Source organism: Hevea brasiliensis, chromosome 17, assembly GCF_030052815.1.
Source record: "Hevea brasiliensis isolate MT/VB/25A 57/8 chromosome 17, ASM3005281v1, whole genome shotgun sequence".
Classification (NCBI taxonomy): Eukaryota; Viridiplantae; Streptophyta; class Magnoliopsida; order Malpighiales; family Euphorbiaceae; genus Hevea; species Hevea brasiliensis.
The window spans coordinates 4,543,890-4,654,866 of NC_079509.1; the positions used below are offsets into that span (position 1 = coordinate 4,543,890).

A 110,977-nucleotide genomic window follows, 5' to 3' on the forward strand; every position below is an offset into this window, starting at 1 on the left:
AGTCCCATTTAGAGAAACTGTGAAAGCATGGGGCTGTAGACTTCTTTAGGAAGAGGGAGGACGATCCCATGACAGCAGAAAACTGGTTAGATAGAACCATCAGAGTGCTAAAACAGCTAAACTGCACCCCCGAGCAGAACCTGGTGGGTGCTGTGTCCCTACTTTAGGATGATGCATATCAGTGGTGGGACACAGTAACTAGTGAGGTGCAACCAGAACGGATCACCTGGGAATCCTTCCTCAAAGAGTTCAGGAAGAAATATGTTAGCAAGGTGTATTTAGAAGAGCGAAGAAGGGAATTTATCAGTCTGAGACAGAGGCAATTATTAGTGGTTGAATATGAGCGTGAGTTTGTTAAACTGAGCCGATATGGGAGGGAGTGTGACACCCCTTACCCGTCTACAGTATATCCGAGTAAGTTATGTCACACGGTGTACCGAAACACTCTATTTTATCTTAATTAATTTTTATCATAGTTTTGAATATAACTTGTGAAATATAATTCATTTAAGTCATTTATTGAAATTATAATTTATTTGAGGTTCCGAAAATTTTATAGAAAATCCGGCAGAGTACCGGCTAAAAATGGAGAAAGCAGCTTCTTGAACTGTGAAAAACACTTCCAAAATCATTTCCAAACAATCCCAACTCCATTTCATCAACAAAGTCTCAGTATGATTTTCAACAACCTTTCCATTACTCAAACATTCATTTCTCATGGTACTTATATACAAACAATAAATAAATACTCAAATTTTCCATTCATAACCACAATTTTCATTATTTACATGAACATCAAAATACATTACATAAGTTTCAGTTATACAAAAGGAAATAAAAGTTAATTACAAAATACCAAAATGAAACCTAGTGTCCTACCAATGCATTGTGGATGGTGAGGTGACACGGACACTATGCAGAGCTGCAGGAGGTCTCACCCAGTCTGCGGTCTACTGGGCTCTCCGTCAGTATCTCCAGAACCTACGCGTGGCAAAAGCAACGCGCTAAGCAATAATGCTTAGTGGTGCAATAATAAAATAAAAGGAAATAACAGAAAATAAATATGTATTGAATGTATCGATGTCTTTCTTGTTTTGTACTTGTTATATTCATTATTTCATTAAATTTATCCACTTTCATTTTTGGTTGCCCAAGTAACCTATACTGGACGACTGGACTGGAAAAACGGGTAAACTGGCACTGGGTATCTAGTACCTCGGGCCGTCACACCATCGGTCACATATGCATCTCCCGGTGTGCAACGGAACAGCTAATAAACTGTAATGACAATAGGCACAAGGCCAAATATCAACACAATGTCAGAATGGCTAAAAGCCATGAAATCACATAATGGCATAATGCCATGTGCAGTACTGCTAACTGAACCCTATTGGCATGCCAAACTATCCAAACCAATCTTGTTAGGTATACTAGGGCATTTGATACTTTTGAATTCTTCAATTTTTGAATTTCAAGTTTTGGTGTCACTATTTACTTCACTAGTCAACAAAAATTTTGACTTTTGCATAGAAAATAGGTACATTGGTTTTAACACTCCCAATATACCACATTTTGCATTCAAAACTTGTTGGAATTAATCACTTATACCATTCCTAAGCTTAAAACTAAGGGAGCAGAATTTTCAGTTTTTGTACCCTAAATTTACTGTTCTATTAGTTACTGTTGCAATGGGAATTTGAGAAAGTGATAAACATAAAAGTTGTTCCTTATTTTGTCTAGTTGAATTTCTTTTTTTGAATCACTTCATTTGGAGTTTTGTAGCTCCAGTTATGGTCCAAAAACCACAGTTGGCCGGATTGAAAAATTGCAGAACTGACCATGTCTACAGTGCAGTGAACAGTGACTACAACTGCCTTGTTGGATAGGTTCTGGTCATAATTTGGGCTAGGTTTCTTCATGAAAGTTGTTTGTCTATATCTTAACTTGTTTCTGTAAAAATTTCAGGTCAATTGGGCCATTCTACAATGAGTTATGGCCAAATGAACAATTATTGTTCATTTAGTCATTCTGCAGAATCTGGTTGCAGGGCATCCGGATTGGGGCCAGTTTTTGGTCCACTTGCTTTGGTCTTTTGGGCATGGTTTCTTCACCAAAATTGTGCCATTATGTGTCTAGTTTCATGTCCAATTGGCCAAATACCAATTGAACCTACACAGCCAAAGTTATGGCTGTCCAAACAGGCTGGACTCACAGCCACACCTGCTGCTCTCACTAGGCAGCATACCAAATCAGTTTGTAATGCTATAATTCACTCCAAATTATGGTTAACTTACCTAAAATGGTCACTAATTGACCATTAAAATGTTCATTCACCATTACATAAGTAAAACCCTAATTTCTCTCAAAACCCTAATTCCTAATTTCTTCAATCTTACATTATACATACAACTAAGGTTTTTAATTCACTTATACACATCAAGGGACACCCCTAGATTTTAATTTCATTCAAAGCCATCAAACTCAAGAAAGTTCATGGCTGTCAAAAATTTGAAGAAACTCTAACATGTATAATTTGTTTCAAATTTTACAATTCCTTAACTTAATTTGATGTTCTAACAAGAATTAAAAGGAGTGAGAGAGAAAAATATGGCACTAACCTCACTTGAGAGCTTTTCAAGAGCTCTAATTCTTCACCTTTTCTCTTTCTTTTTGCTGCCTAAGGGTTATTCAAGGTGTAAGGATGAGTTTTAGTGAAAGAAGTAGGAGGGTTTATGGTGAAATGAAGAGGGAAATTGAGCTTTGGTTGAGAATCAATGGAGGTTTGGCTATGGAATTTGAGAGCTACGGGTGAGTTTTGTGAAGGTGATGGCTGCTGGATTTTTATGAGGTTTTGCTGTATTCTTATCCATATTTTATTAGTTAATTTAAGTGTTGATTAAATGTGATTGGTGGGTAAGTGTTTAATGACATCATATGATGTTATAATTGGTATTTTCTTCCTTTTTTTTTCTTCTTCTCTTCACTACTCATTTTCAATTCAATTTTTACCAATATTTATTCATATTTTAGATCATAATAATTATTTACTTAACTGGACAAGTCAGCCAAAAATCGCCTCTGAAGGCGAAATGACCAAAATGCCCTCCGTTTGGCTTAACGGGTCAAAATTATCTGTACCGATTGAAAATTTTTTCTAAATATTTTCTTGGCATTCTAATGCCATAGGAACCTCAATGACCCTTCTCTGGAGTCCCAAAAATTATTTTATGAATTTTCTCTCGGGTCTAGGGCTCCTAGTTGCGAGGACCGCAACTTCCCACTAGGTTACCCATCGCTTGGGCACCGGCTCATTTGACTTAGTTGTATTTTATTTCTAAAATTTTTACTAAATTTTTCTTATTAATATTTGAGTTAATTATGGTCCCTCACTTTAGTTTAAATATTTTTCCGAATGTTCTAGCTGTCCGGACCGACACTGGTCACCGGAACAGGAGAATGTACGGAGTTGCTACAGGAGAGGGTGTTACAACTCTTCCCCTCTAATTTAAATTTCGTCCTTGAAATTTTACCTGATGCAAATAGTTGAGAGAACTGTTGCCTCATCGTCTCTTCACTTTCCCAAGTTGCCTCCTCGGTGTTGGGGTGCCTCCAAAGCACTTTCACCAGTGGAATCTGTTTATTCCTCAATTCTTTCACTTCCCGAGCCAGAATCCGTATGGGTTCTTCCTCATATGTCAAATCCGGTTGTACTTCAATTTCTTCCATGGAGATGACATGTGAAGGATCTGAGCGGTATCTTCTTAGCATAGACACGTGGAACACATTGTGGATCTTGTCTTCACTGTGGTAAAGCTAGCCTATAGGCCACTGGACCCACACGTTCAATGACTTCATATGGGCCAATGAACCTAGGGCTTAACTTACCTTTTCTTCCAAACCTCAGCACTTTTTTCCATGGTGACACCTTGAGGAACACTTTATCGCCAACCGCATATTCTATTTCTTTTCTCTTTAGGTCGGCATAAGATTTCTGTCTATCTGAGGCAACCTTCAGATTAGCTTTGATTAGTTTTACTTTTTCTTGATCTGCTTTCACTAATCCGCCCCACCGCTTGTCTTCACCCAATTCAGTCCAAAGACACCTGAGTTCTACATTTTCTCCCATACGATTGCTTCATATGGGGCCATTTGGATGCTAGCTTGGTAGCTATTGTTGTATGCAAATTCCGCGGTGGGAGGTATTTATCCCAACTTCCTCAAATTCAATGACACAACTTCTCAAAGATATCCTCAAGGACTCGACATATATTTCATGTTATTATTATCATTTTAATTCAATAGTTGTATTAATTCAATTGGTTCAATTATTTACCCGATTACTCTTTCGATTGCCCATCCGTCTGAGGATGAAAAGTCTTTGAAGTGGAGTTGTGTACCCAAGGACTCATGCAACTTCTTCCAAAATCTCGATGTAAATCTTGGGTCTCGATCGGATATGATGGAAAGTGGAATTCCATGCGATCTAACTATCTCATCGATATATAATCGCTAACTTCTCCAGTGAGTAGTCAGTCCTAACTGGCAGAAAGTGTGCTGACTTTATCAATCTATCAACTATCACCCATACTGCATCATGTTTCTTCCGGGTGAGAGGTAGACCACTCACAAAATCCATGGTGACCCGATCCCATTTCCATTCAGGTATGCGTATAGGTCAGAGCAAACCCGATGGAACTTGATGTTCGCTTGACTTGCTGACATGTTAAGCATTTAGTCACATAGTCAGCTATGTCCTTCTTCATACCAGGCCACCAATACTGAAGTTTCAGATCATGATACATCTTTGTACTTCCTGGGTGCATAGCATATACACTGGTGTGTGCCTCTTTTAGAATACTGGCCTTCAATTCCCCATCATCTGGTACACATAGTCTTCCTTTGTAATACAGACACCCATCTGCCTTTACCTCATAGTCAGTTGCTTTTCCCTCTGGGATTTTGCTCATAATAGCCAGTAACTTTTCATCTACCTTTTGCCCATCTAAAATCTGTTGTAACAGGTTTGGCCTCACTTGCAACTCAGCCAAAATAGCTCCATCTCGAACCAAAGATAGACGGGCATTCAATGATCTCAAAGCTGTCATGGATTTTCTGCTCAAAGCATCAGCAACTACATTTGCCTTCCCAGGATGGTAGTCAATTACACAATCATAGTCCTTCAGGAACTCAATCCATCGTCTCTGTCTAAGGTTGAGCTCCTTCTGGGTTGGCAAGTATTTTAGGCTTTTGTGGTCTGTGTAAATGTAGCACTTTTCACCATACAAGTAATGCCTCCATATCTTCAGTGCGAAGATAATTGCTGCAAGCTCTAGATCATGGGTAGGGTAATTGCTCATGTGGCCTTAGTGCTGGAAGCATAAGCGACCACTTTTCCCTCTTGCATCAATACACACCCTAACCCATTATGAGAGGCATCACTATAGACCACAAAGTCCTTTCCTGACACTGGCTGTGTTAACACTGGTGCCTCTGTCAACATAGCCTTCAACTTTTCAAAACTGGTCTGACACTTGTCATTCCAGTCAAATCTGACGTTCTTGTGTAACAACTTGGTCATTGGAGCAGCTATTAAGGAAAATCCCTTCACAAATCTCTGTAATACCCACTAGCCCTAAGAAGCTTCGACCTCGGTTGTATTCTGGGAGGCTTCCATTCCATCATCGCTTCTATTTTCTTGGGATCCACCTAATCCCATCACTGACACTATGTGTCCAAGGAATGCAATTTCATTTAACGTAAGTCACACTTGGACAACTTAGCATACAGTTTCTTTTCTCTCAGGGTTTGCAGAACAATCCTCAAATGCTCATCATGTTCTTCCCTGGTCTTGGAATACACCAAAATATAATCAATAAAGACCACTATGAACCGATCTAGGTATGGATCAAAGATACGGTTCATAAGGTCCATAAATGCAGCTGGTGCATTTGTTAGGCCAAAGGGCATCACTAGAAACTCATAATGCCCATACCGGGTCCTGAATGCAGTCTTTGGCACATCTGCATCCTTCACCCTCAACTGATGATACCCTGATCTGAGATCAATTTTGGAAAATACTCTTGCTCCCTTCAACTGATCAAACAGATCATCAATTCAAGGTAACGGATATTTGTTCTTCACAGTCACTTTATTCAACTGCCGGTAATAAATGCAAAGCCTCAAAGTCCCATCCTTCTTCTTCACAAACAGCACTGGAGCTCTCCATGGTGACACACTGGGGCGTATGAACCCCTTATCAAGCAACTCTTGCAATTGAGTTTTCAACTCCCTCAATTCCGTGGGTGCCATCCTATAAGGAGCAATGGAAATGGGTGCTGTACCCGGCAGTGTCTCAATAGCAAATTCAACTTCTCTTTCTGGTGGCAAACTAGACAATTCTTCAGGAAATACTTCTGGGAAGTCTCTTACTGTGGGTATATCACTTAGGTTTGGCTTAGCCTGCCTAGTATCCACCACATGTGCTAGGTAGACTTTACAGCCTTTTCTCATCATTCTTCTTGTAATTCTTTGAGATAACATTGACAGAAATCATCCTTTCACCCACAACAGTGATCTCATTACCCTCTAAAGTTTTCAGAGAAATCCTCTTCAATTTGCAATCAACTATTGCCTGATGACGTGACAACCAGTCCATTCCCAAAATCACGTCAAACTCATGGAAAGGCAACTCAATTAGGTCTGCTAAGAATTCATACCCCTGAATCCTTAACGGGCAACCCTTGTATACTTTGTTCACCACTACACTGTGGCCCAATGGATTAGTGACCGTAATGTCTTGGTCACTCTCTACTAGTATCCCCTTTCTACCGGAAGGTTGATGAAGATGTATGAATGAGTAGATCTGGATCCACCAATGCATGCACGCAGATGTATTGTAGAGGAGAACGCACCCACGATGACGTGGGGCATCTTGCTCCTCCCGAGCTCTCATGGCATAAGCTCCGGCGGTGGTGCATTATCAAGCCTCTCTGCTGGCTCAGATGCAGGCCTCTGAGATGATCCCACTGCCTCAGATTTGCCAGATTTCCTACCCCTTTGTGGTGCAGGAGCAGGTCTGTCTGCTTGCATTGGAGCAGCTGTAGTGGTTCTGCGTGGACAGTTCCTCAACTGATGCTCTGTTGACCCACACCTTAAGCAGGCACCAGTCACTCTCCAACACTCCCCCTTGTGCCACTTCAGGCAATGTGGACATGCAGAAGATGCTAGGGCTGGTCCTCGAACCCCATCCTGGAGAGCTACCCACCGATGGTGTGGGTGACCTCTCCTAGGGGTAACCGTGGCTGGGCCCCGAGACCCACCGACCTTGTGGTTGACTGAACTCGTGCGGTGGACCCTTGAACTTCTTCCCAAATGCGGAAGATGAACTAGACCGACTGGGCCCCTCTTCTGTCTTTCCTTCTAGTCCGCTTCACCGATTCTTACTTTTTCAACCTTTATTGCAGCTTCCACTAACTTAGTGAAGTCGGTAATTCCCAAGGCAGTGATCATGATCTTTATGTTGTCATTTAGTCCCTCTTCAAATCTCTTACACCTTTCAGCCTCATTAGGGACTATCTCCCTTCCGTAGCGGCTCAATCTAACAAATTCCTTTTCATACTTAAGAATCGACAATTGCCTCGCCTCGATTAATGAACTCTCTTCTTCTCTCTTCCGTATACACTACCCACATATTTCTTCTTAAATTCGAGAGAGGAAGAAGTCCCAAGTTATAACTTCTAGCTGCACTTCATCGGATACCGTGTCCCACCATTCATATGTATCATCTTGCAATAAAGATATGGCGACTTCTAAATTTTGCTCGAGTGCAAGTGGAGTTGTTTTAAAACTCACTGCTCTGCTCAACCAATTCTCGGTAGCAACAGAATCATCTTCTCTCTTGCCAAAGAAGTCTACTGCTCCAAACTTTCTCAATTTTTTCAGGTGTGATTTTGGTTGTGGAGGTCGTTGTGGTGGTGGCATTACTCACCATTTGTTTGAAAAATTCGCCATTTGTCGGAACATGGCTCGTGGAGGCCGAGGTGCTCGCTTGAGTCAAGTGAGCAAGTTCTCCCATACCCAGCCTCACCGCAGTGGAGCATGACTCTCCACTTCCTCCTCAACCGCCTCTGTGATGTAGGGTCCATATCCTATTCAATATAAGAAAGAAAAACATTTCTGAATTAGTGTCAAATAGACTCTTTCAAATGAAATGCATGGTATGGACTCAATCTAGGCCTAGAAACGCCTAAACCGTGCTCTGATACCACTAAATGTGACACCCCTTACCCGTCTACAGTATATCCGAGTAAGTTATGTCACACGGTGTACCGGAACACTCTATTTTATCTCAATCATTTTTATTCTTCCTTAATTTATTTTTATCATAGTTTTGAATATAATTTATGAAATATAGTTTATTTAAGCCATTTATCAAAATTATAATTTATTTGAGGTTCCGAAAATTTTATAGAAAATCCGGCAGAGTACCGGCTAAAAATGGAGAAAACAGTTCTTCGGAACCTGTGAAAAACACTTCTAATAATCATATTCAATCATTCTCAAACTCCAATATCAAAATCTCAATATTCTTCAATTTCATTTCTCAATCATTCATTTCTCATGGTACTCATATACATAAGCAATAAATAATACTCAAATTTTTTTCTCATTCATAACCATAATTTTTCATTATTTACATGAACATCAAAATACATTACATAAGTTTCATTTACACAAAGGAAAATAAAAGTTAATTACAAAATACCAAAATGAAGCCTAGTGTCCTACCAATGCACTGTAGATGGTGAGGTGACACGGACACTATGCAGAGCTGCAGGAGGTCTCACCCAGTCTGTGGTCTACTGGGCTCTCGGTCAGTTTCTCCAGAACCTACGCGTGGCAAAAGCAACGCGCTAAGCAATAATGCTTAGTGGTGCCAATAATAAAATAAAAAGGAATAACATGAAGTAAACATGCAGTGCATGTATCGATGACTTATTTGTTTTGTACTTGTTATATTCATTATTTCGTTAAATTTATCCACTTTCATTTTTGGTTGCCCAAGTAACCTACACTAGACGACTGGACTGGATAAACGGGTAAACTGGCACTGGGTATCAAGTACCTCCGGCCGTCACACCATCGATCACATATGTGTCTCCCGGTGTGCAACAGATCAGCTAATAAGCTGTAATAACATCAGGCACAAGACCAAGTATCAACATAATGTCAGAATGGCTAAAAGCCATGAAATCACAGAATGGCATAATGCCATGTGCAGTACTGCTAACTGAACCCTATTGGCATGCCAAACTATCCAAACCAATCTTGTGGTATACTAGGACATTTGATACTTTTGAATTTTGTAATTTTTGATTTTCAAGCTTTGGTGTTACTATTCACCTCATTGGTCAACAAAAATGTTGACTTTTGCATAGAAAATAGGTACATTGGTTTTAACACCTCAACATACCACATTTTGCAATCAAAACTTGTTGGCATTAATCACCAATACCATTTCTAAGCTTAAAACTAATGGGACAGAAATTTCAGTTTTTATACTCTAACTTTACTATTCCATTAGTTACTGTTACAGTGGGAATTTGAGAAAATGATATACATGAAAGATGTTCATTATTTTGTCTAGTTGAGTTTCTTTTTTTGAATCACTCCATTTGGAGTTTTGTAGCTCAAGTTATGGTCCAAAAACCACAACTGGCCGGATTGGAAAATTGCAGAACTGACCATATCTATAGTGCAGTGAACAGTGACTGCAACTGCCTTGTTGGATAGGTTCTGGTCATAATTTGGGATAGGTTTCTTCATGAAAGTTGTTGGTCTATATCTTAACTTGTTGCTGTAAAAATTTCAGGTCAATTGGGCCATTCTACAATGAGTTATGGCCAAATGAACAATTATTGTTCATTTGGTCATTCTGCAGAATCTGGTTGCAGAACATCCGGATTGGGGCCAGTTTTTGGTCTACTTTCTTTGGTCTTTTGGGCATGGTTTCTTCACCAAAATTGTGCCATTATGTGTCTAGTTTCATGTCCAATTGGCCAAACACCAATTGAACCTACACAGCCAAAGTTATGGCTGTCCAAACAGGCTGGACTCACAGCCACACCTACTGCTCTCACTAGGCAGCCACATCAAATCAGTTTGTAATGCTATAGTTCACTCCAAATTATGGCCAACTTATCTAAAATGGTCACTAATTGACCATTAGAATGTTCATTCTCCATTACCTAAGCAAGGTCTAAGTTTCTCTCCAAAACCCTAACCCTAATTGACCAAGGCTCCAATGCATGCATCCCACTCCTAATTTGCTATACTAATCATATAATTTATAAGAGGGGCAGCAATATGTCACTTTAAACCAAAGATTTCTCCTAACCCTAACTCATGTCAAGGCTGCCAAAACTTCATGGAATATAACCATGCTTCATTTATTCAATTTTTGTCAAATTTTTAACTTAACTTAGCTCAAATTCATGATTAGAAAGATGTAAAAGCAAAAGTTATGGCACTTTATAAGAGGGGCAGCAATATGTCACTTTAAACCAAAGATTTCTCCTAACCCTAACTCATGTCAAGGCTGCCAAAACTTCATGGAATATAACCATGCTTCATTTATTCAATTTTTGTCAAATTTTTAACTTAACTTAGCTCAAATTCATGATTAGAAAGATGTAAAAGCAAAAGTTATGGCACTTTATAAGAGGGGCAGCAATATGTCACTTTAAACCAAAGATTTCTCCTAACCCTAACTCATGTCAAGGCTGCCAAAACTTCATGGAATATAACCATGCTTCATTTATTCAATTTTTGTCAAATTTTTAACTTAACTTAGCTCAAATTCATGATTAGAAAGATGTAAAAGCAAAAGTTATGGCACTTTATAATAGGGGCAATATGTCACTTTAAACCAAAGATTTCTCCTAACCCTAACTCATGTCAAGGCTGCCAAAACTTCATGGAATATAACCATGCTTCATTTATTCAATTTTTGTCAAATTTTTAACTTAACTTAGCTCAAATTCATGATTAGAAAGATGTAAAAGCAAAAGTTATGGCACTAACCTCTTTGGTGATTTTCTAAGCTTGTTCACACCTCACTTTCTTCCACTTTCTTTTGTTTTCTTGGCTGCCAACCACTCTAGCAAGGTTGGGTGACAATTTTTAGTGAAGGGACCTAAGGGTTTTGGGGTGAGAAATCAAAAATTGAAGGTATGAGAGAATGAGAGTTATGGAGGAAGAAGGAGAAACTCACGGCTGGCTGAAGAAGAAGGAGAAAACACCAGAATTTTTGGGTCCATTTTGTCTCTTTTAATTGTTTTAAGAAGGCTTGTTGAATGGTGATTGGTGGAGGGTATGTAAATGACATCATGTGATGTCATTATCCCTAATTTCCTTCATTTTTCTTTTCTTTTCTTTTCTACCAAATTTCAATTTAATTTCTAGCAATATTTATTCATATTTTATGTCATAATAATTATTTACTTAACTGGACAAGTCGGCCAAAAATCACCTCTGAAGGCAAAATGACCAAAATGCCCTCTAATGCCATAGGAACCTCAATAACCCTTCTCTGGAGTCCCAAAAATTATTTTATGAATTTTCTCTCGGGTCTAGGGCTCCTAGTTGCGAGAACCGCAACTTCCCACTGGGTTACCCATCGCTTGGGCACCGGCTCATTTGACTTAGTTGTATTTTATTTCTAAAATTTTTACTAAATTTTTCTTATTAATATTTGAGTTAATTATGGTCCCTCACTTTAGTTTAAATATTTTTCCGATCGTTCTAGCTATCCGGACCAACATTGGTCACCGGAACAGTAGAATGTACGGAGTTGCTACAGGGAGGGTGTTACAGGTGTTCTACATTTTCTTCCATACAAAGTTTCATATGGAGGCATCCCAATGTTTGATTGATAGCTGTTGTTGTAAGCAAACTCAATCAAAGGTAAGTGTGTATCCCAACTGCCCTCAAATTCAATCACACAAGCCCGTAGCATGTCCTCGAAGATCTGAATTACCCTCTCAAACTGGCCATCTGTCTGTGGGTGGAATGCAGTACTAAAGTTCAATCTAGTTCCTAGGGCTCTCTGAAGACTACCCCAGAATCTAGAAGTGAACCTAGGATCTCTATCTGATATAATGGATACTGGCACTCCATGTAGTCTCACAATCTCATCAATGTACAACTTGGCTAATCTTTCTAAGCTGTAGTCCATCCGAACTGGCAGAAAATGAGCAAATTTGGTTAGTCTGTCAACAATGACCCATACTGCATCATGACTCTTCTGTGTCCTCAGAAGTCCCATCACAAAATCCATCATTATTCTCTCCCATTTCCATTCTGGTATTGGTAGTGGATGTAACAACCCAGCGGGTACTTGATGTTCTGCCTTTACTTGCTGACAAGTTAGGCATTTGGATACAAACTCTGCCACATTCCTTTTCATACCCATCCACCAGTAATGCTCCTTTAGCCCTCTATACATTTTTGTGCCACCAGGGTGCATAGCAAAAGGAGACTCATGTGCTTCCTTTAAAATGATCTGCCTCAAATCAACATCATTAGGAACACACATTCTGCCCTGGTGTAGTAGTAGACCATCATCTCTGATTGAGAATTCTAGTTTCTTGCCCTGTTGGACTTCTTCCATCAGCTTCTGATACTTCTGATCATTCTGAGCATCCATTCTAATCTGATCAATCAACACTGGCTGTACATGCCATGCAACTGCTGTCTGCCCATCATCATTAATCTCTAAGTTGGCATGTAATGATCTCAACTCATGTACCAAAGACAAAGGAGTAACCCGTAGACTTGCCATAGTCTTGCGACTTAAGACGTCAGCCACAACATTAGCTTTCCCTGGCTGATAGTCTATCAGACAATCATAGTCTTTTATCAACTCTAACCATCTCCTCTGTCTCAAGTTCAACTCCTTTTGAGTACCCAAATACTTCAAACTCTTATGATCTGTGTAGATGTAACATTTCTCCCCATACAAATAATGTTTCCAGATCTTAAAAGCAAACACAATAGCTGCAAGCTCCAAATCATGTGTCGGATAATTCCTCTCATGCGGTTTCAGCTGGCGTGATGCATAGGCAATGACATTCCGATCTTGCATCAACACACAACCTAGGCCATTGTGAGAAACATTGCTGTAAACTGTATATTCTTTACCCGGTGTAGGTAAAGTCAGGACTGGAGCTTCAGTCAAACATCTTTTCAATTCATCAAAACTCTGTTGGCATTTATCCGTCCACTGAAATTTTACATCTTTTCGGAGTAGCTTAGTCAATGGAGATGCCAACATGGAAAATCCCTTTACAAATCTATGATAGTATCCAACTAAACCTAGAAAACTGCGAATCTCTGTGACATTTCTGGGTGGTCTCTAATTAAGTACAGCTTCAATCTTACTTGAATCTACCTTAATGCCCTCCTCTGATACTATATGCCCCAAGAAAGATATTTCCTTCAGCCAAAATTCACACTTCGACAATTTGGCATATAGCTGTTTCTCCCTCAAAGTCTGCAGTACAATCCGCATATGTCTATCATGCTCTTCTGCATTCCTCGAATAGACCAATATATCATCTATAAATACCACAACAAACTGGTCGAGGTATGGTCTGAAGATAGTATTCATCAGATCCATAAAAGCAGCCGGAGCATTAGTTAACCCGAATGGCATGACCAAGAACTCATAATGGCCATAGCGGGTTTTGAAGGCAGTTTTAGGAATACTCTGCTCTTGTACTTTCAGCTGATAATAACCTGATCTCAGATCAATTTTGGAGAACACAGCTGCACCCCTTAACTAATCAAACAAGTCATCAATGCGGGGCAATGGATATCTATTCTTTATTGTCACCTTATTCAACTGTCGATAATCAATACACAAACGGAGAGTGCCATCCTTCTTCTTAACAAACAACACTGGCGCTCCCCAAGGTGGCACACTAGGGCGGATAAAGCCCTTGTCAAGCAGCTCTTGCAACTATACTTTCAACTCTTTCAATTCTGCAGGTGCCATTCTATACGGTGTTATGGAGATTGGGTCCACACCGGGCATAACATCAATCTCAAACTGCACCTCTCTTTCTGGATGTAATCCTGGCAATTCATTAGGAAACACATCCGAAAAGTCACATACAGTAGGGATGTCTCTTAGTGTTGGACTCCCCACTTGGGTGTCTATCACATGTGCCAAGTATGCTTCACACCCCTTTCTGATCATCCTTCTGGCTAGTGCAGCCGAAATGATGTTTGATGGCAGTAAATGCCTCTCCCCGTGTATTACCACATCACCGTATAGAGGGAGACCAAAAGTGACTGTCTTCAGTCTACAGTCAATCATGGCATGATGCCTGGCTAACCAATCCATACCCAAGATGATATCATAATCTCTGAAGGGCATTTCAATCAAGTCTGACAGGAAAACATGTCCTTGGATCACCAAAGAACAGTCTCTATAGATTCTGTTGACTCGGACCTCTTGTCCTAACGGACTAGTTACTAGCACTTCAAAACCCATTTGCACACATGGAACAGCAAGTGAACAGACTATGCTAGCACTAACATATGAATGGGTTGAACCCGGATCAAACAATACAAATACTTTTTGATCAGAGATAGAAAATGTACCAGCTATCACATCAGAAGTCTCAGCCTCTTCTTGCTCTCTCATTGAATAAACCCTGACTGAAGCACTCTCTTGTGCCGACTGACCAACTGTGCCCTGACTGCCTGAAGTAGTGCCTCTACCTCTGCCTCTTCCTCTGCCAACTGACTGTGAACCTCTGGGAGCAGGACTCTGAATAGATCCCTCGGCAGTAGGAGGAGCTGGACCATATCTCGGAGAAGGAGCACTAATACAGTCTCTTGCTAAATGACCCTTGCCTCTGCAGTTAAAGCAGGCTCCAGTGGCCCAATAACACTCCCCCCCATGAATCTTGCCACAAGTCTCACAGGGGCGGGCAGAATGTGAACCCCTACTTGACTGCTGACCAGACCTAGGGGGTCTCTGTCCGAAAAATCTGCCCCTACCCAATCTTCTACCTCGACCCCTGCTGGGTCCACTAAATTTCTTCTTATTCCCAGAAGTCCCACCAGAACTCGGCTCTACTGACTTTTCCCCCTTGTCTTTCTCTGATTTCTCAGCTTTCTCTAATTTTTCTTTCACTGGGGTTGCTTCTGATTCTATCCTTTCCAACTCAAGTGCTTGAGACATGAGCTTTGAGAAATCGCTGTGTCGAAATCCCACAACTTGCATCCTTATGCTGGGCTTCAAACCCGTCTCAAATCTCTTGCATCTTGCCTTGCTGGTGGAAAGGAGACTCCCAGCATAATGATTTAAGCAAGAGAACTCCCTCTCATACTCTGCCACTGATCTATTCCCTTATTTCAAACTCAAAAATTCTTGCAGTTTCTGATCAACATATGCATCTGGAATGTATTTCATCAATTCTCGATGAAGTCATCCTGTGTCAACATCGTGGTTCACCAAGCCGTGGGGATGGTCTTCCACCAATCATATGCATCCCCTTGCAGTAGAGACACAAAATACTCAAACTTCAATTCATCTTGGCAGTGCAGCTTCTTAAATACTCTATCCATTCTTTCAAGCCATTGCTTTGCCTCTAAAGGGTCTACTGTACCCTTAAATTCTGCAGCCCCATACTTTAATAATTTATCATACTGTCTGGCTGGAGGCAGTAGTTGCGCCACAGGTGTCTGAGGTGGAGCTTGAGTAGGCATACCCCCAGCCATTTGTTGAAACATCGTAGCCATCTGCTATGCGAATTGTGCAGGAAACTGCGGCATTTGCGGGGCTGGTGCTATCGATCCACTGACATTCGGTAAAGCTGGGGCTTCCCCTCAGCTTCAACAGATTGCTCGACTGAGTGATCTCCTTCTTCCATTTCAATCTGAAGTTAGGGTATCTCCTGAACAAGTAACACAAGGAGATTTCCCCCCGTTAGTTCATATTCATGATGTAATGCACTGTATGTAAAAAATATGGACATTGAGCAGTTGTACTTAACAAGGAAAGACACGAATTCTCAAGTTAAAACATACTTCAAAAATTTGCTCTGATACCACTAAAACATGTCACACCTTACACCTCTGTAAGACATAACATGATCCCGTAGAATACCTAATGAATTACCGAACTTCACCTACCGATAACTCATTAAGCACCCTACAAGGGATTTTAAAACAATTTTCTTACTTTTGATAAGTGGTGAGCATTTTCTAATAGGTATTTAAAACATATGATTAAAAGTAAATCTAGTTAATATTTTTGGTCTATTTTATTTTTTTGCAAATTTTATAAAAATTTTGATAGAGTTCTGTCTGTATTTTGAGAAACTAGTTCTTCAAATACCTGTAAAAAGCACTTCTAAAAATGTTTTCTCAACAACTACTTCAATTTCAAAATCAAACTCAATCCATTTCAACAACTCCACAATCATTTCAATCAATTTCTCAAGTTCAAAATTCAATAATCCTCAAAATACTAGCAATACATTTCATTCAAATTAAATAAAATAGTTCCACTCATATTTCATTAAAGACAAAATAATTTATATACATCCTTACAAAATTTACATCAAAAGAGATACAAACTAAACTTTATTACAAACTTCATACAAATTTTGTACAAGCTGCTCAAGACCCATTTACATGTCTGTCGCAAGGTGTTTTGTGGTCGCCTGGACAAACACTCACCAAAGTGGGAAAGAGTGAGGAGTCACCACTTTAATTTTGAGGGAAATTAAAGGAAACTATTTACACACAAAACAAAAAGATAAAATAAAAGAAACCACTTCGAAAACAGAGATTTTAGGTTCAGGGTCCATATACGGGCAGAGAAGGTGTTAGGCACCCCGCCTCGTCCCTCTATGAGGGTAAACAGATTTAATATTATGCTCTTTACAAATTAAAATCGAAAGTTAGGGGGGGTTAAAATGATGATGTTAATCCCTTTGATGAAAGGGAATATTTCATTTTTCACTATTTCAGGTTGCCCAGATACATAAGTACATGAGACGACCCTTAGTGGATTGGTGTTACGTAGCAGTTTTGGTTTAGAGGGTTACTTTGCATGTTGTGTTATTTTAGTTGGAATTCGAGAGAATCCGAGTAAAAACCTCTCCCGATCTCTATAGGTAGTCTGTTTAAAGTTTAAGTGAGGAATCTCGAATAAGAACTCTCCTCCGATCTTCCCACATTTATTAGAATTTTGATTGAGAATCAAATAAGAACTCTCCTCCGATCTCATTTAATATTTATTAAAATCTTTGATTGAGAATCGGATAAGAACTCTCTTCCAATCTCTTTTAATATTTATTAAAAATTTTGATTGAGAATCGGATAAGAACTATCCTCCGATATCTTTTAATATTTATTAAAATTTTTGATTGAGAATCGGATAAGAACTCTCCTCTGACCTCTTGAGATTTAATTGTGATCGTATGCCGTAAAGACCTTAGACTAAGGGTTCTGACATCCGAAGACGCTGAGAGCCCGAACAAGGCTTCTCTTAATCCGTTGGTACCTTATAACTAGGTAGGGGATACAGACTAAATTTTTATCGATCTCCTATGTGATTGCCTTACCAATACCTTTTGACAGGAAATATCCGATCTCTTCCGTTTACTAGTCTGGGATCCGATTTTACCTCGATCCCCCACTATACCAAGTTATCTCCTGAGCTAGTCTAATGGTTCGACTTCATAATTTTTCTCCGATTTATTATCCAAACTTTTATTATTTTGAAGAAACTCTTGTGTTAAGATATAGCTATCAACATTTTATCAAACTACCTATACGTTACTCGGGACCAGAACACCTACATTTAAAGGTAATAAAGGCTAAAAAAAAAATAATAAGTAAATAACATGAACTGATGAACAAAAGGTAAACGCAAGAGAATAACCACCTTGGTGGGGTCTTTAACATAACATAAACTTGACGAATTGGAGTTTTGTAGCTAAAGTTATAGCCAAAATACAGTTACTGTTCATGTTGTAGAATTTAGTTATGCAGATTTATTGCTCCAACTTCGTTGAGCAATTTGATCAAGTTAAGTCTATAATTTGGTCTAATTTTCTTCATATGAAATGTTCTACTACGTCTTAGGTTTCCATCGGTTCAAGAATCACCTAAATTGGAGTTTTCTAGAGAGAGTTATAGCCATTGAAACTTTACTGTTCATATGGCAAATCTGCAGTTCTGCAGATTCAGTGACTCAACTTTGCTCAATAATTTGATTGGGTTAATGGAACAATTTGGGTTTGTGTTCTTCAAGAAAGTTTTAGGTCTATATCTCATCTAATCTCTGGTAAAATTTCAGGTTATTTTGACCTGCCTAGCTCGAGTTATGACCAAATGAACAAACACTGTTCATTTGGTCAATTTATACAGGGCAGCCTGTAATTTTCCAACTTTGGTCAATTTGTTCACTAGGTTTTGGTCACTTTTTGGGCATGCTTCCCAAATGAGAATTGTGTTATTTAGTGCCTATTTTCATTCTCAATTGGTCCCATATCAATTGGACTTGTAAAATTTCATTTTTGGTCTCTCAAAGTTGACTTTTGGTCATGCTTCATAACCAATCCGAATTTGGCTTTGATTTAAACACTTCTAACACACTTAATTAGGTCACAAATGACCATTTCTTCCCTTAAACTATGTCAAAGACATCATTTAGCACTTCTTCACATTTTTAGTCTCTAAACCCTAATGTTCAAAACCCTAATTCATGTCATTTATTGCATTTAGCTAATTAAACACTTATAAACATGCTCCCTTAACTCAATTAAGCTTCCTAACATGTTTAGCTCAAACAAATTTACACTTTGTCCAACCAAACCCTAGCTCTCCAAAATTCTATATAATCCCTCAACAAATTTTCTTTCCATTTTAAGTTTATTTACAAGATCAAAAAGTTAGAAATGTAAGAATCAAACTCAAATTATCAAATTTGATTACTAACCTTTTATGTAGAATTTCTTTTTCTTCAAAACTTCTTTCTTTCTTTTTCTTTTTGTTGTCAAGCTCCTTCCTAAGTGACTAGAACAAGTTTTTGTGAAGCAAGTATGGGAGAAGTTGAGGTTTAGTGAGGGTTTCAAAGCTTGAAGACAAGCTTTAATGGAGTTTGCAATGGTGAGGGAGAGAGAGAGTGTGTGAGGGCGGCAAGCTTGGTGGAAGAAGACTTTGATTTTTATTTTTCTTTTCTTTTGTTTTGTTTTATCCTTATGGAAGACCCAAAAATCTAAATAATTAAATAAATTAAATTTATTCTTTATGGCATCATGCATGAGGTCATGCATGATGTCATCACCTTTTGACTTTTCCATTTTCTCTTTTTTTTATTTATTTTTCTATTAGTTCTTTAATTTAATTATCGATTCCGAAATTTTTTGTTCTCCGATTTTATTTGACAGTTAGGTCAGGAGTCAGCTCTCGGGGTCAATTGACCAAATTGCCCCTTGCCGGTTCATCCCAGTTTGCAATTAATTCAATATTTCTTCTGGCTCCCTGACCTAATTATTTGACTGGCTTAACAGTTCTTTTTCGTGATTTTCTCTTTTCCACTGTGTTTATAAGGGTCCTAAGGACCGTGGCGTCACATTTTACGATTCGAAATTTGAGTTTAAAACGACTTCGCAGTCGTTCCCGAGAAGGTCACCCATCGCTGTGACTCTCGGCTCATTTAATAAAAATTATCATTGTAAAATATTAATTTAAATTAATGAATAAAATATCAATAAATTATTAGCTCAATAAAAAAAAATAATAAAAATATATTTATTTGGAAAATTAGGTTGTTACGATCAGAACATAGTACTACCCTAGTAACTTGTCACTTTAGCTTCATTAAAGTGATTGGTGCTGTAAGTCTCCAGCTCTTCTTCTATATAAGGAGCTATTTGTATGTTAAAATAGGCATGATGAAAATAATATCAGTTTTTCTATAAATTTTCATATGGCCTTTTAAATTTCTCTCTCCTAAAAATTTGAAATTATATTATGATCATATATCTCTCCACAGAGGCATAAGTATGCTCTGTACTTGTCTCATTGAAAGAATCTTGTACATCAAAAAATATTAATCCAAAGATCTATTGCTACAGTCTCCATAATTAGATCTTAATGAAGTAATACAAAAGGGCACCGCTTGATATCTTTTGTTTTCCATGGATCGCATTATTTGATCTCGCATTCGCATGAGCATTATATGTTAAAATGGGCATAATGAAAATAATATCAACTCTTCTATAAACTTTCGTATAGCCTTTTAAATCTCTCTACCTTTTGAAAATCTAAAATTATATTATAATCATATATCTATCAACAGAGGTATAAATATCCTACAAACGAATTTTTATTTTATTTGTTATAACCATTGTTTATAGTTAAACCATTATCGATGTTGATTATGATGAAATTTACTATAATCAATAATTACAATAAAATTATTAGATATGTATCATTTCTTCTTAAAAGACATGGTGATTGAGTTGATTTTAAGCTAAATTCTTAAATTTAATTTAAAAATTAAGATTACTAGAGATTAAATAAAAAGGTTTGTCATTTTTTTATTTTAACTGGATTGAATTTTAAATAAATTCAATAGTTGACATATTTTAAATTTAAAAAATCAATCATAGTCCAAAATAAAATCATATCAGGCTAGTTGGTTTTAATATGGTTTAGAACTTTTTTTTTTTTTATCGATTAAGATTTGATTAATTTTGATTTTGAATTGAATCGGTCTTATTCTAATTTTGAATCAAATCATAGCTATGATTACTTTAAGATATTGTTTTTTGATCATCTCCTCCAAAATTAAGATGTCGTTGATTATAACTCTACTGATATTCAATTCTCAATATATCTTAGGTTAAAGGGTCCCTGAAATTAAGATAATAACGAATCATAAAAGTATCAAATAATAACTATCAATATTAAATTAAATTAAATTCTTGAAAAATAAAAAAAATGCCAATAAATTATAATTATTATTATAATTTTTTTATTGTGAGTTTGAAATTAATTTTCACAAGAAATTAATAGAATTAAATTCTTGTATTATTGATATTTCTTAATATAAAAATTTAATTCATTTGATTACTTACGAAATGATTTATTCCAAGAACGTACATTTGAGCCTTAATCTTCACATTCTTATAACATGGGCCTGGTCTCCATTATTCAAATTAAAGAAGGTGGAATTTACTTGCTTGCATTTGAGGTGGCGATTGAAGATAGAAAGATTGCAAAGAATAATCAATGTGAAGCCATGGATTTTATACTAAATGATAGAAACTTACGGTATTTTCAAAAGGGTTACTTTAGTTTGAAAGTGAAATGTTAAGTACTTAATTAGGTTAAACGTTGCCAACCGAATTGAATTATTTGGGAACAACAATTCTTTCTGAATTTGATTGAATTCGTCATGCATTTGATCAAATTTTTTGATTTCATTCTGATCATGATATTATATGGTGCGAAGACAGAAAGAATGTCTCCTGCTATGAATCTTTGTAATTCATTATGTACAATAATAAATTATTTTAGTAAAAATAATTTATTTTTATATATTTATATATTTTAGATATTTAATATATCTATATTTTTAAATATCATAATTTTTAAAAAATATTGATATGTTATTAAAATTATGTTTAAAAAAACTTAAATTTCCAACTTATTATTTTTTTTCTAATAAATAAATTTATATTATATATAATAAATTAAAATTAAAAAATAATAAAAAGGAAAAATCTTCACAAGAAAATCTCCATCTGACTCTAAACTCTTGTGAGCAGAGCAATCCGCCTCGTTACTCCTTAGAATTATTTACTCAAATTTTGAAGTTTTTTCTTTTATGACAATTTGACCTATATATATATATATATATATATAATTTACGTTTTTGAGAAACATTTTATAGTCTGGGACCGGTTAATAAAATTTATTTAAAAAAAAAAATATATTGCGTTCATGTAAAGTGTGGAAGAATCCCATTCCCACCAATTCCAAATACAGTCCTTCAATTGTCGTTTAGCCCAAAATGCAGCGACAGCATCAACCCAACGTAGAGTCCATGCACCAAAGGTTGTGAGCTATAGCATGTGGAGTGGGGTCCGTTCCACTTCAACACAACCGTAAGATATTCTAATGCTTTAGACATCTCGTCAAAGCTCCAACTTACTGGCCACCCGAAGGACACGCCGCGGTGTTCTTACCTACTGTCTAATTTGGAATCGAATTAATCTAATTTAAAGTTTAAATTAATTAAAATTAAATCAAAATAAATAAATAAATAATTTTGATTGTTTAATTTCAACCAAAGTTAAAATTATACATGAAATTAATTTAAATTTAAATTTAAATTAAGTAAATTTTTAAGTCAACATAAAAAAGTAATTGATAAAGTATTATAAAAAAAAATAAAAAACATAATATTATATCTTATAATTAAACTCGATAAAATTTAATATTAAAAAAATATTAAAAATTATTATTAATGATATAAAAAAATATCTTTTTATATAAGTAATTTTTTTTTTTAAATTTATCACATTCATGATTATATTATATAACAATACTCAAGCGATGTAAAAAATGATCAAGGTTTCACGATCTAATACATGCATTATTAAAGATGCTTAGATAGCATTTCAAGAATCAAGTCATAGTAGGATTGAAAGTCAAAATGAATTCTGACTAGAACTCAAATTAAGAATCTTTGAATATAATATTTTTATAAAAACTTTTATACTATGATTTAAAATTTATTATCAAAAAGTTATAAAAAAATGTAAAATAAATAAACTTTCAAATATTATTATATTTTTATTTTAAAGCTCAATTCAATTAAATTTTTATCTTAAAAATTTAGAATTGTGAATTATTTTTTTTTCACTCAAATGTAATTTTATTTTAATTAATTATTCAGTAATTAAATTTAGAGAGATTGTTCTATTTTTTTTCACTGCATCATCGCTGTTCAAAGGTGAAATAAAAGGTTTTCAAAATTAGAAGAATTACTATAATTTTGTTAATAAAGATTAAAAATTAATTTATGCATTAAGCATTTTTCTTCCATTAAAATCAAAACAGAATTCACACCGGGGCAGGTACTATACAGGCCTGTAAATATTAATAAGTAATAAGGTCATTATATAAACGCCAACGACAAAATGTTATCATTTTTTTTTTTTTACTGAAAAAGGAGAGCAATAAATTCAGAAGAAAATTATTATTATCATTAATATTATTATCTAAGAAAACAATAATAATAAATTCAACTGGATAATAGTAATATGTCAGTTCGAGAGGATGGATTGCCCTTCTCGCCCTTGGATGGGGAGTTGTCCTTATATGAGTGGAACAAATTTGCTCACGAGAATTTTTTATTTTATTATTTTAAAAATATAAATTTTAAATATAATTTTAATAAAATATTTATATTTTCATTAAAATATATAGTATTTATCCATTTTCATTCTGCGTAATATCAAGATTAAAGCGGGTCCAAAAAAAAAAAAAAATTAAAGCGGGTCCCTTAGTCACTGTCACGCAAAACTCTCTAGAGATTTTTCTTTGCATTTTCTATATTATTCGTGGAAGGGAGGATTTTTAGTTGATCCCCAAAATATCTCTTTTCTATTCTAAATTCAATCTTCTGTGCTGTGCTGTGCTGTGTGTGTGTGTTCAGATATTTTCACCCTTTCTTCCATCTTTGCTATCTGCTCGAGTATCTTTTATTTTGTGTACTCGCTCCTTCGCGATTTCCACCTTTTTCTTTTATTTTCAAAATAGTTTTAATCAATTTCTTAATATTCCTTTCAATTTTAGTTGATATATATATATTGATTAAAATGACATTATTTAATTAAATAAATCTTTGATTATAAGATAATGTAATTAATATATATAATTAAATATTTATATAGATATTTATTATGCATAATTAGTTAAAACGTATATAATAAATATGTATAAATGGTTAAACTCATTATGTGTACATGTATTTATTTTTAATAAAAAAATAAAATTATTAACTCCATTAATTAAGATTTATAACTAATACAATAAAATGTGGTTAAGATGATTTTTCTATAATTTATCCCCATTTAATTTTGTAGTTTTTTTTTATTAAAATATATAAATAATATAAAAAAAATTTAATTAACTTATTTTTTTAATAACGTGATATACTTGTTATTACGTGTGCAATTCTCATTTCCTCTTGTAAATTTCTTTCACATAGCAAAAAAGGCCATGAGCAGCCACGCGTCCAATAAGAAAGCGAGTACGTTCTTCAATTACTCTCGGGTTAGCGACCAAAAGAGTCGTTTAAGAAAGAAAAGGCCACCTACAGCTTAGTTATATATATATTTATATATAAAGATCAGACCTTGAAACCATCCAAAGGTGACTTGGAAATTGCAACTTAAAAAGAAGGAAAAAAAAAAAGGGACAAATTTCCCGGCGACGAAACAGCGGTTTCCCGGTGGAATGGACCCTCGTGTGGCCAGCAATCAAACCGGACCATGGACAAACGAGAAGCACCTGCACTTTTTGAACTCAATGGAGGCCGCCTTTGTCCGCACAATGCTCGAAAACAACGGTCGTCTCCTCCGTCTCGATCGTTACTTGCCGGACAGCGCAGAGTCTACCCTAGATTTGAAATCACAGTCACAGAGACGAAAAAAGCATACCACCTCAGGTATATATAATATCTACACCTACGCATCTTCTTGTATGTTCATGAATGGCTGGGTTATGTCCCTGCAGGCTAGTGTGCACTCAGGATGCATTAGATTTTTTTTTTTTTTTTAAGCTGTTTTAATCCAAGCCGATCTTGGTTTCTTTGGTGTAACTGGTGAATCTTGATTGGCTTTCTTGCTTTGTTATTAGGTGGTTTAGTTCTTTTTGAAGTAGCTGAGGCGGGTGTTTGGATGCCCTTTTCCGCTGGGGTCATTTTGAACTTTAAACAATGTGTTTAACTGGTCTCATAACAACGCTTTGAAGATTGGTTGAATGGAAATAAAAAAAAAAAAACAAAAAGATATTTAATTTGAGAAATGTAGTCTTTTAGGTTTTAGCAACGTTAGAAATCTTTCAAAAATGGAAGATTTTTGGTCATGTGAGAGGATGCCAATGAAGAAAAATTTTCAAGATTGACCAATGGAGTTTAGTTTGAACTTGTCGTGCAAAATGCGTTTTTGTTGATTTTTTGACCAGCCGTCGTCCAAACAAACCACAAAAAGAGCATTGATAATGCCGAATATGCCATTGGAAGATATTTTTGTGGGGATCGTAAAACTGAGTTTGTGTTCTTTTGATGCACTTTTTGGCTTTGGTGTTTTAAAAAATATATATATTCTCTGGCTTTGAGCTTTTTGGGCTTTTGGCATTGGAAGGTATTGTTGGTCCAACTCCAAGGACCAGAGTGGCTGACAGGAGCGACAAGAGACCGAGGAGACTGTCATCTCAGAGCCATGATCCCTCTCAAGATCAGGTTGGTATAGTGCCTAATTAATTTCAAAGATAAATACTGTGGTTGATCTTTTCATAAATATAAAATAACGGAGTCATTTATGTCTACTGAACAGGTGGTCCCACAGATTGAGAACAGTGCTGGTGATAAAGGTGAAAGTGACCCTCCTAATGCAGCAGTGGCACCTGCCAATTGAGAGGGATTCTTTATCTCTCTCTTGTTATTATTATTATTTTTTTTAATGTTTTCTTTTTCAGCTCTTTAATTAGTTTATTGCTATGGTTTAGTTGGCATTATTAGTGTTTTTTTAAGGATAATGTAGCTAAAATTAGGAGGAATTTTATGAATTGAGATAAGGTTGCATACTGTGCTGAGCAAGAAGCCTTATATAAATATTCTGTACTCCTGGACCTTTTTCAAGTGATATTTTAAGAAATTTTTTTTCTTATTTTATTTACTTTTTTAAAAATGAAAAAATATATATTTTTTCAATTTTATCTTCATGCATTTATTATTCTCATCACTTTTCTTTATTTAAAAAAAAATAATATACTCTAGTTAATTATTTGTATTATTTTATATAAAAAAATTATTTTATTATTTTTTAATAATTATGAAAAATTTTAAAAAGTTCATAATTATTAAAAAATACTTAAAATGAAACGAAGAGAATAGTTAATTTAAATTCAATATGTGCATTAATAATAATTAAATTTTAATTTCAAATAATTTGAAGTTAACTGTATAAAAAAATCATTTCTAATGGATTGAAAAAATCTTATCTAATCTATTAGTTTAAATGGGATGTTCATTGGTTACATTCAAAAAGATCAGGAGATATATAAAAAGCAAGTTAATAATAACATCTCATTGCAATAGAAAGGAAGATATTTCGGTGGTGGAGGGAAGATTTTTTTTGTAAATATATCATTTGCATGTACTTAAAGATTTTGTTTGCTACTTTTCTTGGTAGAGAGAGAGAGAGAGAGAGAGAGATGAGGAGAGAAGGAATAAAGGGGATAGAGACAAGGAGTAAGGAGAGACGTCTTGATCTCTATGTGGGAACCTTATCTTCGTGGAGTTGGTTGCTTAATCTTTTCATAAACTTTTGCTGTACTATGCTTACAGCTACAAAAAAATAAAGGCTAGCTGTAGAGAAAGACCACCACGCCAAGCCTTACTGCTATATATATTTGGCAATGTGGGTCAGTCCATGGTAAACTTTGTTCTGCCTAGCACACTGTTCATGCTATAAACAAGTTTACGAAGCACTACGACTGCAATGGCCTTATTATTTAATCCATCTATACATAGGAATATTTTATGACTTAATAATCATTTAGCTATCCAAGAGTATCCAAAGTTAAAAGAGCTATATATGTGATAATGGGTTGGTGCAATCATCATAACACATGCAAGTGTTTAATAATGGAGATGAGTGATTCTTACTCTTTAGAGCTACTAAGAAGCGCAAATGAAGCAAAGGGTTAATATACGAATACATGGGTAACAGCTTGCTTGGGTTTTTCTGTTCCATTATGAGTTTTTCATGGCTAGCTTTTAAATTAACTTGAGCTACAGACGTACGTATAGCAGGCCTGCTAGTTCTAGCTAGCGAGATACTGGGAACTATTAATTGTGGAACCTACAGGCCCAGACACCCCACTAGTATCTTTCTCCTCATCAACTCCATTATTGGTGCTTAGTGGCGAAACAATTCGCTTCTCTCCTTTATCAACCTGAAACGCAAGGTCTGCTAATCCACCAGCATAAAGTTGGCTTTCCTGTGAACACAGTCATCAGACAATCCTATTTTTGTTGGATATTGGAGATGCATTTGTTAACATATTGAAATCGTGAGACAGAAGAACGTGATTAAAAAATATTAAAAAATAATTAAAAATTAAATTTGATTAATATTAAAATAATAAAATAATTTTTTTAAATTATTTTTTTCAATAACATTTAAAATTATACTTTTATTCAGAATAAACTCTAAAACTCAATACTAAACAAGACTTTAGTTAGCTACCATTAGTCCGCAAAAAATGAGATTTTCATGTGGAAAGTTTTTTCTTCAGCCAGCAAAGCAACTGTTCAAACAATAAACTCATAGTTGCCTTTCTGACTATTATGGATTCTCAATAGCATCTAAAATTATGCTTTTATTCAGAATAGACTCTAAAACTCAAAACTAAACAAGACTTTGGTTAGCTGCCATTAGTTCGTAGAAAATGAGATTTTCATGTGGAAAGTTTCTTTTTTAGCCAGCAAAGCAACTGTTCAAACAATAAACTCATAGTTGCTTTTCTGATCATTATGGATTCTCAATAGCATCTAAAATTATGCTTTTATTCAGAATAGACTCTAAAACTCAATACTAAACAATACTTTGGTTAGCTGCCATTAGTTCGTAAAAAATGAGATTTTCATGTGGAAAGTTTCTTCTTCAGCCAACAAAGCAACTGTTCAAATAATAAACTCATAGTTGCCTTTCTGATCATTATAAATTTAGATAGTGCCTTCCTCTCCAGCGATTAGCAAAATCGCTTACTGTATTAATTAAGGTTAAGTTATAATTGGCAAATTGTGTACTTTCCCTTTATGTGTATGCTCGTGGGTCTCACAGCCTTCAATTCAATTCAATAAATAATTATATTATTTTTAAGCCATCGATCAGGATGTAATGGGTAAGGTATCAGCTAATAATATTCTAAATACCTGATTCAAACACAATTAAATTTATTATTAATTATTTAAAGTAATCTCAAATCTAATTATTATTATCTAAAAAATATATAAAATTATTTAATTTTATATATTTTAATTAATAATTTACATAAAATTTTTTTTATTAATATATTATCTTTAAAATCTTAATATTTTTAAATATTTAAATTCTATTTATTTGAAATATATTATAAAAAAATATTTTATATTTAATTAATAATTTATATAAATAATTTTTTGTAACAAATACCTAACACATAAAATTCAAATATAATATAAATATTATTTTTTAAATTTTATCATAATTTAAGTATCATAATACTTAATCCGTTACTGTTTTTATGATTGATATATTATTTTTTTAGTGTATTAAGTATACTTTATAATATACCTTTATAATTAGATCTTTTATTAATCAATATTAATAATTAAGATGGCAGAGTATAGAGTTAGAGTCTAAGCTAATTTATTTATTTTCTAACTCTTACATTATTTAAATCCTATAAAAGTAATCACTTTCTTTTTGGAACATTAATTAAATGAAATTTATTTTTTTTTAGAGAATAGAACAATAAAAATATAAAGAGCAATTAATATATTTTTTAGAATAAAAAATAAAAAATAAAAAATTAGTTTAACTAAATAAAAAACTTAAATAATGATATACAGAATTAAACCAACCGAACAGTTCCGCACCCCCAGCATTGGATTTGACCCTCCAAGTAAATTACTAATGAAGCGATAGAAGCAAGCATCGGCGTTGGGCGTGGGAAGTGAGGATCCAATCTCCCGTAACAAAGCCCAGAGACCAGAGTCGTCCAAAGGCAAAAACCCTTCATCATTGACGACCAAAGCTTCAACGACTTCAACCATGTTGCAATTCCTTCATACTTACAAGAATCTAATCAGCCAAATCTCACTCTCTATTTCCCTTACTCTCCTCCTCATTTTCCTCAAGATTCCCATTTTATTCCTTCAAGGCCTCCACACTTACATCCACCCTGATAATCTTGCCCAACAAAATGGTGTCAAAGCCGCTATTCGAAGACCCTCCTCCACATCAGATTCACCTTCTGGCCTTGACGGCTATCAGAATTTGTCATCCAAGACTAGTACCGACTTTAAAAGGAGAAATAAATCCAAGGAAAAGTTCGAGTTCGATGAGAACAATGCCCAGATCTTTAGGTTGAAGCTCGATGAAGCTCATCTTCAATCTCGCCTCTACTTCCACGATTACTGGTATTCCTTTATTTGCTCATCAGTTGCACTTTCTTGCTTGTTGCTTTATAAGTATTTGGATGTGGTTGAACATGATGGGATCTTTGCAATTGGATCTTTAATTCCACTGATTTTAGGATTTGCTGGCTTATCCAAATTATTTTTATCGTTAGCAAGAGCCTCGTTAGAGAAATCTGCCTCGAAGAGGTCGGACAAACAATTGAGTGCGCTTTTGGGGATTCTGGCCTTCCTTTTTGGGCTTATGATTTGTTCAGGAGTTTTTCATTCGGTTTTTGACTTCGATTTTGGTTCAGTTGACGGCTATGGAAGGGTTTTTGTTGCATTTTTAATGGGATGCCTTGCTGGGTTTATGTACATGCCAGCGGCCAAGAATGCACGGGCATTTTGGCTTGGAACAGATCAGCTTAGGTCTAATATGGCTATGATTTCCTGTGGATGGTTTGCTAGGATCATCCTATATGCCAATTATTTGTTGTCTTTTTTCACAGCATTGCTTTGGATTAATCCATTAGGTGATTTTCTTATCAGCAAAACCATTGTTTATAGTAAAAGAACATATTCAAATTCAAGCAGCAGTGCTGGAGATGCTAACAAGTTAGTTGGGAATGTCGGTTTTACGCAATCAGAGTTTTCAAAGTTTAGGCTTTGGTGCTTGTTACTTTCGGGGCTTGTCCAGATTGTGGCTTTACGGCCAAACTTGCAAATGTATTTGAATGAAGCATTGTTGTCTTGGTACCAGCGGTTGCACGCCAGCAAGGTTCCAGATTTGGATTTCAGCAGAGCTAAGGTTTTTTTGCACAACCACTACTTATGTCTTGTAGTTTTGCAGTTTTTAGCACCACCAACTCTAGCACTTCTCTTCCTTGGTCTATCTCAGATTGGTATCCCATTTAAGAATTTACAATTGTTATGCAGTTTACTTCCTTGTACTGCTTTTGTGAAAGAAGTGACTTTGCTTATGGCCTGGTGGGTTATCTTTCTTTGGGCAGTTTTTACTTCAGCTAGTCTATTCTTGTACCGTCGTGGCATTTTGTATGTTTCTTGATTGATTTTAATGTTTTTCCTGGTGGACTTCAATGCTGTGTCTGGGACTACAATTTTTGTCTAATTATGAGTGAAGAGAATTTGTTTGTAACAGATTCTTACTCTAGTTAACAGATACAGTTCAATGCAATGAGATACAAGAACAATTTTCAGAATATCTTGTTGTTTACTTCTCTTTGTATTTGAGTGCAAAAATGAAGAATATAGCAAGAATTTTAAAACTCAAAGATGTTTGTTTTTAATCCACAACATCGTGTTGCTGGAGTGTTGCAATATTTGAATACTCAAATTTATGGTTTACATCTATCACATGTAAACCATACTCAAATTTATAGAGTGTGGCCTTTATGTCCCTTAGTTCCATATAATCCTTGGAATCTATTTGTCATTATCAGCACAGTAATATTTTTATCTACTGTGCAGAGTTCTAGAGATGGCTGCTGCTACAAGCTATTTTAGAGCTCATTCTCAATTAATATAGAAAATCAACTTCCCAAATATCCCTGTGAGACTCTTTAAAGTTTTGTAATACTGCTGCTATTGGAAACAGGGAAAACATCAAATAGAGATCCATAGAAAACGCAACCTATAAGCTTTTTTTTTGTTTTGTCTGAGATTTTCTATAAGTTTTCTTATATTGAATGTATGCCAAATTCCCTGTATGAGTCAAAATTGTTGTTTTCTAGGAATTTTTGGAATGCTTGGTATTTGTTTCATCATGTGGAACTGATATTTTTTAGGATCAATTACTAGTGGATAAATTGAATGCTTTGTTTTTGACAGCACATTAGACTAACTTTTTCCTTTCAAGTGGTAATGGTACATATGGCTATTCGCCAAATTAATTGTGTCAATATAGTCTATATCAAATTTATTAATTTGACATACTAAAGAAATTACTATAATACTAATATTACCTATATGTATATAGACGAACTCTGTATTAAACAGATTTTCATTATATATATATATATACACACACACACTTAAAAGAGTAATTGATAATCTTGCTTTGTACTCAAATTCCCCTGCATCAATATAAAGACGGGGTGGATATGAGTATGTCAAAGCCTGTCCCATATATGATCTGTTGCTATTACCACCCAACTTCCATAGGTTTGTTTGTCCCTAAAATCTCTGATGAATTTCCACTACATTTCATGGGATATATTGTTGCGATGATAAACCAGAAGAATAAACCATCTGGTTTTCTGCGAAAATGGTGTGTTCAAATCGGATAATTTAGTCAGTTTCCTTGAAGTAGTGTAACTGGACAAGAAATATGTAAAATATCAAATACTAGATAGTTAACTATTTCTTGGCTATTAAAAAGAATTCCCGAGTGTGACTTTGTTTTGTCTGAAGGAAAACAGGTGCAAGTCTAAGTTCAACGGTTTTACGTTTATTAGCCATTTAGATTTACATTGAGAGATCAATAGTGGTGAGATTATTAGTTTCTTTTCATATGCATGATGTTTGGATCCACAAAATGCTCCAGGATCACCTGAAAATAAGAATGCCATCAACTAAAACAATCATATATGATATAACTTTCTTTGACGATCTACACATTATTCCTCTTTCGGTTGTGGACCATTTTTTTGTGTGATCTAATTACTTGCTGCTTGGATGCTTGTAGCTGCAGTTTTTTTCCCCTTCAAGTATTAGTTTATTGTAATTTTTCTTCATTTGATTTTCCATTTTTTTTATGTTGTTGTGGGGAAAGAGACCAGAAAGGCATTTCTGATGGTGATCAGTAAAATTTTGCCTTGAGATAGAACAGTGTGGTGTGGATAGTGAGGGCTTATTCCTAAGTAAGAAGCAAATGCTTCCCAGAAACCAACAACTGTAATATGTATCCAATTAGTAGCCAGGACAAGCCGAAGCAGACAAGTTTTACTGCTCTGTCAAGTGCACAACCAGCAGAGTCCTGAATAAGAACAAATGAAATGGCCCCAAGGGTAGCAGGTAGCAAACACTGGTTAGCAAAAATGAGCATGAGAATGAAGAAGAAACAAATTATGAGGCATGAATGTGGGGTTGTGGCTGTTCTTCCTATCCAAGACTTATGGATTAAATTTTCCTCAAGGAAAATGACTTGTCGCTACATTACCAAGGCATGTCATTTTCCTCGGGTCGGATAACCATGATAAGATAAACAAATAAAACAGCAGTATACATGGTCGTAAAATTTTCAGTCGATTGTTGATACCTTTGGTGGGGGGACCTAAAAGGTTGAGAACGATTTCGCCGCTCGAATTCACTGAGACAATCTTCCTATTTTGGCCTTTTCACGTATTAGAATACGAAAAATCTGACAATTGGAGACCAATTCCAGCCAACAACAATAGATTAAAAAAAGAGGAAACAATAACTGAATATATGTTTAACTCGCCGGTAAAGCTTTAAAAGAATCCAAGACAGTTATCCAATTATTTATCTTAAATTATTAAATTACTATAAAAGATTATATCTTTAAAATCGTTTGAAGAGTAAACGTAATTTTATTATGTAAAAGTTAATATGAAGAGTGAACACGCTTCGAATTTAACAAGAAAAAAAATTTTGTTCCTGGCTAGTTCTGTGAGGAAAATGATCCTATCAGTAATTCCGATATTGGGAACGCTCGCTTGGAAAAAAGGAGCTGCCATCCATGACTTAAACTTTATTCTAGCCTTTTCAAGTAAGTTGCTTACACAACAAGGGGACTAATAGATATAAGATTGGTTATCCTTTTACTATTTTTTTTTTCAGTGATTATAGTGTTGAACCATATAACAAATACAAATTTTCTGTTAAAGAGGTACAATAGTATTTTGTAAAATATAAAAATTATCCCAATTTTTTACATAAATTTATATTAATTGATTATTGCTAATTTATTTAAAATTATTTGGGAAAATCTCTAATTAACTTAGCATAATTCATTTTAACAATCATATTTAAAAAAATAAATATTGAATAATTATTTTCCATTTTTACCAATTAATATTTCTTTTTTTAATAAAATAAGCTCAATTTAAACAATTAAATTAATTAAAATACTGATAATTAATAAACAATTAAATATATGTGTGTTTAGATTTAATTCAATTAATAAATTTTTAAAAAATATTTTTTAAGTATTTCTTTTATCCACTCTTTCTATTTCTGAAATTCTCATTGTATCATACATTTTCTCAATTATTCTTCTGACACGTAACTAAAAATAAGAAAATAAAAATTTGCAAAAGCAATTAAAAGGGGAAGTTTCTCGAAGAGGCGTAATGCAGCTTCTCGTCGTTTCATCAATTCCTCTCTTTGTCACCGTTCTTCCTTTGTTTTCTTCGTTACCGTTTATACTCTCTCTCCTCTCCCCTTCGCTTCCTTAAATTCCTAGGAACCTTCTAGAATTACCATATCAAATCCTCCCTGTAACCTTCAACCCTGCTTTCTCTCCAAATTCCTATCTAATAATCCTTCACAACTTCATTTATTGATTATTCAAACTTTTTCTTTAAGCGTCGGCGATGGCGCCTACGCCGAGGGAGCAGAACGGAGAGGCGACTGCCGGGGAATCACAGAGATCTTTGCCGACTCCTTTTTTGACGAAGACTTACCAACTCGTGGATGATCAAACAATAGACGATGTGATTTCCTGGAACGATGACGGATCTACCTTCATCGTTTGGAACCCTACGGTTTTTGCTAGAGATTTGCTTCCCAAGTACTTCAAGCACAACAACTTTTCGAGCTTTGTTCGCCAATTAAATACTTATGTAAGTCTCAGTTTCAAGTTTGATTTTGATTGCGAAGCTTTGTTTTTTTTTTTTTCTTTTTTCTAAAAGTTTCATTTATTTTTTTCTCGTTTCCTTTTTGTAGGGATTTAGAAAGGTGGTACCTGATCGATGGGAATTTTCTAACGACTGTTTCCGCAGAGGCGAGAAAAATCTATTATGTGATATACAGAGAAGGAAAATTTCAACTCAAACGGGAGGGACAGCGACACAGCCAACGCCGGTGGCTGTCGCCGCGGCAATTCCAACGGCGAAACCTATAATATCTCCGTCGAATTCCGGTGATGAACAAGTGATTTCAACGAACTCGTCACCATCAAGAGTAGCTCATGTGAGCGGACCAACCACAGAGCTTTTGGACGAGAATGAGAGATTGAGGAAAGAGAACGTGCAGCTCTCAAAAGAATTGACGGAAATAAAGAATCTTTGTAACAATATTTTTAGTATGGTGTCGAATTACGCGAGTACTCAATCAGAAGTTGGTTTGCATCCGTCGGAAGGTGGGCGTTTTCCGGCGGTCAAGCCGCTGGATTTTCTTTCGGTAAAGCAATTTGGCGGTGAAGAGGAAGACACGAGTGCAAGGCTTTTTGGTGTGGCGATTGGTGCTAAGAGAGGGAGGGAAGGGGAAGGCATAGCGGCGGATAATGATACGCAGTTGCAGTTGCAGCTGCAGCAACCGGGAGCTAATCCAGTGAAGGCTGAGCCGCTTGATTGTCAGAATAGCGCTATGAACGGTGATGATGAATCAAGACTAACAGTGGATTGAACGTGCAAGGTAATCGGCGGGTTATGTAATTGATAGGATTAGGATTAGGATTTTTTAGTAAAAAAAAAAAAAAAAAAAAAACAATGTTTATTACCGCCATTAAATTAGAGGCGGTGATGAATGATGATGGTTAGTGAGGCAGTTGATCGGATCAGATTAGAAGGTCCGGATGAGGAGAGGCACGTGCTAAATGGGTCACGTGCATTGTGAACCTTTGCCCGAAGTTTCTTAAGAGTTTTTTATTTCTTTTTCGCTCCTCTTTTCGGGGGCTTTTGTTCAAGAAAAGTCTCCTCTTTCTTTCTACCTTTGTTATGTCATTTCTCATCTTCTAGAAAAGTATTGTAATTAAAGGGACGTTGACGTGAATTTGGGTATGAGAAATAAACTAGCCATCTTAGCTTTACACCTTGTGCGATAATTTTATAATAAATAAGTAAAATAAAATTTGTTCACATAAAATTAATTTGGAAAAAAGGATAAATTGTAATTACTATTTGTACATAAATTTAAATCAAATATAAGACAAGAAGAACTTGTATTTAAATCATAGATGCAAAACAACGGCGCCTAAACCAGCTTGATATTTAACTTTATTTTACCTTTTTTTATTTGTTTCAAATTATAGTTTTTTTTTTAAATAGTAGTTCATTTATTATTTTTTTAATATATTTTATTTAATATGTATTAAAAATAAATTTTATTAATTTTAAAATGATTTAATAATATGAATGATTTATTTTTTAATGAAATAATATGAGTGAATGATATATTAAAGAAAGTTAAATAAAGTTTATGATTTTAATTATATTAATTATATTTTTTTAATTAACATAGAAATAAAAATATCAAATAAATCGATGGCGGAGTATTCGGTAAGTTGCAACAATTGATTAAATGAAAAGTAGGCATTAACTTGAGTTAGTGAGAGAATATGAAGCGGGTCACGTTAGCTGTCTCTGCAGAAAGGCATCGTTTCCATTGGATAATTCATTTGCCCGCTTTGGCGTCTTTAGACTTTTGAAGGAGAGTGACAATCCAAAAAATAGGATACTCTCTTTTCTACAGACCTCTTTTATTGACTCTGCGTCTGTGATTGAGAGAAGCCAAAACTTCTGGACATGATTTTGTTCTTGTTTTGGGGAGGAGAACTGGCATATATGCTAGTCGTTGGCCAAGTATATGGCTAATTATATTACACACGGGAGCATTTAAAAACAGTACAGAATAATGATGGTTGAGGACTCCCAAGACTTCTGGAAAGAAAATGGAAAAGGTACTCGTAGTAGGAGCTAGACCATGGAAGGAAAGACTTTTGTTACAGCCATTTATCTTTAGAATGATGTGAGGGATGAATCCATGGTGGAGAAAAGCTCGCCCCCGTGCTGCTCCAGTAGCGATTTTGAAGCGTTTGGCCCACACTCCTATTTCTTAGCCAAAGATCTAAACTCCCATTCACCATATAGACATAAAGAAGAAGCTTTTCCTCACCAAAAGAGCAGTATCCAGGTGAAGGGACTAGATTGATCTGGTGCTTTACCTTCCCAATTCCCATAGTTTCCACTTCAGCAATGAATTCTCGGTTACCCAGGGCTTTGGCTTGGCTTAGCTTCTTAACTCCAACCTTTTCTCCATTAGGCAGTGTGATCTGTATGCTGTACCAAAACCTCCTTCTCCACTGATGTTTGTCTTGCAAAAGTTATTAGTGGCTTCAAGAATATCAACTAAGGTTATTTTCAGGAGGGGCTGCTCAAACATAGCTACATTCATGCTCAAAGGTTCCTTCGATCTGCTGCAACTTAACCAGTAAAGATTTCGATCAATATAACTGTTTAATTTGCTTTCTTCATTCTACTCAGGATCACCTTGTATTCTGCCTCTAGTAATCATCTTCGTAGAACAAAGACTGTAGTAAGAATGATAATCATGCAGCCAACAGCAACTCCTGCAAGTCCCCAGGCACTTAGCAAAGATGATCTGTCAAAGCTTTTGATCCTACAATCTGAACCTATAATTCCTCCACGCAGATTTTTGTTGCCAGCGAATGAAATTTTTTACAGGCTTAGGCAAATACCACATCTGGGTACTGGCCCTTCCAAACTGTTTTCTGCCAGATTCAGGTAGACCAGATTAACAAGGGTACATACTTTATCAGCAATCTGCCTAGATAAAATATTCTCTGAAATGTCGAAGTACTCAAGTTGCATCATGTTCCCAAGCTCCGGAGGATTCTCTTCTGCAAATTAACTTATTTCCATGAAGATCCAAGTATCTAAGTACGAAAGATTGCCCAAAAATTTTGGCTAATGTCCATCAAAGAAATTATTGCTCAAATTCATAGTTTCTATCCTCCAAGCAATGGAATTGGACAACAGCTCATCTATTGGCCCAAAAAGCCTGTTCTGCTGAACACAAATCCCCAGAAGATTCAGCATTTGCGACAGTGACGAAGGAAGCTGACCATCAAGCTCACTGTTGCCTAAATCCAAGTGGATAAGCTCGTTCAAGTTAGCGAAACTAAGAGGAACAGATCCATATAACTTATTGCCTGTCAAATTCAGTTTCACTAAACTACCCATACAAGCTAAGTTTCCATCCTGAGGCTGAGAGCTGATTGTTTCCCAAATATAAACCCTGAAGCCTAGAAGAGTGACCAAATTCTGGCGGAATGCAACCACAAAACAAATTTCCAGATAGATCCAAGGTTGTAAGACTTGTTAACCTGTTATAAATAGTTGCCCTATCGTTACTTTTCCACTGAAACACTGACCAAAATGGTGCTTCTGCAACGGTGAACCAGCCGAAAGATTGAGAGTCCTTTATGAAATAGTTGAGATTATATTCTTCCTTGCTCCTCAACATCTCTTTATCTTATGCAAGGCTAAATTTTCAAACATGGCACACAAACGGGTTATTTTTTTTTTCTTTTGGGTCAAAGCCTTCTCCGCTGTTTCGGGAACCCACCCTAGGAGGATCCACATAATCACCAATTTCCATCCTTATCTCTTCAATTATTTTCAGTTTCTTGTTTCCAACTTTCCATTGCCAAATTTCACAATCAAGATCTTGTTTTTCTAAGCTTGCTTCTTTCCGTTTGGCAGAATATTGCGGCCCATCATCTTCATTGGGCCCATAATCTTCGATGCATGTTGATGCATAACCGGATCGGAGGGAATCACAGGTTTCTTCCAATTTTATCGTTCTTTGACCTCTCGCTTCAAACAGAACCAGCTAGTTTGATTCTTGTAATCTGGGCATGTGGATTTGCTAAATTTGGTTTCTGTATTTTGTGTAAAAATTAAAACGTTGGATATAATGCGATACGAATTAACTATTTTTAGGACATGGTCATAGAATGAAAATGGTTTAATATTTTAAATTCAGCAAAAAATAATCCTTAATTTAGTAATTATTATTTTTTTTTATAAAGGGAGTAATCCTTCTCCAAGCATATTTCAATAAATTGGAATATTATAAATGTAAATATTTTTAAAAATGAATTGTTAAAATAAATAGCAAATTCCAAAATATGTTGTGGGCTGTAACTTGGCCCGAAATTGATGGAGACCCATAACCCAAACAACTGGGCATATGTGGTATGTGGAGGTGAAGTTGTCTAGATATATGAGATCGGCCCAACAAGTGAAATGGGCTGAAATTTAAAGTTCAGGTGTCGTGGACCTAATACATTAAATACCCCGATTTATGGATCATATTGGTCAATGGGCTCGACTAAATCCAAACCCCATTTTAATTTAAAGAAAATAAAAATTGCAAGTGCTCTAATTTTAGTTTTGATTTTAGTTCAATTAAATTGAATAATTGATTTTTTTTTTTGAAATTTTATATTTTTCCAAAAAGAAAAAAAATCTAATGTCGGCTCAAAATAAACAAAACTGGTTCTGTTCAATGTTGAATCAGACCGGTTATAGTTTAGAAGTGAACTAGGCCAATTTTGGTTTAGAATTGAATAAGGCTACTGTTGGTTCCAGTTCTGAATCAACCCTGGTCGAGTCCATTAAGGATGGTAACCTATCAATGGGTGAGTATTCGGTTCAAACGGAACCGAATTAAATCATGAAAACTAAATTATAAATTTTAGAAATCGAACCGAACCAAAATGGATAAAAAAATCGAATAGAACCAAATCACTCTATTTCGAGTCGTTTCGGTTCAAACCGAACAGCTATTTTTTTATTTTGACTTGATTTTCAAGTTATTTAGTCTGATTTTGACCTTAATTTGAACTTAGTAACTTTTAATCAATGAAATTAAACAATTTTTATTTATAAAATTACATATAATTTATAAATTTTTCACAAAAATAAATCAAATAAAAAATCAATAAAATTATTCAGTTCTGTTCGGTTTAACCAATTTTTTCTTTTCAAAAGTGAATCAAACTGAAATAACCGAAATTTTTATAATACAAAATCAAATCAAACTAAATTATTTTAAAAACCGAACTAAATTACCGAATTAAGACTGTTCGGTTCAATTTATTCAATTTAAACCGAATAATGTTTACCCCTACCTATCATGTATTTTAGATGAATAAATTTTCGAAATAATATTTGTATTGGTTGAGAACAGCTTGAATTTTGAACTCATTTATATAAATAAATAATTAAAAAATAATTTTTATAATTTTTAAATATTTTATTTAGATAAATAAAAATTAAATATTTTATAAAATTAATAAAATTTTAAAATATAACTTATTAATAAAAATATATATTTTAAAGAAATTATTAATTAAATATGCAAAATAAATTGAACGAGGTTGGATAATATTTGAGTAATGATAATTAAACTTGTAACAAATATAGATAATTTAATATAAATTTTAATTGAACTTAAGATAAATTTAAATATTTAAATTGTGAAAAAATTAAAAAAAAAAAAAAAGCATTTGTCTTGCGGAGTTCGGAGAATAGCTTTTCGACAAAAATATATTGAGTTGATGTGTCATCAGCAAATTGGACAAATTATCTAAATATTATTAGGGTAAATTATAATTTAATTTCTAAAGTGTAATAAAATATATGATAGGACAAATTATCTAAATATTATTAAGGTAAATTATAATTTAATTTCTAAAGTGTAATAAAATATATAAATTAATTTTTATATTTTTAAAATATATCTATTTAATTATTGATATTTTTATAAATTTACTAATTAATTTCTACTTGGACATACATGGACATAAAAGTATCTAGATTAATTCAAATATATAATATACCTAGGATATTGATAAAATCAAATGATAATATTATAATTAAAATAAAAAAATATTAAAAATAATAGATTAAATTTAAGGGACAATTTTGTTAATAAAATAAAACCTCAAAAAGTAAATTATTTCATATTAAAAATAGAATTAAGGGCATTTTAATCATTTTTAGTATAAATAATAGTAAAATGTTTTAAAAGTTGGATGAAGGGTTAATAAGTTAGTTTATTAAAATGTTAATGAATCAATAGGCGAGTTTTAAAAATATAAAGATTAATATATAGACTTCGTTAAATTTAAAGAAATAAATTATAATTTATCATAACTTTTTATTTGACAACATCTAAGCAGTTTCTCTTCTAATAATATGTAAATTCAAGATTCTTTTTTTTTTTCCAAAAAATAATTTAAAGATTCTACTTAAAAAATTACAAAATTACAGAATTATTTTTTATAAATTACCTTAAATTATTAATTGAGTTCAAATTAGAGATTTTAGGATATCATATCTATTACCATCCCTACTCAAACTTACACACATAAATAGGTTTTGCTTAGTGTTTTTTTTTTTTTTAAGTAAAAAAGTGTTTATTGGTATATTAATTATTATTCTGTTCAATTTGAAGTGGTTAATCAGTTGTTATCATCCTGGTCTAAATCATCTCAATTTTCTTTTTTTTTTTTTTTTCATTTTAGCATATAAAATTGGCATCACAACAAAATTTATAACATATAACATAATACAGATAAAAGAAAAAAATGGAATCCAGATAAAAAGGATAGGTGGGTGTATCTTGATGTTCTAAATTAGAATGCTAGAAATTAATATTATCTGCGTACTTTGCATGTCAATTGTTGGGGTTCCCAGGGCTAAGAATCGATAGAATGCAAAAGAATAGATAGTAGCAGGTAATAAAAAAGGATAAACAAGCAGGAGAACGACACATGGGCTACTTTTGATCAACGAAGGCTACAGCTTTTAAAGATTGTTAAATGTCTCATCTCCAATGGCTAATTCGAAACAAAATAAAGCTAAGAGGTGACTTGTCAAATGCAAAAACATACACCTTTATATTTAAAAAAAAAAAAAATTAAAATATAAATTTACCAATTAAGGAATATATTTTCAGCCATCAATTCAAGTTAGATGTGGCGGTGCATCTTTTAGTTTATGCTGGTAATTAAGCAATGTGAGGGAATATGTCGCAAAGAAAAAGGAAATTGCTTTTACGTGGTATGACTATAACGAATTCTTGCACGGATTTCCAAGATCTCTTATTCTTCCAACAGCATAGACGTGTCAAGCTTACAAAGGTTTATTCCAATTCTGTAGTTGTAGAGTGTAGAGCATGGTGCAAGTGACTGCTCATTGCTACAAATTCCCTTGCCTTTTTACATTCTTTATCATTTGGTGAATAAAGTTGCACTTGTACATGGATATTGAAATTCTGTCAAATATTGGCCGCAACTCATTGGTTCAACTTGTAAAAAGACATTTACGCCGTTGGCTGCAATGGATTCTCCGTAAGTGGGGCTCTTTCTAGGTTTGTGATGACTCACATTCATACTTGATTTTTGATTCTATCGATATCTATCTATATTTACTGTGAGAAAGATAAGAGGCAGGAAGCGTGATGAATCCTTGTTCATTCCCATCTTTATCAACTTCAGATATATGCTCTTGTTTTAATCTAAATAGCGAATGTCACCCAAATCAGACATAATTACAGAGCTTATTAATTTTCCTAAGAAAATCAAACGGGAAAAAGGAATTTCCTAAATCTGGATAATAATTTAAAAAGAAATTATATAAAAGATCAGAAAGCACTAGCGAAATGCCCTAGAATTTCACACAGCAAAAGGTAATTTTTTTGAATTTCATACCTTTACAATGGTGAAATGCCCTAGAAGAAACAGAATCAAAAGATCTTTGGCCTGGAAAGGAGTCAAGCTTTTATTTGCTCTTATAAAGTATTCGTTCCTCAGTCACACCTCAATTTCGTTTTAAGTGATAGGTTATCATGTGTCAATTAAATTGATCATTATTTTAAAATAATTTTTTTTTTTAAAAAATAAAGAAAAAGTGGGTAAGATTAATCTTCAGCCATGAACTTGAATTTTAGTAATTTTAACATAAATGGATATACGATGAAATGGATACTATTGATTAAACCGTAAATAATTATGAAAATTTTTTACCTACACCAAAGTGAATAAACACTCAACTAATAAAAAATTATATATATATTTTTAGAAGAGATCTACCATGATTTTAATTAAAGTGGTTGTTAGTGATTAACCCAGAGTGTATAGGGAAGAATTACTCAAGTAATAATGGCATGCTCTTGCAATTATATTCTAATTATTAACAGATGCGAGCTTTAAAAGAGTATCCATGGCTTTAAGCAGGAAAAAAGGAATTTGAAATATAAAACCAATTATATGCATTTGTACAGTACGCAGGCCATTCAAAGCAAAACAGGAATAGACAACGAAGAGTAGCTTAATAGTTGTTGCCATATATATGCCTTCTTCATTGAACTACGTTTTCAGGCTTATTGTTGATGATACTTCTTACTAAATTTGAAAAAGCAAGTGTATGGAGAGGAGCACCTTAAAAGCTGAATTCCCATTTGCCAAAGATATTATATTAAAGTGGAAAAAGGTTGGATTCTTCATTCTCAGCAAGCAAATAAGCCGACGACATGTATGTTACCTACTACAGTGCGGTATATATATATAATTTTAAGCTAGCTTTAATAATTTTTAAGAGGAGATATCCGAGAACGAACTCGGGAAACCATCTTTAGTGGCTTCACTCAACATTTTCATATGTACAAGATAATTTTAATGCTCATAACACTTGTCGTTTCCATAAATGGACACCCCGTTCTGATTTGAAGCCTTTTCGAATCCTTGAGCTTATAGGCTAAGCTCCTCTCACGAGTCCCTTTCTACCCTTGACTCCTTGCTGTCTATATAAGCTCTCATAATATCGCTCTCCAGTACACCAAAACCTCAACACAACACAACACATCACATCCCTCCTTAATCCCTAGCTACGATCGATCTATCGCTCGCTGCATATTGTATTTTTAAAGAAAAAAAAAACATATTATTGTTCATGTCAAGGATCATGGAGCCACTTGCTGTAGGGAGAGTTGTAGGAGATGTGGTGGACATATTCACCCCGAGCGTGAGAATGGTTGTCACTTATAATTCCAACAAGCAAGTTGCTAATGGCTATGAGTTCATGCCTTCAGTCATTGCAGCTAGACCTAGAGTCGAGATTGGTGGCGAGGACTTGAGGACTTCTTATACTCTCGTAAGTGTTTAAATTTTACTTCTCTTTTTTTATGTATACATAATATTTACGAAACATTCTACTATTTGCACATTTAGTTTGGTACCATATATTAAATTTTCCTTTCCTATTTTTCCTTTCTTTTTTCCCCTATGTTTCGAAGATCATGACGGACCCTGATGCTCCAAGCCCAAGTGACCCGTACCTAAGAGAGCATCTCCACTGGTTTGTATTATATTGAACTTAAAGCCTATTTTTATTTAGAACATTTCTTCATAGAGTTGGCAATGCAAGCAAGCTTATAAGTTAATTTCTACCTTTCAGGATGGTCACTGACATTCCTGGTACAACTGATGCTTCCTTCGGTGAGTTTCTAGTTTCAAGAAAAACCTGAACGTACAGCTTAATTAAAGTAGTTGAGATTTGAAAAAGGTTTATTTGAATGATATCCAAATTGCAGGAAGAGAAGTTTTGAGCTATGAGACTCCAAAACCGGTGGTTGGCATCCATCGATACGTGTTCATCCTGTTTAAGCAGAGGGGAAGGCAAACGGTGAGGCCACAAGCTTCAAGAGACAATTTCAACACCAGGAGGTTCTCAGAAGAGAACGGATTGGGCCTGCCGGCGGCTGCAGTGTACTTCAATGCTCAGAGAGAAACTGCTGCAAGAAGAAGATGATCTTGTCATGACAGGATCATCCTTTTCGAGATTTCCCCTTTTTTTTTTATGAAAATAAAGATTGTATTCTGAGTCATCTATACTCTCTGCTTCGTGGAAAGGTGACTGCCAGAACTATCTCCACATTTTAGGGTGTGGTAGTTAAATGCTATATGGGAATGTTCTCTCTCTCTATACTATCAAGGAAAGTAGTAGTAATGTAAGTATGAAATTGTTTCTCTCTGACGCTCTGGGCCCCATCCTATCAGGAGGATCTCTATTGTGTCTATATCTGTATTGGTATTTGGAAATTTGGGTTTTGGATGCTATTGAGCCTCAGCTTGAATAGCGATTTTACCTAGCCAATACCTATAGGGAAATGCGTGGCAAGCTAAGAGAAAACTTCAATTGGTATTTGTCCTGATCGACAGCTCCCCATTCTCTGGATATGCAAAGAATAAGGGGAGGCTGGCTGTTGCCTCCGTACACTGCCATCCTACCGCTACCCTCTGATCACTTACTGCAAATATTTATCATCCTCTAAATTTGTGTCTTCACATTCTCTTAATTATGAATTATAGAAAGCCAGCTCAAATGAAAAAGGACGGGCATAATTAATCTGAGTTGCATAACTGAAAATACGTTAATCTTTCCGAGATGGCAATTTGAACAAACATAAATCACCATTTTAGCACAGCTTAGCAGTTGTTCAAGCTTCAAAGAAGATTTCCAATGGTTTCACTCTAACAGGGGACAAACCCGGCCAGAGCTATTGACATAATAATGAGCAACAAAACTTTAGTGAAAGACAAAAGGAGGGTGGGGGAGGGAAAGAATCATTAGCAAACAAAATCATTTCGACTGCTAGTAAATGGCAGAATCAAGAGAACATAAAAGTCTGATCTTTGATGACATTCAATTACAATCAATCTATAGAACCTCCCATACAATTTTTACAACGCACCAAATATTTTATGAAGACATCTAAACCATACGGTTTTTTGTAAACCAAATCCTTTACCATGTAGCTGGCCAAAACAAAAACTGGAAGCAAACATGGATTTTGAAAAATTCAAGTGTTTGAGACCAGTATGACCAAATATCACCACCTTGAACACAATTGTGAATGAAATATTCAATCTTACATAATCCACACCCTGAAGAAGTAATCATGCATTTATTTCTGAATTGCACTGATGCTCTCTGCTGCAACTTCTTCTGCCCCAAAACACAATCCCTGAACAGGTTGTTTTCTCTAGTCTCGGCCCTTCAATTTTATCCTGATCTACAGATGATGTTTGTGAACGACGAGGGTATTCATCTTGATTTTCTACAGTTCCAGGTTCAAAAGATGGACACGGGCCATCATTGCAGGTGCATAAAGGGATTGCAACAGAAGGAAATGGACTACAAGTAACCGGACAGATAAAATCAGAAGAAACTGATGCCACGCGATTCTTTCGGATCTCTGGCACACATGCTGGAGATTGCCCATCTGTATCACGAGAGTGAAGCATGCATGGGGTACAGAGGCCAAGGGACAAAGGAAGTTTCATTTCTTTTGCTGGGGAACCAGGCAATTTAACAAAAGATACAATGCTATGCCTGCAAAGAGGACATGGAATGGAGCCAGGTGGGCCCACCATTTCAGAAGGAATGTTGCTTGTTGAGCAAAGATACAGAGCACATCTTACGCAAAGCTCATGCCCGCAACCTGAATACAAGAACTACCAATCAACAATATGAAACCAATCATATAATTCACAATTCAAAGAACTTGACCAAGAATCAAATATAGTGACTGCAAAAAAAAAAAAAATTGCAGTTCTCACTATTTCAATATTTACAATAGTGCACTATTTTATTAAGGATTCTCAGTTCATATTTCTATAGAAACAATATCAGGGAGGTAAAACAAAACTCTGAATAGAGCACAGTCAAAGATACAAATCCATGTTAGCATTTATGACCAACATGAGAAAGGAGCAGAAAATTTATCCTTCACAAATTACATCAAAGATGAATGTGGTAGTACATGAAAATTCCAATTTGCTCCTCTCTGCACTCACATTCTTATTAACTAAGGGAAGATGATAATGACTTAATAATCCACTTGGGTGAGATTGATCAATAACCTCATGCACAAGGAATTAAAGGGGACAATTCATAGGCCCATTTGAAAACTCATATTGGTTCCTAGAATGACATGGTCTTTGTTGACTAGGGTTGCAAGCATAAGAATGTCCCTGGTAAGATGATAGTAGCAAATCAAAGGTCAACATGGACCCACAAATGCAATAGATGAGAATGAGAGCAATGTAGCCTATGCCTAGCATTTGCATTGAGCCCTTTCATCCTTTTCCCTTCAGGAATGTGTAGATGTAACTGTGATTTTATGTTGCATAACTAGAGCAACATGTGCCTTAACGGTTCCAGTCAAACTTGAGAGTATCATCTGGAGAATCTAGTGAATTGATGGTAAAATTTCATTATTCTAGACCAGTTGTCTACAACTAAGGATGAACATATGGCCAGTATTGACTGTAAATAAAATTATTTAACTTATATCCTTTTGCAGCATTGAAAAATTATTTAAGTAAATAATTAGAGCCTTAACTCATATTAGTAAAGCATTGAACAATATCAATTACAAGGATTTTAAATAAGAAATCTTCAGTTGTTGGTGGGTGCAGAACTTTGAATTTCTATTATATTAGTAAAGCATGTGATCTATATTGAGGAAGGCCATATGGTGGTATCCTCAAGAATGATGGAATAATGAATATTTTATTGCCAGCTTTGAAAAGTAAGAAATAGGCCAAGTCATGAGGTCGAAAGGAACTACAAAAGACAAACCTAAATAAATAAATAAATAAAAAGAGGAAAGGACAAACCTTCAGCAGCTATATTACATGCTCTCTCTAGGCAAACAGCACAAATATCAGGGTCATCAGAGGAGGACGTCAAACACTGCATCCCATACTCTCTACAAAGAACAATTCAGAAAATCTCATATTTATTGTTAACTCAGTAATATTGGTTGAAATTATTTAAATAAGCATCCTAAACTTCCACTTAATAAGACAAATTCCAAGGATGTCAACAGGATTAGACATGTTTGGTTAATCAGTGAGAAGTTGTTTAAGAACTAAAAGGGGTATTTTAGCACCATAACATGAGAATGTTTCACACATCGGCTACAAGTCTATAATACAAAGTAGGGTTGTGCACTGTTCTCGGGGGTCCTGAACTAAATTGAAGAACCGTACCGAATCTACAAGAACCCTACCGAACCGCACTTATTTTGATACTTTGATTTGGTTCTAGTTATTTACCAAGAATGAAACTGGAACAATACCGAAATTGAATCGGAACTGTACCAAACGAAGCCGAACCAAGAATCAAATTTATACATATATTTTTCTATGATTTTTTTAGATGCATTATATACTTTCAATATAATTATATATATTTATGAACTAAATATAATCGAATATTATATTTCATTTCTCTATGTTTTCTTAATAATTTTAGTTATAAATACATTAAATTATCTTATAATTCTTAATTATAAATGTATATTATATTATATATATGTTAATTCATAATTATGTTTGTATAGTATAGTTAAATATTACATAATAAATAATTAAAATGTATATTATATTATATAATATACTTAATCCTAAATTATATACGCAACTTATAATTAAATATTATATAATTTAAAAATAGCTAAAATATATATTATATGATATATTATGCAATAAAATCCAATTCAAAACTTAAATGCTAATTTCAGTATGACTTTTTAAGGAAATAATTACATAAAATTGTTTCAAGAACTGAGAATTGAACTGAAACCGTACTGAATCAAACCGGAACTGAAGAACTGAGAACCATATTGAACTAGAGCCAAAACAATGAAGATCCGAACGGGAACCGCAACGAAATTTTGGTCCGGTTCCGATTTCTATGTAGACCCTAAACCGAACTGGAACCGCACACCCTTAATACAAAGTAAGGAATCATCATATGGCTGAATAATTCCATTCCTAGAGCAGATCACACATGGTCATTTCCTATACCCATCCAAAGCCATATGTGTCACCAAAACAAATTTTCACAGGTTCATAGAAAGTGCAGATCCATCTCCCTTTGCCTTCAAAATACAAGAACCAAAACATTGGAGCTGTACTTAATCTTTTTTAGTTTCACTCAATTTCATTCTCTCAACAAAACAAAGACATAACACATTTGATACATATAACAACACCACATGATTCTTTCTTTCCTCCATCATAATTAAATGATAAATTTTATATCCAAATAATTCAATTTACACAATTAAACACAAACAAATGGTAAATGGTACCAAAATTAGGTGTTCCCTTGAAACTCCATCTGTCAAAAAGGATTTTGAAACTTCCAAACCCACTCAACAAATCAGTCGCATACAATTTATATATACAAGGATCCATCTTATGAATTTATTAGTAAAAAACACTAGTATTATTAAGGCGAAAGGCAACAGGCGACAGGGTACCTTATAGCTTTAGGCAAAAAGCGAGAGGAAAGGGCATTTTTGACACAAGACCCCATAACTTAAATTGCCTAAATTATATATATATATATATATATATATATATATATATATATATATATATAGCCTTATTTTATTTATACTATAATATATTATGCAGAAAAAAAATTTTAAATGTCAAACATCATAATTTCCAAGATTATGTAAAAGATTACTATGCTCTCTAAAAATAGAATCACAGTGAATGATAAGAAAGTCTAGCCACTTAATACACAAATTATGATGCTCCTAAACTTAGCCTTTAAAAGACCAAAGAATAAATATGCTCTCTAAAAATAGAATCACAGTGAATGTAATAAGTATAAAGGGGACAACAATAATTTGAACTCATGTCAAATAAATCAACCAATAATTTAAATGTCAAACGCTATCACAATGCCCATGCATAGAGAAAACATATCACAATACCTATTTAACAAAATCTGAAACAACAAATTAAAAAAATAATAATAATAATAAATTAAAATGAAACAAAAATTAAAAAAAAAAAAAACATTTCTCATTGTGAATATTTAAGTATATTGGTGGACCATGGACTTCATTGACTTCCAGTCTTCCACAGTTAACACTAGTTGAAAAACATTTATCAATCGAGAAAATGCAGAAAGGGAATAGGCATATTGTGTTCTACACGAAGTTACAAGAGACTGACACCTGAGCTCATATTCACCTATCAATGAAATAAGCTCTATATTAGGTATAGAGTTTGCTGGAAAAACATGTATAAGCTTAGGTTTAATCCAAGAGATCCAAGCTAGAGCAGGCTGTTCATAGTCAAACGAAAAGACCTATTTGCTGATATGAAACTTATAGAATTGACTTTGGTAGTAGGCTGCTTCCTTGGGCAGCTTCTATTTAGAGAACAAGACCAGATTTCATGCTTTGCTGACCTATTGAATTCACTATCTTTAATTTAATTATACACACAAGAAATGAATGCACATGCTCACATTTGCATATATATCATGGGCAGAAATACCTTGCTATGTTAAGTACGCTCAAAAGAGGCAAGGACAAGTAATTAGAGTGAGGAAATCTTGGTATGGTGGAATCAGAATTTGGTGCCAACAATGGTTCAAGCCAATGACGCCCCCACATCCTGGCAACATCAACAGGCAGCCACCTGGAAAGATGCAGGAATTTTCATATGCCATTTTAAATGAAAGTGCCAGAGAATTTGAATCAACGAAATAAAGGAATAATGCAAAAGGAAGACCAAAGCAATATACCCATTGCAGTTTAATGTCATCCTACCAGCACCTCTTGCAAGAAGGATCTGCAAAAATAGAAATACCATAATCTCATATCAGAAAAAGTAAAGATAAATCTATGTTTGATTCAAAGTTGTACTATTCTTGCCTGACAAGACTTCAAATTTCCCCCACAAGCAGCATAGTGCAAAGGAGTGCTTCCAGCTCCTAGAAATACATTTACAGTCATAAGTATGAACTATAAAAGCAAGTATTTATGAAACAGATTAGAATGTTGTTGTCCCACATTGGTTTGGGATAAAGTTTGTACTATATATAAAACTTGGGCAAAACTCCTCCCTTGATCTAGCTTTTGGGATGGAATTAGGCCCGATCCATTTTCTGTACAAATGTATCAAGCAGAAAGGCAAACCTATCAAATCCATTGTTGTTCCATAATGAAATGTCACGGCTGACACATTTGCATGAATATCAAGTAAAAGCTGCACACAATCAAAATATCCATTCAATGCAGCCATGTGAAGAGCAGTGATACCACCATCAGCTGCCTTATTGACAAACTTGGACAACGCACTGCATTCAAAAAACTTGAATCAAACAATTCACTGGAATTTGATACCACTAAATGAGCACAAAATCAAACATATTACAGCTTCTCCTTTAAGAAATATATCTAAAGGGAAGTGGGAACATCTATGTCAAGACTTATATTCTTCCCAAGGGAAAAAAATATAAGAGACAACAAAATCAATAAACCATCAGGCAGGAAAGACTATATAATCCCCAGTCCACTATTACCTCTGGTCAAATTTGTTCTTCATGCTGGAAGCATCCCCAGTGTCAGCTTCTGTCTGAGAATGCATAGCTTCAAAAGGAGCGCTAGGAACAAAGTCAGCAACAACTAGTCTTATACATCTTGCATGGCCATTTACAGCTGCAAAATGCAGAGCAGTCCTTCCGCTGAGGTAATCCGCTCGTGTAACCTTCAGAAACAAAAATAGCTAGGATGATCAATAGACGTCCAGAAAAAGACTTCCAGATAAAGCCCGAGTAGGAAGTGAAGAAGGTAAGAGGGATTTTTATTTGGGGGAAGGGGAGGGTAGGGTGGGGTGGTGGAAGAGAGGGTGCTGAAGATAAATGAAGATGAACTCACATTGCATCTAAAGAGAAGAAGAGTCTGTACAACTTCCCAGTGTCCATACCGACAAGCTTGCATTAATGCCGTCTTCAAAGAGAAATTGAATAGTTAGTTCAAGAGAGAGAAATAATATCTCTTACTTATGTGTTTGGTTTCTATTTCTGATAATTGACAATTAGGAAAATCCAAATTCAGTCATCAGATTCTTTGCGTGATTTGGAGACCACTAAATTTTAATTCGCATTCCCAATCAGTCCCTGGCTTCCATTTCCAATTCCGAATTCCCGAATCGATGCAATTCTCAAATAGAACCACAATTTGACAAAATCACATTTCAATTCTATCGAATGATACATATCTGGCAAAAAAACCGAAAATCCACTGAAAAAAGAAAATTCATAGAAAAAGGTACCTGGCCGCAGTAATTCCTTGAATTCACGTCAGCTCCATTCTCAAGCAACAAAGCAACAATCTAGCAAAAGTCATCACATTAATTAAAAAAAAATTGTACAAATTTTGGCTTAAAAAAAAATGGAGGACTAAAACCGGGGGTGATGGAAGCAGCAACCTCGTTGTGGCCTTTAGCGGCGGCGAAATGGAGAGGAGAATTGAGGCCACCAAAAGTAGAGTACTTGGCAAGACAAGGATTGCAATCCAAAAGCATTTTAGCCTCGACCAAATCACCATCTCTGGCCGCAGATACTAATCTTTCGCCGGAGGCAGAGCAACCAAATGAATTTCCCATTTTTCTTCTCTCTCTTCCCCCTCCCTCTCTTTCTAGGCAATTTTTTTTTTTTTTTTTTTTTTTTAGGGAGTGAACCGTCGTGGAAACAAAATTCAAAAAAGCAAAGGGAAATGTGGAATAAAAATTCACAAAATCAACTGGATATATTGCACCAACCAATAAAAATTGAAAATCCGAGTGGGAAATACGGTGGAGCTCAGCTGCTGACGTGTCAACTCATATTTCTCTATAACAAGAGGGAGAGGGACAAGCCAAGTAAAGTAAAACAAGGGAAGACAGTACTTTTATTTTGGCTGGCCCACTTTCCTTCCCTCCGTTTGTCCGAGCACGCGCGTGTCCTTTGGTTTTGGTTAGGATGCATTTGGTTATATTCAGATCATTATGCTGCCAATTGGAGAGCGCCACCTGAGCTCAAATAGGTACACGTGGGACATAGGAAGTAGGCGGTGAGATATAGATGGAGGGTTGATGATTAGGGTGATGCGTAAGGTTTCACGTGAACAGGTATTACAAGATTGGTCTCATCAAATTTACATTTGGCTCTACGCAATGAGGGTTAGGTGAAGTTTGGTGAGACGGCCGTTCATCGGGCAGGGGCCATGGGAAAGCTTAATCCACTTGGATTTTTGCCAAATTGCCAACACTTTTTTATATTTGGCTTTGCCTTACAGCTATTTTATTACTTATCTCTGATTTATTTTTAAAGGAAGATAAAATCAAGTGGATTTTTATTTTAATCGGACAAAATTTATTAAATATTAAAGATATTGTCAAGTGTAGGAATATTTCTTTCTTTTAATTGAAGCATAGAATCACTTCATAAGTTTTTCTTACTAAGCAGGGAAATAGAGAAACATTGTGTATATATATATATATGTCAGAAATAGTTTTCTTTATATAATATTAAATATCATCTATAAATGTATCTAATTCAGTGAATCTAAAAAATCAAGCACAAAAATCTAAAGGAACCCTAAATTGTTAAAACTCAATTCGGTTGATACTATAGTTGGATAGGTCTAATAAACAATAATAAGAAGAGATACCAAAACCAAGACCGAGGGTTACAAACTATGCAAATGTCGTTTTAGTAGAATAAAAATATCTAAGATTCACACCTTGCATAAAATATGTGACCAGTCATTCTCACCAATATAATCCATGCATAAAACAAAGATTTCATCGTAGTATCCAACCATCATTTGACTCTTAATACTAATAAGAATCAATCTATACAAATAATAAACTTCAACTTGGGCGACTACAACTGTAGTCAATGACGTATTTCACAATGTCCAATCCATGACCTTAGGTGGCGTTCCCCTTCAGTGGAGTGATAGTGGTGGGACTATAATTTATGTCGTTTCAAGAAAAAAACAAGTCTACAAATCTTGATGATGTGTATTTGTCAAGTCTACATTGGCAAATGGCTGCAGTTTTTGGTGGGTTTTCAAATGGAACATTAACAAGCGGGTTGGTCCAAGTGAAAACAGACTGATGCAATCAAACCTTAGCTCTAGATATTGAGAATAATTTCTTTATTTTGATCAGTTTTTAGCTTGATGAACAAACCTTCAAGTTTAGCAATTGCAATTATTTGATGGGTTACATCTACCTGTAGCCGGAAAGTCAAATAACGGGTCGCTTTCAAGTTTCAACTCCATTCAGCCTCAGCAGTCAGCAGTAGCCGCGGCAGCCAAATCACAACCATCGCGCCTGAAATCATTGCCCAAGAGGCTCAGGGTTATTGATAGAGAGACGCCCAACAAAATAAAAGATTGGCTCACTAATTGTCCCCATGATGCAGTTGCAACCAAGTCAGGCCAGGGTGCTAAAAGCAATAAGCAGATGTGGTAGCTTTTATTCAATTGGAGAAAACCTGAAATAAGAGATTTCATGAACTCCATTCCAGAGAAAACCTGAAATAACAGATTTCGTGAACTCCATTCCAAGCAAGATTAACTGCAAAGAAAAAAAGTGAGCCTGGACCAAACTAATTAAAATACGTTCAATCCAGGTTACGGCCCTTAGAAAATATGTGCTTTAGCACCCAACCGAAAAACCGCTACCAGCTCTTTGGCCCCTTGCACTTGCTTCTATTGGGCATCACGCAAAGAGAACACGTCAAATAGGTGATTAAAAAAGGCATCACATCATATCAAATGCATCACAACGAGCCAGAGTATTTTTACAATTTACTGGTAAAGTAGCTAAACCATATACAGAAAAATTGAAATTCCTAGCAGGTAGAAATGTAGAAGGAAAATACATTAAAACACATCCATCATATTTCAAGCACACCTATTAGATCAGTCGGGTTAACAATCCATATTATCATATATGATGAATTCATAAGAAGCAGATGATCAAATAACTAATAATGTAATGAAATTGCCACAGATCATCTTCAAACTGATCAAACATGTACAAGCCCAGCAGTGGCAGCTTATTTTTCTTATCGGAACGAATAAATCAACACACATTCAGGTTGGCTGACGTGATTCCATGAACAGTCTCATGGTCTGTTTGTATAACTTGGAATATCAAGGTTAATCTTCAACTCCTTCAGGCTTCAACAGCTAACAAGAACTCTTCTACTCTAAGGCGTCTACAAGGGTCACTTGAAGTACTAGAAATTTTACTGTGAACCTTTAATGAAGGAATTCTATATGAGGCTTTTCTTCTTTCGTCTCCAATACAATCAAGAAAGATTCATTCCTCTATCCAACAATGTCAGTGGGACGTAAAATTTTTGAATAATCACAAATAACGATTAATAAGAACTACAAAAGCTCAACAAGAACTTCTATCACCAATCTTATCTTAGTCGCTTTGTTACATGAGCATCCTCTGCATTGACAGTGTCAACAACATTATCATCATCATCCTCATCTGTAAAATCAGAGCCAACATCGCTACCCAAGTCCGCATTCAAATCATCCTTATACTCTCCATCTTGCTTATCCTTGCTAGCCTCAAAATTATTTTCCATGTAGTCTCTTCCAAGTCGCTCCATTTCATCACCTTCACTATTCCGCTTATAGCTAACCAATTCTATATCCACTTTTGCCTTCCTTGGACTCATCAACACCAACTCACCCAATTTCCTCCTTGCCAGATACAAATCATTTGGCTCTACCAATTCCCCCTTCCTATAGGCCTCCCTAAGAAACACCGTGTGCAGCTTACCATGATTCCCTCTTGTTGAAACATAGAATATCCCCTGATGCTGAAGGCAAAACTCCTTCAACTTCTTAGGTAAATTCATAGCCATTGTAAAATGTGCTATCCTCTCCAGTGTGATTTTCTTCTCCACCGTCATTGACAACAATTCATGAATAGTTGCCACTGCTCTCTTCTCCAATCTCTTCTGAGCCTCAATTGACCTCAGATCATATCCAGAAATATCCTCATAAGGTGACCAATAAGGTGTCCTTTGCCATTTCCACACTGCAATCCTGTAATACTTTCCCATCTTAAAACCAGGTGGAAAATTGATGATAAACGAAAACCTAATATCTTCAGCATCCATCCCTTTCTCCCTATACTCTCTCTCCCTAGCTTTCTCTATCGCGCAAACAGCTAATTTGGGGTCTCTGTCAACAATCTCAATGTACTTATTCCTCGTTTCTTCCGCATCTATTAGTCTAAAATACCGTGGGTTTTTAAGAACAACAGAGTACTCAAAATCATCAGGCAGCCCAAATTCAGACCTGGCAATCCGTATATGTTCCAATCGCAGCCGACCAGTGCTCGACATCATTATCAGTTTCCTTAAGCGGGTGACAGCATCGGGTATCTGGGCAATCAAGGCTTCCTTTTCTTGTTGAATTTGAAGAAGGGCTTTGCGGGATAAACGACAATAGAGGATGCGTTGAACAGGGTGCTCATAGACTTCGAAGACGTGGGGGAATTTCAATACAAAAGCGCCGGCCTCGTACTGTTTAAAGCCGAGGCGGCGAGCGAGGTTGTCAAGGCGAGAGATTGGCATAGTTTGGTTGATTTGGGAGAGAATTAGGGACTGGAACTTGAGAACCTTGCGGGTTTTCTTCTCGATTTCCATGTAATTGTCGTAGCCATGGTCGCGCACTCGCTGCTGCTTTCTGGGAATGGAGGTGCATTGGGACATTGATTTGGTGAAGATGAGCTTGTAGAGGGTGGATTGGATAGTTTCTAGGGTTTTGGTATTGAGTTTGAGGAGATTGAAAGAAATGAAAAAGAGCATTTTGGCGTATGACCTGATGGGTACACAGGCTTAGGGTTTGGCAAAGAGGGCAGACTGATCAAATGCTGCCATAACGGGATAAGTGGAAATTTGCGAATTGAGAAGTGAACTGTGGACGAGGACCTAAAAGCCTGAACCTGCGTATAGAGAAAAAAAAGAAAAAGAAAACACAGGCCCAGGCATAGGCCCAACTAGCGTGATCTGGTTATTAGCGAAGGATAGGAACACTAGACTACCCTAATTTTCTCATTGGGAGGATATAATTTTTGTTGATTAGACTTTGATGAAATGTGTTGATAGTCTAATTAATGTCTTCCATTTAAGAAAATAAATAAATATACATATAATTAGAATAACCATATATAGTCCGAATAATAAAAACATATTCATTTGTATACTAAATTCAACTTCGATCAGATTTAACTTTTTTTTTTTTAAGGCTGCATCCTATTATATATGACATTTAATTATAAATCTTATTATAATATAAATTCTATTAACTGAAATTAAAAATTAATAATCACTGCAATTTCTACGATAAGAATAGTTGCTGCATTCTAAACAATGTACGATTAATGACTTCAAATAGAACAAAATATTGACCAACAAACCTAGGAACCCCTTATTAGTCTTTGAAAAAATCTCTTGGGATTTTAATTATTATTATTATTATTATTATTATTATTAACTCAATCATTATGCAGCAACTATTAAAGGCTGTTTCTTTCAAACTATATATACAGAGAGAGAGAGAGAGAGAGACAGAGAGAGATTAAAGGTTGCCAAAAGCAAAAAATCCAAAAAGAGCCAGAAGAAACATTCCAACCAAAATATTAGTCAAAATGACAACCTAAAATTCCCAACAGTTAACGTAAAAGGAAGATTGTCTATTCCTCCTTGTTTTTCTGTGTAAGATGAAACAAAAGATTTTTGCCAAGTGGGAGTGAGCTAAGCGCCTCGCGGGTCCGACTAAGTCAATACCCGAACCACTAACCCGCCACCTGTTTCAAATTAGCCGCCCACAGTCTGTTTGTCCACTTGCGGTTCGTTCTTGACTCGAAACCCCTTTTTTCATCCCTAACCCCCTTTGATTTCCAATTCTATCTGCTATATTTTCCTCATAATATGTGTTCAAAAACTAAAACCCAAAAAAAGTTAACTTAGCTAAGTAGCAAGAATAATTTCATTTCCCTTTGAGGCTATGTTAGTTGAAGCACTGTTTTGATCCTCTGAATTGTGCATGAGATCAGATTATTCACCGTCTCTACTGACTCCACTGTGAGCTTTGCTGTAGGAAGGTTATTCACCAAAATTTGGAATCCAACTGTAAGTAGAGATCCTTCTCCATCACCCCCATCACCATTTCTTTTTACCAAAGTCCCTTTGCAGAAATTTGGGCCCCCTTGACCGATTGAATCATATGGATGAATCACAAATCCTGATGGCAAGAGAGCCACATAGGTAGAATCCCCACCATTCATCACCACACTCATTGACGGTATGTCAACAGGTGCATACACTACAAGAGAGCTTGAGGCATCATTCCATGTTTCTTGCAATATTAGCATGCTGTTTTCATTTGCATTTGGGCTAACAGCCTGCAAAATTATTCCACGTTAACATGAGATTTTGACCTTGGTAAAAATGAAAGAAAATTGAATATTGGAGAGCTGCAAATTGGTTCAATTAAAAATCCATTATGCTACATTCAGTATTTTTTGTCTATAAGAACTTAGTTTGTGATAACTCACACTTGAACGCAGGAGAGAAACACAATTCCCACCGCTGTGACCCTTTGAAATGTGGACCATTTCCTGCATCATCCCACCATGTGATAAAATGTCCCACTCGCTCCTCAGCTGTTCATCACGCAAGAAGTCAAATAATCTCTGCCGCATAACTGGCAACCAAACAGAAGTTGCAGCACTCAGCACGATACCAGGTGGTTCGCCAGGGTCATTAATATTCTTTCGGGTCAAAATCCTCATATCTTCACCCACATTTCCAACTAGAAGCTTATCCCACTTGCGTAGAGATGAAGCGCAGACTCCAGAACAGAAGTTATCCACCATGCGCTGTGCTAGCTTTACCATGCTTTTCTTACCACTTATATTTATCACTGTGGCACGATAGTGATCTGTATTAGAACAAGCCAAATTTCCACAAAATAAAAAAGTGAAATAAGGGTCAGATAACTGTGCAAGACCTGTCTGATCATCACCAGAAATGGTTGGCGACGTAAGGATCATCACACACTCACAGTACCGCTTTAGGGTGGCAACCCACCTCTGAGCACCAAAGCCCCTTCCAGAACTAAGTACTGAGTGATAGAGTTGATGAACTGCACTCTCATCATACTCTGAGTGTTCCACCCAGGTAACCTGCATTTGAATATCAATCAACATTCTAGGATACACATGCATATGTAAGTTACGCATGTAGGTACATACTAGTAGCATTTGTGTGATATTTGTTTATCTACCAACTCTAAAGCATGCAGCAGAACTCATTACTTAGCTAGGAACAAATTTGGAATTACTGTGCTCAATTTAACTAAGCTTGAGCGGCTCCCAGAAGATTTTTATGAGAACTTTCTCTTGGAAGCTCCGTTTAACCCATTTATTATTACACCACAGAGTCAGGGAAAGTTTATGATCTCCAGTGAGCCTTGGGAATAAGAGAGAAACAGTATTTGGCAGAGATGTCTATCACAGTAGATGCTGTGAAGGGCAGCTAAATGTGGAAAGAGAGAAGAGGCAAAAAAAGGCAGTGCAAGAGACTTGATCCGATGTATCAAAACTAACATATTTTCGCTACCAATTGATGGCAACATTGATATACTATATGTTTTCCTTGGTATAGAAAGATGGTGAAAAGTTGTGATATTCAATTATCCAAAATATGGCATCTGGTAGAGATTCTTAATTGCCTCATCTAGTTGATTATTCCATTGCGCATTCCTAAATTCTTCAAAAATCATGAAATAAAAGCTATATATTGTTATGGTCCTACCAAAGCAAATTCCTAGTAATAACCCTCTAAAGAATCCCAAGCCTCATTGAACCTAGTATATTTGAGCACCAACATATTTATTATTTCAGTTACAATGTCAAGCAATTAGAGTTGAATCCTGGTACCAAAAGCCAGATCATGCACCGATCTAATCACAAAATTGGTCTCAAAGTGCATCACCTCCGACAATATATCAACAGAAAATGTCCACGTTCACCAAAATAAAAAGCACCATAACATTAGAGAGGACGACATTTCAAATATGAAACCAATGTCAAGAGCAACCCAATGAAATAGTCTCCAGATTTTCACGTGCTAATAATATATATGGTCACTTACACAAAGGATGAACAAAGTCAATACTATAGGGACAGATTTAGCAAGATGAAGGAGAAAGTTCCAAAACCAATTACCAAATAGAGGCCTCTTTATACACTAAAAGGAAGATTTCAGGAACTAATTACAACAAAAAGACTGGATCCAGGTCATACACCCCATGGACAATAAAAAAACCACTAATAGAGCAGAAGAGATTGGAATAGAAACATCAAATACATAGTTTATAGATCAAAGATCGCAAATTCCAAGGGTTACCTGGACAGAAAGACTATCAAAATACTAAATCAAAGATGAAGGAATCATATAATGATATTAAATGTCTCTCTATGTGTGCACAATCATATTGAATTAGAGCACCCTTGATTTTCTCAACTTCAAAAGCAGAAGTTGACTGAGTGCAGACGATAAGCAATCTTAGCATTGGAATTGAAGAAGCAAAATTACTTAAATAAAGCAAGCATCTTTCCTTAGTTAAATTATAATAAAAGGTCAGGTTGTTAGGTAAATTCCTGATATTTCATTCAGGGTAATGTCATCAAATAGTGCACAATGTTAATGAGGAATAACAATTAAAGAAAACACGTCAATGAAACAGGTCCAATTGCCCAAATTTCAAAAGATGAAATCTAACTGAACTCAAAGTGGCAGCGATTATGTTTGCAGTTATTACAATATACTCATTAAGTACCTGTAAGTAAACATATGCAGTACAAATAAAAGAAATCTACATAAGCATTAAGCAGTTACCTTGGAGCAACCATTGGGCATATCTTGTATAATACAGCCTGAAGGAAGTCTCCTGCAAACAACAAATGGTTGTGAATTTAAACTTCCTTGGTTTGCATCAATAGAAATATCAACCACAGCCCAGACGCCCTCTGCATGCTGCTTGCAGAACCGAAGGAACCTCACTTGACGCACAGGGACAAAAGGTGAAACCACTTGAAACTCTGCGTGCATCTGGAAATAGAACCTTCATTAGTATCAGCTTTACTGCTAAAGACTAAACACAGCTACCAGATTAACATACCACTTGCAAAGCACCATTCTTAGTTCCAGCCATGCCACTCGAAATTACATCAACTGTAGAGGCTCTAGCAATCAGACCCGGAAATGCTTCTACCCACCGATTCTACTTTGACAAAAACAGTTACTAAGCTATTCAAACACTAGAAATCAATCATTGGCACAAGTCAACATTACGAAAATTGATTCAATTATAATAATAATTGAAAAATTTATAGACATACAGAATTAAGTAAATTGATTCAGTCAATGCAATGAAACCATCAAAGGATTACATGACAATAGATTATAGGTAAACAAAGCTCATAAAAACTTAAACATGCCTATAATGATAGAATTACTAAAAAGCAAAAACAAATTACAGATATCAAAGCCCAGTAGCAAATTTATACTTAAAAATAAAGTCATTACGAGCTTCAAAATGGCATAAAGAGATAGCATACCACATCCATTAAAGTCTCAACGAGAGCCAAGCTGCTGATGACTACTGTACCAGTCTCTCTTGTAGCTTCGGTAACAAAGCTGCTGGGTTTCACACCGATACAAGGGGAAAACATCCTCATATACTCCTCATAGTTCAGGGCATCCTTCCCTCCATCCAAGCTTTTGATCCAAAGAGGACTATCAATCTGAGCTATTTTAATCAATTCATCCATAGCTGCCAATGCAAGCTCTATAAACATAGATCTATCATAAGGAACTTCATTGACCATAGGACTAGTCATTGGCTTCATTAATGGTATTGTAATCCCATCATTATAATCAAGTCCAATTGGCAATGTCGTCTCTATGTTGCCTAAACCTTCATAATCATACCCATTTATCCCAACTGACAGATCCAACTTGGAATTTGAGCCAAAAGGAGGGATAGGACTAGCCGACGAAGATAGCGGCCTACCTAAGAACTTATTGGCCAAAGCACAAACACGACCTAATTCATCCTTGAGTCGAGCATTTTCAATCCTTAATTGCTGTTGCTCATAAGATACCGGACCAGGAACCACAGGGCCACCGCAGCTGTTGCAAATTGGGTCTGCCATATTCTGCTTCAATAACTCATTCTCAGCTCGGAGCTTATCATTTTCTTGTCTAAGGATGATATTCTCATGTCGTTCCAATTGGGTCTGATTCCAGAATCACAATTGCAGAATCTTAAATACCCATAAAGGGAAGATGAAGGAGAAATCGTAGGACAAAAGACATTTGACCAATTTACCTTCATTTGGGTTCGCCTATTCTGGAACCAAAACTTGATTTGCTTGCTTTCCAAGCCAAGCCTCCTGCTAAGCTCCATCCTTTGTTTTTCGTCAGGATGAGGACACTCCTTAAAGAAACTATTAACACAGAAGAAAAAAACAAAAAAGCTTCCTTAGCAAAATCCCTAAATCAAAGTTTAGAGAACACAAATGCAGATCCCTTAACCATAAATAAGTAGAAAAAACCATACATTTCAAGCTCTTGTATTTGATGAGGAGTATGCCTATGGTATTTCTTTTTCCGGGCCCGTTGATCCTCTCCAGCTTCCTGATCATCCCCAGAGGCACCTTCCAGATTATCACTGCCAGACCTGCTCTCATAACCATCCTCCTTGATCCTCCCCATTACACTAGGATCAAAATGTTCCCCAAGTAGACCCATGTCACCGTGACTATCCATCTTGCCTTTCTGCACTCCCATTAAAATAAATTAACCAAAAAAATGTTAATAAAATTATCAAGAGCAACGAGAACCACCAACCCAAAATACAATTACGAACAATAATGCACACAATGAATCAAGAAAAACGATATGTGGTAAGATGGGGCATACAAGAGACAGGAAGAGGGCGGGTGATTTGGGAATAGATGGAGTTAGGACTGGTGGCTGATGAGCAATGCCACCACTATGCATGGTATTGCTGCGTGTAACAATATCAGCCACAATCTTTGAACCCCCACCACCGCCACTATTAACACTACTACTACAGCCACTGATCATCAAACCCTGAAAACTCATCCAAATGGGAAAACAAAAAGAACACCCTTTTCTATTCTCTCTTTTATCTCTCTATTCTATTTTATGAATATAATCTCCCTGACTTTTGGTTCATCGGAAAGGTGGCTATCAGTTTTGCAAGGATATGCTTGGATTTTGTTCCTGTTTCTTGTCCATCAACTATTGACCTTAAAAGCTTCAGCCACCTCCAGCGTTGAATCAAGGTCATTACAACAGCATTTTCATCAGAAAGAGAGAAAAAGCAGTTTCATTGTCAACGCTCCATGCATGACTTTGCACTCCCTCCCTAGAAGAAAAAGGGCATAGAAGAAATAGAAGAACAGTTTTCTCTCTGATCCACCGTCCACAGTTCACACCTTTCTTTCCCTCTCTACAATACAAAATCTATCAAAGGGAAAATTTATGAAACACCATGATTGATAGACCGCCAAACGGTAGAAAAAGAGAAAAAATAAGTAAATAAAACCCTAATTTTCACCAGCTTCTCGAGCATAGAGTGCTTGACCAACTGCTTGTCAGTATTGAAAAAGGCACCAAAAAACGTAAAGGTTTCAAAAGGATGACACTGAAAAGAAGATCGCAAAAGCCAAACCGCAAAAAGTTGAAACCTTATCCCTCATATTCACACCATGTGTAAAGACTTTTCAAAGTACTAGTAAAATAGTATCAGAACCCAACCAAATCAGGGGCAAAAAGACCCAGTTGACCTCCGCCTTTCTCTGTCTATCCCTGTATAACCTTGTAACTGCGCGAGAAAGCACAATAGAAAAACCAAACCCAGTACGGAGAAAAACGCACCTTTTTTTTTTATTATTTTACAGTAATCAGGACCTGTTTCTGTCACACAGTTGATATGGATATAGTTATAGATAATCAGACCCTCTCTCACTCTAGCGGAGACCTCAGGCCCCTCTCTCTATTTACTGTTTGGGATCTGTCCAAACGTAAACGACAAAATCATGATGTAAGTGCTGGAGCAGGTACATTATTGCATAGTGCATACAAGTTTATCATAAAAATATAATTTAGGAATTTAAAGAATGAGCTGACTTACAAATAGTGATAAGAGATCAGCCAGTCAAATAGGGAATTTTTGTTTAATCTCTAATCCAAAACCCACAAAATAATAGATTTAATCAAGACCCCAAAACCCTAGTTATGAAATGTAATAAAATTTCTTACTGGTTGCTTCAATGGCCTCTCCATGCACTATCCTCTCCCCTCTTTCCCATTCCTTTCAGTTAAATAGGAAAATTATGTGCAAGAGAAAGGTAAACAATAATGTGCATATGTAAGAAGAAAAAGAAAATAGAATTGTGGGGTCCACTCACTGCTGTAATAGGTTTCGTGATGTCCGCCTCCGCCCCCACTCTCTTTTCTTTTTCGGAAACTGTCCTGACTTGATAGTCGGTGATCCTGTGCGTTTTCGATATAATAGAGTACTTACAATCGTTCACATAACCAGTAGGAAATTGACACCACTGAAGAAGAATCGCGGGTAATTTGGTAATTCCATTTATGGCGTCAGCTAATTGGGAAAAAAAAATCGTATCCCTCACCATAATTTGGAACTCAGCTTATTTTTCATCACCGCATGCAAATCCAAATGTGACCCTTTGATATTTTATCATTTCTAATAAAACGACAAAACGTGACATCATCCCACCCAATAAGATTTTAAGAACAATTATCTCTAAAAAGAAATACAATTATTTGGACGAGATTGGCATTTTAACATTGCGTAAATATTACTATTGGTAGCAACTTGTGCATTTTTATTAATCTTAAAATTATTTGTCTCCCTAAAAAAATTAAAAAATATTAATTATTTTTCTAATTTTATTTTTTATTTCTATTAAATACAATATATGTTTATATAATTTTCTATATAAAATAAAAGATAATTTATTTAATTAATAGTAATGAAATTATCTATTATTTTTTTTAATTATAGTATAAAATTTAAATATGAGAGATAAAAAAAAATGAAAATAGTGTTTATTAGTTATTAGGTGCGTTACTATATTATCGACTAACTATAATATTAAATTTTAATTTTAATAAAAAATTAAATGAATAAAAAAATATTATTTCAAAATTATGCATTAAAAAAATAAAATATGTAATTTTAAAAAATTAAACGAATATTGCGTTGCTACTTATTCAATAAACAAATATATATTTATATCATGTTTTTTTAATGAAAATTATTAAAATCAATGACATTGTTATAATAATAATAATAATAATAATAAGGTAAAAATATATGAATATATACGAGATAAGAAAATAAAACACAAACTTTTTTGATAAAATCATAGTTAATAATAACAATAATATAATCATAATTTTTCATTCATTCTCAAAATAAAATAAAATGAAATCATTAGAGAAAAAAACAATTCATTTGAATTAAGAGTGATTACGTTGTATCACTTTTGGTATGACATTTATTGAAAATAAAACACAATCTTTATGCTCCTTCGAATTTTAATATGAGATTTGAAACGGAGAATCAAATTATTTTGGCGATATCTTAAATTTATTAGTATGATTGGGCGCATCAAGATATGGCATGCATACAAAAATCAAAATTAAAGATTTATTATTCGTTTTAAATTTAAAGAAAATAATTTTCGTCAATACATGTCAATTATTATCCTTTACCTGTCTCCAAAACGTTACTTAAAGTTAGAAGTGTGTAAACGGTCGGTTCGATTTCGAATCGAACTAAATCGATAAAATAAAAAATTAAAAATGAATAATTTTAAAAATTAAACTAAATCGTTTCGAATCGAACTAAATCGATAAAATAAAAAATCGAAAATCAATAATTTTAAAAATTAAACTAAATCGATCACTAAGAGACAATCGAACCGAATCAAATCGATAAATATTGATTTAGTTTGATTTTAAACCGATCAAATTGAATTTTGTAATATTTTATATTTTTAACATTAAATCTCAATAATAAAAAAATAAAAAAAACTTATAGATCAGAATTAAAAATTTTTAGAGTTTTCTCTTTTATATATATATATATATATATATATATATATATATATATATATATAATTTCAATTCAATTTTTTTTAATTTATTTATTATGAAAATAATTAAACCAAACTGATTGAATTTTAAAATTAAAGTGATTAAATTGAATTGACTTGATTCAGTTCAATTTTTCGGTTCAGACCGAAATCTGCTCACCCCTACTTAAAGCCATTAGTTATGCAGTTGGTGCGGATAACCTCTATCCCTACCACTCATTAATTTTAACTTCCCCCTCCTATACTCCCAAGCACTTCCCTCCTTTTCATTTTTCTTTAATAACTAACTATTTTAATATACTTTAAACAATTTTAAATAAATATATAGTACCTCATGCGTATAAAAATTTAACTTATCTTTAAGATATATAGAGTAAGTCTGGCATGTGAGTGAGAAATATTAAAAAAAAAATAATAATATTTAATTATTTTAACTCTTTATAATTAAAATATATTAAAGTTAAATTCAAATTAATTTTAAATTGTTATATTTAAACGAAGAAATTTCTGGACCGCATTTACAAAGCCCAAAAAGTCCACACTAGCCACGGCTAGTCTCGTGGCTCTCAACCCTTAAGCTTAAACTGTTGACGTGTGGGCCTAACTCACACGTAAGCCCACTAAGCAACTATACTAGGCTCCAAAATTTTGATTTTACGTTTTCTTAAAAATGAAAAATTTTTAAATTATTGTGAGGTATCCTATCATATCTCAAGTTCATGATAGATTAAAAAAAAAAAAAAAAGGCAATAATTCCGAACGCAAGGTACGTTCCTTGCCCGAAGGTGCTGCACCTAAGCCCCAAGCTTGAAGGGGTGAGATGTTGAAATCTGTATTTCCTTGCAATACTTAGATATGAAAAGAGTTTTGGATTGGGGATCTTAGATAAATCATTGTGTCGCAGATTTTTATCCTCCAACATTTTAGCCAATTCTGTTATCTCATGCATTTGATTGGAGAAATTAAATGATGATTTATTAATTAGAATTCGGCCTGGGGAAATGGGAGTTTTCAGCTGTTGGATCAAAGTGAAAGTGAAATATGATTTGAATGCATAAAAATGTTGTGCGTGCTGAATCATTTTCCCATAAAAAGGAATAAGAGCAACCTCTCTTCGTCACTATCCGAATAGAAGAATCTCCAAGAAAATATTTTTGTACAGAAGGCTGGAAACTATTGAACCAAAATGGTGGGACCGGAGGTATAGTTAACGCAAGAAACAAAACAAGGATATCATTCCTCCCAAAATTCTAGATGCTCCAAATTCTCTACAAGTCCAAACGGAAAAAGAAAAGAATTGCCAGCTGCATGATGCAAAATCTGGCTGCCATTTGCCTCGCTAAGCTCATAAATATTCTAATTGTCATGTCTTATAATTTTTTTTTTCCTTTCTTTGAGACAAGATATATGCATAATTGAGTCAGAAATAAAAAACAACTGCAATTAAAACTATAAAATATCAATGCATTTTCTAATATAAATATGAAAAATTAATGTTATGATATGAAAATTAAGTTTAAAAAATAAAATAAAATATAAATACAAACATTTTCCGACTCAAAAGTGTCGAGAGTTTCTGGATCCATTAGATTAGATATTTTACAGCACCGACGTGGCAACAAAACGTGGGTTTCCCCGAAGCGCAACATTGACAGTAAAGACTACGTGGAATCTGCAACCATCTGCTGGTTCCACAACCTTCTTCTTGCACTATATTCCTCTGGTAGTATTTAGCCACGTCACCAATAGAGTCAACGTGGTCAAATAAATCTAAGTAGTTGCACTTGCATTTGTGGTTACAGGTGCAGCAGATCGAAATTGAAGAGCAGGTTTCTCTGGAAACTGCGGCAGTTCAGTACCTGAATATCCTCAGCTCCTCACGCACTTTCCTTCTTTTAAAAACTTGCACTTTCACTCTTCTCTCTCTATGTATATATAAAAACGCCCGTTCACCAACTCTGCCATCCCCATTTCCACAGAGAGAGAGAGAGAGAGACGAACAAGGGGTTCTTTGCTTCAAACATGCCAGGGGATGATATTGAAAGAAGAGGAGGAGGAGGAGGAGGAGGTGGTGGAGTGAAGAGCAGAACAAACAACAGCTACCTGTCATCGTCTTCATCTTATTTGATTGAAGATAAAGAGTCCCAATGGACCTCGTGGCTCGTGCCTATGTTTGTGGTGGCAAATGTTGCTGTCTTCATTGTTGTCATGGCCATCAATAATTGTCCCAAGCATTTTCATTCTCGGCTCGAAGGGAAGTGCGTTGCAAGGTTTCTTGGGAGATTCTCTTTTGAGCCCTTGAGAGACAATCCTCTCTTTGGTCCCTCTTCCGCTACGTAATTGCTTTGTTCTTTCTTCCTCTGCTTTAATTTTCCCCTTAATTTTCTATTCCCTTCCTTGAATTCTTGTGAGGAAGTTTGGACTTTCATAGATGTGTTTTTGTTGGATTTTTAAATTTTAAGACCTCAACTTTTGTACTGTTAATTACAATTTCTATTATGGGAATGCCCTGACATATATATTCTGTTAGTCTTGTTGGCTTTTGAATTATCAATTAATTTTGGAATGGAAAATTTTGGATTGAAAATTTGAAACTTGAAACTTTGGCATAGCTTGGCATTTGTGATGCCTTGGGCATGATTTCCAAGTGGTTTTGATTTGTTGTGTGCCAGGGTTGAGAATTTGGTGAATCTGGAAGGGGAAAACAGTGGATTTGATAGTGGTTGAGTTTGTGAATATGTGTATCTTAAAATCAGAAGGAAAACTGGAAGGTTTGTAAATAATTTTGTGTGTATAACATTCTGTTTACCTGTAGTTTTTAATGGATTTTCATAGTGGAAATTCCTGGCTGTGAAACTCGGTCTCTTCTATTGAATCTAAATATATGCTTGGTTCTTCATTAATCTTGCTTGAGGTGAATGTTATCTGGCATAAATTTTAGTATTTTTGAGGGTGTTGGACACTGTATATTCTATGATGCATCTGGGGCTTTTCTTGTGAAATTTCTGCAGGCGGATCAGGTGAGATGGATTTACGTGATTGTTCAGTACTTAAGTTGAATGTTATAGTGTTCTTCACATGAAATCATTAAAGGTGTAATAAATGTATGGATCCAAAATGATCAACTTTATGTTGTCATTTCTCAGTATGTCATTGACATTACAACAATAAATCCAAGTGAAAGTAGAAGGAGCATTGTTTAATTTAATTTGTTTTTCCCTTTCCTTTTCTCTTTTTTTGGATCAAAGATTGAAGAAGTTGGGAGCTCTTGAGTGGGAAAAAGTTGTACATAAGCACCAGGGATGGAGGCTTGTTACTTGTGTTTGGTTGCATGCGGGTATTATCCATCTTCTTGCAAACATGCTGTGCTTGGTCTTCATTGGTATTCGCCTCGAGCAGCAATTTGGGTTTGGTACGTAGCTCTTAAAATGTTCTCTAAAGTATATGTTGAAGACACCCCGTATGTGGGGATAATACCTTGACAAGCAATAAGCATTGTAAATTTGTGGCCTACTTGAACGTTTTCTCATAATATTTGGGCAACTACCATTGAAGAGGCTTTAGTTTTGTAGTGCTTAATGTTCGTTTCGCAGTCACACTTCATGTTGTTTTTGAACTTGACATTTATACTTTGTTGATCCATGCTAAAATAGTTACCTATTATTGTTAAGAAATTTATTTGATTGTTAATAGGATCTAATTTTCTTGTCAAAATTTGGCAGTTCGCATTGGTATTATCTATCTGTTGTCTGGATTTTCTGGGAGCGTGCTTTCCTCTCTATTCATTTGGAACAGCATCTCTGTTGGTGCATCTGGTGCACTTTTTGGGCTTCTAGGAGCAATGCTTTCTGAACTAATTACAAACTGGACTATTTATACTTACAAGGTCAGCATGCTCAATTTTTATCATATTCAAGTGTTTTCAAGTTGCCATAAATTAATTTTATTCTAGCCTTCTTGTGGTTCACAATTTTGAAGAAGAAAAAGTAGAGAATATTTGATACTATTTCCACTCGTATTGGACCATAACCATGAGATGCTAACGGCAGTATGCACAGGACTTTTTATTTATTTATCTTCCTAATTCCTGTTTTCTGTTGCTTCCATAGGCTGCAGCACTGTTTACACTTCTAGTCATCGTAGCCATCAACCTTGCAATTGGAATTCTGCCACATGTTGATAATTTTGCCCACATCGGAGGATTTTTGGTGGGGTTTCTTCTTGGTTTTGTTTTGCTGCCTCGTCCTCGATATGGATGGTTAGAGCGTCAAAATCTTCCTGCCAGTGTCAGTGACAAATCCAAGTACAAAACATACCAATATGTGTTATGGCTGGTTTCTCTGATTCTCCTAATTGCAGGGTGAGTTGCTGCCCAAATTAGTCATTATTAATCATATAAATGATTTTGGGACCCAGGATGAAATGATGTTATATTCTGTTGTTTGCATATGTGTTTGCATTTTTGGTCTTCTCAAACATTATTTCTGTGGCAGAACAATATTCTGAAATCATGAAATGAAAGCCAGGCTGTAGATCCTTTTTCCATGTTATGAAAAAGGCACACAGATAGGACTACTTACTTTCATCTCTGTTATAGATGCCTCTTAACCAACACTTTCAGCCATTGATACTTAATTCCTATATTCCTAAGATTGTTATATTTTGGGGTTGTGTGGCATGGCACTACTAGACTGCTGTTAAAAGAAAAGTCCTGTCAATCTGTTTACTGCTGCTTGGAGTTGAAATGGTTTGAACAAACATTAACCTGAACTAATTTAATGCAGATTCATTGTTGCATTGGTGATGCTTTTCCGGGGAGAGAATGGGAATGATCACTGCCATTGGTGTCACTACTTGAGCTGCGTACCCACTTCCAGATGGAACTGTGATGAAAACTAGCCTAGGAGAGGGGGACTCCATGATTGGTGTATTATCGGTTTCCTCGTGTAAATGCTTAGCAGTAGCTTAGGAACCCCTGCTGGGTTTGCTTATTTAACTTTCTTGTAATTGCATTTATATCTGATTTTGGCTATTCAATATGATAGAATTCTTATCTGAGTGGGTGTCTTTTTGTTTTGAACAAGAGCAGTGAAGATTCTCATCAAGCATGAACGTCCAGTTAATGATTTCAAACCTTTAAATTGTAAAGAAATCTGCAACAAAAATAGAACAAAACTCAAATAAATAAAACAAATGGCGTCGCCCGGACTTGAACCGGAGACCTTCAGTGTGTTAGACTGACGTGATAACCAACTACACCACGACACCATCTGGTCACCAAAGCTCTTAATTAATTTATTAATACTAAATTTTAGGGCTTCATTGCACTTCCATGAAGAAGCACAAGTTCTTCGTTGCACACCAACCCAACTTCCTTAACCCAATTAATTTCCAAGTTTCAACCATAAAATATTTGAATTGATAGTCATAGTATAAGGTCCCTGAAATGAGGTTTCAGAAAATGAAGATAGGAGTGCTGATATTGCTATCATGGGCTGCCACAGTGTCAACAGATGTAGAATGCGGCACCGTGACGGGGTTGCTCTCAGTTTGCTCAACATTTATCAGCTATGGTTCACCTGACCCACTTCCAGGTTCCCCATGCTGTAATGCAATGATAAGCCTGAGGTTGATCGCAGAATCCGGTGATAATAGGAGGTCCGTTTGTAGATGCTTCATGGGCCTTATTGCTGCTTATAATCCATTAGGCACTGCTGTGGCTACTTTGCCTGGCCTTTGTGGAATTAATCTGGGCTTCGTTGTTTATCCTAATACAGATTGTACCTCGTAAATTTCTCTCACTCTTGCCCATCCAATTTGTCTTACACTGTACATCTGGCATATATAAGTGGAATAATTAAAAAAAGAAAATGGAGCAGAAGAAGTCGAACACTGTTATTAAGTTTTATGGCATTTATTAAAACCTGAATTTTGCACAATTTAAATATCGCATGCATTCTAATGCTGTTTATGTGATAATGCAGCTTTCATTGAGTTTGGTTCCAAGGGAAGAAGTTGGAGGAAATATGAATTAGAGATTGAATAAGAAGTATGTCTTCAAGTACTCTTTTTTAAACAAATTTGAAAATAACTAAGTTTCCCCACTCCTTGAAGGGGAAAATAAATGGTTGGTATTGCAGAAGGATTGCTTAGCATGATGACTTTGTGTGTTTGTTTACTGAATATAATAAGCATATTTTTAGTATTTCTCTAATTAACCTGTGTTTCTTAGCTGAAGAAACAATGAGGAAGGTATATTTAGTAAGCTTGTTTAATTTGTAAGGAAAAGCCAAGTACAGTTTCATATGAATAAAATGATAGATTTGTTCCTAAAATCTAAAAATACAAAACTTGTATGGATAATTATGCAATTCTATTTGGTTCTTGACATCAGAATACAGAATCAAGCAGAACTGAAGAAATGTTCCCATTGGCAGTCACTTACAGTAATGATGAATCCTATAAAACTTGGATTTGTTATTTGTCATTTCCTTTTGCCAAAAAATCTCACAGGATCGAGGCAGTGGTAAAAGGAGAAAAACAGCGTATCCTTTCAAGAATTGCTTTTATGCGTTGCAATCACTTACCATTTTATGTCAGCAAAGGCAAAAACTTTTCAATTTCCTTTTCAATGTGGTCATGATAATAATTTTCATATCATCAACATTCTTCAACTGTGTCTTTCATTGGCTTCTTGTGGGTATCCAAGGTTACATTTGACAGATGTGGTATATTGCATCTCTGTCAATCCGATATGTAACCATATGAGGCAAATCACCGATAGGACAAATGGGGCCATTCACCATAGACAAAGCAAGAGAAATTATCTAACCATCTGTGAATGCACATGGGGATAATGATACAGATACTCTTTAGTTTTCAATAGGAAACTTTGTGTGAATGATCAAATATGTGCTAGTTGAGACAATTAAAGAAAGGGTTGTAGAAGAAGTTTGTACAGCTGCTCTGCTGATAATGGCATGGTTAGGAAGTATCATTGATTCAACAACTGAAGTTGAGGTGATAATGGCTCCACTTTCCACAGTTAGAAAAGCATGGTTGAAATTCTTCTCATACATACCAGTTGGAAGTAGTTGCTGATAACTAAACAACGAACTTGTGATAATGGAGGAAGCTGGAAGTGGAACACATTAATAGTGTTTCGATGCAAGCATGCGTGCAACCACAACAGCAAAGCTGCATTGCAAATTTAACATTAAGAAACAATAAACACAAAATATGAGCACAACTCTGATAACAATTAAACATTGCTGTAGTAAATGAAGGTACAATCACAAGTTCAATTCTGCAAGGATAGTTTGTGAGAACATGGTTGAATAATTACAATAATAGCATTCTGCCACACATGGGAAGGGGAAACAACTTAATAAAGGAAAAGAAAATTACAAAGAAAAAAAAAACGAGTGGTTGTCACCTTACATCGGTACACCTAGTCTATTCAAGCGCCCAGATGCTGGATAAGCTCTGTTTCCAAAGTTGGATTGTTGAGCAAATCCCCTTTCTGAAATAGTGTCTGCATCATAAAACCCTTGGACAGGCCTTTTGCTTGAACCATACTTTTCAAAGTCTAGCCTCTGCTTTGGGGCACTTTGCGATCTAACCTTAGCCCGAGAGGATTCTGTGTTAGCCATGTAGTTCGGGTGACCTGAGTATCCATTAAAAAAGCCCCATGAGCACTCACTCCTTGTGGGTGTAAAAGGACCTCTTCTACCACTACTCCCAGGTCTGTATGATGGGGAAAACACATAAGGGTTGTTCTCCACATTCCTCAAAACTGCATCGTCTTTTCCGAGGGGAAATTTGAGAGAGTTTAACGATAAAATTTCTCCTGAAGAGACAGTTGGCATTTGATATGTTGCTTTTGATGATAAGTTTGACGGCAAGTCCAATGTTGTAAAGCTCTGGCTGTTGTGATCTGAAGCCATAAATTTCATCTGGGGCTTCCAAGTATCCACTTCAAGGATTTTATCACTCTTTTCATCATCAGTGTGTCGATTTCTCATTGGAATGTTACCATGGCTATTATGAAAACTTTCTTCCATCCAACGATCTAACCAATTTGAACCTAGTTTTGCTTCATCTAGGTGAAAGATGTCTCTCAGATTTGTATTTGAACAACATCTCTGCATGTATTCAATGCAAATGCAATTAGAATTCCCTAAAGAATGGCAATATCCATTGATAGCATTAGGATTGGCACTCAAAAGCAAAATTAAGTGTGTATATATATATATATATATAGAATTCTAAGAAAAAGAAAAACTGAACTTTCTTATTTCCCAGTGAAAAGGGAGAAGAAAAGAACAATTTTGATGTATGTTTAACATTGCAGAATCTTAGAAGAGTGGTCTATACTTTCCCATTAACAGCATTAGAAGCTCAATTGAAAGCCTCTTCTGGTTGTTTGAAGATTAGTTTTTCCTTTTTAATTTTAATTTTGAAGACCACCTGTAACTCTTTTGCTCTCTTTCCTTTTCACAAAAGACTAAATAATGCGGTTTAGACATTAGAAGAAGTCACTCCGTACATCTAGAAATGCCAAGAGTCTACAAAATCAATTAAATGGTACTTTAAGGATGGTGGCCCCATCAAATTTAGTACCATAATCATGAGTAGATGACCCTCATGAGGACTTGCAGGAACTGCTACTAAATATAGTTAAAAGATGGATATTGCCTAAATGCACCTAGAGATGGACAATTCTACGAGCTTGAAATATTCCAGTCAAGTCAAATTATGATTTGGCTCAACAACAAAGAGTTTGGCTGAAAGGTTTGAATTATGAAGCAGTTCTCTTGGCATTGATAAATTCTGCCTATCATAAATTTAAATGCCTTTACTACTCTCAAACTGCACCTGATGGTTGACCTTGGCTTTGCTTAAAGATACTGAGTTAAAAAAAAAAAAAAAAGGAAATTCTTTGTTGATGACTATTTAAAATGATTGACGGATATAATAACTTTGAGAATAATTCAGATTCCTTTCATACCATCTGCAAGGACCATTACTACGATTCAGACTACTTGAGGAGAATAATGATTGAAACTAAATAAAACTACCATGTACCAAACAGCTGCAATTGCTTTCAAAATTTAGAATAAGCATGAAGAAGGCATTTTCATCATGCTGAAATCCTTGAATACTTTGCCCAACTTACTAAGACAAATTTCAATTTTTTTCCCTAAGCAAAGAAACTAACTTCCCGTTTAATTAAGTGGACTTATGATCTCTTACATATAAAAATATACATGTATATCAAGAATAGTTCAGGCTCAATGGAAACATTAGAAGAACCAACCTCACAGGGAACAGCCTAACAGAAGCCACTGAAAGGTCTAATTTCTAACTAGACAAAGAAGCCAAATCATGGAAAAAAAAAACAAATAAGCAAAAAAGAAAAATGTCTTACAGTATGACGTGACTGAGAAGGCTTGGTAGATGAATGCCGTAATTCTGACACGTGAGTGCGGCTAGCACAGGCTCGAGCCTGCACTCTCACCAAAGTTTGCATTCGCCTAAGCATGTCTGCTGTTTGCTTTCTCACAATGTGGCCTCTCACTAATGCTTGAAGCTTTACTAGTGCTTTCAATGCTCTTAGTGCCCTTCTAGCCTTCACAAAAAAAAAAAAAAAAAAAAAAAAAGAAAAAAAAAAAGAAAAAACACCAACTCGTTCTTATCTGGATTAATCAAAACATTCCAATAACAATGACATGAATTTACATACATGGGTAAAGAGTATGTATTATGCATAACCCAGTCTAAATTGATACTGATAAAAAATGTTATTCATCTTTATTAGCATCCCATACAAAAAATGAAGTCTTTTTTATGGTCTATATTTTTTCAATCAACAATGAAGGTGGTTGACTTCAACCAAGCGAGCCCTTATTCTGAAGTGGCTATTGAGATTTCCAAAAGGGAAAAAAGGCATGGTGCTATCATTTGGCTGCTAAGTACCTCTCCAATGAAAGAAAAAAGGATTAGTATGGAATTTTTTGAACTCCCCAAAGTTCACTGGCACCATAATCCAGGAATTTAGTATGATTTTGACCAGATTAACATGAAATTTGAATAGCGGGAGGCATGCACTTACTAAAAGAGGAGTGAAATCTGTGTCACAACGCGTCAAAATTTAAAAATAAGGGAAAGACAACAGCAGGACTTGGATGGGAAAGCAGAACTGAATAGAAAAATAAAGTCATATGCAAAATCATATTCCATTTGCGCATGTGAAATCAGAAATCCTAGGAAAAAAGAATTTGCTATTTGTCTTTTACATTTCAGCTGGCGTTGATTTACTATGGGAAGAAAGTTCAAATATGATAAGATTATTATTATTAGTTAATTAGCAAAGTTGTAAAATGAAATGAAATGAATAAAGGCTAAAATATTCAGTGAACAAGTAAAAAAAGAGAGCTTCCCAAGAAAGAAAAATCTAACCCCCAGAATTGAAAAACCAAAATAAATTAAAAATTCAGGCTAAAATATAAAGTTACCCGAAAAGTTGATAGTAAAGATCATTGATTAATAGCAGTAGCGATTACTGTTTTAATAAAAGAAATGTAACCAACTCATCAAAGAAGAAATTGGCCCGTCGACCTGTATATAATGCATGTCCCAGCAAACCAAAACTGCCATCATCATGATCGCAGTGTCCACTTGACGATTCATAATACAATATTACAATCCATAAAGAAAAGTTACTATTTAACTAAGTTCAGAATCAGAATGAAAACTATTTAACTAAGTTCAGAATCAGAATGAATAATGAAATAGGACTATGGCCAACACTCAACAAACAGCGCAAGACACTCACATGCTTCACATACTCCATTGGATTACGGTCAACAAACGCTACAATTATACGTTCCATCACTGTCTGCTTGTTGTTAGCTAGAAAATATAAAAAATTTTATTATTATTATTATTATTATTATTATTATTATTATTATTTTATATAAAAAAAAAAGGCCGAAGACAAGCCTTGCACGCTGTAGCTCGATAACTAGTTAACGCATCACAAAAAGAACGTGTGAAAGTTTGTCTGGTGGCAACTTTACAGATGATGACATAAGAAGAGTAGGTACGTGTGAGGATATGGCACGTGCAAGATAAAAGGTTTGAAATAAATGACGTTAATGATTTTTTTATCCCCATAACAATGCCATGTTGCTGATGCTAACCAACACAGAGAGAGAATCGCTTCTCTTCTAGTCCAGATGCTGAGATCACAACCACCACTCCCGTCGGCGCAACTTATTGGCCTTTCAATTTTTTTTTCCCATATTTTAGACCCACCATAACAGCTGTTGTTTTCAATGAAAATTCAAATAAAGGAATTGCAGCTTTTGCTACCGACCACAAAAAGCTAAATTTTCAACGGAATTCAAAATACAACTTTTTGGTTTTTGAAAGAATGTGTAATTTCGAATTTCAAATATCACGTTATTTGCACTTCCCAATGTTTCCACCAGCCAATGGGCGGGTTGAATGACAAAAAGGCCCTGGATCAAACCAGCGAATCAACATAATCGACTTGACATTCAAAGGGTATTTATGGAATTAGAATGAAAGAAGTAAAGCAGAAACGCTAACCAGATAACCACGAAACGCTGACTGTATCTTGACCGCGGAGAGTTCCTCCTCTCGCCGATGGTCACTCCCACTGGCTTGACCTGGTGCAGTACTTCTCCCACCACCGCCGCGGCCAACACTAGTTAATCTCACGACCTCTGCTGCTGCTTGAGCCGCCGCGAGTGCTGCCTCGGCAACTGCCGCAGTGGCCGCTGCAACAGCTATGGCGTGCTTGTTTGCATCCAAATTATCATCATACGGACCCGATACAGATTCATACTTATTGAACTGAGACGGAATCGTATTGGAAGATCTAGCGAAGCTCCACCTTCTCTTCTCCTTGGCGGGCGGCGAAGGCCCAGCCCTTTTAGAGCCAAAAAGTCGCTGGAAAAATCCCATGTCTCATAGTTTAAATGATTTGGCAAGTGAACGACATTAGTGGAGAGAGAGTGAGCTGAAGAACGAGAATAGAGAACCCGGGGACCGAGAAGTAACTTATAAAAGGGCAATCTCTCATATAAAAATAGATCTTATTTATAATATGAAAAATGAGCTCTATAAAAAATAAATTTTATATAATTATTAAAAATAATATATATATATATATATATATTTTTTTTAATATACTTAATAATTAATAATTTCTCAAACGTAATATTTTACAAAGCCAGTAGGAAATTAGGGGTCTCAGTTTGACGCGCGTGGATAGACTTTGCACGTACGCGCTTGTCTTTCTGCATGGCATTATAGCTGCGGGAACCCACCCCCGGTCCGAACTCCACGACAAATTTTTGACTCTTTATCTTTTTTTTTTTATCTCTTATATAAGCATATTATTTATTTTTAATACATATTATTATTTTTTAATACATTTTAATTTTAACGAGAACTTAAAATTTCATAATTTAAAAAATAAAGCGTATACAAATTTTAAATATATATTATTCAGCCTCACATCCATTTAAGTTTTTGTTTTTTTCAGACATCCATTTAAGTTTACAACAGTGGAGAAATGAAATGAAGACGACAAAATTTGTCTGCCATGGCTTGTTACAGGGGTCTTATCCTAAGCAGTTTACCGCCAAACAGTGTTATATTCTGATAAACATGAAAATTCGAATGATTGCTGATTTGTTTTGTTCGCTCTTTCACTAGTACTCAACATTTACAGTGGAGATGATCTCATAGTACCGCGAGATATTATGTTGAAATGTTGGGAAGGCCAATGATAATGATAGGAACAATAGTAAAATAAAACTTTCTGGTTATAAAATGATTGGATAAACAATTTTACATATATTTACACAAGAAATATTTTACAATGGTAGACCTGCTGTTTCGATGATTGTGCCAGCTTGCTATACAAGGACGCTGTCCTTCAGCACATTATCCGTTCAAAAATTAGAACATGTTTATTACGGGAAAATATACTTGAGTAGAGAAAAAGATGGTTTTCTATTGAGCAATTAATACAGGAGAGGAAGATAAGTAAGACTATACAGTGATAAGCAAGACTATACAGGAGGAAACATTATAATAATAAAACTCACTCACAAGATTAAAAAAAAAAAAAAAAAGTACAGCTGCAGAATAACATTTGAGAAGGGACAAAGAATGTCAAGCCATATTCCTCATCTTTACTTGGATCAAAGGTAAGATGTGCTTGAAACTCTGTATCTTTTGATCATACAAAATGAATGAAGATGTTTGTGGACGTTGGGGATCGAAATCCACTGCCTACAAATAGATAAATAAATAAATAAAAAGCAGAATGACCAGCACAAGAAATAAGTTCAATCTCAGAAATTAGGTAGGAAAACTAACATTCCAACTCAAATCCATTTTTTAAAGTCTAGTATCCATCACCAATCTCGACTGAGCATTCTTCTGCATGGGACGCGTGGAATGTGCTACAGATTAAGGGTTCACCCATGACAAAGAATTTATAAATCAAACATACCTGAAGTAATGGAGTTTGGTGAGGTAATTCATGCTGGTCAGAGTAAAAGTTTGATTGCTGGTATAGATTAGGATTGTCTTGATTGCTTATGACTGGATTCTGCTGTTGGTACATGCACTGAACCTCCTGATTAGACTCAAAATTATACAAACCCTACATAATTTACATGGAAGATCACATAATTTTGAGTAACAAAACCTAGGAAATAAAAGACAATAGACAAAGCAAGCATGACTTTCGTGATCAACAACTGAGAATCACCTTCAGCAAAGGATTTGATGTTGGGGCTTCTGTTGAAACACATGCTTGTGGTTGTGCTTGTGGGGGACTTGAAACAAAATTAACTGTAAATGGGGTGCCACGGCGGGTTGTAGTGCACTCGGATATCCTTTTTTCTTAGGGTCTTTTTCTTTCATATATTTCAGTAGGTAGCCATCAGGGGCAGCACCCTCGTCTTTTATTCCTGCTAGTCTGTTGTCCTCATCCTAATCCGCAGCTGCTCGCTCATCCAAGAATATCTCCGCATTTTCACTCTCAGAGCCATTTGCAGCAATGCTACTTGAGGTGATGCCATGAGCCGCCTCAGGTTTTAACGTCAAAATCTTCTCCACTTCTTCAATCACTTCATTGAGTTGTCTTGAAGCGAACTGAAATGCTTTCCCTATTCAGTGGCTCTGGCTACAATTTTAAGCATTCTGTCGCACAAAGATTTGTACCTGCTAGCTGCAACCAACTTGGGTTGTTCTTGTGCAATGAACTCTTTGCTTTCTTGCATACCTCCAATCCTTGCATCTTTTGTCCATCTCTTCATATATATTGGGAGGGAACCACCTTTATATTCTTATTATCAAGTACTTTCAGGGCATGGCCGCACAGAAATCCTACATTTTCAAATTTCATACAACTGCAAATGACTGTATCATCTGATGGATTGAATGTGACAGAAAATTCTCTACTTCGCCCAAATGTTTTCAAGCGAAAGGCCACTCTCACTGCACTGGCTAACAACAAAATTTAAACACTTCTCATATTCTCTCTGAAATATTTCAAATGCATTTGGCGTGTAAATATCACTTGCATGCTTTAGCAAAACTACATTCCCCATTAACCTTGGCATGCATCTAGTCAGCTCATCATTAGCTTGTATTTCTTTGTGTTGCTGATCTACCATCCTCTCAAAAATCTTGAAAAAATGGAGTGCATCTAGATCAGAGTTTAAGTTACTTCTCAAGTTGTTATGTAAATCTTCAGCCACATGAAAGCCTTTGGCATTGATAAAAAAAATATATTCCTGCCATATACGACAGCCCATTTATCTCTTTCTCTAAACATCCATCTTAACCACTCATTTTGTTGAAGGCCATATTTATTCAGCAAAGCCTCTCAGGCATGAATGAAATCCTCCTCATCACTGTGATCATAGATACAACTTCTAAAATCGTTGGAAAAAGTTCAGTATCCTTCAATGCATGGCTAAGTTGGTTAAGAGCATTCTGGTACATCTGCCAAACGCAGATACAATGGCTTGTTTCTGGCAAGACAGATTTAATTGCTTCAACAATTGCCGCAACCTGATCAGTGAGAATAACTTTTGGCTTCTTTCTAGACATTTCCTCGACAAAGGAACTAAATAGCCACTTAAGAGATTCAACAGTGTCATCAAACAAAAATGCAGCGGCAAAAATTATAGCTTCATTGTGATGATTCACTCCTATAATCTGTACAAATGGCTGAATATCTTTATTTGTTTGGTAAGTTGTGTCCAAACAAATGACATCACCGAAGTCCAAAATGGTCGTAGTCCACTAGCATTTTATCAACAACCCAAAAAATGTTGCTTATTTTGTCATCTATATCAACCTGTATCGCATGAAAGAATGTTGGGTTTTCAAAATGCTGCCTTTGAAAATATAGCAGTAAGTGTCCTCCTTCTTCCCTTTCCATATCTCTCATCAGCTCATCCTTTCGGATTGTAGGTAATTGTTGAAATCCATTGCCATATACTCACCTACTTCAACTCGTCTATTCATTAACTCGAAGGCAGAATATGACTCTGTTCCCAAATTATTGGGCAAGTCAGCTTCAGCAGCTTCAACACATAATTCCTTCTGAAATGGTAATGTTAATAATCAAAGGTTTATATTGTCATGATTGTGTTCTGCTTCAAAATGAGTAACCCGGAATTTACCATCAGGTTGATGAGTAATGATCATGTGCGCCAAGCAATCAGTTCTTCTTTCCTTTCTGTGCTTCTTCACATTAGCATCTCTCTTGTCTTTCCGGTGATACGCTTCCTTAGAGCAAGTAAACTTTATGGAGACCACTAGACCATGAACCTTACTCCTGTTTATCCAATCCTTTCAAACGCTGAAACGTACAAATTTGGCATACTTGTTGTAAAAATTTTAAGCATGTTCATCAGATTCAAACTCTGTACCAATTTTTAGTAACCTACCTGTAATTAATCATCTTTGGAGGAGAGACTGCATTAAGCTCCAGTAACCTGAGCCACATTTGGACTGAGACAGTCCTGATCCAGGTTTAAGTCTAACTTGTCTGATGTTTGGAGTCCTACATCCATGTCCTCAGCATGAGGGCTACCCAAGTCATCCTCATCCTTACTCATTACCTTCACTCAAAGAGGAAGACATCAATAAAACATATTCTCATCAAAGGATAAAAAGAAAAAAATGAAAAATCATGATAAACCTCATGGTAAGAAATATACAACAAGTCTACAACAGTGTAATGAGCATACACAAAATTTGAACTCATAAAATTAAGAAATCTCATTTAGATAGATAACTTTATGCTGCTCTTGCGTCTTGTTTCTTAATTAAAAGCTTCAATTAAGATGAAGGGCTACGCTAAACACTATCCAGCTCACTTTTCAAAATATAAGCAGCAATAAATTCATCTCAAACGATCATTTATATACACAAATTCTATTCATGTCTTGGTCATTGAATCCAAGATTGCACATAAAATAAATAATTCCCACCAAGCCTTAACCAAAATATCTGTTTCACCATATAATATTTATCCTATACAGTCTAGGCTATTGTTATTCATTGGATATGCAAAACAGAAAGTGTCCTACTGAATTATACAATTGGAAAGTGAGTATCTAAAGTTGATGTATTCTTCTTATTAAATAGTTAACGGCCAGTTAAGGCAGCAATTTTGGTGGGACATCGATGAAGAACCATAACAATTCTCAAGAAATAACTCACTGAGTTGACATCATGTACTAAAAAATAGTCTCTATGGCTCAAATTGGACATTGTGCTTACTGTGATTTCTCTAAAGCCAAGCATGCATTTCATTTAGCTCTCTGGTTAATTGAAAAAATCTAAATTCAAAGAACCCGAATACAATAAACTACATTTCTATAAGTTGGACACAGCAAAAGGAAACAGGCATAGCCAGAGCCTGTACTTGTTTTTAGGGTTGCAGCTCAGAGCTTCAAATCATCGACAGAGAGAGTTTGTTTGTGAGCGAGATACAGAGAAGGGAGGGGAACCGGAGCTCATAGGTTTATTCCGTTTTGGTGGTGCTAGATTGGGAATTCGCATTCCAGTGTTTCGGTCATCGGATTTCGTTGGGGATAACCAATTCCGGTTCGATGTTTAACCGCAAAGCTAAACCCCTCGCTGGGGATAAAGTATCTATCTGTATTATAGTGTCTACTTTGTTGCTCTACGCATTTATTTATTTTAATTTAATTATTCTTTATTTTTTTATTAATTAAATTAATAAAAAATTCTTTATATAATTCTTTTTTTTTTTTAATATAATTTCTTACTTTAAGTCAATTTTCTCTCCATTTTTTTTTAGCTTCCTGAGGAGAGAGTCCTCTTACAATGCCAGCAAGTGACTTTCATTTGCCTCATTCGGACAAGGAATCGCCTTTTTCTCCTTACTTGTGAATTTTTATTTGATACCATCATTATACATGTAATTATTAATAATGATGAGACTGATAAAATTATTGTATAATATGTGTTTGCTCGGAGGGCGGGTTTGTCCTTGTGGGTCTTGTGATTGTCTGGATTAAAGTTTCTTCCTTCTATTGATTGGCTTAGCATGATTTCCTTGAGGATTATTTCAACTAAGGAGATCTCCCCGTTTTCGGCAAGTCGTTGATCCACAAGGGACACGGGTGGTCGCCGCGCTACTTTGCCCAAGAGCATGATGATCTTAGTCATCTTCTAGTTAGGGTTTGTTGGGTTTGAGTTTTGTAATGGGCTTGATAGAGTAGACTGCTGGTAATGGGCCGGCCTTTGCTTTTGTCTTGTAATGTTTTCGAGAATTTTTTTTTTCAAAGAAAAAATAATTCGGCAAGACAACAAACAATAAAGGAAATAGAAATTAATTTAAGAAGAAGAGATTAACTTTGGCGTCTATAGTTGATAAATATTAGCTTGGACCGATGCTTTCTACCGTTGGATATTGATCTAATACTAAATTTAGGTTCAATAGCGAGTATGAGTACAAAGAGTTCGGGTTGAATTTCTTTTCTCCATCTTGATATTGAGTTAATATTTTTTTGTAATGGCAAGAACGGGGAAAAAGCTCAGAGGAGTACTAAATTAAAAAAAATATGAATAAAAAAAATGTCAACTAAATCATGGTGTAATAAAGAAGATAAATCTTTGAAATAATTTTCATTAAACTAGTTTTGATTGACATTACTTTTAGAGATTTTGTTTGCTCATGATGCCATCTTGCACTGGATTATTTTTTATATTATTGCCCTTGATTTTGGCACCCATGTAGCATTTGATTTTGGTGTTGAGTTTGAGAGGTGACTTTGGCAAGTTGAAATAGTTATTTATTTTGGTAATTTCTTAAAGTGCAATGTAAAGTATAATAAATGGATGGAGTGACTTGCACATTAGAAATTATATAAAAAAAATTTTAATATATGGTGTTTTAATTTATTGTGGTTAATGGTTATAATTTCTCATACCCATGTGAAGTACGTACGCAACTCCTAGTCCTCCAAAGCAGAAATTGCTTTGGTTATCATACTCTGAAAGATTATTTAAATCCATATTATTGATGTCAACTTTATGGGATACATGCCAATGACTGCTATTAATATTATTATAAAGTTGAGAACAGAAGCCTCTCCAAATGGAGAAGCACTGTTTGTTTATTTCTTTAACATGAGAAGAAAGGTTCTGCTTGGCAGCAGATCGGGATACATTACTGAGTTGAAACGAAAATTTTAAAGCAACAACACGACGCCGTAATGACTTTTATATTCCTTGCTCACTTTCGTCCTAATCTGCAAATATTACAGAAACGATACGATGAGTCAACAAATTTTATATCTGCATGCGATAGGAAAAGAAATTATAAAGCTTAAAAATGACGAATTCAAACTAAAAAAAAAGGATGTGTACCAGTTGTTCACACAATTGAGAGATGGGAGATGGCACAGGGATGGAAGGCGGGCAGCGATGGCCAAAGTGTTGCAGAGGCAGTCATTCTGAACCGACTGGAGCGCGTTACAACATTCAGTACTAGGGTTGCCGTGGGCACCAGGCACCACAAATGGTGCACATACATTCAGGGTGTTCAGCTGGCTTGGGCAGCTCTGCGACTCACCCAGGTGGGTCAGCGCCGAAACTGCTATGAACAGGACAAGCACTGCTGCTTGCGACCTCACAGAGACAGAGATCAGGGACTTGAGAGCTGCCATTTCCGATCAGTTTTGTGTCTACTTCTTCTGTTTTAATTTTAAGGTTTTCTAGCTCAATTTATAGTCGGTGCCACGATATATGAGGTTGAGTCTTCACGTGAGTCACCTAATACAAGTACTGAGCTCATCTTTATTGTGTTGGCCACCAAAAGTCTTTATGGTTAAGGAAGATCAAATAATAAAGCCTTGCAGATAACTTCTTGTTGTCATTCTGAGCTTTAAAATATTTCTAATCTTATAGACTTGCAATTCTGCTAGTGAGTTTACCTCTAAGAAATGAGTATTATAAGATATGTAATTGAATGGATAAAAATCAATGACAATTTAATTATAAATCTTATTTTTTATCAAATAAAATCTTTAGTATTAAATACATTAATGTCATAAAATTAAGAAGCCTATCCCAAAAAAAAAAAAAAGTCATAAAAAGAAGCAGATTATATTCATCCACAAACAACCAAATATTAAGATATAACATTGATTCAGTAATACTACTAATGAATACAAATATTGGAAAAAGGAAAAATTAAGAGGCTGATCTATATCCAATTCAGGAGGTGTACAATTAATAATTTGGACAGTTCTAAACATGTGAAATGGTGCATGTTGCCTTTAAAATTTATAAATTAAAAAGAGGAAGAAAAATACAACAATAAGAATCTAACTGAAAACGAAGCAAATTAAATATTGAAGGCCCCTAAGAAGATACACAGCCATTAATTTTGATCAGGGGTAGCAGGAGCTGTCCAGTAAGACTTCACTGCAAAAAGAAGCTTCTCCCTTTGAAGAGGTCCATCTTCATGGTCAACAATTTGACTATCCCAGTTTAATCCATCAGTTATTCTCTTGACTTTCACTAATATATCAACATCATCTCTAAAGATCACACTCCCTTCAGGCCGCAGAATTCTATCCATCTCTAACAAAATATCTTCCATTTCACATCTGTTACATGCACCCATGCAGGTCAGCTCTTAGCTTGCATGAATTTCAAGAGCAAACTAAGGAAGCTAATTTTGTGGCATGTGAAGTCCCCACGTACAATGTGTTCGGTATTCTTAATTAAAATATGCAATTACTAAACAATCTTACTGAACTTGAATTTACCTGCCCTGATAGAGGCTGAGCACAGAGTCGGCATGAATTAGATCGTAAGTTCTTGGATAAGTAGACATTGCTTCACACCTGCCAAACAAAAAGGACAAAACCGGGGAAGATCGTGAGGCACTAGCTCCAAGTTTTATTGTTATGTAAATTGATCAAACCAATTAACTATATGAGTGTGAATTAATGCTAGCTTAGTAGTTTACCAATCCTGATATGTTCCAATTAATCCTCGTTCGTAAATGACTCCAAGAGTGTTGACCTTGGCTTGAACAGGAACCACATTCATTACCCAAACTGGGTCATCAACTAGAGCAGCAGCAAATCCACCCAGGTAAGCGTTCATGTCCAAAAGGTTACGGTACCTTCCAGCTTGTCCTAATTGATTGTTCACGGTTTTATAATATGTTATTCTCCGATTCCATAACTTCATGTCTTTCTGAAGAGTTTCTGCTGTCACTCCTTCTACAGTTCCTCTACTGATTCTTGGTGGGATAGCATTCAGTCTCTCAGGCCACTTCTTCAATTTTCCACCTGCAACTTCTTCATTGTCCGATACCTCCGGCAAATTAGTCAAACAAGTCTCCAATTTTGTGTACCTGATGAAGAAAGATGATTTTGAACTTAAAAGAAAGCTAATTAAATATATATATTCAAATCTTTGCTATGGAAATGCAGACACACCAAGCTTTATCTGGATCCTGATTTGCTGGGCAGAGGGTTGGATTCTGTGTAATCTTCCTGTTAACTTCGCAATTTAAGTGATTGAGTGGTTTTTGCCATATAGCGATATCGCCTCGCTCTACCAACTTTTTCCAGCACAGGCTTTTAGCCACATTCTCAATTTTAGTCTGTTCAGCGTCCAAATCTTCCTGTGTTCTCTCCCAGCCTTTCCAATATTTCTTCCAACGGATCGGAGGGCCAGACAGAATCCAGTAGCCACCAGGCCGGAGAACTCGATCAACTTCAATTAAATACAATCCTCCTGTTCATTGAGACTTAATTTAGTGATACAATAATATTATTTTTAGAATAATGGAATTTCAAATTCATTCTCGATTAAAATTGAATATAAAAAAATATATAATAAAATGATTTGTACAAGCGTCTAAATTAATTTGATATTGAAAAAAAGGTGATGGTATATACCAAGCTCAGCCCATGGAATAAGGCAGCGAGAGCAATGAGCCATGTCAAAAGCTCTAGATGGGTATGGAAGTCTCTTGGAGGCGAGAACTCCGATTAAAGCAGGAACTCCTCTTTCTAGGGCAAATTGCACTTGGGCTTCATGGGTGTCCCTCGGTGCAAATGACAATGTTAGTATGTTACGTGACAGAAGATAGGCACCCCAACTTGCAACCTGCATTGTTACAAATATCAAGGCTTCGAACTCGATAATATGTTTCCGAAATCCGAATAAAATATTACCATCACTAATGCCAAAGCTTTTGGATATAATAGCTGGGAGCCGGTTTCTGACTGAAACAACTTAAACTAAATTTCTTCACAAATTATAGGTCGAGCTCTACTTTGGGATCATATCAAAATTCAAAAAGACAAATCATATTAAAGTTTTACTCGTCGGATTTTTCTTCGAGTTTCTCCAATTGTATTAGATACATTACTATATTAAACCGGAATTAGTATGTCAAAATTAAAGACTAGCTTAACACATATAAGTTAAGATTTTATATATATTAACATATATGAATAAAATATTCATCATATATGAATAAAATATTCATACGCAATCAAATAAAGAAAATGATTTTTTTTTTTAACAAAAGGAAATATCCATGAAGCTTACCCCACAGCCGGTATCAATGGCAGTCCTAATAGAACCATCTTTGAGGTTGATCAACCTCCCAATATCATCGATGTACGCGTCGGCACCATTAGGAAACATAGTCCCTCCCCCAGGAAATCTGAAACGATCATCCTCGTATCTGATCCAATTCTGCACTGCCTTCTCCACCGTAAGGTGTTTGTGAGGCACGTTCGCATACCAGGAGTAGTTCCTGCTCGCCGGCCATTTGAACGGGGTCTTGTAACCGTAAGGAGCTGGAATACGGCACTTTATTTTCTCATCTTTTTCTGGGCAGTGCCTTTCTCTGTATATCAGGTTGCGCCTACTAAATCTCAGTGATCTTCGAGTGTCTTCACATGGGGTGTACTCACTGAAGTTCACGTTGCATGGAGGGTAGATTTTGACCTCGGACGCTACCGTGGTTCCTCCATCGTCCGCCGTGTGGTGGCTTTCAAAGTCTAGCAGTTCTTCCTGTCTTGTGTTTGCGGTGTTGATGGTTTTGGGAGTGTTACATGGGATTGAAATCGTATTACTGGTGGCGGTGTTGGGTGTAAAGCCGCCGCTGGTTTGTTGCCAGAGGCCGAAGAGATAAGAAAAAATGCAGAGAAAGAGGATAAGGGCTAAAGAATAAAGATTCTTCTTTTTAAAGGAGAGAGGGATATTGATGGCAAGGCCTTTGGGGGGCTTGGAGATGGGATGATATTGTGGGCTAGAGGCCGCGCTGGCCATGGATGGGGATTTTGCCTAGTAGCGCTGCTGGTTGATTTTCGGTTGTCTGCCTCTCCCTTTAAAAATCAGTGGATTTATTGAAGTTTGGGATATGGAAGGTTGAAAGAAAGAGAGTTGAAGAGAAATAGGTTTTAAATCAAGTTGATCATGTGGATGGAGCATGAGAAAGATGAAGTTTTGTTTTAATTTATAGTATAATACACGAATTAGGTATGGTTTTAAATTGGAAAGGTCAGAGTTCTCATATTAGCTGGAAAATTAAGAGAAATGGGAAGTGACAGAGGACAAGATTTGAAGTATTAAATGGTGCCCCTCCAGTCTACCGAGTTAGAACTATATAATAATAATAATAATATGATTTGTATGAATAGGATTTGGGGAGTTAGTAATGGCTTAGTGAGCGGATTCGGCCAATTGTCCAGTCCAGTAAACACCGTCCAGGTAAGTCTACAAAATGGGTATGCACTCAGTAATATAATAGTTTCTGATTCTCATCTCTCTCTCTGTATTATTATAGTGCCAATTTTAGTTCCTTGTAGGCCTCTTCTTGTTCTCGTTTTCTACGTTTTGTAATTCCAAGGTTTCTTCAACTTGAACTCGGTGCAATATGTGGATTTTTTTTTCTTACCAAAATATATTTTATTATATATTTTATATTTTGTTACATGATATATATATATATATATATATATATATATATATATATATATATATCTAATATTGCTAATAAATCTATGTAATTATAGAACTTAAATTTATATTCATATATTCATATAAGGCAAAATTAATGATATTCATTTTAAGGATTAGGTCAAATCTTAATTTAAATTCAATTATAATACAAAAAGAGTAAATATAGTAGGCGAGTGATAATGATAAAATTACTCAATTTAAATTTGAATAATAATTTTAATAATTGAATATATCTTAAATTTAATTAAAAATTATCTTAAATTATTCGACTTTATTTTAAATTTAATTATTATTACTAAATACAACTTGAATTTATTTAATTTTTATATTTTTTAATTAATAATATATTAAAAAAACTTGTTAATTATTTTATAATTTAAATTAATAATTTCATAAAATATTTAAATTTTATTTTTTTAAAATTAATATATAAAAATTTTAATGTTATTATAAAAATATATATTTTTATATTTAATTAATTATTTATATAAAAATTTAAACAATATAGACCTAATATATAAGACTAGAACTCAATATATATGTATTATTTTATAAACTTAAATTTGTTTCACACTTAATGCTATGCAAACTCATTCTCCTATGATTTGATTAAATTAAAATTCAAAAATATTTAATACACAAGTTGGCTGTGCCAGAAAAACTAATAACTAAGCTTTACAGCAACGATGGGGAGACATGGAAAAGAGAGATTTCTGTTAATCCCTAGATGTCTAGGTTTACTAACTATGGCTCTGATTCATGATCGATATTTAAAAGAAAAAAAAAAAAATACCAACCATGCATGTCAAATATTAATTAATAAACATTTTTATTTTTGTGGGATCCGGAGAAAGAAAAATAGTAATTAAAAAAAAATTCTATATCATATATTAAACATGGCATTATGGTATGGAGTTGGGGTCTTGGGGAGGCTTCATGCAAAGGATTGAGAAAATGGGCTGATGGTTGGGATTTTATAATCTTATACCAACGCAATTGGATTATATATCTCTCCTTTAGCATGTTCTTTTTAGAATATTTTTCTAATTATTAAGTCGCATATATTGATTGAATATTAAATAAAAATATTTCATATATAATTTGAGTAATTTTTCTCTTATAATTTTTTTTAAAAAATTAAATCTTATTTATTTTATTAATATAATATCAAAATTAACTCCAATTTAAATGTTAAACAAGTTATAAGTATCTAATTTTCGCATAAAATGTGCTCGAAAATAGAGTTTGGAGCAACTTGAGTTTAACTTTTTTTATTAAAATTAAACCATGATATAATAATATACTTAAACTCATTTTAAATTTAATTAAAATTTAATTTAAACTATTTGAATTCATCTTAAACCTAATTATTATTTTAAAAAATACTCGAATGTATTTAATTTTATATATTTTAATTAATAATTTATATAAAAATTTATTTTTATTAATAATTTATATTTTAAAAATTTAATAATTTTATAAAATATTTAAATTTATAAATATTATAATAAAAAATATATTTTATATTTAATTAAATATTTATATAAATCTATTAAAATAATAGATACGCAGTATGTAAAATCAAAATCTATTACGGATGTTAAATTTTAAATTTAAATTTATTTAAATTTAATTATATATTCTTTAAATATATCTTATTAATATTGGATCAAGTTCAGGTACAGTACCTGTCATTCCTAAATACCAAATGCTAAGTACTCCAAATTGCACCATTATAATATTATAACGTTGAACTGAGTGACAAAAATTGTTTTGTTTACGCTAGCACCATTTTAACTGTACTTTTTGAAGTTGGGTTTATACTTGGGTCACTGGGATTGGGAGCCTTCAGTAGCCTCTTATAAGCCCAAACGTGAAGTTAGACCGAGCATAATTTAGTTCAAACTAAAAAAAAAAAAATTGATAGAATTGATTTAATTTTAAAATTTAGTCTAATTTTTAAATAACTTAAATCAGTTTAATTTTAATTTTTATATATTTTAATTTATTCAGTTTGATTTTAAATAAAAAAATTTTAAAAACCGAATAAAAAAATCAGGTCGAGAATCCTCAATCCCGACTCGGTTTTAAACCAATCTTGGCCGTTCGATTCTAACTAATTATAGCCATCCATCCATCGATCACACTTGACAAAAGCTTTTCACGAACCCAAGTCTCTTTTCATTTTCTTTTCCCTCGTCGACTTCTCCTCTCTTCCATCCTCTGCCGATTGCAGTCCGTATCCTTTCTTAGCCTTTTTCCCCCTTTTCTAGATGATGAAGCATCCATGGGGAAAGTTTTTCTTTTTCATCTCCTTTCCAGTACAGTTATCTTCGATCTTATTGCTGCTTTATTTAGTGCTTTTTCTTTGCCAGGCACTCCAAAAAATCTCATCACATTAATAGAAAACAAATTAATTATTCAATTTTACAAGATGTGATTAAAATAAGGCAACTGAGAACATCATACTGAATCATTTTGAAAGGCTTTTAGATCAACTCTTGGTCTCTTCCCACCTCCTTTCTGAGGTTCCAGTGATTACAGCTCATATTTTCTCCATAGAGTCATGATAAAACTTCGTGATGTCTGTCTTGGTGCTTTATCAATGATCATTGGCCTCAGCATGGAGAAGCATGTCTTCCATATTTATGGGATACTCAAGTCATGCTCATCTCCTACTTTGAAGATTATAGGTGTAGATCCCTCTGAAATTAAGGAATTGGAAATTTGCATTCTTTTACGCTGTTAACACTTCATGGACCATAACTTGCATGAAGTATTCATTTTTAGGGAGTTATTCTTCGTCTTTTTCATGTATTTGATCATTCCCAAAAATAAAATTAAATGAGAATAAAAAATAAAAAAGAAATTTCAAAAACAGAGTGATCAGAAAGATGGGTTTGATCAATCTAGAAAAATAAAGAAGAAATTAAAGTACATGAAGCATCTTTGGTAAGGTCATGAGATGTCGTCAGGATTGGTTGTTGACTTACCTTCCAAAAAATAAAAGTAGCATCGCCTTTTGTTTTTTGCGATAATCAACAAAGGTACCACAGCCTTTTGTTAGTATATATAAGATATTTGGCTGCCGCCAATTTGAAGTTTAATTTATTGACCGTTAGTAGAAATTATTTCATGCAATCAACCAATAGATTTTGATGATATTGTTGACTTTGTTGCCTTAATTTTGCCTGCTGCTTATTATATTGTAGTGACAGCTGGTATGGCAGTACTATGTATCTGATTAAACATTGAGCAGAATATACAAGCACTTCGTTGACTTTTTTTTTTTTCTTTTCACAAGCTTAGTTTTGTATATTTATAATTTCATTTCTTGGTTAATACAATTACAGAATTCAGTTTCTTCATTGTGTGTTTCTGATATCAAAGTTCATACCTTTCGAAAAGAAAAAACCTTTAAGTTACAATATTCTCCAGGGATATGGATCAAACACACATAGCTTTGACGAGAGTTGTTTATCTCTTCACCCATCCCTTTTTACTTCTTCTTGTACCCTTTATCTTTATCATCCTCAAGCACTTCAGCTCTTCATCCTCGAAAAGGCATCCTCTTCCTCCAGGTCCCAAAGCATGGCCTATCGTTGGCAACCTTCTTCATATAGGAAAAATGCCACATATCTCCATGGCCAACTATGCCAAAGCTCATGGCCCTTTAATTTCGCTGAGGCTTGGCACTAGAGTCCTCATTGTTGGGTCTTCTCCGATGGCAGCTGCAGAAATTCTCAGGACAAATGATCGTTTGCTTTCTGGTAGATGTGTGCCAAAAGCAGCTCCCTATCGAAGCCAAGAACTTGACCGTGTATCGCTTGTTTGGGCCCCGCACTGCACCGACGAATGGAAATCCTTGCGAGCCTTATGCAGGACTGAGCTGTTTTCAGCCAAAGCAATAGAGTCGCAAGCCAGTTTGAGAGAGAAGAAAGTTGCCCAGATGGTAAAATTTTTGTTAAATAGACAAGCAAAAGTTGTTAATGTTGGAGAAGTAGTGTTCGCTACCGTTTTTAACACGCTGTCCAATCTGTTTTTCTCAAAAGACTTAATTGGTTTGGAAGATAAAAAGGTGGCCAGTGGATTGAAAAATCTTATCTGGAAGATGATGGAATTGGCCACTACTCCAAATATAGCTGATTTTTATCCTATGCTTGCTGGGTTGGATCCTCAAGGACTAAGAAGGAAGAGCATAAAATGTGTTCAAGAATTGTTTCACGTTTGGGAAATTTACGTGAAGGAAAGAAGACAAAAGCATGGCCAAGATGCTCCAAAAAATGATTTCTTGGATGTATTTCTTGCAAATGGATTTCAGGACGATCAAATCAATTGGTTGGTTATTGTATGTAATTAAAACAGTTCCTTCACCTTAATTTCTCTCTTTTTGTTTGCTTGATTTGTTGTTCATCATAACCATGGTAATGGATATATATTCACCTTTTTATTTTGCAGGAATTGTTCACTGCAGGCACAGATACTACTACAACGACAATAGAGTGGGCGGTGGCTGAGCTTATCAAGAACAAACAAGTCATGAAAAAAGTTCGTGAAGAACTAGAAAGAGAAATCAACAAAGACTTGATAAATGAATCTCAGGTTTCTCAACTTCCTTATTTAAATGCATGCATAAAGGAAACTCTGAGATTACACCCTCCGGTTCCATTCTTAATTCCACGTCGTGCTGTTGAGAATTGTGAAATTATGAATTATACCATTCCAAAAGATTCTCAGATATTAGTCAATGTTTGGGCAATTGGACGCGACCCCTCTGCTTGGGAAGATCCTTTATTATTTAAACCTGAAAGATTTCTTGGCTCAAGTTTAGACTTAAAGGGTCGTGACTATGAGTTCCTACCTTTCGGTTCAGGAAGGAGGATTTGCCCCGGACTGCCAATGGCTACAAGACAACTTCCATTGATTTTGGCCTCTCTAATACATTGCTTTGATTGGTCTCTTGAAAATGGTGAGGATCCTGCCGAGTTGAACATGACCGAAAAGTTTGGCATAACATTGCAGAAGGAACATCCTCTACTTATTGTTCCTAAAAGAAAACTATAATTTCAATGGTTGTTTGTTAAGTATGTAGCACAACCTTTTGTTCCTTTAAATATAGAAAGTTTACTTGGGAGCGTTGTCTTCCAAGTATTTTTCCAAAATGCTTCGTTACTTATCTGAGAAGATGGACCTAGAGAATTATGGCAATGTAATAACCAGATTTCACAGAAAAAAATCCTCTCCCATCAAAATGCCAAACTAAGCGGTCCTCTTGCATGTGAATTCCAATTGGAATAGGCAAAATGTGCTCAATTTCTTCGTCCTGCTTAAGCAAGTTCAAATCCCACGAGTTGGAACAGAGTCTACGAGCTGAGATACCATTTCATACAATCAACCGACAGAATTACTATCCTATAATATAAAGTGCAGTTGCCTATAAACAGTAAATCCAAAACTAATTTCACGAAATTGAATTAAAATTATACCCTTAATCAAATGTTTTTAAGCTTTTGGATGCATTGGCCTTTTTTAGGTCTTTTGAGTCCAGCCTCTTCTGCAATCTTCTCCACGATTCTTAGCCGTGTATGTTTTACCTCCTTGCCATGGCAATCTTTCAAAACGACGACGTTTTATTATATCTGATGAGTGCTGTGAGATAGTTTCTCCTTGATTTGCAGATCTCATCTCTGTCTGAGCAAGATCTGCTTTATTGTTTGAGAGAGAGAGAGAGAGAGAGAGAGTGAGGGCAGGTGAGATGATCGGAAAACCGAAGAACCCGAGGAAGCATCATCGGAGGTCTGCGATGAGATATGGGGTGGATTTTCTCCTTGATTTGCAGATCCCATCTCTTTGTCTGAGCAAGCTTTGCGTTATCTTTTGAGATAGAGAGAGTGAGGGCAGGTGAGATGATCGCTGTCTCAGAATTTTGGATTCTCTATTTTGTTCTCTTTTTTGCTTTTCCTATTGCTTAAACTTGAGACTTTGCTTTTATAGCTTTTCTTTTCCTAATTCATTTCACTTTCTGCACCAGCATTCCCTTTGATTGTGAGTGAAGGATTCGGTGAGTCGCTCGTGGATTTTTGTCTTTCAGGGCGTTCTTTCTTAGTATGCGCTTAATACTTTCATTCATAAACCAATTGCTTTAAAAAAAAAAAAATTATTTACACTTAAAATTTGGTGAAGTTGTGAATTTGTATGGTTACAGGTGTGTTGAGAGAGAGGAAAAGCATATGCTGCTGTTATTCTACTGGCATTTTTGCTGTTAGTTATTTTAGAAGAAGGGATGACATATGTGCAATACTAGCTTTTTATCAATGGAAAGACATTTACCATTTGGAAATATAAAGGGGTTATAGATTATAGTTTTCATTTGGGATGTGATGTTTAGGTTATATAACATCTCGAGCCTTCATGTTATCTCTGCATTTAGATTTATGAGAATATTGATGATCTTTGCCAGCTGTACTTTTGTTGTCCTTTTCCTTTATAAGCATGTAGCTCTATTGTGGGTATATATATATATTATATTGTCAAGTTGTTTGATTTGATCTATTTATTGAGGCAGCAGAGGAACCGCATGAGCAAGGCCTTAAAGAAAGAAACCAAAATGATTCTTTGGTTTTTTTGAGTTGGTGACATAGGCTGTGGTATAAACCTTGAAAATGTCGGGAAATCACTATATACATTTTGAAAGTAAACATTCTATTTGGAGAATTAATGTTAGATTGTTTCCCATGTTTAGCAGGAATTGACTCAAGCAATTGGGAATCAGTATTTGGAAGCTTTAAGCAAGCGGATCTCTCAACAAATAGATTGAGTGGCAAAATGTTTGTAGAGACCCCATAGTTGTATGTCTCTCAGAAACTGAAAGAATCAAACTCCTAACAACTGGCATAAGTTCCTAGACTGAAAGTTTTAATTGATGTGTATGGAGTCTTTATTGCATATAGATTCTAGTTGAACTGCCAAAATAAACAAATAAAGAAATCAATAATTTGACTTCCTAGATATTATAGTTTTAACATTTTTCTGTTTCAGGCATGGAAGCAGTGGTCTTGGACTCTGCATTGTTTGAACCTTGGTAAGTAAACTCCCTAAACATGTAAGATTCTACTGCATTATAGAGACAATTGAACACACCTTAGCACGCACACCAATGATTTCTTTAATGTGCAAGTCTATGACCTTTAAAAGTATCATGTGTACAACTTAAACCTTTTTAGACAATCTTGATGAATTTTAAATCTCATTCTAAATTTGTTAAAAGAATGTTACCTTATCTTTTGTTTTGATTTGATAATATTTTCCATTTTCCAACTTTGTTGTGATGGCAGGTTCATAAGATGGGCGGAGAAATAAAAAGTTGTAAAGAAGAATGGACTAGGAGCTCTAATGTGGCTTTACTTGCTTCTTAGTACAACTGTATATGGCGCAGAACAGCATTTCCCAGTAGATTTTGCAAGGCATAATGTTGTGGTAAGACTACCCTTTTTGGAAATAAAGTTTTTCTTCATTGTACTATCAAGTCAGATGGTAGAGATATCAACAACTGTACATATCACAAAAGGAATTGAGAAGAACATCCAAACATATTGTAAAATTTGACTGAGTTCCTGTCAAGATAAACTTGATTTTAGTTTGAATATGTGCACCGCCAATCCTAGGAAAAAAAGATGCAGACTGAACACATGCCTAAGACATGCAGACTGATCAAACCCTTTCAATTTTTGGTCTAAATATAAAATATATACATAGTTAAAGAATTGTGAATGACTGTCGTCAATTCCACATATCAAAGTAAAAATCAAATGCTATGCATAATGCATTGACATTTTACAATTTTGAATGCAGATTCTGCTAGCACTATATGGCTTAATGGGTAGAATTATTATGTCCCAATGGTTGCTTAAAATTGGACTTCCCACTTTAGGAGTATCTGAGTGGAATCAGCTGATATAAGTTCTTCATGAGTTCTTTTACTTGAGAAGACACAGTAGTGCCTTTGAGGCTCTTTGTTCTCTGAATGAAACATAAATTAAGAGAGCGTTGCAGTTATGTGGGTTCAGATAAATTGATGGTAGGTTTGAAAGCAGGGCAACGGTGTAAAATTCATTAGTCGCAGTGGTGGTGGTGAACTTAAAAATAAAAAAAGAAAAGGAAAACCAACCCTATTAAGAACCCATAAAGCAACCGCAAACAGAAGCATCTCAAAGAGAAACAGATTGGCCCAGCAGCCAAAAACGAGTGCATTAATATTTTTTCAGAAGTTACAAAGGTTTGCCTCTTATTTTAATCTAAATGCAGTTCTTTTCTCTTCTTGCTCTTCTCAAGTGATATGTTGTTCACAACTGTATTCTGCATGCTTTTCTGCAGCATGGGATCAATCCTGGTTCAAATTTGATCAACTCCTGGGGGGAATTAAGAAGTTAGGAGTGTTGTTGAGATTTAAAGAAATTTGACCACTTCCTTTAGTTGCCAAAGTGGTGATTTAAAGGTTACTTGGGATGGCATGAGCAGGTTAAAGATTCCATTAATTTTACATCTGTTGCCTCATAGCTTTGGAATTATTAGTCAGTGCACTGACCGAGTATTTTTCCTTCTCTAGGTTGTTTATCTTGCTTGGGTGCTCCAAAGGTAAAATTGAAATATTTTTTTATATATTGTTGTTGTGTTCAGTTTTCTTTCTTCTTTCTTGGTTAACTATCCTTTCTAAATCTTTTCAAATTTTCATGCAATATAATTAATCTAAATAGATTTATCAAGATTTTACTCAAACTTCACTAGATGTCTTCAAGATTCCATGCAATCTCAGAAAGATTAACGGTTAGTGATGACAGTGAGGATCTTTCATTGGATATAGTTACTGAGTATGATTGGACATACCAAGGAATAATTATGATATTCTACTCTACATTTATATCTATGCTAACAAATCAAATTAATATCAACCTTATATTATAATTTATGGCATAAGTTAATGGATGAATAAACATAATTCCTATTTAAATATTTTATTGGGTTTCTTATGCAAGATATATATATATATATATCATGTCTCTTTCTTTTGTTAAAATTTTATGGTAAAATGTCATAGCCCAGCAACAAAATTGAGATAAATTAATCAAAACAGGAAAATTAGGCAACACCCATATCTGTAGATTGCAGTCAACAAACAACAACTGAAATCACCAAAAGAAAAAAAAAAAAATTAAAGCTAAACCCAACAACACAAGCACTCAATTGTTGCGAAGTGGATATTGGCTACAGTTTGATCCAACAGCACATTTTTACCTCCTTTTCAATCTTTTTTGAATCCCTTAATCCATTGGGTAAGCAAATTAATTTATATTTTTTATGGATTAATGAATGATTATAGGTGTCTTGCTTTTCGTAGCTCCATTGCAAATTTCAAGCATTTTGGCAAAGTGGTTATGCAAACTGCTTTTCATTCTTTCAAGTGGTCTTTAAGCGCTTTGAATCAGTGTAACTCTCATTCTGTGAATGTACACTACTCAAACCCATCATTGTACAATTGTGGTTTTGGTATTATTATTCATAGTTTAATAAGTGTGTTGAATCAGTGTTGCTCAATTAGTCAGTGCACTGACCGAGTATTTTTCCTTCTCTAGGTTGTTTATCTTGCTTGGGTGCTCCAAAGGTAAAATTGAAATATTTTTTTATATATTGTTGTTGTGTTCAGTTTTCTTTCTTTGTTCTTGGTTAGCTATCCTTACTAAATCTTTTCAAAATTTTCATGCAATCTAATTAATCTAAATAGATTTTATCAAGGTTTTACTCAAACTTCACTAGATGTCTTCAAGATTCCATGCAATCTCAGAAAGATTAACGGTTAGTGATGACAGTGAGGATCTTTCATTGGATGTAATTATTGAGTATGATTGGACATACCAAGGAATAATTATGATATTCTACGCTACATTTATATCTATGCTAACAAATCAAATTAATATCAACCTTATATTATAATTTATGGCATAAGTTAATGGATGAATAAACATAATTCCTATTTAAATATTTTATTCGGTTTCTTATGCAAGATATATATATATATATATATAACATGTCTCTTTCTTTTGTCAAAATTTTATAGTAAAATGTCATAGCCCAGCAACAAAATTGAGATAAATTAATCAAAACAGGAAAATTATATATATATATATATATATATATATATATATATATATATATATATATATATATATATATATATATATATTCATCAAAACAGGAAAATTAGGCAACACCCATATCTGTAGATTGCAGTCAACAAACAACAACTGAAATCACCAAAAGAAAAAAAAGAATAAAAAGAAAACTAAACCCAACAACACAAGCACTCAATTGTTGCGAAGTGGATATTGGCTACACTTTGATCCAACAGCACATTTTTACCTCCTTTTCAATCTTTTTTGAATCCCTTAATCCATTGGGTAAGCAAATTAATTTATATTTTTTTATGGATTAATTAATGATTATAGGTGTCTTGCTGTTCGTAGCTCCATTGCAAATTTCAAGCATTTTGGCAAAGTGGTTATGCAAACTGCTTTTCATTCTTTCAAGTGGTCTTTAAGCGCTTTGAATCAGTGTAACTCTCATTCTTTGAATGTACACTACTCAAACCCATCATTGTACAATTCTGGTTTTGGTATTATTATTCATAGTTTAATAAGTGTGTTGAATTAGTGTTGCTCAATTTTCGAAAATTTTGGAGTTACTTTTAAGTTCCTGCATATTTTAAGGCAATGCATTTGTTTATATTTAGTGGAAGTCATATGCTTCTCTTCATGTGGGATTACAAGCTTACGAAGAAAATTAATTTTATTTTATTCTATTTTTGTTGTTTGAGAAGTCAAAGAAGGCTGGAAATGCTCCACCAATGACTCTTTTGATTCATTTCCTGAAAACTCCACATGGGGGTTGTTCAGATGCTATTGAGAAATGATTTTAAGGTCGTTCATTTTAATAATATATTCAATATACTATTATTCTATTTTTGCAGTCTGAGAAGTCAAAAAATGTTGTAAATGCTCCCCCGACGCCCCCATTTGATTGATTTCCTGAAAGCTTCATATGTTGGGTTGTCCAGATATCTTTCTTTTGGAAGAAGGCCTGAATTTCAATCTACAAGCAGCTTCCCTATCAGTAAGTGATGTTGACTTCCCAAGTGCCTGAATAATGAATGTGGCAATAGGCATGGATATCCTGTTTTAGATGCTACTAAGAAAATGATTTTATGATCTTTCATTTTTTATATATTTAATATATTATTTTGAGCCATTCTATGAAAGAAAATCCTTTAAAATTCTTTATTAGTATTTAAACTATCTGTTGATTTGTTACAAAGTATTATGAATAATTTGATCGTAGCTAAATAATTATTTTGTATTATTATTCACGGTTACGCATATCAGCAAAGCAAATTCATTCAAGTAGGATTTGATTTGGGGTGATAGGTTGTGTTTAATTTGATAATTTAGGTAGACATAAATATCTATGTCCTATCACTGAGCTTTTTTGATTTTGTTGACAGACTGAAGAAGTTTTTACACGGGGCCTGGAAATAGTATTCCATAAAAAAATGAATTTGGAGATCCATTAGTAACAAGAGAGCCTAAGCATGGCTAAAAGCCGCTAATTTTATGTTTGATTGTTCTGGATTAGATATTCACTTGCTTTTTGAGAGAGAGTAGAAAGTTTTGTCATACTATAATATTGCATGTTTTTATATATATGGTTGTTTATTCACGTCATTTATTTTTATTATTGTGATAGTTATTGAATGTAATATTGTGACTTTATTTATTATTTGAGGAGTGATAGAAAAACGTCATTTCATCGAGGAAAAAACTGAAATGAAATTTATTTACTGAAACCAATCCAGAAAATCACCCGGCGGGATATTGGCTAGTTTGATTGGTTTGATCAATCTAGAAAATTAAAGAAGAAAATTAAAGTACACGAAGCATCTTTGGTAAGGTCATGAGATGTCGTCAGGATTGGTTGTTGACTTGCCTTCCAAAAAATAAAATTAGCATCGCCTTTTGTTAGTATATATAAGATATTTGGTTGCCGCCAATTTCAAGCTTAATTTATTGACGGTTAGTAGAAATTATTTCATGCCATCAACCAATAGATTTTGATGGTCTTGTTCACTTTGTTGCCTTAAATTTGCCTGCTGCTTATTATATTGTAGTGACAGCTGGTATAGCAGTACTATGTTCTGATTAAACGTTGAGCAGAATATACAAGTACGTCGTTGACCTTTTTTTTTCACAAGCTTAGTTTTGTATATTTATAATTTCATTTCTTGGTTAATACAATTACAGAACTCAGTTTCTTCATTGTGTGTTTCTGATATCAAAGTTCATACCTTTAAAAAAAAAAAAAAACCTTCAAGGATATGGATCAAACACACATAGCTTTAACGAGAGTTGTTTATCTCTTCACCCATCCCTTTTTACTTCTTCTTGTACTCTTTATCTTTATCATCCTCAAGCTCTTCAGCTCTTCATCCTCGAAAAGGCATCCTCTTCCTCCAGGTCCCAAAGCATGGCCTATCGTAGGCAACCTTCTCCATATAGGAAAAATGCCACATATATCTATGACCCAATATGCCAAAGCCCATGGCCCTCTAATTTCACTGAGGCTTGGTACCCGAGTCCTCATTGTTGGATCTTCTCCGATGGCAGCTGCAGAAATTCTCAAGACAAATGATCGTTTGCTATCTGCTAGATGTGTGCCAAAAGCAAGTCCCTATCAAAGCCAAGTACTTGAACGTATAGCGCTTGTTTGGGCCCCGCAATGCACCGACGGATGGAAATCTTTGCGAGCCTTATTCAGGACTGAGCTGTTTTCAGCCAAAGCATTAGAGTCGCAAGCCAGTTTGAGAGAGAAGAAAGTTGCCCAGATGGTAAAATTTTTGGAAACCAGACAAGGAAAAGTTGTTAATATTGGAGAAGTAGTGTTCACTACTGTTTTTAACACGCTGTCCAATCTGTTTTTCTCAAAAGACTTCATTGGTTTAGAAGATAAATGTGCGGCCAGTGGATTGAAAAATCTTATCTGGAAGATTATGGAATTGGCCATTACTCCAAATATAGCTGATTTTTATCCTATACTTGCCGGGTTGGATCCTCAAGGACTAAGAAGGAAGAGCTTAAAATGTGCTCAAGAAATGGTTGCCCTTTGGGAAATTTACGTAAAGGAAAGAAGACAAAAGCATGGCCAAGATACTCCAAGAAACGATTTCTTGGATGTATTTCTTGCAAATGGATTTCACGGCGATCAAATCAATATGTTGGCTCTTGTAAGTAATTAAACAGTTCCTTCACCTTAATTTCTCTCGTTTTGTTTGCTCGGTTTGTTGTTCACAACTATAGTAATGGACATATAGTCTAAGAGATCACCTTGTTTAATTTGCAGGAATTGTTCAGTGCAGGCACAGACACTACTACGACGACAATAGAGTGGGCAGTGGCTGAGCTTATCAAGAACAAACAAGTCATGAGCAAAGTTCGTGAAGAGCTAGACAGAGAAATCAACAAAGACTGGATACATGAATCTCAGGTTTCTCAACTTCCTTATTTAAATGCATGCATAAAGGAAACTCTGAGATTACACCCTCCGGTTCCATTCTTAATTCCACGTCGTGCTGTTGAGAATTGTGAAATTATGAATTATACCATTCCAAAAGATTCTCAGATATTAGTCAATGTTTGGGCAATTGGACGCGACCCCTCTGCTTGGGAAGATCCTTTATTATTTAAACCTGAAAGATTTCTTGGCTCAAGTTTAGACTTAAAGGGTCGTGACTATGAGTTTCTACCTTTCGGTTCAGGAAGGAGGATTTGCCCCGGACTGCCAATGGCTACAAGACAACTTCCATTGATTTTGGCCTCTCTAATACATTGCTTTCATTGGTCTCTTGAAAATGGTGAGGATCCTGTCGAGTTAAACATGACCGAAAAGTTTGGCATAACATTGCAGAAGGAACATCCTCTACTTATTGTTCCTAAAAGAAAACTATAATTTCAATGGTTGTTTGTTGAGTATGTGACACAACCTTTTGTTCCTTTAAAAAGATTCTATCTTTAATAATATTGGCAATGATTTCAGTCTTTATTCTAGCGATATGGATTTTCCTTATTCCTACATTTGTCTATTTATTAATTTTCTGCAATAGTGGAAGTAAGCGTGAAAGGGAAGGCCATCCAGGTTTACTCATGAAACCGGAAGCCTATAAGCTTAAGATTTGAAAGGCAATTGGCAAATTTTGGCCTTGAAAGTTATGTTAAATAATCAAATAAACTCTTAAAGTATTTATTTAAAATAAATATTTAAGCCTAAAATTAACAGAAATTAATTAATGTTGAACCAAAATTGGCTCACATGATCACGTGACCCACAACTTCCGTTTTCTCCATTTGTTTACTATCATTCCATCCTCCTTTTCCATTACTACCCTAAATGATTTCAAAGAGCAATTTCTTTTCCCACCCGAAAATATGTGGCATGAAACCTTGGTTGAATCACTGGGCATAATGTATTAGCATTTCTATCTCCATCAGAGGCCACCCAATCTCTCCAACAATTATGGGCAGTATTCTAAATCCATTCTTTTGCAACGAATCCCACCATCATTCATAGGGGTTGCGTTTCCAGCAATTAAGGCATAATCAACTGGAAAGTTCGGACCAAAATATTGGCTTTTGAAAAGATAGATATTTACAGTAGAGGAGAAACCACTGTCACTCAAGGACTTGACAATGGTAAGCATGAGATCATGGAAATCCATTCAAAAATAATTAAGTTGATCTGTTGGTTAGCCCAGGGTGAATAACTAGATTGAGTAGCAAAATGTTTATAGAGACCCCATAGTTTTATGTCTCTCAGAAATTGAAAGAATCAAACTCCTAACAACTGGCATAAGTTCCTAGACTGAAAGTTTTAATTGATGTGTGTGGAGTCTTTATTGCATATAGATTCATAGTTGAACTGCCAAAATAAACAAATAAAGAAATCAATAATTTGAGTTCCCAGATATTATAGTTTTAACATTTCTTTGTTTCAGGCATGGAAGCAGTGGTCTTGGACTCTGCATTGTTCGAACCTTGGTAAGTAAACTCCCTGAACATGTAAGATTCTACTGCATTATAGAGAAAATTGAACACACCTTAGCACGCACACCATTGATTTCTTTAATGTGCAAGTCTATGACCTTTAAAAGAATCAGGTGTACACCTAAAACCTTTTTAGACAATCTTAATGAATTTTAAATCTCATTGTAAATTTGTTAAAAGAATGTTGTCATGGGCTCGAATTGTAACTCGACCAGAAAATTTCTTGTTGTGACCCGATTGGGATAAAAAGTGAGATTTGTAGTGGTAGCGGCCTGTGCCCAAAGCCCACTACTGATTTCCTTAGGGGTGTGGGGGCAACGCCCGCGGTATGGATCAGTATAAATACTGTAATATTTTACCATTTGCAGTAGAGTTGTTGTGAGATATTTGGGAAACACATTAGGGTTAGGGTTTGAGAGTTATGATTTTATCTTCTCTTTTCATCATATTGGAACTTTTTTCTCTTGTCTTGCCCATGGATATAAACGTTACGGTCGAACCACGTTGTATTATTCTTCTTCTCTTTTCTATACTGTGTGATTATACGATATAAACGTTACGGTCGAACCACGTTGTATTATTCTTCTTCTCTTTTTTATACTGTGTGATTATACGATTTATGCGTATGCTTTAAATTTGCGTGCTTGTTATAACAGTTTTGATTTGTAATATTTTCCATTTTCCAACTTTGTTGTGCTGGCAGGTTCATATATATATATATATCATGTCTCTTTCTTTTGTCAAAATTTTATAGTCAAATGTCATAGCCCAACAACAAAATTGAGATAACTTAATCAAAACAGAAAAATTAGCCAACACATCCGTAGATTGCAGTCAACAACCAACAACTGAAATCACCAAAAGAAAAAAAAACCAATAAAAAGAAAAACCAAACCCAACAACGCAAGCACTCAATTGTTGCAAAGTAGATATTGGGTACAATTTGATCCAACAGCACGTTTTTACCTCCTTTTCAATCTTTTTTGAATCCTTTAATCCATTGGGTAAGCAGATTAATTAACATTTTTATGGATTAATGAATGATTATAGGTGCCTTGCTGTTCGTAGCTCCATTGCAAATTTCAAGCATTTTGGCAAAGTGGTTATACAAACTGCTTTTCATTCTTTCAAGTGGTCTTTAAGCGCTTTGAATCAGTGTAACTCTCATTCTTTGAATATACACTACTCAAACCCATCATTGTACAATTGTGTGGTTTTATTATTCATAGTTTAATAAGTGTGTTGAATTAGTGTTGCTTTCGAAATCAATTTTGGAGTCACTTTTAAGTTCCTGCATATTTTAAGACAATGTATTTGTTTATATTTAGTGGAAGTTATATGCTTCTCTTCATGTGGGATGACAAGCTTATGAAGAAAATTAATTTTATTTTATTCTATTTCTGTTGTTTGCGAAGTCAAAGAAGGCTGAAAATGCTCCACCAATGACTTCTGATTGATTTCCTGAAAACTCCACATGGGGGTTGTTCAGATGCTATTGAGAAATGATTTTAAGGTCTTTCATTTTAATAATATATTCAATATACTATTATTCTATTTTTCCAGTCTGAGAAGTCAAAAAATGTTGTAAATGCTCCACCGACACCCCCATTTGATTGATTTCCTGAAAGCTTCATATGTTGGGTTGTCCAGATATCCTTCTTTTGGAAGAAGACCTGAATTTCAATCTACAAGCGGCTTCATTATCAGTAAGTGATGTTGACTTCCCAAGTGCCTCAATAATGAATGTGGCAATAGGCATGGATATCCTGTTTTAGATGCTACTAAGAAAATGATTTTAAAATCTTTCATTTTTTTTATATATTTAATATATTATTTTGAGCCATTCTATCAAAGAAAATCCTTTAAAATTTTTCATTAGTATTTAAACTATCTGTTGATTTGTTACAAAGTATTATGAATTATTTGATCGTTGCTAAATAATTATTTTGGTATTATTATTCACAGTTAAGCATATCAGCAAAGCAAATTCATTCAAGTGGGATTTGATTTGGGATGATGGGTTGTGTTTCATTTGATAATTTAGGTAGACATAAATATCTATGTCTTATCACTGAGCTTTTTGGATTTTGTTGACAGACTGAAGAAGTTTTTACACGGGGCCTGGAAATAGTATTCCCTAAAAAATGAATTTGGAGATCCATTAGTAACAAGAGAGCCTAAGCATGGCTAAAAACTGCTAATTTTATGTTGATTGATGTGGATTAGATATTCACTTGCTTTTTGAGAGAGAGTAGAAAGTTTGGTCATACTATAATATTACATGTTTTTTATATATGGTTGTTTACTCACGTCATTTATTTTATTATTGTGATAGTTATTGAATGTGATATTGTGACTTGATTTATTATTTAAGGAGTGATAGAAAATCGTCATTTTATCGAGGAAAAAACTAAAATGAAATTTATTTACTCAAACAAAGAAAAACCCGCCACATCGCGCGGCAGGATATCGGCCAGTTTGATGATATAGCAGTACTTTGTTAACTTCGTTGCCTTAATTTTGCCAGCTGCTTATTATATCATAGTAAAAGCTCATATGGCAGTACTTTGTTCTGATTAAATATTTAGTTGATAGAAGTGCATTGTTGACTTTTTTGTCTTCTTTCACTAGCTTAGTTTTGTATATAACTTCATTTCTTGGTTAATACAATTACCAAATTCATTGTCTGTTTCTGATATCAAAGTTCATACCTTTTAAAAAAAAAAAACAAAAAGCCTTCTTTAAGTTGCAATATTCTCCAAGGATATGGATCAAACACACACAGCTTTAACAAGAGTTGTTTATCTCTTCACCCCTCCCTTCTTACTTCTTGTACTCTTTATCTTTATCATCATCATCATAAATATAACAATATATTTATATTATTATTATTATAAATATATATATATTATATTTAATTAATTAAATAAATTTAAATAATATATAATCAATATATAAAATTTAAACTTCATTCAAACTCCATATAAATATTGTTTTATAAATTTGAATATGGCAAAAAAACTAAGAGCAAGCAAGCTTTACCGCAACGGTGGGACACATCGAAATGTCAGATTTCTACTAATTCTTTGATGTCAAGGTCTATTTACTATTCTCTAAAAAAAAAAAGGTCTAATCATTATGTTCCGGTTCATGATGGATTAAAAAAAAAAAAAATCCACACCAACCATGCATTTCAAATCCTAATTAATTAACTTCTTTGACTAGAATTAATGGATTTTTGGCGTTATTCATATAGAATTTCTTCAAATACAAGTACTCCAGATTGCACCATTATAATTATAACGTTGAATTGAGTGACAAAAATTGTTTACACCAGCACCATTTTGATTTTACTTTTTGAAGTTGGGTTTATATTAGGGTTTTTGGGATTGGAACCTCCAGTGGCCTCTTATATGCTCAGATATACAGCGCAACAACTGAAGGCAGGGCTATGACTCTGTGTTGGGTTAAAATAGCAGCCCAATGTATAGTGTCACCCCACAAATTTGGTCTCCCGGAGAAGTCCAATTTTTTTCCGCGAGGTTGCCTACAGAGGGAGGTTCAGTAGGTGTAAATCCTTGTGGGGCGAAGGGAAGGTGCATTGCCGGGAGGCAATGTTTGCGGGAGTCAATTTTTGGGGCAAACAGGCCAACCGGGCAAGCAGGAGAGTTGCCGGGAGGAGCAGGCCAAAACGAGGTTAAGTCTGCCTACTGCACGCCAAAATGAGGTTCAGAGGGGCCGAGGCGTCTTTGGCGCTTCTTTGGGCAAGCCGGGCGATGGGAGGCCCAAAGCGAGGTTCACGGGCCAAGTCCGCGCAACGGGCCGTCGGGCGTGCGGGCAGCGTGGGAGCAGCGGCGGACAAGCGCGAACGAGGTTCATCGCGCGGAGCGGCGCAGGAAAGGCGGCGCGGGGCGCGTCTGAAACGAGGTTCAAACGTGCGCGGAAAGAAGGCGCGCGGGAGGCCGAACGCGCGAGCGAGTTCAAGCGCGCGGGAACGCCAGCGCGCGAACAAGCGAGTTCACCGCCGAAGCTTCAGGCGCTGGAGAGCGCGCGATGAGGCGCTGGCGAAATGAGCGGCGCTGAGCGCTGGCGCAGCTGGCAGCCCGCCCAAACGAGGTTCACCTGCGGCAGCCGCCAAAACGAGGTTCCAACGCCAATTTAAAATTTCGCCAATTTTGAATTTGGAAGGAGTTCCAACTCGGCATGAAGGCTATAAATAGGGGTTTTTGGCCTTCATTTGGGCAACCAAGAGTCTCCACATGCTCTCAAGCCATACCAAAGCTTCCAAGTGTATTTTTGTGTATTTAGCCCACTTTATTGCTCTCTTGTGAGCCTTAGGCTTGTAAAGCTATTTTTATTGAGTAGTAAAGTTACTTTCCCTTTGCCAAACTTGTTCCTTGTGTTTCACTCACTCTCTCACCATTTTTCCCTTTGTCACCCTTATTAGTCTATCTTTATAGACTTTGAGTGTGGGAAGGCTGACTTAGTCTTGGGGGAAGACTAAGGCCGCACGGTTTGAAGTAAGTTTGAGGTGAGCAGACTTCTTACTCCGTGACAGGTGGTATCAGAGCAGGTTAAGCAATATCAGAGCTTCGGTTGCTCTTGAAGGTGACAATGGCGGACCAGAGTGAGATCACCCTTGGTGTGGGTGTTGCTCCTACGGTTGTGGAGCATGAAGGCGGCAGGAGAAAAGGCCGAGGTAAGTCAAGGGATCCTAGCCGAGCAAGGGAGGACTTGGGGGACTTGGAGAAACGTCTCGCCAAGGTCGAATTGCACCTCGTGGATGGAGAGGAAAGGTTCGAGGAGATGGACACCCGCTTGATGGAGCTCGATGAGAGGATGGAAGAGCTTCGAGGGGATATGCAGGGTGCCTTGAACGCTGCAATCGACAAGCTGGCTAGTGAAGGTGAGTCCCTACGCCTTTCTCAAATGGGGGAAATTGCTGCCTTAAGGGATGAGAATAGGTCCCTAAAGGAACAGTTGGAATGGGCCATGGGGAAGTTGAAGGAAGTAGAGCAGCAAGTGTCTCTTGTTGCTATGGCTGTGCGTGGGAGTTGCCACTACTTCCGGGGCTAGCTTGGTCATCCCTTCGCGAGTGGAGGTTCCGAAGCCAAGTGTGTATGGTGGCGCTAGGAATGCGAAGGAGATTGACAACTTCTTGTGGAGCTTGGAGCAGTATTTCAGGGCGATTGGCATAACGGATGATGCCAAGAAGGTGGACCATGCGCCCTTGTATTTGGTGGATACTGCGATGGTTTGGTGGAGACGGAGGCACGGCGACATGGAGAAAGGGCTTTGCACCATTGCCTCATGGGATGAGTTCAAGAGGGAGCTCAAGAGGCAGTTTTACCCGGAGAATGCCGCGCACGAAGCAAGGGCCAGATTGAGGCGTCTGTCACATAGGGGGAGTATTCGGGAGTATGTGAAGGAATTTATGGAGACTTTGTTGGAGATCCCGGACTACCCCGATGCGGAAGCTCTCTTTGCCTTTACCGATGGCCTGCAGACATGGGCCCGAATGGAGATTGAGAGGCGTGGAGCACGAGATCTAGCTACCGCCATCTCCATTGCTGAATCCCTCGTGGAGTTCCAGAGGAGCGAGAGGAGCCGATCCAGTCCACAGAAGGACAGGAGCGAGGGAGGTGACAGCCAAGGCAAGGATGGAAGCTCCAAATCCCACCAGCCGAAGGAGGTGCATCCTAGGAGTCAGAGGGAAGACCGAGGTATGCAACGCCCTCCTCTTTCGTGCTTTCTTTGTGATGGACCCCACAGAGCTCGAGAGTGTCCGAAGAAGAGCAAGCTCTCGGCATTGGTCGAGGAAAGGGAGAAGGCACCTTTCCAACCCAGGGAGGCGACCATGGGATCCTTGCAGCTGAGTGCCCTGAAGGTCCAGGAGAAAGGGACCGTGAATGTGGAGAAGGGGCGACCTTTTGTCCAGATCGAGGTGGGAGGACAAAAGCTGCGGGCATTGTTGGACACCGGGGCATCCCACAACTTCCTGACGGTAGAGGAAGCTAAGAGGTTGGGCATCCCGTATGAGAGAGAGATGGGATGGTTGAAGGCAGTCAACTCCACACCCAACCTGATTCACGGTGTAGCCCGAGACACTAAGGTACGCATTGGAGACTGGCATGGTACCTTAGATTTCTTTGTTGTCTCTATGGATGATTCTCCATGCATACTTGGGGTCGAGTTCGTGGACCGAGCTAAGGCGATCCCAATGTTATTCGCCAATAGCATGTGTATCACGGAGGGAGGTGGTACATGTGTGGTGCCGTTGTTGCGAGGGAAGGCGTCCAACACCCTTGCAACCATGCATGTTGAGATGCATGATCCTTCATCAGCTGCTCAGGGAGAGAAGCAGCATGGGAAAGGAGGAGGTACTCCGAAGAAGGATCGGAAGGAGTGTAAGAGGGGACACACTCCGAAGTTGCGGAAGGGGCATCCACCGAGGGAGAAGGTGGACTGTGCGAAGGGAAATGCAGTAGCCAGAAGTCCAAAGGAGGAGTCACCGCCGAGGCAGGAGGGTCCGAGGCGACATCGCTCGAGGAAGAGCAGGCGGAAGTGCAAAGCCGAGGGAAGAGCTGGTGCACTTAGCCA

The 110,977-nt window shown here is 35.4% G+C and overlaps 14 protein-coding genes, 2 long non-coding RNA genes, 1 other non-coding gene and 1 pseudogene across 41 annotated transcripts; 9 read left to right on the forward strand and 9 right to left on the reverse strand.

Moving 5' to 3' along the window:
* The first annotated feature begins 24,436 nt into the window (after positions 1-24,436).
* LOC110641481 (uncharacterized) lies at positions 24,437-25,999 on the forward strand. Of its 2 annotated transcripts, XM_021793210.2 has the most exons (4): positions 24,437-24,772; positions 25,291-25,365; positions 25,470-25,567; positions 25,662-25,999. In XM_021793210.2, exons 1-4 carry the CDS (start codon positions 24,562-24,564, stop codon positions 25,740-25,742), a joined length of 465 nt encoding a protein of 154 aa, XP_021648902.2. In that variant the 5' UTR covers positions 24,437-24,561; the 3' UTR covers positions 25,743-25,999. The 2 variants fall into 2 exon arrangements, with proteins under 2 accessions (XP_021648902.2, XP_021648910.1); XM_021793218.2 differs by lacking the exon at positions 25,291-25,365 and having other exon boundaries at positions 24,439-24,772.
* A 2,984-nt stretch (positions 26,000-28,983) lies between these two features.
* Positions 28,984-30,714, forward strand: LOC110641245 (uncharacterized). The gene has a single exon (XM_021792904.2). The coding sequence runs from the start codon at positions 29,148-29,150 to the stop codon at positions 30,558-30,560; it is 1,413 nt and encodes a 470-aa protein (XP_021648596.2). The 5' UTR covers positions 28,984-29,147; the 3' UTR covers positions 30,561-30,714.
* A 2,988-nt stretch (positions 30,715-33,702) lies between these two features.
* On the forward strand, positions 33,703-35,504 carry LOC110641253 (heat stress transcription factor B-2b). The gene is made up of 2 exons (XM_021792917.2): positions 33,703-34,317; positions 34,421-35,504. The coding sequence occupies exons 1-2, from the start codon at positions 34,069-34,071 to the stop codon at positions 35,099-35,101; spliced, it is 930 nt and encodes a 309-aa protein (XP_021648609.1). The 5' UTR covers positions 33,703-34,068; the 3' UTR covers positions 35,102-35,504.
* A 339-nt stretch (positions 35,505-35,843) lies between these two features.
* Positions 35,844-38,198, reverse strand: LOC110641259 (leucine-rich repeat receptor protein kinase EMS1-like; annotated as a pseudogene).
* A 5,075-nt stretch (positions 38,199-43,273) lies between these two features.
* On the forward strand, positions 43,274-44,486 carry LOC110641269 (CEN-like protein 1). The gene is made up of 4 exons (XM_021792938.2): positions 43,274-43,659; positions 43,802-43,863; positions 43,963-44,003; positions 44,099-44,486. Exons 1-4 carry the CDS (start codon positions 43,459-43,461, stop codon positions 44,314-44,316), a joined length of 522 nt encoding a protein of 173 aa, XP_021648630.1. The 5' UTR covers positions 43,274-43,458; the 3' UTR covers positions 44,317-44,486.
* A 695-nt stretch (positions 44,487-45,181) lies between these two features.
* LOC110641280 (E3 ubiquitin-protein ligase XBAT33) lies at positions 45,182-52,240 on the reverse strand. The gene is made up of 10 exons (XM_021792947.2): positions 51,816-52,240; positions 51,660-51,719; positions 51,263-51,334; positions 50,908-51,092; positions 50,522-50,682; positions 50,258-50,316; positions 50,128-50,174; positions 49,878-50,021; positions 47,190-47,281; positions 45,182-46,009 (listed from the first exon to the last, which is right to left on the reverse strand). The coding sequence occupies exons 1-10, from the start codon at positions 51,990-51,992 to the stop codon at positions 45,465-45,467; spliced, it is 1,542 nt and encodes a 513-aa protein (XP_021648639.1). The 5' UTR covers positions 51,993-52,240; the 3' UTR covers positions 45,182-45,464.
* A 1,915-nt stretch (positions 52,241-54,155) lies between these two features.
* Positions 54,156-56,322, reverse strand: LOC110641297 (protein ROOT PRIMORDIUM DEFECTIVE 1). The gene has a single exon (XM_021792964.2). It carries the CDS (start codon positions 56,215-56,217, stop codon positions 54,811-54,813), a length of 1,407 nt encoding a protein of 468 aa, XP_021648656.1. The 5' UTR covers positions 56,218-56,322; the 3' UTR covers positions 54,156-54,810.
* Positions 56,323-57,010: 688 nt separating this feature from the next.
* Positions 57,011-63,290, reverse strand: LOC110641289 (homeobox-leucine zipper protein ANTHOCYANINLESS 2). Its single transcript, XM_021792954.2, has 9 exons — positions 62,404-63,290; positions 62,042-62,259; positions 61,811-61,928; positions 61,038-61,718; positions 60,599-60,700; positions 60,316-60,528; positions 58,424-58,598; positions 57,969-58,336; positions 57,011-57,815 (listed from the first exon to the last, which is right to left on the reverse strand). Exons 1-9 carry the CDS (start codon positions 62,587-62,589, stop codon positions 57,417-57,419), a joined length of 2,460 nt encoding a protein of 819 aa, XP_021648646.2. The 5' UTR covers positions 62,590-63,290; the 3' UTR covers positions 57,011-57,416.
* A 4,156-nt stretch (positions 63,291-67,446) lies between these two features.
* On the forward strand, positions 67,447-70,694 carry LOC110641307 (RHOMBOID-like protein 3). Its single transcript, XM_021792972.2, has 5 exons — positions 67,447-67,975; positions 68,888-69,051; positions 69,362-69,525; positions 69,749-69,999; positions 70,424-70,694. The coding sequence occupies exons 1-5, from the start codon at positions 67,662-67,664 to the stop codon at positions 70,536-70,538; spliced, it is 1,008 nt and encodes a 335-aa protein (XP_021648664.2). The 5' UTR covers positions 67,447-67,661; the 3' UTR covers positions 70,539-70,694.
* A 139-nt stretch (positions 70,695-70,833) lies between these two features.
* TRNAV-AAC (transfer RNA valine (anticodon AAC)) lies at positions 70,834-70,907 on the reverse strand. Its single transcript has one exon. It is a non-coding gene; the product is annotated as a tRNA-Val (tRNA).
* A 104-nt stretch (positions 70,908-71,011) lies between these two features.
* LOC110641372 (putative non-specific lipid-transfer protein 14) lies at positions 71,012-71,974 on the forward strand. Its single transcript, XM_021793075.2, has 2 exons — positions 71,012-71,426; positions 71,624-71,974. The coding sequence occupies exons 1-2, from the start codon at positions 71,086-71,088 to the stop codon at positions 71,631-71,633; spliced, it is 351 nt and encodes a 116-aa protein (XP_021648767.1). The 5' UTR covers positions 71,012-71,085; the 3' UTR covers positions 71,634-71,974.
* A 488-nt stretch (positions 71,975-72,462) lies between these two features.
* Positions 72,463-77,755, reverse strand: LOC110641331 (protein IQ-DOMAIN 23). Of its 2 annotated transcripts, none has more exons than XM_021793017.2 (4): positions 77,256-77,755; positions 75,070-75,270; positions 73,080-73,783; positions 72,463-72,836 (listed from the first exon to the last, which is right to left on the reverse strand). In XM_021793017.2, exons 1-4 carry the CDS (start codon positions 77,631-77,633, stop codon positions 72,791-72,793), a joined length of 1,329 nt encoding a protein of 442 aa, XP_021648709.1. In that variant the 5' UTR covers positions 77,634-77,755; the 3' UTR covers positions 72,463-72,790. The 2 variants fall into 2 exon arrangements, with proteins under 2 accessions (XP_021648709.1, XP_021648718.1); XM_021793026.2 differs by having other exon boundaries at positions 73,075-73,783; positions 77,256-77,754.
* Positions 77,756-78,670: 915 nt separating this feature from the next.
* LOC110641413 (uncharacterized) lies at positions 78,671-82,870 on the reverse strand. 7 transcript variants are annotated; one of them, XR_002492287.2, is made up of 6 exons: positions 82,633-82,870; positions 81,650-81,823; positions 79,456-81,561; positions 79,195-79,347; positions 79,059-79,121; positions 78,671-78,971 (listed from the first exon to the last, which is right to left on the reverse strand). It is a non-coding gene; the product is annotated as an uncharacterized LOC110641413 (long non-coding RNA). The 7 variants fall into 7 exon arrangements; XR_009145685.1 differs by having other exon boundaries at positions 78,671-79,347; positions 79,456-81,302; positions 81,383-81,561; XR_002492282.2 differs by lacking the exon at positions 79,059-79,121.
* A 1,367-nt stretch (positions 82,871-84,237) lies between these two features.
* LOC110641390 (stamen-specific protein FIL1) lies at positions 84,238-84,951 on the reverse strand. Its single transcript, XM_021793094.2, has 2 exons — positions 84,606-84,951; positions 84,238-84,487 (listed from the first exon to the last, which is right to left on the reverse strand). Coding segments are annotated over exons 1-2 (300 nt in total). The 5' UTR covers positions 84,905-84,951; the 3' UTR covers positions 84,238-84,486.
* A 399-nt stretch (positions 84,952-85,350) lies between these two features.
* On the reverse strand, positions 85,351-88,797 carry LOC110641567 (probable methyltransferase PMT16). Its single transcript, XM_021793351.2, has 6 exons — positions 87,816-88,797; positions 87,158-87,368; positions 86,693-86,993; positions 86,215-86,607; positions 86,012-86,089; positions 85,351-85,849 (listed from the first exon to the last, which is right to left on the reverse strand). The coding sequence occupies exons 1-6, from the start codon at positions 88,542-88,544 to the stop codon at positions 85,621-85,623; spliced, it is 1,941 nt and encodes a 646-aa protein (XP_021649043.2). The 5' UTR covers positions 88,545-88,797; the 3' UTR covers positions 85,351-85,620.
* A 3,825-nt stretch (positions 88,798-92,622) lies between these two features.
* LOC110641330 (probable (S)-N-methylcoclaurine 3'-hydroxylase isozyme 2) lies at positions 92,623-94,318 on the forward strand. Its single transcript, XM_021793003.2, has 2 exons — positions 92,623-93,585; positions 93,696-94,318. Exons 1-2 carry the CDS (start codon positions 92,680-92,682, stop codon positions 94,299-94,301), a joined length of 1,512 nt encoding a protein of 503 aa, XP_021648695.1. The 5' UTR covers positions 92,623-92,679; the 3' UTR covers positions 94,302-94,318.
* Positions 94,319-94,436: 118 nt separating this feature from the next.
* Positions 94,437-106,543, forward strand: LOC110641400 (probable (S)-N-methylcoclaurine 3'-hydroxylase isozyme 2). 17 transcript variants are annotated; one of them, XM_058139395.1, is made up of 14 exons: positions 94,437-94,680; positions 94,771-94,820; positions 94,916-95,138; positions 95,269-96,085; positions 96,276-96,318; positions 96,572-96,713; positions 97,089-97,512; positions 97,611-97,754; positions 97,843-97,871; positions 97,991-98,716; positions 98,867-98,895; positions 100,345-100,400; positions 101,948-102,564; positions 102,681-103,379. In XM_058139395.1, the coding sequence occupies exons 10-14, from the start codon at positions 98,600-98,602 to the stop codon at positions 103,284-103,286; spliced, it is 1,425 nt and encodes a 474-aa protein (XP_057995378.1). In that variant the 5' UTR covers positions 94,437-94,680; positions 94,771-94,820; positions 94,916-95,138; positions 95,269-96,085; positions 96,276-96,318; positions 96,572-96,713; positions 97,089-97,512; positions 97,611-97,754; positions 97,843-97,871; positions 97,991-98,599; the 3' UTR covers positions 103,287-103,379. The 17 variants fall into 17 exon arrangements, 13 of the variants coding, with proteins under 13 accessions (XP_057995378.1, XP_057995379.1, XP_057995383.1 ...); XM_058139396.1 differs by having other exon boundaries at positions 94,437-95,138; positions 98,614-98,716; XM_058139400.1 differs by lacking the exon at positions 97,991-98,716 and adding an exon at positions 99,737-99,863 and having other exon boundaries at positions 94,437-95,138; positions 100,258-100,400.
* On the forward strand, positions 100,407-101,008 carry LOC131175372 (uncharacterized). The gene is made up of 2 exons (XR_009145502.1): positions 100,407-100,735; positions 100,768-101,008. It is a non-coding gene; the product is annotated as an uncharacterized LOC131175372 (long non-coding RNA).
* Positions 106,544-110,977: the final 4,434 nt, after the last annotated feature.

Coding starts and splice junctions, on each gene's coding strand:
- LOC110641481 (XM_021793210.2), top strand. CDS start 24,562: ATGGACCCTCGTGTGGCCAGCAATCAAACCGGACCATGGACAAACGAG. Junction 24,773..25,290: donor AAAAAAGCATACCACCTCAG/GTATATATAATA, acceptor TTTTTTGACCAG/CCGTCGTCCAAACAAACCAC. Junction 25,366..25,469: donor AAGATATTTTTGTGGGGATC/GTAAAACTGAGT, acceptor TGGCATTGGAAG/GTATTGTTGGTCCAACTCCA.
- LOC110641245 (XM_021792904.2), top strand. CDS start 29,148: ATGTTGCAATTCCTTCATACTTACAAGAATCTAATCAGCCAAATCTCA.
- LOC110641253 (XM_021792917.2), top strand. CDS start 34,069: ATGGCGCCTACGCCGAGGGAGCAGAACGGAGAGGCGACTGCCGGGGAA. Junction 34,318..34,420: donor TTCGCCAATTAAATACTTAT/GTAAGTCTCAGT, acceptor TCCTTTTTGTAG/GGATTTAGAAAGGTGGTACC.
- LOC110641269 (XM_021792938.2), top strand. CDS start 43,459: ATGTCAAGGATCATGGAGCCACTTGCTGTAGGGAGAGTTGTAGGAGAT. Junction 43,660..43,801: donor TGAGGACTTCTTATACTCTC/GTAAGTGTTTAA, acceptor TATGTTTCGAAG/ATCATGACGGACCCTGATGC. Junction 43,864..43,962: donor CTAAGAGAGCATCTCCACTG/GTTTGTATTATA, acceptor TCTACCTTTCAG/GATGGTCACTGACATTCCTG.
- LOC110641280 (XM_021792947.2), bottom strand. CDS start 51,992: ATGGGAAATTCATTTGGTTGCTCTGCCTCCGGCGAAAGATTAGTATCT. Junction 50,317..50,521: donor AACAACAATGGATTTGATAG/GTTTGCCTTTCT, acceptor ATGTATTTCTAG/GAGCTGGAAGCACTCCTTTG. Junction 47,282..49,877: donor AGCGTACTTAACATAGCAAG/GTATTTCTGCCC, acceptor TGTTCTTTGTAG/AGAGTATGGGATGCAGTGTT.
- LOC110641297 (XM_021792964.2), bottom strand. CDS start 56,217: ATGCTCTTTTTCATTTCTTTCAATCTCCTCAAACTCAATACCAAAACC.
- LOC110641289 (XM_021792954.2), bottom strand. CDS start 62,589: ATGAGTTTTCAGGGTTTGATGATCAGTGGCTGTAGTAGTAGTGTTAAT. Junction 61,719..61,810: donor ATAGGCGAACCCAAATGAAG/GTAAATTGGTCA, acceptor TTCTGGAATCAG/ACCCAATTGGAACGACATGA. Junction 60,701..61,037: donor TTGAGACTTTAATGGATGTG/GTATGCTATCTC, acceptor TTGTCAAAGTAG/AATCGGTGGGTAGAAGCATT.
- LOC110641307 (XM_021792972.2), top strand. CDS start 67,662: ATGCCAGGGGATGATATTGAAAGAAGAGGAGGAGGAGGAGGAGGAGGT. Junction 69,052..69,361: donor CGAGCAGCAATTTGGGTTTG/GTACGTAGCTCT, acceptor AAAATTTGGCAG/TTCGCATTGGTATTATCTAT. Junction 70,000..70,423: donor CTGATTCTCCTAATTGCAGG/GTGAGTTGCTGC, acceptor AATTTAATGCAG/ATTCATTGTTGCATTGGTGA.
- LOC110641372 (XM_021793075.2), top strand. CDS start 71,086: ATGAGGTTTCAGAAAATGAAGATAGGAGTGCTGATATTGCTATCATGG.
- LOC110641331 (XM_021793017.2), bottom strand. CDS start 77,633: ATGGGATTTTTCCAGCGACTTTTTGGCTCTAAAAGGGCTGGGCCTTCG. Junction 75,271..77,255: donor CAGCGTTTCGTGGTTATCTG/GTTAGCGTTTCT, acceptor TTTTTTGTGAAG/GCTAGAAGGGCACTAAGAGC. Junction 73,784..75,069: donor CTTCTCAGTCACGTCATACT/GTAAGACATTTT, acceptor GAATACATGCAG/AGATGTTGTTCAAATACAAA.
- LOC110641390 (XM_021793094.2), bottom strand. CDS start 84,904: ATGGCAGCTCTCAAGTCCCTGATCTCTGTCTCTGTGAGGTCGCAAGCA.
- LOC110641567 (XM_021793351.2), bottom strand. CDS start 88,544: ATGGCCAGCGCGGCCTCTAGCCCACAATATCATCCCATCTCCAAGCCC. Junction 86,994..87,157: donor TATTCCATGGGCTGAGCTTG/GTATATACCATC, acceptor CTCAATGAACAG/GAGGATTGTATTTAATTGAA. Junction 85,850..86,011: donor CTCAGCCTCTATCAGGGCAG/GTAAATTCAAGT, acceptor TGCATGTAACAG/ATGTGAAATGGAAGATATTT.
- LOC110641330 (XM_021793003.2), top strand. CDS start 92,680: ATGGATCAAACACACATAGCTTTGACGAGAGTTGTTTATCTCTTCACC. Junction 93,586..93,695: donor AAATCAATTGGTTGGTTATT/GTATGTAATTAA, acceptor TTTATTTTGCAG/GAATTGTTCACTGCAGGCAC.
- LOC110641400 (XM_021792990.2), top strand. CDS start 101,659: ATGGATCAAACACACATAGCTTTAACGAGAGTTGTTTATCTCTTCACC. Junction 102,565..102,680: donor AAATCAATATGTTGGCTCTT/GTAAGTAATTAA, acceptor TTTAATTTGCAG/GAATTGTTCAGTGCAGGCAC.